Source organism: Myxocyprinus asiaticus, chromosome 11, assembly GCF_019703515.2.
Source record: "Myxocyprinus asiaticus isolate MX2 ecotype Aquarium Trade chromosome 11, UBuf_Myxa_2, whole genome shotgun sequence".
NCBI lineage: Eukaryota > Metazoa > Chordata > Actinopteri > Cypriniformes > Catostomidae > Myxocyprinus > Myxocyprinus asiaticus.
Window position 1 is genome coordinate 34,232,137 of NC_059354.1, and position 142,864 is coordinate 34,375,000.

Below are 142,864 nucleotides of genomic sequence, written 5' to 3' on the forward strand. Positions count from 1 at the left end.
CGAGCAGAGATAGCAGTGTGCGTCTGTTGTCTCGCCAGAATGCCCATGTGGTCCATGAATGGGCGAAAGACAAAAAAAAAAAAAAAAGAAGAGAGTTAAAATACCTTGCATCTCCTGATAGCATCCCGAAAGAATAATGGCACAGACATTCGCATGATGGTTCGCCATCACTCCATTGTGGAATATTCTCTTATTCCAGCCCCCTCGTTCTGCATCGTGCTTTCGCTAAAGGGGAGGGCGAAAAACATGAGGAAGAATCTGATGTCTGTTCACTCTCCAATCTTCTCAGACACAAGCCGAAAACCCCAAACTGCCCCCACACACAATGCTCCAATCTGGATTCCGGATTCCGGAAAGTCACCTGGTTTGGATGGTCTTCCAGCTGAGTTTTATAAGGCTTTTTGGAACTTAATTGGTCAGGACTTGTACGATGTTTTGTTGGAAAGTATTGAAAGAGTGACCCTTCCTCTAAGCTGTTGGAGAGTGGTTTTAACTTTGATCCCCAAAAAAGGAGACCATGGTTGCTTAAAGAACTGGCGCCCCGTCTCCTTGCTGTGTGTTGATCTCAAAATCTTTTCAAAAGCCTTAACCAACAGATTGCAGGGCTGTATAGAAACTGTTATTCAGAACGATCAGTCTTACTGTATCCACCTCTGTTCGTGGTGGAACATGAAAATTAATACTGAAGAAACATCACCTGACACTCGAAAAGAAGCTGTAGAACAAGAGCGAAAACCACTTTGAAATTATTTTGGATTCAATGCATATTGCACAGCTCGCTTTGAACATAGATGTAAATACACTGCAAATAAGCAACACGACAAAACTAAAATGCTCCCGTTCTAATCAAGGCATAGACGCGGTGTAAATAATTGATGTATTATGCTGATTAGACAGCTTTGTTTTTAATGAGAGCATTCGCGAGAGTGCAGAACTTTGTGTGGAGCATCATTGAGCTTGCATCGTAATGCAGGTCTCAAACAATGTAAACCTGCAGTGAATGACAGCAGTCATTGTAATTGGAGAGTTTGGCCTAACATTAACAAACATTATTACAATATTTAATGCTTAAAACAAACTGGAGCGCAATTCATATCCACCATTGAAATCTGCTACTTTGCTTACTTTGTGACGTCACGGTAATTTAATATTTTAATCAACATTAATAATCGCGATTACAATATCAAGGGCAATAATCGACAATTATGACTTTTGCTATAATCATAAAGCCCTAACCAAACAATATTTGACAACCTTTTTTTGGTTAGAGACATTATTACATTGGCAAAAAACATAACCTTCTGTCTTTGGACCAAGAAAAAGACTTTGATAGGGTGGACCATCCTTATTTAAGACTCTTGAGGCTTTTGGATTTGGTCATCATTTTGTGTCCTTTATTAAGCTCATGTATAGTGATATTTATAGCATGTTAAGAGTAAATGGCACTTTGACAAGGCCCTTTCAGTGACAAGAGGAATAAGACATGGGTGTCCTCTCTCAGGTTTACTCTATGCTATTTCTATTGAGCATTTTTAAGTCTGCTGAGAAAAAGGCTATGTGTATGTATTGGTGTCCCTGGCTGCCCTAAAGTTTCCCAAGTAAAACTTATAGCATACACAGATGATGTAACTCTGATAATTAGGAATTCAAATGATATTGATAGTATAATTTCATGTTTGAATATTTTTCAGAAAGCTACCTCTGCATGTATAAATTGGGAAAAATGTACTTTGGGAGACTAGCATAGCACAGGATCTCCTCAGTTGCCAAAGCAGTGATAATGGGATGGTTTAAAAGTTTTTGGCATTTATTTTGGAACTGACCAGTATATGGAGAAGAACTGGGAAGGAGTGGTTGACCGGGTTATTGGTAAAATTCAATAGTGGAAGTAGATTCTCCCACAGCTCTCATAAAGAGGAAGATGCCTGGTAATTAATAATCTGGCAGCTTCAATGCTGTGGCATAAAGTTACAGTGTTAGATCCCCCTAAAGAACTGCTATTAAAAGTTCAAAGGGGATTTGTTGATTTTTTTTTAAAATGGCCATCAGTGGCTTCCTCCTAGTGTGCACTATCTTCCCATTGCAGAGGGAGGTCAAGGCCTTATACATGTTGAATCAAAAATTGCAGCAATGAGACTACAAACACTGCAAAAACTGCTGTACTGCTCTGATTGTGTGCCATGGATTGATTATTGTTTGTACATTATTAAAGATCTTGGAGGAACAGACCTTGACAAAGAGTTATTTTTAATTGAGAAGACTTACAATTTTTCAACCATGGAGTTTGTTAAAATTCTCAAGAGTGGGTGATGAAAATTATGGGTGTGCAGAACCTTTGTTTTTTAATCCTCTTTTTAAGCTACAGCCTCCATTCTGTAATCAAAATGTTTTTAAATGCTGGAATAACTAGTTATGGACCTGCTTGATATAACAAGAGGTCAGTGGTGAACGGCTCAGTCACTTGCTGACCAGGTTGGGATTAGGTCAGTGAGAATAAAGTTAAGAGCTTTAAAGCTTGTTTTTCCCCCAGTATTCACTTCTGCTTTAATTAATGGCTTGATATCTCAGACATTTCCTGCATTAAAATTGTCTCAAACAATTTGGTTATTGAAGAGAACACTAAGGTTTTTTTGTTAAAGGGGTTTGAATTTCCAAAGTATGGGGAAGAAAACGGTTTATCATATTTGTGCTAAATCAGCACACTTTGGTCAGTTGAAGGAAAGGATAGATACTAAATGGAGGACTTACCTTTCTGTGCCCAGAGATGTAAATCCCTCATGGAGGCTGTTGTATAAGCCTCCTATTCCCAAGAAATGTGGAGATCTACAGTGGAGAATACTTCACAGTGCGTTGGCTACGAACACCTTTGTTTCTAAAATTAACAGAATGGTTTTACCTGAATGTTAATTCTGTAAGGCTTCTGACACTGTGTTTCATTTATTTTGTGAGTGTTCAAGGCTGGTTTCACTTTTTGTACTATTGGAAAAACTAATGAAATTGGGATTTTCTTTTACAAATAACCTTTTTATTTTTGGTTGTAAGTATAAACAATCGTGGCGCGAACAGTGTGTGCTTGCCAATTCTTTAATGGGCCAAGCCAAGTTAGCCATCCTGAAAACACATCAATGTAAAAATGTCTCTTTTTAAATCATTGGTAGAATTTAGGGTAGCTTTTGAATTTGCATATTACAAACAAATTGATAATGAACCTTTTTTCAAAATGAGGTGGGGCGTGAGAAAGGCATTAGTGACAATGAGCGAGTTTGGAAATATGGTTTTTAATTGGTAAAATTGTGTTGTGTTTATTTTTATTTTATTTTTATTTTGTGTGTGTGTTTTGTACATGTGTTCTGTAATGTTTTGGAAAATGGCGTAAATTAAAAGGGCTTTAAAAGTCAAAAGTCTCTCTCTCTCTCTCTCACACACACACACATACACACAATCGTGTTTGGGAGTCAGCACGCCAACGCTCTACCGACACAGAGTACGGCTTGAGATCCCACCACAAGAATACTCGATATCCGATGATGGATTGAATACAGTGGTTGCCGATATTTTTCTTACTACCCCAAATGCAGGGGAACGGTACGTACTAGGAAGCCTATGGTCACGCGAGGTCCGAATACAGCGTTGGCGTGTCAGACTGCAACAGCTTGACCCAATCGGACGCTCCTTCAGACGCCGTCACACAATTCGTCTACATGTTTACAATGTTCAAACGCATTGCACATGCGTATTACGTGTTATATAAAGAATGATGGATTGATAGGCATCAATTTGAGATGTATAATTATCAATATAAATACTGGTGTCTGTGCAAATAACAATAATCAACAATTTATTCATATGGAGTGTTTTGTATAGTGTGAACATTGTACAGTAGGCAGAACCTACAATTTGAAAATCTTGAAATTAATGTATGGATTCAGATGGGAAAAATGTATTTGTATTTTAAATGTTATTTATTTATTTACATAATTTTATTTGATGTACCTTTACCCTGCAATTCATTCACCCACCGCTTATGTATATAGCCTATAGACAGAGATGTGATGCCATGAACAGTATTCAATGATATGCTTAGAATATGAAAACATGAGGCAGTGAAAATGCATGTTAGATCAAGTGTACACAAGACCTCTCTCTCCATCAGATGATATCCATATATCAGAGTTCTGTCTGATATTCAAAACCAGTCAACATCAACAGCTTGTTATGTTAAATTACTCTCCTACCAGCCCAAGAGTCAGCAGGGGGAATACAAAAGAAGGCAGGAGACGAAGTGATGGTAAAAATGAGCAGAGTTTATTGAATAATCTTGAAAGTTCAGTCTATAGGCATGCGCGCGAGTACTTCAAAACAACGGGCGAGACATTCAAAACTACAATGGCGGACTACAGGACTGTGTTTGTGCTGCTCCAAATTTTTTGTTTATTGACACTTCTCCAGCAAAGTATTTGTAGTAATAAAGCAACCTCATCATCCGTCCAGACAAAACTGATCGATGCTTTCACCATCTTCATTGTTTGTATTCTGTGGAAGAATGCTTATGTGCACATGTGCACAGGCGCGTAGTGTTTCTTTACAAAGTGACATCAACTACTGGCCTGGCATGCATTACACAGCGTTTTTAGTCGTTTTCGCGGACCCGTGTGAACGGGGATCGTTCGGACAATGTTGTTGTCTGTACACTAAACTTTTCAAAAACGCAAAGGAAAAACTTTTCAGTTTTTAGTACATCGTTGTCGTGTAAACGTACCCTTAGTATTAAAAAAAATAAATATATAAAACATAAGATTCTAGCAGTCCAGTCAACTTAGAGTGCTAACCTTCACAACTTTCAATCACCTAGTTAATACCTAGTTAATAAACCTCTACCTTACTTAGAAGGACACGCTATGGCACCTTTTGGAATGTTCAGTGGAAATAGTAGTAACATTTTATGAATCTATAGATATTAAATGGCAGATTTCATGCTGTGATGCGAGGCATTATATGTTTCATACTGCTTAACATCTTCAAAACTAAACAATCTAATATCTTAAAGTGCAAATACTGCATTGGTACAGTAAAAAGGTATGACAACATTGTTATGGTATTCTCCTGTGGATTTTAGGTGCAACCACAGCACTTGAAACACTGCATTTTAAACAGGCAGTTAAACAACAGCAATATGTTTTAAGGTGTAAACATTTCCAGGACCTAACAAATGCAAACAATCCCTGTCAAATGTACCAGTATATAGTTAACAAACCTCAAAACTACTCTCTTCCAAACCCTTGAGCATTGCTCAATGCAAACTCCATGCCCTCTTTAAATGCTTGATAGGAGATATGCAATGGCAATTTAATGCAGTTTATACAGATGTTGGCCATGGGCAAAAGTCTAGCTGTGGGTGGTGTGTCTTGATGCAGAAATTCAATTGAGGGTTGAGGGGAGAAGACTATTGGTGGAACTAGGGCTGGGCGATACGGCTAAAAAAATTTATCACGGTATAATGTTTCATATAATTCGGTATCGATAATTTCTGATACATTTTAATAACCTTTTTTAAACAAAGACCAGCAGAAAAAAGGTTTGAATTTAACCACTGTATTTTTAATTTACCCACTCTATTAAGGCAAACAAAAAAATTTTTTTTTGTTTTAACAGTCAAAAACAAAAACAAATATTTTCTTTCTTATATCTTATATGAAGATTAAATAAATAAGTGTTATATCATTGTATCGTTTGGAGGATTTCTCATAAGGCATTGTTGCCGAGTACCTCTCCATCGTGGACTGCTTGTGGGTTGTTTGTTGAGGTGAGGTAGATGTAGGTCGTGGTGGAAGACATGCTGCATATTCCAAAGGGTGGAGGCGGTTAAGGTGATGAAATAAGTTGCTTGTGTTTCCGTACTTGGCCGGGACGTTTTTTTTGCAAAGCTTACACACGGTGTTCTGATTTGGACAGACATAAAGAAACCAAAAAACTGCCACACTGGCGAGCTGACATGTCCTTTTCATTCACAATCTCCTCATCACCGGCAGGCACGGCACCCATTTTCGCATGTGTTCGTGTGTTCTGATGTCACATGGCGATGGCGCAACCGAACCCCACAGCAATGCAACTTGTTATTGGCTGTTTGCTTGTCACTCGTAGCACGCTCCTTTATCAAGCCATATGATAGGCTGTTTATGATCCAGGTACGGCGCACGCTTGAGGGTTGTTCATGCAGCCAAACTTCATGTCTATTTACATTTTAATGCATTTAAGTGAAACTATCGAGCATTACAGTGCATCCGGAAAGTATTCACAGCGCTTCACTTTTTCCACATTTTGTTACAGCTTTATTCCAAAATGGATTCAATTCATTATTTTCCTCAAAATTCTACAAAGAATACCCCATAATGACAACGTGAAAGAAGTTTGTTTGAAATCTTTGCAAATTTATTAAAAATAAACAACGAAAACAAAATCACACGTACATAAGTATTCACAGCCTTTGCCATGACACTCAAAATTGAGCTCAGGTGCATCCTGTTTCCACTGATCATCCTTGAGATGTTTCTACAACTTGATTGGAGTACACCTGTGGTAAATTCAGTTGATTGGACATGATTTGGAAAGGCACACACCTGTCTATATAAGGTCCCACAGTTAACAGTGCATGTCAGAGCACAAACCAAGCCATGAAGTCCAAGGAATTGTCTGTAGACCTCCGAGACAGGATTGTATCGAGGCACAGATCTGGGGAAGGGTACAGAAAAATTTCTGCAGCATTGAAGGTCCCAGTGAGCACAGTGGCCTCCATCACCCGTAAATGGAAAAAGTTTGGAACAACCAGGACTCTTCCTAGAGCTGGCCGCCCGGCCAAACTGAGCGATCGGGGGAGAAGGGCCTTAGTCAGGTAGGTGACCAAAAACCCGATGGTCACTCTGACAGAGCTCCAGCATTTCTCTGTGGAGAGAGGAGAACCTTCCAGAAGAACAACCATCTCTGCAGCACTCCACCAATCAGGCCCGTATGGTAGAGTGGCCAGACAGAAGCCACTCCTCAGTAAAAGGCACATGACAGCCCCCCTGGAGTTTGCCAAAAGAACCTTTTGGCAAACAAGAACCCGATGGTCACTCTGACAGAGCTCCAGCGTTTCTCTGTGAAGAGAGGAGAACCTTCCAGAAGAACAACCATCTCTGCAGCACTCCACCAATCAGGCCTGTATGGCAGAGTGGCCAGACAGAAGCCACTCCTCAGTAAAAGGCACATGACAGCCCCCCTGGAGTTTGCCAAAAGGCACCTGAAGGACTCTCAGACCATGAGAAACAAAGATTGAACTCTTTGGCCTGAATGGCAAGCGTCATGTCTGGAGGAAACCAGGCACCGCTCATCACCTGGCCAATACCATCCCTACAGTGAAGTATGGTGGTGGCAGCATCATGCTGTGGGGATGTTTTTCAGTGGCAGGAACTGGGAGTCTAGTCAGGATCGAGGGAAAGATGAATGCAGCAATGTACAGAGACATCCTTGATGAAAACCTGCTCCAGAGCGCTCTGGACCTCAGACTGGGGTGAAGGGTCATCTTCCAACAGGACAACGACCCTAAGCACACAGCCAAGATAACTACGGGACAACTCTGTGAATGTCCTTGAGTGGCCCAGCCAGAACCCACACCTGAACCCGATTGAACATCTCTGGAGAGATCTGAAAATGGCTGTGCACCGACGCTCCCCATCCAACCTGAGCTTGAGAGGTCCTGCAAAGAATAATGGGAGAAACTGCCCAAAAATAGGTGTGCCAAGCTTGTAGCATCATACTCAAAAAGACTTGAGGCTGTAATTGGTGCCAAAGGTGCTTCAACAAAGTATTGAGCAAAGGCTGTGAATATTATGTACATGTGATTTTTTTTTTCCATTTTTTATATTTAATAAATTTGCAAAGATTTCAAACAAACTTCTTTCACATTGTCATTATGGGGTATTGTTTGTAGAATTTTGAGGAAAATAATGAATTTAATCCATTTTGGAATAAGGCTGTAACATAACAAAATGTGGAAAAAGTGAAGCGCTGTGAATACTTTCCGGATGCACTCTATATCGGAAAAAATGTATATCGTTATCGATAAAGGTGTACCGTTGATAAATACCGATACCGTTTTATTGCCCAGCCGAGGTGGAATGGCATCAGCACCTGTAGCAAAGGGCAAAACTCTGGAAGGAATGAAAAGACACAGATCACATACAAATCATACACAAACATAGCACATCCATCACCACCCCACTCAGTCCTGCTTTTTTCAAATAACTTTGTTAAAAAAAAAAAAAAAACATATAGGCATGGGGTGTAATAATTCATCGATCTGGATCGATGCATCGATCCAATAGCCAATGATCTGGTGTTCTCGATACAACCCGTAAATATCGACATAAATTTAAGATGCGCCTTTATTTTATTATTCATGTCAGTCACGTCCGTACTCATTTCCGTCAGGCATTGAAGCAATTTACATTCATTTCACTTTGCAAGCGCTAAATATGCTTTTCATGTGGGACACGGATGTGCATAGGGTCTTGAAAGCCAAATTGCACTCTGCTATCCATGCGCACATCAACCTTCCCGCGAAATGCAAGCTTCGGTGACAGGATCAGTGTGTGTGTGTCAACCGGGCACTCCTTCAAATGCAAACTCTCATGACAAACGCAGTTTGTGTGCATGCTCCAAAAGACAGTTGACATTTGGGGGTGGGTGAAATGACTGTCTGCACTGATTTAGCGCCCAATTCACTAAATTTTGCAGATCATGCAATGACGCAACACGGCCACAAACTTGTTGCTGAACACAACTTGCATGAATCATTCCGATCTTGCAGGCATTTCATAGCTGAGGATGCAGCAGACTGCCGTGAAATGACACACTCTACCGGGACTGTGCATCAACTCTAATCCAGACAATTTAATCATCTTTTTAACATGCCGAACGTGTGCTTGACGTCTGATTGAGGTCAGGGCATTGTGATGGCCAATCAAATACCTTGACTTTGTTGTCCTTAAGCCATTTTGCCACAATTTTGGAGGTATGCTTGGGGTCACTGTCCATTTGGAAGACCCATTTGTGGCCGAGTAATACGCTTCAGCTGAGGAAGTGCAAGTGCTGAAGCAATGTCAGTTGATGTCCTTCCTCTGTCCTTACATTGTGCAATGTATACTTGGATGAAGACTGTAGCTTGACTATTCAACCATCTTTTCAAAGGTACAAAGTATTTGTTCTGACAGCAACAAAAGTTGCCATCCAGTTTTTTTTAATGTTGAACCCGAGTGAATACTGTAATCACACAGCACACCACTCATTTCTAACACAAGACAAACAACATACACAGTTAAAACCATTTAAAGTACTTACCAAAAGGGATCTTGATGTACGAATGTATATAGTTCTTGATCTAAAAATGTTAAAGATAAACATTACATTGAGCTCCTGGCCTTCCTGTAGTTTGGGGGCTACTAATTTGTTTCCACATGGCTTGAGGAACTCCACACTAAAAATAAGAAAGCAAAAGTTATGTTTGTTAGAAGCTTACCGCAACAATTCCTAAACAACATTATACAAGAATCTGTTGGCTACCTTACACCCCCTGGAATTTTACCTTTGAAGGTATTGCATACTTCTTTTTCAAATGTCTTATTTTCCCACATTTTACTGACCTCAAATGCGCTTATAATGTGTCCACTGTCATGCAAACTCTCTCTCAGTTCTTACTGCATGCCTGCACACTGTGCACCAGGCTGGATGTTGCAAAAGAATTAGATCTTTGTTGAAATCACGTGACGCAGCATCACGGACCTGGAAAAGAATCATTGGCCAACAATGTTACTCATTCTAACATAGGCCAAACCATCAGCAGCAATCACTTGCATTGTATGGACCAACAGAGATCTTCATTCATGTTTAGCAGAATAAAATCATACACATCCATAAACGGGAACATGAATTTTCAATTTAAATGAATAGAGAAAGGCTGGGTATATATATATATATATATATATATATATATATATAAATATAAAAGCAGTCATGCATTTGAAAAGCAAACTTTAATGGAATATCTCACTCATAAATACAAATTGTCATTTATTCACCCTCATGTTGTTTCAAACCGCTATGAGTTCTCCATTAAGTAATCCGTTTGCGCATTGGTGAGAGAAGCGGCTCTGAACAATTCACGCATGCGTGAATCATTGAATCGCAAAGCGATTCAGAGCATTGTGTTATCGCATGTGAACAGGTAAAGATTCAAATTAATTATTCTTTTGGGAATCAGACATTTTAGTTTCTGAATCATAACTTACGCAGCAGACACGCGAGCTGAGTACGGATTTGCATACTAACATACTACTCATACTTTTTCTGCCAGAGACACATATGGCAGGATTAGTACGAGAAGTATGCCATTACGAACTCAGCCATGGTTTGATGTTCAGTGTAGCGTTGTAGCTTTTGTCAACGCTACGCCACTACCTACTAAAATATAGCTTTGCTACTGAAAAGCTTCTTGATTTAAAAACTAGCGAAGTTTTCGCTACTGAGAAATGTATTTAAGCTAATAGCTTCGCTATTTGTAGCAAAGCTACTGCCCATCACTGCATGTAGCTCACTTTAATATTTAGATAGATAATGAGGTAAACATACATATAACAGCAGATGTTATTCATTTGGCCAGCTAGCTACTGTTTAGAAAGACTGAACTTACCTTTCCTTGGCTTTGACGCTCACGATGAGAAATATTGTCGTGTGGTGAAGCATGGTGTCTCGCTGACGTTGTTAGTACTAAAGTTTGCACTAGTAATGTCCAGTTCATGTACGAATCGTTCTTTTGAACCGGTTCTTTTTAGTGAACTGGATGAACCACTTCACCAAATCATCTGAAACAGTTCACGGCTCGAGTCAACACTGATCTACAAGTTACTCAATCAAAACTCACGTTTGGATGTTCCTGACAGTCACTCCCACTCGAAATGAGCCAATATCCCGGAGTATATAACAGTACACTGAACTGAGAACTGTCTCTTTCGGACATGTCCGTAGAACCGATGAGTCATCAGTACACTGAACTGAGAACAGTATCTCGAGCTGCTGCCTGAAACTGAGCATTCGTGTACTGAGGGTTGAATGTGTGGGGATGAAATGAAAGCTTCTTATGTACAGAGCAGCATATAAGGATAATAACACAAAACATTCTGGAAATACGTTGTGTCATAATTGTCACAGTTTTATCGAAGATGATCTGGTCGCAAAAATTAACATCAACATTACATTGACAGTCGCGAGTCTCTGCCAGCTCGCGAGCCAGTACACAGTACACACTGAACTGAGAACTGTCTCTTTCGAACAAGTCTGCAGAATCGATGAGTCACCAGTACACTGAACTGAAAAAACGGCTGTGTCTCGTTTGGAAGGCTGCGTCCTCCGGAGGTCACATTTGTTGGCCGCATACGTCATCGAGGCTGTCTCGTTTTAGAAAAGCGATTAGGACACTCCGAATGCAGCTTTCGAATGTGACCTTCTTTCATGGGAATTTGGAGGATGCATGAGATGTATCCTTCGTGGGCACTCACAACCCACAAAATGGAAATGTCTAAAAAAAAAAAGATTACGGCAATTTGCCCATAAATATGATGTTCAAACACAAGTAATGTTAATTCCCAAGTTGAAGTACCTCAGTAGATGGGTGCAGAGTATATAATATGTATAATTATATTAATATATCATTAAAATAAAGTATTAGACTAAAAGTGCACCTATAAAATGTATTTTCTTTTCTCTTTACATCATTATACCACTCCTAAAATTTACTTCATACATTCCCTTCTGAAGAGACTTTGTTCCCATCTCACTCAAAGCGCTCGCGCTTGTTAAAGAGTGGTGTGCTGTCATAGTGCCGTCATGATACGTTCCGTTTCCGTTTGTCCTATGAAGGACGTCTCATTTAAACAAGGCTTGTTTAAAGGAGGACGCTCAGTATGCTGCAGCCTTCAAAGGATGCGTCCTACCTAGCACGCAGCCTTTGAAACAAGACATAGCTTCGGACATGTCCGCTGAGAATCGATGAGCTGCTGATAACGAGCATGCGTGAACTGATGACTTGAATGAGTGGGCGAAATTTAAGTTTCTTTATGGTTTCTCATGGATTCTGTGAAAAGTTGAGTTGATTAAAAAGACTTTTTTACTTTATATACTTTAGACATGTAGCCAAAACATCCGCGTTTGCACATCATTGGCCTTTGTGTGCTTTAGTTGAAAAACTTTAATGTAGGAAACTTATCCAAGATTATTATTATTATTTAATTGAATAAAATGTAAATCAGCTATATGCGTTTACACACGGCTTTATTGAATATGTTTTGACCGTGTATTTTCATCCGCCGGGATAATAGCATTATGTATTATCATTGCGTGATGACATAAATGAACTGGTGAATCGGTTTTTTAAACCGGTTCATTAAAACAAACTGTCCGAAAGAACCAGTTCACGGAAAAGAATCGGACTTCCCATCTCTAGTTTGCACTAGTAACGTTACTTGCCACAGACCTTGAAGGAGAAAAGAGTCATTGTATTTCATCATCTGTGGCTGCAGCCACTTCAGAAGTGCTTGGTCTAAGTGGCTGCTGCTGGTGGAGGGCATTTGTCATTTCGTTGAGATGCTGTGGAGATTTTAAAATGTTTTGCCAAATGTTTATGGCATTAATTAGGTTGCTCATCTTCACGTCCTCACTCAGGGCAACGGTGGGGGAGGGGCACGCACAGGTGGAGAGAAAACGGCGCCAAATACTTAGCCAGTCAGAACCTGCACACATCAAACTCTCTCCCACATACCCAGAACATGATTTTGGGTGTGTGTGTGAGAGAGAGATAATTTGATAGTACGTGTGAGAGAGGTTTGATATCACGTGATAGAGAGATTAATAGTGTGTGTGAGAGAGTTTAATCCATGTAAATCCGTGTATCATTCGTTCATTTCACATTCAATTAGGAATTAAAAATCGGAAAAACAAAACACAACTTATTTCATTATTCGTTTACAAAACCATTATTAAAAAACAAATAATGACTTGTTTTTCGTAATTTCGATCTAATGCTCAAATAAAAAATAGGAAATTGAAAAAATAGCCATGGGACACTGCGTTTTGATTATCTGATTTCACTAATATATGGCTGGAATATTTGATTCGCACATATGGGTGGACCTGAAATGCCCCTTTCTTCTGATTAGTCAACCTGCACCGTCATCTTCCTCAATGCTGTGAGACAGAATAAAAGTTCTCTGCTGTTTAATTGTTCAGATGAATTCATCTCATTTAAAGCCCCCACGGGGCCTGAACGAAGGGCTCACACTGCGATTCGAACGGGAGAGCTCCCGCTGCGCTTCAAAAGGGAGAGCCCCTGATATATAAACGGGAAAGTTAGGTTAGCGGTGTGGTGCGTAATAGTAGGGAGGTGTGGTCCAAGTCTAAAAAGATGCGAGTGTTTGGTGTGCTTGTCTGATGTGATGGAGGTTGGATCGAATGTATGTTTCGAAGGTGTGGGATGACCACCGACTGAGCATTTTCATTTGGTGTTCAGATAGACCTTTCTGGGTGGCTGAAGTAGTGGCCCCTATGCGGAAGGAATGGGAAGAGAAATGTTTGGTAAGAATGCCGGATCTGTTGAGGATCATTTTTAGATTCTTTTGAAACCAATGTCTAGACACGGGGAGGTTTTTGTCATCAACAAATAGAGGGTCGAGCAGAGAGGTGATTTGAGAGTTTCTCTGGAGTAGAAAAAAGCCAGGGACTGGTATGGCTGAATGGGGGTTTGCAGATTGAAAATGAAAACTGAATGTCCGCATTTCAATTGATCAGTTTTACTCTGTTTGATGTCGAAACAGATTGTGTCATGGTTTAAGAATTGAAAGTCAGAGAAGGTGGGGTGGATGGCTGGGATGAAGGTGGAGTTGATGGTGAGTTCTGAGACTCTGAGGAAGCTGAAGAAAGCCAAACTGAACATGGCGTCTAGGGTTCTTGTTTTGTTGGGGGAAAATATACCGGAGCGAATAGTAACAAGGCATTTGGTTAGGATGTCGATGGTTAATGGTTGTCTGGTGTCTGGACGGGTGGGATTCATTTTGTGTAAACCCTTGATAAGGAGAGCTATCTGGGGGTTTGTAATGGAAGGGCTTTGTTGGCCGTGGATGAGTTTAAAGAAGAAATGTATGCCACTGAGGTAGACTTTGATTGTTTCTGGCTGAATTGATTTGGTATTATGGAGGTGAGATATGAAAGAGGATATGGAGAGGAGGGAAAGATCTGGAAAAACTCAGTTGTATGCTCTGTGGAAGTTTTTGAAGGAACTCTAAGCTGCCCAGTAAGTTTGTAGTGTTCTGGGAGAGACGGCTTGTAGTATTGAACCAATACATAGATAGGATGTGGAGATGTCTAAGAGGGTGGTCTACAGGAATATGAGCTTTGAATAGGGAGGAACTGGAGCTGGGTTGGTGTCTGCTTTCAGAGCCAAAGTTCTGAATTTCTGAAAGAGAAAACGTGATATGGCATCAGCGATTTGATTTTGGTGACCTGGAATATATTCAGCTTTAATGACGAATTGGTTGCAGGTGGAAATCCAAATAAGGCATCTCAGAAGGAGCATGATTTTTGGAGTGTTTGAATGGCCTTTGTTAATGCAGTGGACGGTGGCTGAATTATTGCAATGGAACAAAATGGTTTTTTTGACCATTCGGAACCCCATAGATGGGCTGCTATGAGGATGGGATACAGCTCAAACAGGGTGGGCGATTCGGCAGACTGGGGGGGAGAGGTGAGCTCGGGTGGCCAGGTCGAGGTGAACCAGCATCCTTTGTAGTAACCTTTGAAACCTATGGAGGGGGCGGCATTGGTGAACAAGGTGATGTCGCAAGGTTGGGACAAAATGTTGTCATAGAAAAAGGTTAGCCTGTTCCATTGCTTTAAGAACATGGTCCAGAGTTTCAAGTCTGCCCGGCAGTGGGGGCTTAAATTAATGGTGTCGTCAAGACCTGGAGCTGAGGTAACAAGTGTGAGCAGGTGAAAAATGAAAGGCCAGCCTTGGGGAATAATGCGCATAGCGTAATTTAAGTGGCCTAGGAGAGAAAGCAATTCGCGCTTGCTGCACCTGGCTGCTTCTAGCAGATTTGATGCTATGGTGATTATTCAGTCTATTTTTTCTTTGGGAAGGGAGGCTTGGAATTTGACAGAATCTAGGAGATTCCGAGGAATTCCAGGGATGTAGATGGGCCTGAGGTTTTCTCGGGAGATAGGGGAACTCCTAGTTCGTTGAAGACTTTTTGGACAGTTGTTAAATGTTTTGCTGCAGGAAAATGGCTTTGGGAAATGACGAGGAAGTCGTCGAGGAGATGAATGATGTAGGGGATTGCATAATTGTTTTGTAGAATCCAACAGAGTGCTTCGGAGAGCATGTAGATTATTTTGGAACTGCTTTTGCAGCCAAAAGTCAAACGGACTGCGAAGTAGAATTGATCGCTCCAGCGAATGCCAAACAGATGCCAGAATGGGTATAACTTTAAAAGCTGACGTTATATCTACTTTTGCTAGCCAAGCTCCGAAACTGGCATTTTTAATGAGGGTGATAGCTTGGTCTATATCGTGGTAGTGCAAGGAGACTTCATCTAGTGGAATTAGTCTGTTGATACTGGGTTGGGAATTGCCATGAGGGGCAGAGAGATCAGTGATAAAGCATTTTTTACCAGAGAATTTCCTAGTGGCTACTGCAATTGGATTTATATGGAAAAATTCAAATGGAGGGGGGGAATTGAAAGGACCGATCATGAATCCAGAATCTATTTCTTTGTTGATGAGGGCTTCTACTATGTCAGGTTCGGCTGTCGAGGACTACAAGTTGTTGCAGATCAAACTGGAGTTGGGTAGGCTTTCCAGGCCGGGTCGAAACCTTTTTTCAGACCTGAAATGAGGAACTGAGAGAATTTTTTATCTGGATGAATTTCTAGTTCAGTTGCTAAGGTGGAAGCAATAATAGGGGAAGAGAGGTACTTTTTGAAATTTTTATTGAGATTAGCAGAGGAGCGACGTACAGGACAAATAGAGCGGGCATGGGCTCCGCCAAAGAAATTACAAATGTGAAGGAAGTGACACCGTTGTCTGGTGCAGTCTGAGTTGTTGAAGCTGTTGCACACTTGTCTGCCTGAGTTAAATATGAGAGTCTGGTTGCGGTCGCTCAGGGAATGGGGGACATGAGGTAGACATAGGAGCTTGGGGCATTGCTGAAAGGGCTGGTGGATCTGGGTTAATTTGGGGGCATAGCGAAGTTGTGTGAACTATGGATCTGCAGATGGCACAAGAGAGGCTTCAACATCCTAAGAAAACTCTATTGTAGGGTTCTAGGTCATGTGCCCCCCAAAATGGGCATTGGTTCCAATGGGCGACGTGAGCGGCACATTTTGCTATGAAAATTTTATGGTATATGTAAAAGTGGCTGCCTCCGAAGGAGAGGCTGAGCTCTGCTATAATGTAGAGGTAATCGTTTAGCTCCTTGTGTCTTGTGGGAAAAATAGAGCATATTACTTCGGTGAATCTACCAAAAGCTATGCAGAATTCTGCGAGAATGAGCACTCATTTTGTAGAAGGGGTTGCGTTTTTTAGGTTGATGGTTAAGGGGCCATCAACCTAGTCAAAGGAATGATGGGATTCATTAGTGGGGACTGATGTGAGCAGAGCGGGAAGATCTACGTCAGCACCTGATAGAATTAGGGAGCGGAGGTGGGTTGAGACTGGAGGTGGTCCCAAGGCGACTGCATGGGAAGGAGCTGGAAGAGGAGCTGCAGTAATGAGTGTATGGGCTGGCAAGCGAGCTGGAGCTGTAGAAGGGAAGGTAGGGTAAGGAAAGAGAGAGGGAGGCCGAACAGGGGGTCTCCTTGCTGACGGGTATGGGTTGGTGCGGGAGAAAGGGGGGTGGGGTGGGAAAAAAGGTGTGGTGAGACTGTTTGGGGAGGCATCCTCAAGCTAGGAATAGCACTGTAAACATCTGAAGTGGAATGTAAAGGGAGGGGGGTTGGGACCGTTTGCAGAGGCAGCCTCACGTTAAGGTCCGCTTCATGAAAAGGATTAGAAAGAAATGTAGGAACAGAAGGGAGAAGAGTGGTATGTAGTGAAGTGGAGTGGAAGGGGGGGGGGGGGCAGGACCGTTTGCGGAGGCAGCCTCACTCTAGGTTCCACTCTCTGCTTAGATGCAGTAGGTTGAGGGGGAGTAACAGTTTGCAGAGGCATCCTCATGCAAGTGTCAGCTCCATATAAAGGATTAGATTTAAATGGAGGAACAGAAGGAAGAAGAGTAGAATGTGTTGAGAGTGCTGGTTCTTGCCTGGAAATTGGAGGGAATGACGTCGAGGGGTTGATAAGGGCTGGATTAGCAGCAGAACTATTTTGAATGGCCACTGTATTTGGCCGGGGGGAAAGTTTGGATGGTTATGAGGGCTCACGAGAAGTTCGTATAGTTGAATTTTTGAAGATCTGCGGGAGAAATGAATTCCAGAACTGGAGAGGGCTTGACGTAGGCTGTTCACAGACCATTTTGAAATGGGGGGACATGATGGATTAACGGCCAGAAAATGAGGAGATATAGTCCGGGAAGATGGGGAATGAGACATGGTTAAAGCTGGCTATCTTGAAGGAGGAGGGGAGAGCGGTCTTCTGGAGTGTGATTTGTAGGAGCGCTTTTTTTGCGGCTTGAACGCTCAGAAGGGCTATCCATGCTTGCAAAAGGAGGATCCAATCTTGCATGAGGAGACTGTTGGTGTGTCGGAAAGAAAAGCGAGTTCGTCGTCTGACGGGAATAGCTGGATTTCCGGGAGGTTGGACATGTTTCAGGGATGGAACGACCGGATGCTGGAAACAGCTGAGACCGAAGAGAGGTAAACAGCTGCTTATATACTCTGGCTGTTAATTGAAAGACTAGATGGACTCGCTCCTCCCAAACTTACGTTTAGGAACTTCATACATTTTAGAGACTGTTGTGGGTGAAAAATCACAGGAGATTAGCAGTTACAGAAATACTCAAACCAGCCCGTCTGGCACCAACAATCATGCCACGCTCCAAATCACTGAGATCACATTTTCCCCCCATTCTAATGGTTGATGTGAACATTAACTGAAGCTCCTGAACCGTATCTGCATGATTTTATGCACTGCAATGCTGCCACATGATAGTCATCACAACTATGGAATAATAGAAATGGAAATATGGGAATTATGTTGTGACTAAAAAATCTAATTTAAATCAAAACTATGTTATATTTTAGCATCTTCAGCTAAAATTTGCCTAGATTTTGCAGAAATGTACTCTTGACATTTTCTCAACCAACTTCTTGAGGTATCACCCTGGGATGCTTTTTAAACAGTATTGAAGTAGTTCCCATCTATATGCTGGGCACTTAGTGGCTGCTTTTCTTAATTATTCAGTCCAAGTCATCCATTTCAAAAACGTTTCTTTTTTTTTTTTAAATACAATTTTCATTTTGCAATTAAATAAATTAATATGTTGGCACAATTATGTTTTTGTCTACAAAACTAATTTCAAACATTTAAGCATACGCCTTCAGATCAAAAGGTTTGTTGTAGAGGCTTTTGAACTGTTAGGTTCTGATTAACTAATGGATGAGTAAACCCCCCTGGGTGCCGGTCAAAGCACAAATGATGAGGAGACAGATGTTCAACTTAATCACTGTGTATTGATGGTAGATGAATGGACCACAGATGTAGATTCAGTGATGTACATATATATGTATATATATAAAGATAGATAGTCTGAAAAATAAGAAATACAATAAAGGTAATGAATAAATTGAATATATATACAATAACAGGCATTCACTGTTACATAATGAAGCCAAAATATTCCTAATTCACATCAGTGACATTTCTGTACTAAACATACAGTTCAATGAACAGAAACAAGGTATTTTACAGGAAAACACAAGCCATAAGCGATTATGTGTCGTTAATAACATACAATGCCCATATATGGATAGCATTGTGGCTAATATGAAAAGCATTCAAACAAATATGGTGCTAATCACTCATTCGGTGTGATAACAGCTTAACAGATAAACATTGTATCATCAAGACATCATTAATAACTTATAACACTGATCTGCATCTTAACAAAGAATGAATCATCACTCGTTAAACAATATTAGCGATCTGACTAACACAGAACGATCGCTTCAGGGCATGTCCGGGCATGTACATATGACGCAAATTCATATAACAATATTCAGATCACTGTTAACACAAATATAATCAAAAAGGCTTACTTTGAGGTCAGTGACTAACATCTGGATGTTACATCTGCATCAATCATCACGAACAAACAGGAATAAACATCTTTTCAGCTAACAGCTCACGCAGCTCTCACAGACACAGCCGATAGCAGCAGGACTACAGGACTGTTACCACGGCTATGGTTTCAGAATAAAAGTCCTTAATGAAGCAGCCTTTATAACAGCCGCCCCCAAAGATGTGTAACATCTTTGCTTCCATGAAAGGCGACTCAACTAATCAGGGTAAGGGGCATTAAGTCCATCCTTGGTAAGGCCGGCAGGATGACCAGGCGGTCTACTGGTCTGGTATAAACTTGACCCTTTATTTCCACATCGGCTGAACGGATATGACCATTCGGGCTTAGGTGGGTCTTAATTACTTGTCCCACAGGCCATAAGCACCGAGGTAATTTAGGGTCTACTATGACAACAAAGGTTTTCTCCTTCAAGTTGGGAGGAAAGGCTTGCCATTTCTGCCTAGTTTGGAGGCTAGGTATATAGTCCCTTATGAACCTAGACCAGAATCGGTCCGCTAGGACCTGGGAATGTCTCCAGTGTCGGCGACTTAACATCTCTGACTCCGAGTAAATGACTTGAGGCAGAGATCCATCTGGCCGCCCCATGAGGAGACTACTTGGCGTCACCGGGTCAGCATATGCCACGTCTGACGACACATACCCCAAGGGTTTTGAATTCAGGATGGCCTCCACTTCCAGCAAGACTGTCATTAAGTCTTCCTCAGGAACTGACTGTGCACCCAAGACTGTGTACGAGGCCGATTTAACAGATCTCACCTCCCTCTCCCAAACTCCACCAAAGTGAGGTGCCGATGGGGAATTAAAGCGGAAGTTGTTCCTTTGGTGGGCAAGCTGACGCTGTATGTCAGGAACTAATGCGGCATAAGCTTCCCGTAACTCCCTTTCACCTCCATGGAAGTTAGTACCTCGATCCGACCATAACTCTGCTGGTGTCCCTCTCCTCAAGACAAACCTTCTAAGAGCCATGAGGAATGAGTCTGTTCTCATGCTAGGGAGTAAGTCTAGATGGACTGCTCTCATGGTCAGGCATTTAAAGAGAATACCCTGATGCTTCTCTGTGCGTCTTCCGATTTTGACCACCAGGGGTCCAAAGCAGTCCACTCTACAAGAATGGAAGGCAAGTTTGTAAAGCCAAAGGCGCGCAGATGGCAGATCCGCCATCTTAGGGATTGTCGGCTGGGCCCTCCACCTTTGATATTCTGGGCAGTTATGTTGGAACCATTTAACCACTTCGCGGCCACATAAGATCCAGTAATATTTCCGTATTTCCGCAAACAGCCGTTCCGATCCAGAATAATGTAACTGGTGATCATAATGGTGAATGATCAGACGAGTGACTGGGTGATTTGGATCCAAGACCACAGGATGTAACATGGCATCCTCTATGCCTACAACTCTCCTCAAATGACCTCCTACTCTTATTAGACCACTGGACGGATCCATTTCAGGGGCTTGGGTAACTAGTCGACTTCCGGACCTGACTGACTTTCAATTCTCTAATAGTTTATAATCCTCAGGGAAGGATTTCTGCTGCACCCATTTAAGGATATGGACCTCAGCCTGGCGGTAATCTTCAGCCTCTGGAGAAGTCCCTGGACAAGGGTAGCTTGAAGTTCTTGGGCAGTGACATCCAATAGTTCCTGCCAGGTGTTGTAGTTCCATCCATCAGTGGTGTCAGCAGAGGAAGGTAAGGTATTGATTCCACAGAAGGCAGATTTCCGCAGTTCAACTTTGTCCTCAATAGTCTCAGTTTTAGGTATTACTGGCCATTCCTTGGGATCCTGGAGGAGGAAAGCGGGTCCTTGAGACCATCGGTTCGGTGCAACAAGGTATGGGAGAGGCTTCCCTTTCGTGAGGTCATCTGCGGGGTTGGCTGCAGAGCTTACATAATGCCAAGAACATTTATCCATCAGCTCCTGGATCGCAACGATTCTGTTCCCCACAAAGACCAGATAGCGACAGGACTCCGAATTCAACCACTGGAGGACTGTGGTAGAGTCTGTCCACAGGGAAATAGACTTAATACTTAGGGTCAACTAATTCTCAAGTAACTTAGCTAACTGTGCTGCGACTAGACTTCTGCAGAGTTCTAGTCTTGGTAGAGAGTGAACTCTTTTAGGAGTGACACGGGAGCGTGCCATAATGAAGGACATGTAGGTCCGACCTTTCTGGTCGGTAGTTCGGAGGTAAGCCACCGCTCCATAAGCTTGCTCAGAAGCATCCGAGAAGATATGTACCTCATGGGTAGCTCCAGCCATCCCAACCTCAGGAGGGACATAAGGTTATACAAGGAAGATATCGGAGTTCCTCCTCCCATGCATTCCAGGACTGGAGGAGCTCAGGTGGCAGGTTAGGGTTGTCCCACTCTCTACGTTTGTTCCACAATTGTTTAATGATGACCTTCGCTCGAGTCGTGTAAGGTAGAAGCCATCCTAGAGGGTCGTACTGGGTAGCTAGGACCTTATAAACGTTCCTCAATGTAAGGAGCCTTATATACCACAGGTCGGTGTTTGTAGGACAAGGTGTCTGTCTGCCAATTCCAGCTCAGACCTAGCATCGATTCAAGGATGTCTGACTTCTCCTGCGTCAACCACAGTTCCACACTCGCAGCTCGGGCATTGGTCGGTAGGTGAGTCAGCACACTAGGATCATTGCAGGCCCACTGACGATGTCGAATCCAGCTCCAGAAAGGATATTTTGTAGTTGATCAATCAAGATTCAAGCTGCATCAGCAGTAGGCAGGCTCTGCAGGCAGTTATCAACATAGAAACATCTCTCCACCGAAAACCGAATTGCCTCATCCGTCTGGGGGTATTGCCGTACATGGCGTTGTAGTGCATAGGTAGCACAGCATGGACTGGAGGTCGTAACGAAGGGCAATACCTGCCACTTGAGAGTCTTGGGTGCCTCATCCATCTTCAGGTCCCGCCAGAGGAAACGGAGTAGAGGACGGTCCTCAGGTAGAAGACGGACCTGGTGGAACATTGTCCTGATATCCCCACTCACTGCCACAGGATTTTCTCTGAAGCGGATAAGGATGCCTAACAGACAGGCCCCGAGAGATGGGCCCTGGCAACAGGTACTGATTAAGGCTTTGTCCTTGGTACTGATGGGAGCAGTTAAAGATGATGCGGAACTTTCCATTGTGGCTAACAATGTGGTCAGGGATGTACCAGCATTCAGCCGAATCAGATATAGGATCAGTCACATCCCGAACAGCTCCAGTCTCAATGAGTTTCCTTATTTCATCTTTATAGACCTCACCTTTTACAGGGTCCTTCAGCAGATGCCTCTCCACACTGCGTAGGGTAGGTAAGACTGACTCATTAGGTGCATTCAACAAAGGCATGTCCTTTCACCACAGTAAGGACGTAGCCAACCAATTGATTCCCTCTATTTCCATGGTGAGAGTCTTCATTCCAAGCAGCTGGAGAGCCTCCTGATCTCCTGAGCTTAGACTGGGTTACCTCTTTGCCCTCCCACTGAGGAACCGTATACAACTGCCACAGTCGTTTGACGTTCTGTAGGAGTTTGTCCTGGATTGGAGCCATGGAGTTTAGCAGACACTGTCTTGCGGCATGAGGCGCCCCATTGAAGGTATGGGGCCCTGGAGCATCCATCCAGGCGTGTATGGACTGCAGCTGGCACACCTGGTCTGTCTAATTGAACAGGCACGGTTGGAGTTATGAGATGGGGCTGATCGTAACCGATGAGAAGTAAAGGCTGGACTTCAGTGAATGTACTGATAGGAAGACCCTGCAGATGTCTGTAGTTCCGCTGTAGCTGTTCTACATGGTAAGACTGGCGTGACAAGTTAAGACGATATGCAGTAAAGGCATGACTGATCTTATATCTGGTTTGGGGTTTAAAGAGGGGGGAAATCTGAAAGGATATGGAGGAACCATGAAGGACTTGAATATCATCTCTCACTGTCCGCAATGGAAAATCTTCAGGGACACCTTGGATGCCCAAGGTTTTAACTGCAGTGGAGAGTAGAATAGTCCACTCTGAGCCGTCATCAAGAAGGGCGAAGGTGTCCAAGGTGCGACCTTCATAATGCAGATTTACAGGAACTACTTTGAGCATAACTCGACCTCCGACAGAAAGTTTATCCAGAAAGAACTGATCTGGAGCGGAATTTGTCAGGCAGCTCTTCTCCACATTAGCTGAATCCTCCTTCTAGGATGGATTAACATTAACCTCAAGTTGAGAGCAGAGATGGGTGCCTTGGCAGAGGTTGCAGGGCTTTTTAAGGTCACATTGAGCTGCATGGTGCGACCTGGTGCAACGCCAACAACGGTTGTTGCTACAAATCCATGTCCTGACCTGGTCGGAGGTAAGCTTTGCGAAGGATGCACACTGGCTCAGGTCATGATCAGTCTTACAGAAAGGACAATAACTTTTCACTATAGCAGGCTTGGTTTGTGAAACGTAACCTTTCCAATGGATGGTCACAGTTCTCTTTCCAGGGTTTGACTTAGCGTGCAAGCCCTAACTGCTGAAGCTCTTTAGGGGTAGGAGGGGGACGAAGTCCATAAGCATCAGAAGCATAAGGCTGAGGAGGGCGTGACTGAGCAACTGCAGAAACAAAGGGATCTTTTGTCACTGGCATCACAGGTTGGAATGCAGTGGCACCCGTGTCAGACAGTGCAAGAGCGTCCACCCATGTACTTAGGTCATCGTCAGGCTCAGGCCATGGAGGTAAGGGAAGCTCAGCGAGGTTTACTTCCTCCTCTAGGGTTGTGGGACTGGATAACTGCGACGCTGACGGCTGTGCTGGTGAGAGGTTCTGGCCTATAACTTGATGGAGGTTGGCTCAAAGGGACTGAGCTACTTGAACTAATTCTCTGACTTCTGCACAGACTTCCCTCAATTCCATCAAGTCAGCCTTGAAAGCTTGATGGGTCTGTATTAGTTGTGCATGCTCATGGCGCAGTTGCTGTAGCTCACTTTTGTGCTCAGAGGTAATATAATAAGTCGCTTGAGGCGAAGAGAAGGATGGCTGAGGGAATGCAACATGCTGTGGAGGCTTATAACTCGGGGACATAGTCTGTGAGCCATCAGAGCATACCAGGTCACCACCGGGGCATGGAACGTCAGGCTCAGTAACAGGTCTGCCTCATGTGTATGTTACCTCATACTGCTGTAGGTAAGCTGGAGGACGAGTACGTCGCTTAGCGTGAGCTCCTCCACTAATCTCCTCATCAGAGTCCATAATGTCAGAAGGGAATGCTCAATCCGGCTCGAAGGACCAATTTTGTTGCAGAGGCTTTTGAACTGTTAGGTTCTGATTAGCTAATGGTTGAGTAAACCCCCCTGGGTGCCGGTCAGAGCACAAATGATGAGGAGACAGATGTTCAACTTAATCACTGTGTATTGATGGTAAATGAATGGACCACAGATGTAGATTCAGTGATGTACATTATATATATATATAAGATAGATATTCTGAAAAATAAGAAATACAATAAAGGTAATGAATAAACTGAATATATATACAATAACAGGCATTCACTGTTACATAATGAAACCGAAATATTCCTAATTCACATCAGTGACATTTCTGTACTAAACATACAGTTCAATGAACAGAAACGAGGTATTTTACAGGAAAACACAAGCCATAAGCGATTATGTGTTGTTAATAACATACAATGCCCATATATGGATAGCACTGTGGCTAATAGGAAAAGCATTCAAACAAACATGGTGCTAATCACTCGTTCGTTGTGATAACAGCTTAACAGATAAACATCGTATCATCAAGACATCATTAATAACTTGTAACACTGATCTGCAACTTAAAGAATGAATCATCACTCGTTAAACAATATTAGCGATCTGACTAACACAGAACGATCACTTCAGGGCATGTCCGGGCATGTACATATGACGCAAAATCATATAACAATATTCAGATCAATGTTAACACAAATATAATCAAACAGGCTTACTTTGAGGTCAGTGACTAACATCTGGATGTTACATCTGCATCAATCATCACGAACAAACAGGAATAAACATCTTTTCAGCTAACAGCTCGCACAGCTCACACAGACACAGATGATAGCAGCAGCCCAACTAACTATACTGCTCACTGCAGGACTGTTACCACGGCTATGGTTTCAGAATAAAAGTCCCGATTGAAGGAGCCTTTAGAACAAGGTTTTTAAGATCATGAGAAACATTTCAGGCAAGTGACCCCAAACTTTTGAATGGCAGTATACACTACCAGTCAAAAATTTTAAAACACTTACTCATTCTTTATTATAATTTTTTTCAAAATTTTAGAATAATAGTAAAGTCATCAAAACTATGGATTAACATAAATGGAACTATGGAAATTATGTTTTGACTAAACAAAATACAAAATAAATCAAAACTGTGTTATATTTTAGTATCTTCAAAGTAGCCACCCTTTGCCTAGAATTTGATGTACTCTTGACATTTTCTCAACCAACTTCTTGAACTTAAACAGTATTGAAGGAGTTCCCATCTATGTTGGACACTAATTGGCTGCTTTTCTTTATTATTTGGTCCAAGTCATCAATTTCAAAAACGTTTTTTTTATTTTTTTATTATTATTAAATTTTAGTTTTATAATGAAATAAATTAATATGGTGGCACAATTATATTTTTGTCTACAAAACTAATTTCAAACATTTAAGCATAAGCCTTCAGATCAAAAGATTTTTAAGATCATGAGAAACATTTCAGTCAAGTGTTTCAAAACTTTTGACCAGTAGTGTGTGTGTTTGTGTATATATATATATATATATACATATATATATATATATATATATATATATACACACATCTACAGGTAGCATCTCATATGAACTTAGAATGTCGTCGCAAAGTTCATTTATTTCAGTAGGATTCAACATCAACATTGTGCCAACTCGTTGTAGTTATAATAAATTCAACTGCACACAGACTGAAGTAGCTTTCAAGTCTTTGGTTCTTGTAATTGTGATGATTTATGGCTCACATTTAACGAAAACCCACCAATTCACTATCTCAGAAAATTAGCATATGGTGACATGCCAGATCAGCTAATCAACTCAAAACACCTGCAGAAGGTTTCCTGAGCCTTCAAAATGGTCGCTCTAGTTTGGTTCCACTAGGTTACACAATCATGGGTTGAAGACTGCTGATCTGACAGTTGTGCAGAAGACAATCATTGACACCCTTCCACACGAAGGGTCAGCTACAACCATGTCATTGCCAAAGACGCTGGCTGTGTGCACTGAGTGCTGTATCCAAGTCATGTTGGAACAGAAAGTTGAGTGCCAGCCCCAAACTGTGTACCACAAAGATGCGAGCAACGGAATTGTACAGAACCGCAGCCTCTATGAGGATTGCTGAAGCATTCAGAGTTCCTTTCACTGGAACTTAGGGTGCCAAGCCTCAGCTCATGAATGGACTGAGGCTGGGGTCAAGGCACCATAGAGCCCCCTCCACACAAACATGTCACAGGAATTTGGCTACAGTGCAGTCAGACAAGTACCGTTCTCCTGGCAACCGCCAAACTCCAGAACTCATCAGACAACGTCAGAGCGTCTTGCCTAGGCTAAGGAGAAGCAGAACTGGACTGTTGCCCAGTGTTCCAAAGTCCTCTTTTCAGATGAGAGCAAGCTTTGTATTCCATTTGGAAACCAAGGTCCTAGAGTCCGGAGGATGGGCGGCGAAGCTCATAGCCCAAGTTGCTTGCAGTCCAGCTGCTTTAGCATTGCACTGTCGGTGATGATATGGCTTGCGATGTCAGCTGCTCGGCCATGGAAACCCATTCCATGAAGCTCAAAGTCTACTGCACCTGTTCATTGAGCTAATTCTGAAGGCACATCATGCATACTTCTGCTGACCGGCTCTGTAGCGATGCTGATTTCATTCTGCAGAAAGATTTGGCGACCTCTGCGCACTACTGCCAAAAGCACTCAGCAGTCCGCTAAATGACCCCGCTGCTGGTCATGTTTGACGTGGCCTAGCCAACTTACGTGGCCTGAGTGGCTGTCATTCCCAATCACTATCCACTATTGTTATAAGCACCACTGAGAAACAAGTTGACTGTGGAATATTTAGACGAGCTGAAGGAAATTGTCAACGAAACCTGGACTTGTATGCCACCTCAGCAGTGCCGCATCCTGATCACCTCCAGTACCACACTGGAATTCACTGCAGCTCCTGAGAGCGAGCCCATTCTTTCACAAATGTATTGTAGAAGCAGTCTGCATGCCTAGGTGCTGTACATACTTTCCAGACAGGCCTACAATCCACTGAAAATGTTTTTTTATTGGAACTCCTGATGTATTCTAATTATTTGAGATGGGTGAACTGAATAGGCTTTTGGTAATATAGTGAGCTAATATCATCACATATATATATATAGATACTATAGACTATAAACTACTTCAGTCTATGTGCATTTATATACATAGGTATTCACACACTTGAGTATGAATATACTGAACATAAATGATACTATATACACGACATTCTAATATATTGAGATACACCTGTATATACACATATATATATAGCCCTGGAACGTAACCACAATATACACTGAGGGGGACAAGTCACCCCCAATAATCAGGTATAGCCAAATATTTCTTGGAAAATAAAAAAGATATTTTAAGCAGCACTATTCCATAGAATAACATTTTAGTGAACAGGAGCGGTCAAGCTTCAAAAAGGACAAATACTATGCTAGTAAGCACTAGTAAAGGTTCAGTATAAAGACATCATAACAGTAGTCCATATTACTTGTGCACTTTATTCCAAGCTTTCTGGGGCCAAACAACAGCTTAGACTTGTATGGATTACTTTTATGATATTTCAATAATTATTTTTTTCTCTTTGGACCTTGATAGCAGTGGTCAACATGAACTGTTTTTGTGTGGAAAAGAGCATCATTAGGATTCATGAAGAAAAGCTTGTGTTAAGATTCTACTGAGGGACAACTTGAGGGCAGTAAATAATTTAGTGTATTTTCTGTTTGCTAGCCAGCTGACACAGTCGTGTCATTTTACAGATACATCAGTGATGAAAAGAAATTCAAATTATATTTGTCTTTTAAGACGGCACAAAAAAGAATTAAAAGATGACTGAAACAGGCAAATTGTTAGCAATGCAGAGACAGTGTCTTGTACTGTGTGCACTTAAAAAAACAAAAAACAAAACAAAAACGATATCTATTAAAACCAAGAATTATAAAATTTTGGGCCATTATCGCATTTAAAGCCTTTATTGAGAAAGTTATTGCATCTGGCGCCTTAAATATTTTAAATGAATTAAGAGGCCCATTACCCATGACCCCCAGCCTCAAATGGTTTGGTTGCCTTTGTTTTATCTCGTTTGAAGATCTAAAATTAGTATGAAAAACACACAAACTGTAACATATACTCAGACTCGAGGATGATGTTTGAACCCAAGCAGGTATTTGACACACAAACAAAGACAGCAGGTAAGTGATGTCGTGACAGCACTGGGTTGCAGAGGTGATAGTTTACATGAAGACTAATGCTGATAGAAATGGTGACTTTCCTTGAGGTGGAGGGTTTTCAACAATGAAGCTTGCATTGAGGAGATGGACATAGGAGTCGCTGGAGAGGAAACTTTAACACTGGAGATACAGGTGAGTCTGTACACGAAGTTGAGACCACACAGAGAATGGGAGGGGATACAATGATTGGAGGCAGGTGTGGTTGATCAGTACTCAGGAGAGTGAGAGGGTTGAGTGAAATTGGTAGGTGGGTCAGAAGGATCCGTGACATTACCCCCCCCCTCCATGGACCGCTCCAGAGGGATGTGCTTCCCAACGCCGTGGCCGACCCTGTCCACGTGGAGCTGGACGATCAGGATGTGCGTCGTGGAAGTTGGAGTAGGGTCGGGTCCAGGATTTCGTCTCGAGGAATCCAAGATCTCTCTCCTGGACCATAACCTTCCCAATCTATGAAGTATTCGAGACGACCCCTGTAGCGTCAGGAGTCCAAAATGTCTCGGACTGCGTAGATCGGTCCGTCCTCCAAAACAAGTGGCTGGGGGGGTCGTCAACAGGATCAGGTTCTGAGGAGTGAGGAGTGGTAAGGTTTTAACAGGGAGACGTGGAAGGTGGGATGTATGCGATATTGGGGAGGGAGTTGGGGCTGTTCCAGCATGCAGGTATAACCCTCAGAGGGAGGAAGGTCAGTGATATAGTTGACCCCTAGATGTGACCAGGGTTGGCGAGGAACGGGCAGCGGAAGGAGTTTGCCAGCCAGTAGTTGTCGTGGTGTTCTGGATATAGCACATTCTGGGCATCCTTGGACGAACCTTCTGACATCTCGAACCATGTGGAGCCACCAGAACCGGTCCTGGATAAGCGAGAGGGTCCTATTGGACCCAGGGTGGCCAGTGCCCAAGGAAGAGTGTACGGATTCGATGAGTGAGACGTTGGGAGGAGAGTACATAGGTCTTGTTGGTAGGGCATCCCAATGGAGCTGGTTCAGTGGCGGAGGCTTCGCGGATGCTATCATCCAGGGACCATTGAATGGGACTTACTATGACATGTGGGGGTAAAATGGTATGCAGTTCCTCGAAGCCTTCCTCTGGAGCATAAAGGCGGAAAAGGGCATCTGCCTTGGAGTTCTTGTCACCTAGACAATAGGATATGGTAAAGTTAAAGCGAGAGAAGAGGGCCCATCTCGCCTGGTGGGGGTTTAAGCGACGAGCCTCTCTGAGATACTCGAGGTTCTTGTGGTCTGTGAGCACCAGGAATGGATGTTGCGCTCCCTCCAGCCAATGCCACCACTCCTCCAAGGCCAGTTTAATTGCCAACAGCTCTCGGTTCCCGATGTCATAATTCTGCTCCGTCGGGGAGAGTTTCCTGGAGAAGAAGGCACATGGATGAAGTAGTGGTGGTTTCCCCTGCTGCTGAGACAAGACTGCTCCTACGCCGTTGGAGGCCGTCTACCTCAACGGTAAATGATTTATTTGGATCAGGGTGAACAAGGAGTGGAGGTGAAGGCATCCTTCAGGAGTTGGAAGGTGTGTGAAGCTTTGGAGGTTCAGCAGAGAGATTTGGGTTTGGATCGGAGAAGGGAGGTCAGCGGGGATGTGAGGGTACTGTAGTTCATGATGAAGCGGCGGTAGAAGTTGACAAATCCTAGGAATCGCTGGAGCTCCTTGATGGTGGTTGGAGTGGACAAGGATTGCACCGCTGTTACCTTCCCCTCGTCCATCTGAAGGCCTTCCGGGCTGATGATGTAGCCAAGGAACTGGAAGGATGTCTGGTGGAAAGAACACTTCTCAGCCTTGAGGTACAGGTGGTATTCCCTCAGCTTTTTCAACACGAGCGCTACATGATGACGATGGTCGGTCATGTTCCGAGAGTACACCAGCATGTCATCAATGTAGACGAGGATGAATCTTTAGAGATACTCACGGAACACCTCATCCATGAAGCCTTGGAACATGGAGGGGGCATTGACCAGGCCATACGGCATCACCTGGTACTCATAGTGGCCTGTAGGAGTCACGAAGTCTGTCTTCCACTCGTCTCCCCTCCGTATTCGAATGAGGTTGTAAATGCTGCGAAGGTCCAGCTTGGTGAAAACAGTGGCTCCTCTCAACAGTTCCAAGGCAGCTGGAACGAGGGGAAGTGGATACCGGAACTTCCGTCATTCTTAGCCACGAAGAAGAAACTCGAAGCAGCAGGGGAAGTGGAAGTTCGGATGTAACCTTGGCTGAGAGCCTCCTTGATATAATCCTCCATGGCCTTCTGCTCAGGAATGGAAAGTGGGTAGACTTTGCCACGGGGCACTGGCTCACCAGGGAGGAGGTCTATCACACGGTCCCATGGTCGATGAGGTGGTAGTTGTGAGGCACGTAAAGGACAGATGTCCTGGAAGTGTGAAGAGCAGGAAGGGATCTCCAGAGGGGTTGTACTGGCAGGGCTCTCAATGGTGGTGGTATTGACATTGAGAGGGTAAGAGTTTCTGATGGGCATGCAGGGTCTGTGAGTCAGTTTGGGAAGCAGGCAGGGAAACACGGGGGCCCCCATTTCAGGATGTCGCCGGAAACCCAGGAGATGACTGGAGAATGTTGTGTAAGCCAGGGATGCCCTAATACGATGTCTGCGGTGGAATTCTCCAGAACCAGTAGGGTGATGTCTTTGATATGCAGCCATCCCACTTGGAGTTTTACAGGACCCTCACAGTGATGAATAAAACCGCTTCCTAAGGGCTTGCCAATTATGGAGTGGATTTGAAGCTTGTGTTCGCAGGGTCGTTTTTGAAGCTGGAGTTGGTGACAGAGTGCGTCCGAGATGAAGTTGCCGGCTGAGCCTGAGTCGAGTATTGCGGGTACTGAAAGAGAGATATCAGGAGTTGTAAGCATTACACAGGTTACTAAAGGAGAAGTACTGACCTTAGTTGTGCATACTCGGAGGAGCAAGGCAAGCGCTTCCATCAGGATATACTGGGCTTTGAACGCTGCTACCAAGGACAGTATAATGAGAACATGATGGGAGACTACATTTGGGGGCAGATTCGTGAAAGTGATTTACAGTATAATAGAAAATCTCGAAAAACTACTCGCTTCTAAATCTTTTGTAGTCATTTTTGTATTACTTTAGTATAAATACATGTTAATTTGGATTCATATGTTGTTTTTTTCTGACTTTATATGAACGAAAAGACAAATTCACCTGTTTTCTCATTGGAAATAGGTAAATTTCAAAATATCACTGCCCTGGTCACAAAAGCAAAGTTTGTGGGGAATAATAGCCATTTTCTATATTTTTGAGGCATAAGCAATTAGGAAATAAGACTTACTACCCAGGAACAAAAATTGTGTTACATAGTGTTTTCATTTTTGGGTGAACTATCCCTTTAAGGTGGAGACTGACTAAGGTGGATATTGATCTGTTTCTCACCCACACCTATATCATATCACTTCTGAAGACATTGATTTAACCACTGGAGTTTTATGGATTACTTTTATGCTGATTTATGTGATTTTTGGAGCTTCAAAATGTTGGCACCCATTCACTTGCATTGTATGGACCAAAACAGCTGAGAAATTCTTCTAAAAATTTTCAGCAGATGAAAGAAAGTCATACACATCTGGGATTCATTTTTGGGTGAACTGTTCCTTTAACAGTCGCTAGTTTTTAGAGTTAGAGTCTTAGTTTAAAGTTTCTAGTAACTCTCAGTCTGATTGTGAAACAGTCTTAAGGACCTCTCAGCTGTGTGTGCAGGGATTCCAAAATTAAGCAGACATTTGGCCAGCTATCCCTGTGGAAATGGCTTTTTACTGTTTATATCACGCAAATCACTTTATCACCTCACAAGAGCACATATACATACCGGCAGTGCTGGTTAGATTACTTGTGAATTGTAATCAGGTACTGATTACAAATTACATGACAAAAAAATGCAATCAGTAACATAATCTCAGATTACATTTTTGTGGTAATATAATCCGATTACTTTTGGATTACTTTCAACCAAATTCTGCTTATGTCCACAAATTCAGATAAATGATTGCAAATGTAAAAATCTTTAGGAAGTTTTAATATTTTTCCCCATGATGCTGATAGCGGTCTAGGCCTTCCATCAATGACAGACTCAAATACGTTTGTGTTTAACAGGCATTTCTTATTGGAGTTTCAATAATTATGGATAGGTTCCCGGGGCATGTTAACACAAATGTGGTCATGCAATTTCGTCATTTTACAAATGCCATCCACATGTAGAAAGAGATCAGACCAGTTATATTTGTGAATCAGAGTCAGAAAAATGTCTCAAAGTTATCACTACACCAAAAATGCATTCATATTCATTTTTGAAGCTGATTACAAAAGCAATTTAAGAAACTGAAAGTTATTGTATGGTGCTAATCCAATTGAATATGAAACGAAGTATATTTGTGCATTTTTGTGCATTTGATGGATGTTAGTAAAATACGATTCGGATGCTTTATTCTGCCTTCCTCGCAGTCACTCTTCGATCAGGAGATGAATTCACCGGTGGGAAGAAATACACAGACACAGAATGTCACAAGCAGTTCTTCGATTTATTAAAAGGAAAGCATATGGTTCTTGTCACACAAGGTTGGTTACATCCCCCACCTCGAACCCCCGCCCCCCAAATCCTCCATATATGGGGTTGTTTCCTTCACTTACAGAAGTACATTCTTATCAAGTACATTTTGTGCTCAAGACATACAAAGCAGATAAGCAAGCATCAGCATAAAAAGGTCACATTGTTCCATCTGAGGCTTATTTCTCACAATGGACAAAACCCTTCCAAAGACATTGTGACATGGTTATGTTACACACAATTATAATTGATAATTCAAATAATAATTCGAGTTGGTTGATGTAAAGTTTCAAAATGCTCAGTGTTGTATAAAGTATCCATTTGTCATACTTGAGTAAAGGTAAAGATACCTTCATGGAAATTGACTCAAGTAAAAGTTAAAGTAGCTCATGAGAAAACAACTTAAGTAAAAGTATTAAAGTAACTGATTTTAAATTTACTTAAGTATCAAAAGTACAAGTAAATCAAATAAATTACAGAACAGTTAATTAAACCCATGGCAACTTATTTGATTGGTGGTGCTCATCATTTACTCACCCTCATGCCAGCCCAGATGTGTATGACTTTCTTTCATCTGCAGAACACAAACACAAATTTATAGAAGAACGTTCAGCTCTATAGGTCAATTCAATGCAAGTGAATGGTGGCCAGACATTTCAAGCTACAAAAAGCACATTAAGGGAGCATAAAGTTATCTATACTACTACAGTTGTTAAATCCATGTGTTCTGAAGCGATTCAGTTGGTTTTGGGTGAAAACAAACCAAACTGTAACTCATTTTCACTGTATAACTTGCCATTGCAATCTCTAGGCACGATCATGATTTCAAGCTCGATTTCACTTTCTAGTGCTTGACGCATGCGCAGAGCCCTAGATGGTGCTATAGGAAATGTAAACGAGCTTGAAATCATGATCGCCAAGGAGACTGCTGATGTCAAGATTTATAGTCGAAAAAAAGAGTTATATTTTGGTCTATTGTCACCCAAAAACAATTGGATCCGTTCAGAAGATATTGATGAATCCACTGGAGTCTTTTGGATTACTCTTACGCTGCATTTATGTGCTTTTTGGAGTTTCAAAGTTCTGGTGGCCACTATTCACTTACATTGAATTGACCTACATAACAGCGATATTCTTCTGAAAATCTTTTTTTGTTTGCGTTCTGCAGAATTTTTTTTTAAGTCATACACATTTGGATCAAAAGAGGGTGTGAAAATTATAAGATAATTTTCCTTTTTAAATTAACTATCCCTTTAATGGCACATTCAGGTCACATCAGAATTATCATATTAATGGGATGAGTGTAAATGAACACAGTCCATAAAAATTGGAACACTAAAGGAGAGAGTTGAGTCATATTAGTGACCAGAACAGAGACTTGTGGGGATGGGCTCTTTTCATTTGGGCCAATAAGCAACCACCAAGAACACCCTGGCAACTGCAGAGCAATGTGCGAAAAACACAGAAAACAACTTAGCAACAGCACAATAACAACCTGGCTACCACATACTGAAGCAATGCCCTAAAACACACAGCAGATCACCTTGACAACTACATAGCATGCCCTAGCAACCATCCAGAAAACCCTAGTAACCGCATACTGTAGCATAAATGTTCTCCAAAACAAATATAACACTTTAGCAACCACAAGAAAACTAGTTTTGCTTAGGCAAAGACCATTCACAGACCATTATCTTCATAAAATATAAAAATAAATATTGATGGACATTTTCATGTGCGCTGGTACAGTAATTATTCATACGCATCATACCTTGGTTAAATGTAAAATGTGAACGCATGTGATTGACTTTTATATGAACAGGTCTCCTGGAAAGGCAGGAGACTGATCGCATATAACTTCATAATTTCACAGCTTTCATAATGTTTAAGCCTAAATTTATCAAATTAATTAGTCAAAAAAACTAACTTAAACTTACATGAGCAGCTTCTTGTCTTCCCCAGTGGAAGGAACACGTATTCTGGCGCGCTTCGCTTGTGATTTTGATTCAGATTCATGATTCGCAAAATGAATCATTCAGACCGCTTTTTGAATCTTTTTGTTCAGTTCAAAAGAATCAAATGTAAAATATTCGACTCAAATTATTCTTTCAACGAATTACACATCACTATCGCCGATCTGCATGCATTTTTGCACGTACAGCTGTTATTTTTTTGCGGTGTTATGTGGCAAAAGTAACGAAAGGGTCTGGAGAAATTTATCAGAATAAAAGTATAAATTTTCTTTTCAAAATGTGGTGAAGTGAAAGTAAAAGTCCAAAGAAATATTTATACTCAAGTAAAGTACAAATATGAAAAAACTGTACTATACACCTCTGAAAATGCTGCTTTAGATTTGACATCGAATCCTTCGCAGTTGACAGGATATTAACTTTTCGAAAGCAGAGTTTACATTGCACAGTGATGTTTTTGCCCCGTGTCTCCTTAAAAATGAAATTATCTCTATAGATCCAGTGGTTAAATGCTGAGGTAGGTTAAATGCTCAATTACCACCTGACTGGCTAGTAGCCAGTATCAGTTCTGAGTGCAATACACACAACCCTAAGACTTACCAAACGTATATCAGCAGTTGTCTTGTTAATATGTAATCTACAAAAAAGTAACTAATCTGATTTCAGTATTTTAAAATGTAATGTAATCCAATTACAATTACTTGATTTTAGCAATCTGATTACATATTCCAGATTACATGTAGTCCATTACTACCCAGTACTGCATACCCGACCAAAAACACACCTCACGCATCCAGAAGTACGGTTACAGTACAGTACGCATGCATGAACAATTACTTTCTCACTAACAACAGCCAATCTTTCTGTATCTCACACATACAAGTTTATGAACATGCTGATTAATTACTGAAATTACATGTTTACATCTGTCATATGTTTCAGTTAAAGTCTTTATATCACTCTTTCCCCTCTCAGCAACAAATGTCATTAGCTGTGGTCTAATCAGCCTTCCATAGTGCTCTAGTCCGTTTGCTGTCCAACTGAGGTATTTTTAGCCCTGAAACAAATGGGCTCCTAAAAAAGGGGTTAGAGGAGCACTTCTATGTAAGGTATCCAGCCTGCTCTACCCCATCCTATTACTAGCACAATCCATCAGCCACTCTTTGTCTCTGGTCAGCATAGAAGAAGGCAGAGAGACAGACGGGGGTTTGCCTGAAGAGAGCTGAATTCTGGAGGAAGGGTACACAAACCCTTGGAAAGAAGGTTGGAAGAAGGCCCTGTTTGTTGGGATTGTAATTATTTCCATTTATTTAATTAACTGTGTCTTTATTTTTGGACTTATATTTTCTCTCTTCTCTCTCTCTCTCTCTCTCTCTCTCTCTCTCTCTCTCTCTCTCTACCAGAACACGGCTCTCTAAAACCTGGTGGAACTGCATAAATGCTAAAGCAGCTGAGGAGCCACGACAGAGTGGGAGTGTGATTTAATGTTATTTTTGTTTTTCTTTTTGGAAAGGTCTTAGTCGCTTTTAAAGATCATGCAAACCACCTGGCTCTTGCTACTGGGCTCTCTGGTACTGGCAACCCTTGCCTTTGCCAAGAAGGGTCTCGAGTTCCCACGGTACGATGGCAAAGACCGTGTCTTGGACATAGATGACAAGAACTACCGCAAAGCCTTGAAGAAATATGACATGTTATGCCTGTTCTACCATGCTCCTCCGCCAACCACAAAAGAGCTGCAGAAACAGTTCCAAATGACTGAACTAGTGCTAGAGGTAAGGGACAAAATGAGATAAAATCAAGAGATAATGCATGATATAAGATGTGACAGTATTTTTTGGAGTAAAGCAGCATGGAGTTGCCTGTAGACATTGTAACCCTCAAAAATTGTGCAGTGGTTATTAAAATACTGATATATATATATATATATATATATATATATATATATATATATATATATATATATAGAATTTATTAAATGTTGGGACAATGTAAAGATGAGGGAGTGCAAAAAGCACTAACTATTCTCTGCTAGCAGCTGTGAGATTATTCTGATGAACAAGGAAACTTTAAAATCAAGCTACTGTGACTTTATTTCTGTCTGGGATGATCATAATGCATCATGCCATTTTCAAGTCAATTCTTTTTGCATTTTCGTTCTGTACAATACAATAGCTTGCAGCTACAATAATAGAGGAAACACTAGCTCAACTAAAAAGGCAACAGACTGCAGCTTGTCCTGACTTGTTCATCTTCATGTTGCTCTCTGTTTTCACTTCTGGATTGCACAAAAACAGACATAATTCATCATTCAGTATATTAATCGAGTACTTCATGTACACCTGATACTGTAGCTTCTAAGGACCTTCTGAATATTTTCAATGATACAGTACACAACAAAATTGGGCTTGGGAAATGGTCTTAGAATACTGACTGGAGTGGTTTAAAATGTAGCCTATTAAACTAATCTTACATCATAATGAAACCAGGACACAGAGGGTATTTATGGAAAGAGAGCACTTCTAAAATTATTACATAAGAATGTTCTACTTTACGCTAAATTCATGCCAGGTTTACTATCTTGAGAATTCTGTCAATGTGAATTAGCAGCACCCTGCCAAATGTTTTTTTTTTTTTTATTATACATTTAATATTCACAACCACAACAGCTGCTATCCCACTCCTGATGATTCCTTCAGCATTTCTTTCTCATAATTGTATTGGGAGTGGTTTCTTGGTTTCATGTAGGAGGGCAAACTGCCCTTTAATATAAATTTAAATATTTGGTAACACTTTACAATAAGGTTCCATTTGTTAACATTAGTTAATGCATTAGGTATTATGAAGAAATTATAAACAATTTACTTTTTACAGCATTAATTAATCTTAGTTAATGTTAGTTTTTAAAAATAAAATTGTTCAATGTTAGTTCATAGTGCATTAACTAATGTTAACTAATACAGCTTTTGATTAAAAAAAAAAACTAGTATATGTTTTAATTAACATTAATGAAGATTAATAAATGCTGTAAAAGTATTATTCATTTGTTAGCTCATGTTAACTAATGTTATTAACTAATGCTAACAAATGGAACCTTATTGTGAAGTGTTGCCGAATATTTAAACTCTTATGGTGAAAGAAGTATATTTGTCTGAGATAAATGTGTCTGGTTGAACAACGTACCTATTTGGGACTAACGTTACTTGTCAGTTTTACCAGAGACAACTGCTGAACATTCGCCAGCATATACCAGTCAATCTTGTCCCGTATTTTGAATATTCGGACGTTTTATTTGACATTTTAGTCGGAGGCGCGGCTGTGTTGTTTAAACGCGCTATGAGACGCAGGCGAGGGAGACGAGCAGGCGCGCTGGTCAAACTCCGTCGGCGGGGCTTTCGAACAACGTTGCCGAGCATTCATCTTGCGAATCTCCGCTCTCTCCCTAACAAAACGGACGAACTACATCTCCTCACCCGCACAAACAAGGACTTTTCAAACTCTGCTGCCTTGTGCTTCACAGAAACCTGGCTGGGTGAAGCCATTCCGGAGAGCACGTTACATCTGCCGGGCTTTCAGCTGTTCAGAGCGGATCCCATCGTGGAGTTAATGGGGAAAACGAGAGGCGGTGGAACATGCTTTTACATCAATGAAAGTTTGTGTACAGATGTAACAACGTTAAAGAGGATGTGCTGTCCTAATTTGGAAGCGCTCTTTATTAACTGTAAGCCTTTCTACTCGCCGCGGGAGTTTTCCTTGTTTATTTTGGAGAGTGTGTATATCGCGCCAAACGTGTGTTTGAATGCCGCGCTGCAACAGCTGGCTGATCAAATCACAGACAGGGAACAACAATACCCAGACTCAGTTATTATTATTCTTGGTGACTTTAACAAAGCAAACCTCACACATGAACTGCCCAAATACAAACAGCACATTACATGCCCAACCAGAGACAGAAATATACTGGATCATTGCTACACAACAATAAAGGATGCATATCGCTCTGTCCCTAGAGCAGCTTTGAGACTCTCTGATCACTGTCTGGTTCATCTTCTTCCAACCTACAGACAGAAATTAAAATATGCTAAGCCTGTATTAAGGACTGTAAAGTGATGGATCAATGAAGCAGAGCTGGAACTACAAGCCTGCTTTGACTGCACTGATTGGAGTGTTTTTGAGGCTGCAGACACCAATCTGGACAAGCTCACATATACTGTTACATCATATATCAGTTTTTGTGAGGATATGTGCATTCCTACTAGGACTTATTTAACATTTAACAATGACAAACCATGGTTTACAGCAGAACTCAGGCAGCTTCCTCAGGCTAAAGAGGATGCTTATGGAGTTGGGGATAAAGTCTTGTACAATCAGGCCAGGAACACACTGAATAAAGGAATCAGAGTGGCTAAACGAAGATACTCTGAGAAGCTGAAAAACAAGTTTTCAGCTAACAACCCTGCATCAGTGTGGAGTGGCATGAAACAACTTACAAATTACAGGACTCCTGCCTCCAACCCTGTGGTGGACCAACAACTGGCTGACGACCTGAATGTGTTCTACTGTAAATGTGAAAGGCCCAATCTCACACCCCACTCCCACTCTGACCTTCACTTCACACAAACACCAACACCTCCTGCAACCCCACTCCTCCCCCCTCCTTAAGTGCAGGTTGCTACTCAACCTGCACTTAAGATCTGTGAAGATGATGTGAGCCGCAGCTTTTGACAACAAAAGATAAGGAAAGCACAGGGCCCAGATGGTGTTTCACCTGCATATCTTAGATCCTGTGCTAACCAGCTGGCCCCCATCTTCACACAGATCTTCAATAGATCACTGGAGCAGTGTGAAGTCCCACGCTGCTTCAAACAATCCACTATCATTCCCATCCCAAAGAAACCAAAAATCACAGGACTTAATGACTACAGACCTGTCGCCCTGACGTCTGTGGTCATGAAATCTTTTGAGAGACTGGTGTTGGCCCACCTGAAGAACATCACTGGACCCTTTCTAGATCCCCTTCAGTTTGCTTATCGAGCAAACAGGTCTGAGGATGATGCAGTCAACATGGGATTACATCATATCCTGCAACTTCTGGACAGACCAAGGACATATGCAAGGATCCTTTCTGTGGACTTCAGTTTGGCTTTCAACACCATCATCCCAGCTATACTCCAGAATAAATTACACCAACTCTCTGTTCCCACGTCTATCTGTCAGTGGATTACCAGCTTTCTGACAGACAGGCAGCAGCTTGTGAGACAGGGGAAACTCACTTCCAGCACCTGTACAATCAGCACTGGTGCCACCTGGGATGTGTGCCCTCCCCACTACTCTTCTCCCTCTACACCAATGACTGCATTGCCAAGGACCCCTCTGTCAAGCTCCTGAAGTTTGCAGATGACACCACTGTCATCGGCCTCATCCGAGATGACGATGAGTCTGCATACTGAAGGGAGGTTAAACAGCTGGCTGTCTGGTGCAATCAAAACAACCTTGAGCTGAACACGCTCAAAACGGTGGAGATGATTGTGGACTTTAGGAGGAACACCCCAACACTGACCCCCTTCACCATTCTAAACAGCACTGTGGCAGCAGTGGAGTCATTCAGGTTCCTGGGCACTACCATCTCACAGGAACTGAAGTGGGAGACCAACATTGACTCCATTGTGAAAAAGACCCAGCAGAGGTTGTACTTCATTCGCCAGCTGAGGAAGTTCAACCTGCCACAGGCGCTGCTGATACAGTTCTACCCAGCGGTCATTGAGTCTGTCCTCTGCACTTAAATAACTGTCTGGTTTGGTTCAGCTACGAAATCAGACATCAGAAGACTACAAAGGACAGTTTGGACTGCTGAGAGGATTATTGGTTGCCCTCTGCCCCCCCTTCAAGAACTATACACTTCCAGAGTGAGGAAAAAGGCTGGAAAAATCACTCTGGACCCCACTCACCCTGCCTACTATCTTTTTGAATTGTTGCCTTCTGGCCAACGCTTCAGAGCTCTGAGCACCAGAACCGTCAGACATAGGAACAGTTTTTATTTCCCCTCAGGCTATCCATCTCATGAACAGTTAAAATGCCCCATTGAGCAATAACTATGTGCTATACACAGTTTAGTCTTTCTTATATTTATCCAACACATCCAACCTCTTCTGCCATTTCATTCCTCTGAAAAAAAAGAACTGTACATAACAGATTTGTATTTACACTGTACATAACAGATTGTATTAGATTTGCACTACCCATGTGTATGTGTGTCTGTATGTATGTGTATAATTATTTTTTATTTTTATTATTATCTATGTCTTGCTGCTGTTTTTGTATTGTTTTTGTATTGTTGTACACTGGAAGCTCCTTTCAACAAGACAAATTCCTTGTATGTGTAAGCATACTTGGCAATAAAGCTCATTCTGATTCTGATTGGCTGCTAAATTTTACATTTTACTTTGAAACTGAACTTCTACTAAATAAGCTTTTACAGTAATCAGTAAATTATTTGTTTTGTCTGAAGTTAGCTGCTCAGGTCTTGGAGGAAAAGGACATTGGCTTTGGAATGGCTGACTCCCAAAAGGATGCAAAGGTTGCCAAGAAACTAGGTGAGGGAAAAACATCTTGAAATTCTCTCAGTGGTTGCAATGTTTAACAGTAATGTTTAACAGTAATTGAGATGAAAATGGGATATATTCATGAATTGAAATTGATTCCACTAATCAGAATATGGTCTTAAAAATGACATCAGCTAATTCTGAATTTTAGAATACAAGTTAACATTAATTCCTGTTTTGGGAGAAGTGCATAACTGAATGATGATGATGCATGTTTCACTGAAAGGTATGCATGAGGAGGGCAGGGTCTATGTCTTTAAGAAGGACCGTGTGATTGAATTTGATGGACTGCTCTCTGCAGACATTATTGTGGAGTTCCTTCTGGATGTAAAGATTCATTTTTTGTCCTAAATATCTTTTCCAAACAGACATATATATGTTTTAGTACATTGCTGCTCTATGTCTATTTAACTTTCTTTCTTTCTTTCACACGTCAGCTTTTGGATGATCCAGTTGAGGTCATTGATAATGCCCTGGAGTTGCGAGCCTTTGACCGTATGGAAGAAGACATCAAGCTTATTGGCTTCTTCATGAGTCAGGACTCTGAACGTGAGTTTGTGTGTGCACTGTGCAAACTAAGAGAGACAGGAGATATCTGAAACCTTTCCAACATTATGGATGTTCAGAGGCAATTATATCCTTCAGCTGCAGTTGTGAATCTAAATGCCATGTAAGAAACATTCAGAAATTTGTCAATGTCTTTACTTTCCAGTTTTGAAATCTTAGGCGCTCTCTTGAGCTTTGCTGATGACAGTTGTTATAAGTTAAGAGGTCAGTTATTTCAGTTGACAACTCTGGCCGGCTAAGCGATTGCCTTAGCCGGCCACTTTCAACTGTCTACAGAACTCCTATACTGTAGACAGCAAAGGTTAAGTTGAAATTTATTCAATGTTACATTTTATAAAATGAAAAAATAAATAAATAAATAAATAAATAAAAATGCTCTCTCCTGATCGCTCAATTTTCTCTTTGGTTTTATCAGATTTTAAGGCTTTCCATGAGGCAGCTGAACAGTTTCAGCCTTTTATCAAATTTTTTGCCACCTTTGAAAAATCTGTGAGTATTGTTATTTCATGTACATACATAAATAAAACAAACATACATACTGTATTATGGAGGCCCAAACACGAAATAATTACTGTCTATAAATTCTGAATATTTAAATATAAATCTGAAAATATAAAACCCAGCAAAAAAGAAACATCCTCTCACTTTCAACTGCTTTTATTTTCAGCAAACATAACATGTGTAAATATTTGTATGAACATAAAAAGATTCAAAAACGAAGACAAACTGAACAAGTTTCACAGACATGTGACTAACAGAAATGGAATAATGTGAAGGGGTCAAAATCAAAAGTAACAGTCAGTATCTGGTGTGGCCACCAGCTGCATTAAGTACTGCAGAGCATCTCCTCCTCATGGACTGCACCAGATTTGCCAGTTCTTGCTGTGAGATGTCGCCCCACTCTTCCACCAAGGCACTTGCTAGTTCCCGGACATTTCTGGAGGGAATGGCCCTAGCCCTCACCATCCGATCCATCGGGTCCCAGATGTGCTCAATGGGATTGAGATCCGGGCTCTTCGCTGGCCATGACAGAACACTGACATTCCTGTCTTGCAGGAAATCACGCTCAGAACGAGCAGTATGGCAGGTAGCATTGTCATGCTGGAAGGTCATGTCAGGATGAGCCTGCAGGAAGGGTACCACATGAGGGAGGAGGATGTCTTCCCTGTATCGCACAGCATTGAAATTCCCTGCAGTGACAACAAGCTCAGTCCGATGACGCTTGACACACTGACCCAGACAATGACGCACCCTCCACCTCCAAATCGATCCCACTCCAGAGCACAGGCCTTGGTGTAACGCTCATTAATTCGACAAACGCGAGTCCGACCATCACCCCTGGTGAGACAAAACCGTGACTCTTCAGTGAAGAGCACTTTATGCCAGTCCTGTCTGGTCCAGCGAAGGTAGGTTTGTGCCCATGGGCGACGTTGTTGCTGGTGATGTCTGGTAAGGACCTGCCTTACAACAGGCCTACAAGCCTTCAGTTCAGCCTCTCTCAGCCTATTGCGGACAGTCTGAGCACTGATGGAGGGATTGTGCATTTCTTGGTGTAACTCGGGCAGTTGTTGTTGCCATACTGTACCTGTCCCACAGGTGTGATATTCAGTTGTACCGATCCTGTGCATGTGTTGTTACACGTGGTCTGCCACTGTGAGGATGATCCTTCCTGTCTCCCTGTAGCGCTGTCTTAGGTGTCTCACATTACGGACATTGCAGTTTATTGCCCTGGCCACATCTGCAGTCCTCATGCCTCCATGCAGCATGCCTAAGGCATGTTCACGCAGATGAGCAGGGACTCTGGGCATCTTTCTTTTGGTGTTTTTCAGAGTCAGTAGAAAGGTCTCTTTAGTGTCCTAAGTTTTTATAACAATGACCTTAATTGCCTACCGTCTGTAAGCTGTTAGTGTCTTAACGACCATTCCACAGGTTCATGTTCATTAATTGTTTATGGTTCATTGAACAAGCATGGAAAACATTGTTTAAACCCTTTACAATAAAGATCTGTAAAGTTATTTGGATTTTTACAAAATTCTTTAAAATACAGTGTCCTGAAAAAGGAACGTTTCTTTTTTTGCCGAGTTTATTTAGAAATTCTGAATATATGTTGTAAATCTGAATACATAGTTACAAATCTCAATATATACTGTATTTATAAATCCTGAATATAGTTGTAAATCTGAATAGTTATAAATCAGAACACATAATTGTAAATCCAAAAATAAAGTTGCAAATTCTGATTATATAAATGTATCTCTGTACATTTATATATGTACTTGTAAATCCGAATATATTGTTATAAATCCTGAATATACAGTTGTAAATCTGAATTAATTTTACATTTCCAAAAATTTTAATATATAGTTATAAATCCTGAATAGTTGTAAATCTGAATATATAAAGTAAATCCTGAATAAATGAAAAATGTAATGAGAATACTGTATAGACTAATTAGAACATAATACTCAGGCATGTTAAAGAACACTCCATATTTCACCAAATTTGTGGAAGCTTTTTTCTTTCGATGACTCTCCAATGAAATCCATATGCCCATGAAATCTTTTGAAATCCATAGTTTGAAAGAAGATTGTGTATGGGAATTACCCAGCATGCAGTGTATCTGCTGGCTTGCCAATGTTTTTGTCACCATCATTCTTATTGTTGTGTTTTAGGTTGCTAAAGAGTTGACTCTGAAGATGAACGAGGTGGACTTTTATGAGCCCTTCATGGAGGAACCAATCACCATTCCAGACAAGCCCCATTCAGAGAAAGAGCTGGTGGCCTTCATATCAAAGCACAGGAGGTAATCAGGGAGGTTAATTCAGTAACATTCTGGAAAGATGACTACGGAGAGATCGCCTTATATTGCTTGCTGATAATAGCACAGTCCGAGTTTTCATAATAAATTTCTCTGACCATTTGAATATCTCCACAGACCAACTCTTAGAAAACTGAGGGCAGAGGACATGTTTGAGACCTGGGTGAGAGATGTTTGACTTGTTTCTTAAAAGGGATAGTTTACTGAAAAATTACAATTCAGTATGAATTTCTTTCCTCTATGGAACGCAAATGATGTTAGGTAGAGTGACAGCTTCAGTCACCATTCACTTTTATTGTATGGAAAAAGATGCTCTGAACATGAAAAGTGACTGAGACTGTCAGTCCCTAACATTCTGCCTAACATCTCTTGTGTTGCACAGTAAAAAGAAAGTCATACACGTTTGGAACAACACGATGGTGAGTAAATTAAGAACTTAAATTTTTCTGTCAACCATCCCTTTTAAATAAAACTTTGGTGACACTTTACAAGGTTCCAGTTGTTAACATTAGTTAATGCATTAGGTATCACAAACAAACAATTATAAATATATTTTTTACAGCATTTTATTTATTCCTGTTCATGTTAGTAAAAACTGTTCATTATTACATCATGTTAGTTCATAGTGCATTAACTAAGATTAATAAATGCTGTAAAAGTATTATTCATTCTTAGTTTGTTTGTTGTTAACTAATGTTGACAAATGGAACCTTCTTGTAAAGTATTACCAATTTTTTTTTTTATTGAATTCTATGATTATTGAAATAATTAAGCTCTGTATCATTTAATTTTATAATACTTTTATGATAGCCTGCCCTGAAACACTGAAATAAATGTTCTGATTTGCAGGAGGATAATCTGAATGGCATTCACATTGTAGCCTTTGCAGAAGAGGAGGACCCTGGTACATAGAGTTTTGGGGCATTTCAGCCTTACATTGTATTTTTCATGATTGATACCTCATAAATACAGCTCTTCATTAAATTCAGCTCTTCGTTACATCAAAAACAAAACGTTTTGTTTGGTTTGAGCATAATCAAAATGAACTTAATGAGCTTTGGGCTTGACAATTAAATGTGGTTTTCAGATGGTTTTGAGTTCTTGGAGGTTTTGAAGGAGGTGGCCAGAGACAACACACACAATCCAGATTTAAGTATTTTGTGGATCGACCCAGACAACTTCCCATTGGTGAATAAAAGAAGTCGAGATAGATGCATGTCCATACAGTATATCCAGTCAATAATACCATAATATTACATGGATGACAGAAATAGAAAGAAATCCTTTTCTTTCCTTTAAACTGATTTTCATGTACTGTATATCCTGGTTATGTGTTTTTCTTCTTTCCTTCCTTAGCTCATTCCCTACTGGGAGAAGACTTTCAAGGTTGACCTCTTTAGACCACAGATTGGTGTAGTTAATGTTACTGATGTAAGTGCAATACTTTCCCTTTTTTAACTCAGTGGATTTTGACCTGATTAAAACATAATCGGTTGAGTTAATTGCGAAAGGCCATATTATAAATATGAAAAAATCTTGAGATCCATTAATGTGCTTGCTACTCAAAATGTGCCTAATAATTAAAATGAGGCATTCTGCTTAGAACAAATGTATGATTCTAACATAACATCCATTGACTCTTGATGTCTATGACAGGCAGATAGTGTCTGGTTGGAGATACCTGACGATGAAGATCTGCCTTCAACGGAAGAGCTGGAAAACTGGATAGAAGATGTGCTCGCTGGAACAGTCAACACTGAGGATGACGATGATGATAACGATGATGTGGAAGATGAGGACGACAGTGATGATGATAATGACGACAATGATGACAACGATAATGATGAAGACGATGATGCTGATTAATAATTCATATATTGTTAAAACTTCAATCAAATAGTAATAGTGCTCTCTGTTAAAAGATAACTATTTTGTGTCTGAACACTTTTACAGTAAAATAATTTTGTACATTTTGTACATCACTGGGAATTGTATTATTTCAAGCAGCCTTAAACTGGAAATTGCTAAAGGGATTCAAATTAAATATTACGCTTTGTAATTTATTCCCTAGAATGTTGTCTTATTCTTTGAAAAAAAAAAAAATAAATGGTAATGTTGTGAGGGCAATCATTCAATCAAAACAAGAACACTTTTAAACTGCATAGGAAAGCTTGTTGTATAACTAAGGAAGCTCTTATGGGCATGGAAAACTTGTTTTCAGGAATACATTTTCCCCTAAATGTATATGTAAACATGCAGTTTTATCCTGCATAATGTTTTCTGCATATTTTCAGTTGTCTACTAGAAGGGCAAAGAATGAGAAAATAGCCTTTTCTCTAACAATTAGTATGTTTAACAACTTCGGCCACAAGAGGCATTTCCACCCATCCACTGAGAAGCCCTGAAGGACAAAGTTAAACAGTATAATTTGCTGAGAGCTAAATTATGAATTTGCCTTCGGAAACACCTAGCACGTTTTGCGAACTGTGCCTGTTTAGGAGTTTGGTTATAATGTCAGGTTTGAGGAAAAAAAAAAGTATTAGAATTAGAAAGAAATATGAGGAGCCCTTATAGCTGTGGGGTAAGATGTGTGTGGCAGCGGGGGCGTGGTCAAGCATCTCTCCGGAGAGAGAGAAAGCGGTAAGGGCTCTTACACCTGAGCTAAATTATGTCTAACACCTGTCTCTAATTTCAGTGAGCACGGGGAGAGCGGCATAAATAGAGCGACACAGCACTTAGTTGGGAGAGAGACTGGATACGACAGAGCCGAGCCAGAGCAAGGATTTTTTAGTAGTGAAAGTTTATTTGTGAAAGCAGTGTGTGTTAGTGTTTAGTTTAGTGCGTAAAGGTAAACTGTAAAGTGGGTGTCGCGAAGAGGGGAAAATAAAGCCTCACCTTAAGAAGGAATAACTGCTTCTCGCTTCATCTTTTACACTGGTGCCGAAACCCGGGATTGAAGTTTGGGTCGAAGATGGATGGAGGTCGTCCCGTAGAGTCCTCCCAGTTGGCGGAGATCCTCCAAGCCCTCGCCAGCCTACATCAGAACCACCAACAAACGCTGCTTGAGCTCCAACAAGATCAAGACCGCCGGTTTGTCGAGCTCATGCATGCTCAAGCCGAGGACCGGCAGGCGATCCGGAGCCTTCTCAGCCAGGGGGCATCCTCAGCCACGACCCCGGACACTCCCACGCCGTTACCCCAGCCAGCATTACAGAAAATGGGGGCGGCGGACGACCCCGAGGCCTTCCTGGATTTGTTTGAGCGGACCACCGAGATCTGGGGCTGGCCGCTTGGCCAATGGGCAGCCCGATTGATCCCACTATTGTCTGGGGAAGCCCAGCTTTATGCAAGTTTCTTGTACATGTGCAGCATCTCCCCTCCACGACCCCACACATGACTCAAGTTCACAGACAAAATAAAAACAATTTCAGACAAAAACTAAATTTCAGACAAAATAAACATTTCTTGAAAGCATTGTTCACTAATGGGGGATGCAGTCAGAGGCTATAAAGGTGCTACAAATGACAGTACCCCCAGTTCTTTCTTTGCTGAAGCCATGAGTGCACATTTCAGTGCCCAACAGGTCATAGATCTGATTTTTTCAGATGTCTGGGAGGAACAAGAGAACAATGATTTAGAAGAGGAGGAGGTATCTGAAGAAGAAGATGGGGAAGAATACAACCCAGAGCACGATGCAACATCTTCAGATGAAGAAGAAATCCCCCAAGCTGAAAGAGACATTTTTGTCAAAGAACAGCAAAATAACATGGTCCTTGTCACCATATGACAACCAGGGCAGGATGGCAGAACAAAATGTCATAAGGATGACCCCAGGGCCCACAGGACATGCAGTTGCCCATGCCCAGGACATCGCCTCAACATTCTACATGTTCATCACACCAGCCATTGAAAAAATAATCCTAGAGATGACAAATTTGGAGGGTTTCCGTAAATATGGAGACAACTGGAAAAGGATGGATGAGATTGACCTGCGTGCCTACATAGGGCTGCTAATCTTAGCGGGTGTGTATAGGTCCCGAGGCGAGGCTACATGTAGTCTCTGGGATGCAGAGAGTGGAAGGGCGATTTTCCGTGCCACAATGCCACTGAAAGTCTTTCACACTTTCTCAAGAATGCTACGATTTGATAACTGTGAGTCAAGACATGAAAGACGTGTGAGAGACAAACTGGCAGCCATAAGAGAGGTCTGGGAGAAGTGGGTGGAGTGTCTGCCATACCTCTTCAACCCTGGGCCTGAAGTAACAGTGGATGAGCAACTGGTTCCATTCAGAGGTGCATTTTTATTTTCATATCTGTAATGTAAGTGATTTTCACTGTTAATTTTATTATGTATTGCTGTAATATCATTGATTTATGTGATTGTTTTCTGTGAGATTGATACTAATTACTGATAGTAATCTCTTTTGTCAAAAGGTCGCTGTCCTTTCCGGCAGTATATGCCCAGCAAGCCAGCAAAGTATGGCATCAAGATATGGGTGGCCTGAGATGCACAATCCAGCTACGCTTGGAAGATGCAAGTCCACACAGGGAAGCTGGAGAAGAACCAGGGGATGCGGGTTGTGCTTGATGTGACAGATGGACTGAGGGGGCACAATGTCACGTGTGACAATTTCTTCACCTCTTATGAACTCAGCCAGCAGCTCCTGAAGAGGAAGATCACCATGGTTGGCACAGTTAGAAAGAACAAGCCTGAGCTCCACCCTGCACTCCTCGCAACAAGGGGGAGAGAAGCTTTCTCATCAAAGTTTGCCTTCACCCCCATCACCACTCTAGTTTCTTACCTTCCAAAGAGGAACAAGAATGTGGTCCTCCTGAGCACACTGCACAAAACGGCTGAGATCAGTGATTGTGAGGACCGGAAGCCAGCCATCATCCTGGACTACAACCACAACAAAGGAGGCGTGGACAACCTGGACAAGGTGATTGGAAATTACAGCTGCAGGAGGATGACTGCCCGCTGGCCCCTGGTCATCTTCCATAACATCATTGATGTGTCCTCATACAATACCTTTGTGATATGAAACAAGATCAACCCTACCTGGATGCCTGATAAGCGGAAAAGAGGAGGGTGTTCCTGGAGCAGCTGGGAAAGGCACTTGTGCGCCTCCCCCGCACAGCAGCCTCTGCAACACTTGTGAAAGCTGTTCAGGGGGCTGAATCTTGTCCTGATCCACCTGAGGCTGCAGCTGGGGCAGGCAAGAGGAGGAGATGCCGATTCTGCCCCTCAAAGAAAGACTGTAAAACAAATACTATGTGCTGCACATGTGAGAAATACATCTGCAAAGTCCATGCACACACACTTGCATACTGTCCTACATGTGCTAATTAGAGATGATTGATTTATGTTCTTCACGTTTTTGTTTTGTATCTATTATCTTATTCTTATTTATTGTTGTTGTTTATACACCTTGTGGGTGGGGCAATGGTTCGAAAAATGGGAGAAGACTAGTATTTTGTAGTTGAATTCCTCATTGTACAGTATATAAGAATATATCACTATGTTGCCAAAAAAGTTCAAGACTGTTATTGTTTCCCTTCAATAAAATGCAATCAAAACTACTTTCCGCACATTTCTGCTACTTCTTAGGCTATACAAATGCTATCTCTTGCTAAACAATTAATGTTTACACCTATGCAGTACCTTTAGCAATAATAATAATAATAATAATAATAATAAACCTCTACTTTAGTAAAGAAAACCATTATTACAGGTGTGTTTTAACAAAAACGAGTGGTGTCCACTGATTAAATGGAGTCTTTCTGCACTGTGAAGAGGTAAAACCCACATATTCACAAAGTTTGTGATGAATGACAGGTTGTTTCTTCATGCAAAATAGATTTGGGGTTTAAAATTCAATTAAGCTGCTTTATTTTAGGGGTTTGGTGAAGGTGGGTCATTTCTGACCCTTAGGACAAGGGGAGTATAAAGAATGTTAAGACTACACAAGGGTTAAGGAGGGTTGTCAAGGAGCACGGGGAGTCTGTAGTCAGATCTCCCACACTGTTGCATGTGTTATTTTTATTGCCAGGTATGTTCCTCTGACTTCTATCTTATTTTTAGGAATGTTTGTTTATTCTGATCATATGTGAAATTGGGTTTGATTGAATTCTTGTAACTATGTTTTATATCCTACGTGGCAAATAAATTGTTATTATTTGATTTATTCTGAATTCTTCCGAAATAATTTGCGTTTCTCCACCTCCACAGTCTACCATCACACTATAGCCTTGTGAATACATGAATGGGGTACATTTAGAATGGACTGACCATTTGGGCTGTCACATGCATTTGTTTAGAACTGCCAGCATACTTGACCGTGTATGGGTATTGCTGTTAAAGGGATAATTCACCCAAAAATGAAAATTCTCTCATTATTTACTCACCCTCATGATATCCCAGGTGTGTATGACTTTCTTTCTTCACCAGGACACATTTGAAGAAAAATAGAAAAATATCTAAGCTCAGTAGGTCCTTAAAATGCAAATTAATGGAGATTTCTCTTTCGAAGCTCCAAAAATCACAGACAGTCAGCAAAAACATCATCGATACGACTCCAGAGATTTAAATTCACGCCTTTTAAAGTGACACGATCGCTTTTGGTGCGAAAAATATAAATATTTATTTTTTTACTCTAAATCATGCTTCCGTTCTGCAGTGGTATGCGTGTGTGACGTAATCGCATTGGCATTTGAATCACACAAGAACTAATGCGCGTGCGTCATAGCCGGAAGAGCAGCGCTGATTACAAGAGAGTAGGAGGAACGCTGTACAGTAGCTTGGGCTTAAACAGCTCGCTGTGCAGCTGGATCCTGGACTTCCTGTCAAGCAGATGCCAGGTGGTTAGAATAGGCAGCAACATCTCCTCATCACTGACCCTCAACACTGGAGCCCCACAGGGCTGTGTTCTCAGCCCACTACTGTATTCCCTGTACACACATGACTGTGTGGCAACACATAACTCCAATGCCATCATTAAGTTTGCTGATGACACGACGGTGGTAGGTCTGATCACTGACAATGATGAAACAGCCTACAGAGAGGAGGTGCACACTCTGACACACTGGTGTCAGGAGCACAACCTCTCCCTCAACGTCAGTAAGACAAAGGAGCTTGTGGTGGACTTCAGAAGAAAAGACTGAGAACACAGTCCAATCACCATCAATGGAGCACCAGTGGAGAGAGTAAGCAGCTTCAGGTTCCTGGGTGTCCACATCACTGAGGAACTCACATGGTCCGTCCACACTGAAGTCGTTGTGAAGAAGGCTCATCAGCGCCTCTTCTTCCTGAGACGGCTGAGGAAGTTTGGAATGAACCGCCACATCCTCACACGGTTCTACACCTGCACTGTGGAGAGCATCCTGACTGGCTGTATCTCCGCCTGGTACGGCAATAGCACCGCCCACAACCGCAAAGCACTGCAAAGGGTGGTGCGAACTGCCAAACACATCATCGGAGGTGAGCTTCCCTCCCTCCAGGAAATATATACAAGGCGGTGTGTGAAAAAAGCTCGGAGGATCATCAGAGACTCCAGCCACCCAAGCCATGGGCTGTTCTCACTGCTACCATCAGGTAGGCGGTATCGCAGCATCAGGACCCGCACCAGCCGACTCCATGACAGCTTCTTCCCCCAAGCAATCAGACTTCTGAACTCTTGATCTCCCACGACCAAAATACATTAGCCCTGCACTTTATTACTCTTTTATCTCACACCGGACTGTCATAAATTATATTACTGTTATTATATTATGTCTCTCTTAACAACTGACTATCAACCGACAGCCTGAATGTCAATACAGTACAATACTGTACATTCTATATATATATATACTTTTTTTAATATATATTTTAATTTTTATTGAATAATGTGTATCTATATAGTATCTATATAGTAAAAAACAAAAACAGCATATTGTATACTGTACAGTGTATGTTATTATTTGTATATTGTTGAGTGTAATTATGTATAACAGATGTTTAAATTGTGTTGTGTTAATTTGATGTTTTAAGTTGAGTGTAATTATGTGTATAACAGATGCTTAAATTGTGTTGTGTTAATGTGAGGTTTTAAGTTGAGTGTAATTATGTATAACAGATGTTTAAATTGTGTCGTGTTAATTTGATGTTATTGTAAATTGGTATATGTCTCATCACTGTCACGACTGCTATGTTGATCGGAACTGCACCCAAGAATTTCACACACCATTGCACTTGTGTATATGGCTGTGTGACAATAAAGTGATTTGATTTGATTTGATTTTGATTTGTTGGTTTTGGTTTAGATCTGTATTTATCTGTTTCTTTACTCACAATGGTGTGTTTGTGTGCTTATCCTGGATGACTAAACTGAGTGGAGACCATGCTTACGTCGGTATCATGGCAACACAAGAGACCACTTGGACTCCACCCTCTCGTGAAGCTTACCCTCACGTTGGATTATAGTTAAAAATTACTTAAATATTTATATTTTTTTGCACCAAAAGTGATTGAATCACTTTAGAAGACATTAATTTAACCACTGGAGTTGTATCGATGACGTTTATACTGACTGATTTTTGGAGCTTCAATAGAGAAATCTCCATTCTCTTCCATTTTAAAGCTACACTATGTAACTTTTTTTTTGTTTTTGTTTTAAATAACAAAATGTTATTAATGAGAGAGTGCAACAAAAATCCATCTTCCAAACCATGTATTTACTTTACCCAAATACACTTTGAAAAACCTATAATAGTGATATTATATTATAAATATTTTAGAGCTGTCGGAACAGATTTGTGGGAAATTGCTTGCAAACATCATTCACCCGTGCGTGTTGACGTCATATCCATGCACAGAGAAAATAAGATCCGGCTTCTGTAGCACGTATGTGGGAGTAGCTGAAGCTGAAAGTTTGTTGTCACAACGAACAAGCAAAATTGACCATGGATCATTCAAAACGGCAAACCTCCAGGGAATCACTGGTTGTGAAAACAAAGAAACCCTGAACAGAGCAGAGTCTACAAGCAAAAAGGGAAAGCAACAGAGTCCATAATAAAACCCAAATCAACATCGGCTTGGCTTTTCAGAGGTGGCGACAACTCCGAGATCTGAAAGGATTTAAAAGTGACCCAGAGACGGCTTTTTTCTTACTCAACAGGTAAGATATTTTATTGATATTGTTTATGTATAGTTGTGTAATCACACACACACACACACACACACACACACACACACACACACGCCTGTGTTCTGTATTCATGTGTACACCGGTGCCTCGAACCACATTCATCCGCTTAGAGGAACAGAGCCGAACCACAACCAAAATAATGTCCTACCGCAAGACACATGCAGTTTTATTTTTTTAACCACTAGGAGGGCCAAAAGTTACATAGTGTAGCTTTAAGGACCAACTGAGCTATGATATTTTTTCTATTTTTCTTCAAATGTGGTCTGGTGAAGAACGAAAGGCATACACACCTGGGATATCATTAGGGTGAGTAAATAATGAGAGAATTTTCATTTTAGGATGAACTATCCCTTTAAGTGGCCTGGTCTATGCATAACAGCAGGTTATATGATAGGCAGTTTTATATTTGTTTAAGCCTTTAACTTGTATACTGTAGTTTTAAATGATAAAACCACACTTCTACTTATGCTATAGTTATAAACACTGTCTGTTGAGTCATTGACTGATAGGGCAGCGAGGCAACAAGATAAGCTACCTTTTGTTTTGGACGCAACCATTGTCTTTCGGGGGTGTCCATCGGGGGTACTTTCACCTTCACATTACATACATTTTAAGGTTCTTGCAGTATTCACAGCCAAGACAGTTTATTATTTTTTATAGCTTATCTAAGTTATATTTTCATGCATGCTGCAAATAAACTCAGTCAAATTTTTGGACACACCAGTTCATTTTCAATTAATTATAAAATAATCAAAACTGACACAAATTTACTTAGAGTGACCAAAAAATGTAAAATATATTAGTTATTCAAAATAGACACCCTTTGCTTAGATCACAGCACTGCACACTCTGGGCATTCTCTCAACCAGCTAGCCACCTGGGATTCTTTTTACCTGGATTCTTTTTAACCAGATTTGAAGGGTGTTGTCTGATTTTCCTTCACACACTGCTCAAGCTCAGTTATTATAAAACTCATTTAAAATGATAAAATAAATAAATAAATAAAATCAAAGTTTTGTAATAACATTTAGACATCTATCAAAATAATTATTTCAAGCATCTAAGCGCAAGGCTTTAGATCAAACATTAATCTTTAAGATAAAAAAAAATTATTCAGTCAGGTGTCTCTAAACTATTGACTAGAAGTCTATATGGACCCACAGGTAAATGTCTTGCTTACCTGCTGCATTCCCCAAGGAGAATATCATGTAAATATAACGCGAGCCAGCTGGTACATGGTAGCTGTGCGGTATGTGTAAACCTCACTCCCCTGGCTTCAAAAGGTGCACTAGCAACTGATGCCAGAGGCTGTAGAGATGACGATTCGAATCTCGCTTGGAGCGGGTCAGGCAGGACCGGTTGCAGTGGTGCCGTGACCTTGATGGGTGAGTGAGGTTTAGCGGGGTGAGTGTAAAGGGAGCCGGCTGGTACGTGATAGCTGTGTGGTATATGTAAACCTCACTCCCCTGTGCCTCAAGAGGCTCTCTAGCGACAGACGGTCTCCTCGTTAGCGCACCCACCTTTGGAGACGCCGTTTGGAATCCCGCTTGTTCACCCCAACTACCCTCGGCGGCAGAGCGGCTAAGGGATATGTCGAGATTCCCCAGGTAGAGTGCGCTGTGGCGGTGCATTTATGCCCTCAGGGCACAGCCACCTGGAGGAACCGACCAAGGCTCCCTTCCAAGGCATGTAAGTTTTCGTCGTCACTAGTGGCGAAGGCTTACAATGCCGTGGGTCAGGCCGCTCCGCCCTGCACACCATGGCTATCCTGCAGGTCCACCAGGCCAAGGCGCTTAAAGATCTGCACGAGGGAAGGATCGACCCAGGGCTTATGCAAGAACTGCATACCGCGACCGACCTCACTCTACGGGCAACGAAATTCATGGCGCACGCCCTGGGCCGGACGATGTCCACCTTGGTGGTCCAAGATCGGCACCTGTAGCTCAACCTTGAGGAGATGCATGACGCCTAGAAGGTCCGCTTTCTCGATGCGCCCATCTTCCAAGGGGGGCTCTTTGGCGACACTGTCGAGGACATCGCCCATCAGTTCTCGACGTTGAAGAAGCAGATGGAGGCCATCAAACACATCATGCCGAGGCGCGACTCGGCCACCTACAGGCCTCCGAAGTCCCACGCCTCGTCTGCCTTTCACCAGGGTCATCCTCCTGCGGTGTCGGCCCCGGTTCCCCACCATCAGAGCCTGCATGCCGGCCTCTGAGAAGATCCTCCGACAGCCAGCTGCCAAGAACCCCGGATGGGCTTCGAAGCGGCCCTGAGACAGGCGACCCAGGGATGAGGCGACTGACATTGGACTGGCCTGACCGAGGTGAGCACACGGGCCCCACTCCCGCCCCTGGGCCAGCACGAGGGGAGTACCCTCGCAACATCGCCTGGTGCCTTCTGGGCCCCGGCATCCAAATTGTCAATAAAAGAGCGGTTTCCTCATTCCCTGGGTCACTCTCCAATGCTCAGCCCTTCCGGCCCTTGCGCTCACGACGGCCAGGCGCTGGAAGTCTTTCTGGTCAATGAGCAGGATGCGAGTATCTTGTATTCCCTTGTTCTTCATCGAAAGAAAGCTGTTAAACAGGTAAGTGCGGCGGTTCTTGGGGCCTCTCGCCCGCCTGCCCCAGCCAACGACTCGTGGGGCAGCACGCCTGCCCCAGACGATCTTCCCGGTGAGGCGTCTGCTCTGCCTCGCCGTGAACCACCCACCCCGGGCGTAATAAAACCAATCGTCCCCCTGGTGCCGTTAGCGCAATTTTTATATCTTCTTTAAGTGGTTAATTCTCTTGTGACACTGCAGTTAAAAAAATAATAATAATTATATTTTAACTTAAAGTTTTGATTGAGATCTTTTGTCTATGCTTCAACAGTGCATAAAAATATATATATTTTTTTATTTCTCTCCATAAGAAACAAGGTTTGCTTTATCAATGATTTTAGTGTTTCAGAAAGGTTTTAAAAAGATATTGAAGTTAAGAATACAATTTAAGATAAGATTGATGACAGAATAATATTTTGGTAGAGATTATGTATGTAATATAACAACGAAATTAATGTAATACAATCAAAGTTCATCTGGAACAGATTGATTTCTTGTGATCAGTCAAGGCCTTTGGCACAAATGTAGCTCATTGATGCTGAACAGGTAATATCATTCCAGCAACGGTTAACTGTTGGGTCCAATGAACATGAAATAACTTAAAATGATCATATTTGTGTCTGAATCAAAATATGTTATACACATATTTCGGTCATGGAATAGTATGAAATGTTCAACTTGAGGCTTTGTGACATCCAAACTATCCATTGTATTTTATTATAAATTATAGAATTGTGAATACATATTGACAGTATTCAAGAAAACAAACTATTCTTACTGGTCATGCTTATCTCCAATAATTCTCGGTACCACCCGCGTTGTTAGGTTCTGCAGAGCACCAGTTGGTGTAGTTGAAGGTGGTCCCATCACTCCACAACCATTGTCCCTCCTAATGAGTGAAGAGAATGATTACAAAGAGTGTACTTAGATTCAGTGTACTGTACTAAGATAAAAAAAAAAAAAGGACAATTCAGTCTTTACATTCTAACATAGTAACTCTTGAAAGAAGTCCATGTACCCATCTTCATTAGAAACATAAATTTCAAGATAGCCAGACCAATAAGCCTATTTAGGCCACACAACGTAACAGCTATTTGTCATCCTTTTAAAAGTAGAACAATTTACTTGTTCACCATCAGGACCACCAATATACATCCAGAAACAGACAGCAGACTGAGCAGAAAATCGTTTTCAGCTTTATTGTGCACTGATGCAAGATTTGCATCAAGGCTTTGACAGTTTTTCTAAAGAGATATTTTTTACAGTTAATGCAAAATCTAAAGTTTTTAGCATAAGTCACAGAATATTATGAGTATTCTTCAATAATTTCCAATCAACATTTCTGTCAAACAATGTCTGGTCCTCAATATTCCTGTATTAATTATTTGCACATAAGGAGTTTTACTTTAAAATGATAAACTTCAGCTTGCTACAACTAACACATTACCTCTGCTGCAGCCCAGTTCATTTGCTGAGAGAACAATTTGTAGCATTGTGTGGCATGGGGGGCGTGGTTATGTGTCGGTCTGCAGGAGAGAGAGAGCGGTAAGGCTCGTCACCTGGCTCATAATTATCTCTAACACCTGTCTCTCATTATAGTGATGGCAGAGGGAGACTTAAAGGCACACCAGAGCATCAGAGAGGGGAGAGAGTAACCTAAAGCACAACAGCCAGAGCATCAGAGAGGGGAGAGAGTAACCTAAAGCACAACAGCCAGAGCCTCTGGGAGTGTACCACATTTATTAACTTGTTTGTTTATAATGACGGTTACCATCTCGTGTGTGTGTGTGTGTGTGTGTGTGTGTGTGTGTGTGTGTGTGTGTGTGTGTGTGTGTGCGCGCGCGTGTGTGTGAGAGAGAGAGAGAGAGAGAGAAAAGAAACTGCCAATTAAAGAACTGACCTTGAACCTTCTTCGTTGTCTCCTGACTCCTCCATTGCCCCGAACTAAGAACATTTCCATACATTGCTCTCCAAAAGGTGTCCATCCAAAGGTACAGTTTTCATCTACATAGTACATAAACTTTAAGGCTCTATTAATATTTACAGCCAAAACAGGATTTTTATTAGTATTTGTAGTAGTAGTATCATTAGTATTATGATTTTACATACTATCAATTGTGTGCGTGTGTGTATGAGCAAGCGCACAAATACTGAAAATGTACTTTATAGTGATGTAACAAAGTGAATTGATTTGATTTAATTTGATATAATAGTAAAGTACTTTTGCAATGCCAACTAAATGTCTTGGTTGCCTGCTGTATCTCCCAGGGAGAATATTCCAAAAAGAAGCAGAAGAGTTATCACCACCATGACAAATCTGAAATTTAATAAGCAGGACAGATTGTTCAGATTGTTACCTCCAAATTTTCAAGATGTGTGAAGTTCCATGAAGCCTCACTTTTTTACTTTACTTGATGTCATGTGTATATAATTAACAAGGATGTACTAGCATGTGATTGTATGTTGAGAAAACAATAACATTTTAATTTAATTCTGCTTTTAGGGAAAATTGGAACCAAGAAAGCTGGTCATTAAACACCTTAATCTGCCATCTTATTTAACCATCTGAATGTGATTCTTATCAAAAAATGTAAACAACTTTATCTTTACCTCCATCAACATTGACCTGTGAAGACAAACAGTGGGAATGTTTGCTCTGTCACAGACAGTGCAACAACAATATAGTTTCTGTATATCAATTAAGACCTAAAAACTTCTTGTAGAATCATCCTGATCAATTTAAGGGGTAATTTGGAAATGTATGAATTCCAGCAGATTCCATGTGTTTTGGATGATGCAAGTGATCTTGCTTAGTCCTTGAACTCTAACCAATAATTACAAAGATACATCAACACCTTTGTATTTAATTCAACACAAAGTTTCACATATATAATGCTAGTTGGAAGAGTTTTCCAACCATTGTTTTGGTCACTAGATTAAAATTAGTGGTAAAGTTTGATAAGTGAGTTTTCTTGTTCTGTAATGTGATTATCCTCAAGATATCTTTAAATGAATAGTAGCTGGTGGCATAATCAAGACCAGGATGAGCATCTGGGAGAAGTTGCACCACCTGTGCATTACAACTTAGCCTAACTATAGCACCTATGGCCACTAAATTACATTCTACACATTATTAAATATTTGTACATTGGAACATTAAACATAAGCTCACATTGAAACTGATTATTTTAGGACCCCTCTGACCAGAAGTAACGGTTGGAATAAAATGGCAGATCAATTTATTAATGGACATGTACAAAAAGGGCTAGTGAAACCTTTCGCAGTGCTCTAATTGGTGAATTTCTATACCTTGATAACAAAAATGTATTGATGTAATCCAATGGGGGGTGCAATTATATTCAGGATTTTTCTCCTGGTTGGAGGCATCTATAAATATTTAGTTGGATTATGGTTCAAATATTTTTGTGTAATTTATATTTACACCATAATTAGACTAACTGGCCCCTAGTTCTTTTGACTTACGTAATATGTTAATGTAACTCTTAAGGAATGCTCTTGGAATGTTGTTCCAGGACCAACAAGAATGTTGATCTAGAAAAATGTGCTACTTTAAATTACATTCACTGTCATTTAAAGACAAGATAACATGATATGTTAATTTATATATATAAAAAAAGAAAATTTGTTTTATTAAAACAGTCTCTTTGTGAAACCTGTTTTGTGTGCTGGTGTTATATATTGTAGGCTAATATTTCAGGCACTCCTTTCTTTAACATTTTCCCTGTTTACTCATTGTTAACATTTTTTCAATAAACATTTGTCTTGGTCCTGCTTACTAAATCCAAATTTTTTGAATTGACAGCTTAAATTCCCATTCTATACTGTAAACTCATTTAATAGAGTTAAACCAAAACAATGTTATGAAAACTAATGATTATGCTTCACTGGCTCATCATGCAATTATATTTCAATTGAAAAAGGAGATGATGTCTTTGAGACAATCAATAACATGACTGCATCAAACACACAGTAGGCTATTTTTTTTTAGGTCGTACCAAACTACAATTTTAACACATGCAACCTAAATGAAGATTAATTTTTGTAACATGCAATATTTGCCATCATACTGGGACATTAGTTTTTAAATCTGCGTTTTCACTTCCACATTCTGGTGTTAAAGTGACTTTCACATTCAGCCACCTACTGATTGGGGCTGGTTAAATGTGGAGACTTATAGTAAAAAATGACTTAAACATTGTCCTGTTTCTCACCCTCACCTATCATATCACTTTAACCACTGGAGTCTTATGGATTACTTTTATGCTGCCTTTATGTGCTTTTTGGTCCATCTGAGTTCTGGTTACCATTCTGTTGCATTGAATGGACCTACAGAGCTGACATATCCTTCTAAAACTCTTTGTGTTCTGCAGAAGGAAGAAAGTCATACACATCAGGGATGACATGAGGGTTAGTAAATGATGAGAGAATTTTCATTTTGGGTGAACTATTCCTTTAAAGCAATATAGAACAAACCAAACATAGAAGAATATTGTTTAGTTTAAGTATTGGAATGGAATGTTGTGGAAATTACATTCTATTTTTCAGTGTTAGTTCACCCAAAAATACTAATTATCTCATCATTTACTCACCATCATGCCATCCCATTCTGCAAAACACAAAGATTTTTAAAATAATATTTCAGCTCTGTAGGTCCATACAATGCGAATGTTGAGTGAATGGTGACCAGAACTGTGAAGGCCCTAAAGGCAGTATAAAAGTGATCCATACAACCCAGTGGTTAAATTTACAGTATATCTTCTGTTGGTGAGGAACAGATCAATATTTAAGAGCTATATATATATATATATATATTTGTAAATCTACACTTTCACTTCCACATTCTGGTGTTGAAGTGATTTTCACTTTCGCATTCGGTAACCTACTGGTTGGGGCAGGTCAAAGGTGGAAACTAATAGTAAAAAGGGACTTAAATATTGATCTGTTTCTCACCCTTATCATCATATTGCTTCTGAAAATATGGATTTAAACACTGGAGTCATATGGATTACTTTTATGCCTCCTTTATGTCATTTTTGGACCTTCTAAGTTCTCGTCACCATTCACTTGCATCGTGTGGACCTACAGAGCTGAAATATTCTTCTAAAAATCCTAATTTGTGTTCTGCCGAAGAAAGAGAGTCATACACATCTGTGATGACATGAGGGTGAGTAAATGATGATAGCATTTTCACTTTTGGTTGAACTATCCTTTTAATATTGTCAAAAGTTTTTTCCTCTTGAGAGAATATGAAATATGTGATGATAATAAAATATCATTTTACATGGTATGCGCAGTAATATTGTTATAAAGTTTAAAAATGTTATACAACCATGGCTGCTAGAATTGTATGGTTAATCACTGATCAGATGTGTATATAAATGTAACCAGGTGAAAAATAAGACAACATTTCAATTGTGAAACTGGTTATTAAAGCCCTTAATTAAGTGTATTGTCCATACCGTGTGCACAGATGTCCTTCTCATCTAGTGATAAAATGTTACGCTGGAATGTGAGTTACCGTTCTGTCCAGGAGTGTCGCGAGGGGCTAGGTCGGAGAAAGATTTCTGATGGAGGAATTGTAACGATTCGAGCGAAAGACACAGGATGGCGGAAGGGAGAATGGCATGGGGAGACATTTATCATGTTATGGCGACAGTAATCAAGACATTCATTTTATCAAAATTATCAGTAAGTAAGATATACTAAAAGGAAAAAGTAAAGCAGCATGTGTGATGGATCTGATTTTGAGCAAACAATTAATACATTGAGAAATATAAAAAATGAAGCCGGTAAGGAGATGGTAGAAAGAGAAATCAAATTGATTGTAACTTTTGCTAAACAATCAGAACAACAAAAGTATCCTGTTAAACTAACAAAAGCAATTGAGAAAGAGAGAGGAATAGTGAAAGCTTTATCCTGTCTCAGTAACGGAAGAATAATGATCAAAAGCAAGGACGAGAATTAGAAACAAAAGATTCTTAAAATGAAAACACTAACAGGAGGAAAGGTAGTATACACAGAAATAGGCGATAAAACTAGAGGGGTCATTTCAGAAGTACCTCTTAATGTAAGTATGGATGACATCAAAGGAAGTTTGGATGGTGGCACAGTAATTTCTGCTAGAAGATTGCAGACGTGGAAAGACAATAAAAGGTTTGACAGCATGAGCATGTTGATTCGATTTGAAGGAAATGCCCTACCGACAAAAGTGAAGCTAGGGTTTATAAGCTTTTCGGTATGAGAGTATATACCCCCACCTTTGAGATGTGTTAAATGCCAACGCAGGGGACACACTGCAAATACCTGTAAAGGGAAAATGCGCTGTGCAAAATGCGGAGGAGAACATGAGTATGGCAAGTGTGAGGAGGGAACAGAGATCAAATGTTGTAACTGCGGGGGAGGCCATAGCGCTGCGTATGCAGGATGCCCCATACAACAAGAAGCTCGGGAAATACAAAAAATAAAGACAGTGCAAAATATAACATATGCAGAAGCTACCTGTAAGATAAAAGGCATAGCAGAAACAAAGAGAATAAATGTGCAAGGAACCAATATGGAATCTTCCATCCAGAATAATGTAAATCCTGCAAGAAATGAATCAGATGTTCTGCTTGTGATGAACAAAATTGATTTTGTTGCATTTATTTGTGCAGTGATAAGTGGTACAGCGCCAGTAGAAAGAAAGTCAGAAAAGTTAAAGATAACTGTAGGATGTGCTAACAAATTCCTAAAGTTAACAGGAATTTCAGCTGAAGAAGTCCATGAGATTTTATAAGCGAAAGAAGGAACTGTTGCTTTGGACGTGACTCAGAGTAACAATACATAATCCTGTAATGTCTTTCCTACTGTTACATTGGAATGCCAGGAGGTTAATAGCAAATGGGCAGGAATTTAAAAAACATATCACAGAAATGGGAAAAACACCAGATATTATTTGTATCCAAGAAACATGTTTAAATAGCTCCTTGGAATTTATGATCAATGGATATGTAGTAGAGAGGAGAGACAGAGAAAATGGCAGAGGTGGAGGGGTTGCAACATTTATTAAAGAACGCATAGCATATAAAAGAATATATAAAAATAGTAATGCAGAATACATACATACAGAAATAATGGGAATGAAGTAATTAGAATTATAAATGTTTATAATCCATGTAAAGAAATAAGTAATACTATTTTAAAAGAGGTGATGGGTGACAAACAGGGCAAAAATATTATGTGTGGGGATTTTAATGCACATAATGGTTTATGGGGTAGTAAAAACACTGATAATAATGAGGAAATAATAGAAGAATTTATAGAAGAACATTCACTGGTTTGTTTGAATGATGGGAAGCCAACAAGAATGGATATAACAAGAGGTAGCACGTCATGTTTAGATCTCACAATAATGTCAGCAGCATTAGCTGGTAAATGTACAGTGCATGAAGATAATATGGGCAGTGATCACTGGCCAGTAATATGTAATATGTGAAATGCAAAATATTAATCAATGTGTAAGATGGAGATTTAAACAGGCAAAATGGAATTGGAATAATATGAAATTGGAAGGAAGTGTTGAGGAAAAATATAATAAAATAGTAGAAAGAATTATCTTTGCATCAAAACAGTCTATTCCTTTAATAAGAGATAAAGGAAAGTAAAAGAAAAGTGTACCATGGTGGTCAGAAGAATGCACAGTGGCAATTTGAGAAAGAAATAAAGCATTTCGAATTTTAAAAAGATTAATAACTCAAGATACATTCGTAGAGTATCAGAAGAAAAGCGCAATTGGAAAAAGGGTAATTAAAAATGCAAAAAGAAAAGCGTGGCAAGAGTTCTGCAATACAATTGGGAGAGAGGCTGAAATACATGTGGTATGGAGAATGATTAGGAAAATGAATGGTATTAATAAACATAAGCAGATCCCTGTAATAGAAGAGAAAGGGAAAATGGCCATTACAAATAAGGAAAAAGCAGAAGTCTTAGCTACAACCTTCGCTATAATCCACAGTATTGAAAACTTGGATGATAAGTTTTTAAAAAGAAGACAAGGAATTAGCAAAATATATAAGAATGTCCGTATGAAAAACAAGGAGCAGATAGCAATATGGATGAAGATTTTAATTCTTTTGAGTTAAAAACAGCCATTAACAATTCAAGGAATACAACACCAGGGAGAGACATGGTCAGTTACAGTATGTTAAAAAACTTACCAGAGATAGCCATTAAAGCATTATTGGATTTATATAATAATGTATGCAATGAAAGTACTTTACCCAAAGATTGGAAAAGTGCAATAGTGATACCAATATTTAAACCAGGGAAAGATGCAACAAAATCTAACAGCTATTAGACCAATTGCACTCACATCTACATTGTGCAAAGTTATGGAGAAAATGATAGTAAGAAGGTTGAATTACTTTTTGGAGAAAACAATAAATATTATCACCAGATCAGAGTGGTTTTAGGAAAAAGAGATCTACAATGGATGCTCTGATATTATTTGAAAATGATGCAAAAAAAGCGAGAGAGACTTATAATGAGAGAATATCTTGTTGCAGTTTTCTTAGATATTGAAAAAGCATACAACACTTTATGGAGGGAAGGACTTTTAATTAAACTAAATAAACTTGGAATGGGGGGAGAATATATAACTGGATATTAGATTTCCTATTTGAACATACATCCCATGTAAGAATAGGGGAAGAAATGTCAGCGCTGTATGATATCATGAATGGGACTCCACAAGGAAGTGTCATCAGTCCAATTTTATTTAATTTAATGATTAATGATATATTTGAAAAAGTTAAACCAAATATTGGAAAGGCATTATATGCCGATGATGGAGCAGTATGGAAAAGAGGTAGGAATTTAAGAAATGTAGGAATACAAGAAACATTAAGTGAAGTTGAAGAATGGTCAATAGATTGGGGATTAACATTTTCAGAACCAAAGGCTCAATATATGATTTTTACAAAGAAAAAGAAAATGGAACAAATGATTCTGAAATTATATGATCAACCACTAGAAAGAGTGACAGAATTTAAGTATCTTGTATTAATCTTTGATGAGAAATTAACATGGAAGAGACATATTAAGAAAATTGAAAACAAATGTAAAGGTATAATAAATTGCATGTCTTCAATAGCCAAGATGCATGGGGAGCCAGCAAGAGTTCACTGTAACATGTATATCAAGCCTTAATACATTCTAGTATAGACTATGGGTGTGCAGTGTATGGGGCTGGATCTAAATCAGAATTGAAGAAATTGGATAATTTACAGTCTAGAGCACTTAGAATCTGTTGTGGAGCAATAAGATCAACCTCTTTAGATGCCATCAGGGTTGAAATGGGGGAGATGCCATTAGACTTAAGAAGGGAAAAACTAGCTATGATTTATTGGGTTAACTTGCAAGGAAGTGACAACAATCATCGTGCACTCACAGTTTTAAAAGACTGCTGGGAATACAAAAATAATGGAGGAAATAGCTTTGGATGGAAGTACGAACAGTGGGTCAAGGATTGTGGTCTGGAGAAAGAAGTCATCTGCCCTAATATGCCATTACATGGTGTGCCAGTATGGATCTTTCCTGAACCTATTGTTGAAATGAGATTATTAGAGGCCCGGGAAAAAGCAGAAGAAGGGTATAGCAGTAGTAATGAAATCAATGTTTTTATGAAAGAAAATTTTTACTCTTTTATGCAGATGTTTACAGACGGATCTAAAGATCCATTTAATCAAAAAGTTGGTATAGGTGTATATATTCCGAGATTTAAGACAAAAATAAGTCTAAGAATAACTGATAAATTGTCTGTATATTCCACAGAGTTAATTGCAATAATAGTAGGGCTACAATGGATTGAGCAGACTAAGCCAGTTCGGACTGAAATTTGTTCGGACTTGTTGTCAGCTCTTAAAAGTATAATGTCTACAAGAACTGACAGAGAAGATCTACTGATGGAGATCTATACATTATTTTACAGATTGAAAGCAGAGGGTATAACATTGTACTTTTGTTGGATACCAGCACACACTGGGATAGCAGGGAATGAAATAGCTGATAAATTAGCAAAAAAAAGCATTAAAGAAAAACTTGGTGGATATTAAAGTACCCCTAGGGAGAAGTGAGGTAAAATCAGTGATTAAAAAGAAACTAGTCAATTTATGGCAACAAAGGTGGAAAAATAGCTGCACAGGGAGATGGTATTATAATATTGCAAAATTAGTAGGAAAATAACAATTTTATAGAAGGTATAGAAAGGAAGAAGTAATGATCTCTAGATTAAGACTGGGACACACAGGATTAAATTCAACACTTGCAATATTGGGGAAGCATGAAAATGGTATGTGTGATGAATGTGATGTTTTAGAAACAGTAGAGCATGTGATTTTTTTAAATGTAACAAATATGATGATCAACGTAGTTTTTAATAATATAAAGGATAGACCAGTAAATGTCACGGACCTCTTGGGAAAGGGTTTGAGAGATTCTCAGACATATAGAGCTGTTTTAACCTTTTTAAAGAATACAGGACTAGAGCATAGGCTATAATGTATGGGGATCATGGTGCTTCTGCTCATCCTGGAGGTTGAGGAGCCCAGTGTGGAAGCTGGAGGAGCTGAACACGCAGCGCCAGCTGAAGCATGGGCTCTGATCCTCTGGGGTGAGTGGGGCATTACATCCTTGTATATAAAAAAATACAAAATAAAATAAAATATAGATGCATCACCCATTTAAGGTATACAGTATGTGGCGATAATACTCCTAAGGAGTGAGCGGCCATTAACAAGACGAAGAAGAAGGAGTGTCGCGAGAGTTTACATGCAAGCAGCATAATTTACAATGCGGTTCAGGTGGTGCTTATGCGGTGAGAAATTAATACATTAAAAGTTGATATGACAACAAAATAGTGAGAAATATGTACTTATAGTGACATAAACTGTTTTGCAGTGTGTCTGTGAAACAGATGGCTGTGGGTCGCGCCGATTGATACCGATTTCAGTTGAGGCGTTTCTCCGCGTGTGAAAGCAAATCTCATCAATATTTCTCAAAGAGCATGAGTGTTGATGAAGTATCAATATCTAAGTGACGTTGAAATCATTTTGTGCACAATTGTATGTGAATTAGGGTGGTTTAATTGTGTTTTTCTTGTTTGATCAAGAGGGGAGAAAAACGTGCTCCATAGGCCCTCTGTGTGTATTTCCGAGTGGCTGTGAAGCATCAGAGTGAGTTTTATCTAATTTTATTTGTTTTAGAAGTGTTTGTGTTCATGGAAAAGTGTATTTCCTGAAATGAATGAAGTAATAATGTTAAGGTAACTTCATGTTTTCTAAATGTTAAGGGAAAGTTTTATATTTTGTTTTTTTACTGAACAAAGAGAGAGAGGGGTTCATCAAATGCTGTGTGTCAGTGTGTACATGTGCCAGTGTGATGATGTGCAGTAAGTGTAACTCATTTAGTTAATTTCCAAAGTGGCACTAGCGTGTTTTTTTCACTACTGTGAGTGTTTAAATAGCAAAATGTTTGCAGTGCTCAATATGTATTAATTATAACAGAGAAATGTAAAGTGTGAGTGCATATTTCTTTCTGATTGATACTTTTGGTTGAATTGAAGCAGCCTTATGTGGCATGCCATGCATACAAATGTTATATTTGTTTATGTATGTTTTTCTCTAGGATAAGAGGCTGCCATTGTCTATTCTGTCTTTGCTCACTACGTTGTCTATGTTGTTCATTCTGCCAAGTTTGTCTATACTGCCTGGGGAAAGAGAGAAAAAAAGAGACAGACTCATTTTGTTGTTTGTACAAAACCACTCTCAATTCTGTTAATCAATATAAGATCATTTTTCCTGCCTGAATTCCAAATTCTCCAAATACTGCATAATTAACGCTGTGCTGTTACAAGTGCAGTCTGGTATAAAACAACCCCAATTTATAATAATTTTATCCTGTGCCCTGTTGTTGTCATTTATTCACATTACCGGGCCACAGAGATTTTTGGTACCAGGAGTGGGGTTCCATTGCTTATTTGGGGTTGACAGGCAGGTAGAGTGGGAGGAGCATAGACAACAGTAGTAGTGAAGAGTGGTCAAGTCCCAGTGCCAAGAGGATCAATGACGCGGAGTGTGACATGCCTGGAGAGCCTGTGAGGGAGCAAGGGACCAATTTCCAGCAACGCAGGAGGGTGTTCACATCATCGTGGAGTTCGTTGGCAAAGGAGACCACAAGAGATCAGCTCTTCAGGTTTGACTGAAGCAACTGTGACTGTTTTGTGACTGTGTGCGATTCAAGGTAGAGACATTGTAAGAACATGGACCAGGATGAGGGTGTGCCTGCTGCTCAGGCTGGGACCAGCCAGGATGTGGACCATGTGGGTGCTGTGGACCATAGTGATGGGGGTAATCCTGTTGCCCAGCTACAGAGACAAATTTATGAGCTAGGTCAAAGACATGACCAAGTAATTTCAACTCTTGCTAACATGAGTAATGCTGCTACCAGATCGTATGTGTATATCCCAAGAGAACATCAAATTGTACCATTCAGTGGTGATCTGGGTAAAGATGGTCAAACTGTAGATGAGTTTATAGACTAAGTTGAATGTGTAATCAGGGTGAGAGGTTTAAACACTGACGATTAAGTAGACTTCATTCTTTCTCATTTAAGGGGTTCAGCATTAGATGAGGTTAAACTGTGTATGGGAGGAGAGACAAAACAACCTCAAGATCTGTTTTCATATCTGAAAGGAGCCTTTAGGGAGAAACGTACCACACCACAGTTGTTGCATGCTTTTTATGCACACCGACAGTTAGAGGGGGAAGATTTTCGTGAATATTCCCATGTTCTCTCTCAGTTGCTCAACTCTGCTTTCCAACATTCCACTAATGTTGTGTCTGACCCACAGGTCACGCTTAGAGATCAGTTCATTGAAGGGGTAAGAGACACCACCCTGCGTAGAGATTTGTGTAAGCTTGTCAGAGAGAAGCCACAGTCCACTCTCTTTGATGTTCATGAAGAGGCTATGATGTGGGTGGTGGAGGGCAGACCCCGTGGTTCTAATGTGTCCAGAAATCGAAATATCGTGAGTACAGGGTCGGGGGGAATATCTGAATGTTCAAACCCCGGTAACAGTGCACAAAGTGACATAATAGGGGTTTTGCAAGAGGTAGTAAAACTAATCACTCAGCAGAGTAAAGCTATGGGAGAGCTCGCTAATGCAGTTTGTGAACTCACTGTACAGAAAGCTGGTTCAAATAGTAGTCAGAGTGGGAAGTCTAAGTTCAAACACAAGTATACAGATGACAGCCAACACATATGTTTAAGGTGTGAGGGGGTGGGGCATGTAGCCAGACAGTATACTGGGCCACTTAATTCCAAAGACCATTCTGTTGCCACCACAAACTCTGTGGTACAGGGAAACGGGGTCCCTCCATTGCAGTGAGCCGAGCAATGCGAGGAAAGTCAGAAGTCTCAATGGGTAGCCCGTTAACTAAAGAATGTTTCTTAGAGCGTGCAGTTGGCAAGTGCCCTGAAGTAGATATTCTCATTGGAGGTGTTCCAGTTAGATGTCTACTGGACACAGGAAGTAATGTGAGTACCTTAGCAGAAAGCTGCAAAGAGTCAGACTCAACTCCCCCGGGCATAATAGTCATAAATATCGCTAAAAGATGCAGACAGCTTGCACTTACTGAGTTTGACACCACTCTAGGAGGAAAGCTGGACTCTGTATGGAGGGAAGCCTTTCATCGTGTACAGGGAGTTGAACTGGTTGAGACAACGGCAACCACCAGAGTAATTGGCACCCACAAAACACATGTACCAGCATCTTCTGTAGCCACAGTCTATGCCAGAGTAAACAAGAGAACTAGCGACACCGATGCTTGGTGGGTGCTAGAGCCCGGGAGCATGCCATTGCCAGGTGGGTTGATTCCCATCCCCACTGTGGTGTCATCCAGTAGTCGAGTGTTTCCAGTGCAAGTGGTAAACTTTTCTCAGGAGGATGTTTGGCTGCCCCCTAAAGTGTGTTTTGGAATGCTTAACCACCTGTCGGTGTGTTGAGAGTCACCCCTGCGAAGTGAGATTTCAGTGTATCTCTGCTGATCATGAAGAGGTGACGATCAATCAGAAGGTTAAACCAGGGTCTGATACTGATCTGGAGAATCTGTTAAGTAGACTGCGTATAGGGGGTACACCAGAACAGCAAGCAAAGCTAGATGTACTACTCATGAAATATGATGATGTGTTTGCAGTCCATGATGAAGACCTGGGGTACACAGATCGAGTGAGACACGAGATCCCATTGACAGATGATAATCCTAACTCTCAGCCATACCGCCGCATACCACCAACGCAGTTTGAAGAGGTTAGAGAGCATATCTCTGAACTACTCAGAAAGGGTGTCTTATGTGAAAGCTCGAGTTCATATGCTTCACCAGTTGTGTTGGTATGCAAGGCTGATGGAAGTCTGAGGCTGTGCGTGGATTATAGGAGACTGAATTCTAAGACTAGATGTGATGCTTTCCCGTTGCCATGTATAGATGAGAGCCTGGATGCATTGGGCAGAGCTCAAATCTTCTCGACCATAGACCTTGCTAGCAGATACCACCAAGTGGCAGTCATGAGAAAGATAGACACAAGACAGCTTTCGTTACACCGTTTAGGCTGTACAAATACCGGCGGATGCCCTTCGGGTTATGCAATGCACCCGCAATGTTTCAGCGCCTCATGCAGGCTATCATGAGCAACTTGGTATTTCAGATCGTTCTCATCTACTTGGATGATTTGCTGGTGTACTTGTCCACCTTTCAAGATCATGTAGTGAGACTTGAAACAGTGTTAAAAAGGCTGAGGGAGACTGGGCTGAAAGTGAAAATAGAGAAGTGTCATTTTCTGCAGCCAGAAGTCAGGTTCCTGGGCCATCAAGTTTCAGTGGAGGGGGTGCGTACCAACCCCGACAAAATAAGTGCAGTTCAGGAGTGGCCAGTCCCAAGTACTCCTAAGGAACTTAGATCATTCTTAGGGTTCTGTAGCTATTACAGGAGATTCATTGAGGGTTTCTCCCAGATAGCTGGACCGCTACACGATGTAGTAAACGTGTGCCATACAGAGAGAAGTCCCTACAAGGTAGCTCTGGTCTATAAAAGCTCGTGGACTCCCCAATGTCAAATGGCCTTCGAACGTCTCAAAGACAAACTTACTAGTGTGCCAACTTTGGGGTATGCTGATTTCACCCTTCCATTTGTGATAGAGATGGATGCGAGCAGCCTTGGGTTGGGTGCAGTGTTGTACCAGCATCAACAGGGTAGAAAGACAGTGATAGCCTGTGCGAGTAGGAGGTTAAGGGGGGCTGAGAAAAATGATTGGAACTATAACAGCATGAAGCTGGAGCTGTTAGCGCTTAAGTGGGCGGTTACAGAAAATTTTCTGCGTTATCTGCTAGGGTCCAAGTGCACCATCATAACAGATAACAACCCCCTCTGCCCAAATTAGGTGCCATTGAACAACGGTGGGCTGCTCAGCTCGCCATTTTTGACTTTGAGGTCAGGTACCGCCCGGGACGATGCAACAGTGCAGCTGATGCTCTTTCCAGGAGGCCAGGACTAGATGAGCCAGAGCCTGAAAGTGAAGACACAGAGTATGATGGCTGTGTGGTGATATGTAACTCGCTTAGGGCAGGGACACCTCTGGGACTAGACTTGTTGGCAGCAGGAGTTGAATGCAGTAAAGTCAGGCAGTTACAAGCATCCTTACTATGAGAAGAGGATGTTGGGTGTGAGAATTCCCTCACTTTGCCAGGATATTCAAAAGCTGAACTTATTCAGTTTCAGCAGTCTGATCCAACACTCAGGGTGTTCAGACAGTTCTGGAGTCATCAAAGAAAACCCACTCACAAAGAGAGATTAGACTTGTCCAAACCTGTGTGGTCCCTGCTGAAACAGTGGCAAAAGATCAGAGAAAAGGAAGGTCTCTTATACCATGTAATTGACGATGTCTATACTGGAGAATGTCACCAGTTGTTGTTACCAGCCTGTCTGACTGAGCAAGTCCTAAAGAAGGTTCACGATCAAATGGGGAATCAGGGTATAGAGAGAACCTTAGGTCTGTTGAAGCAGAGATGTTTTTGGGGAGGCATGTACAAGGATGCGGAAGAGTGGGTGAAAAGATGTGATCAATGCGTGCTAGCAAAGATGCCGCAGCCCAAGATTAGAGCACCCTGGATGTTATTCTTATCTTCCCGACCACTGGAAGTTGTGGCAGTAGATTTCACTACACTGGAGTCAGCCACGGATGGGCATGAAAATGTTCTAGTAGTGACTGATGTGTTCACAAAGTTCAGTCAAGCGTTTCTCACCTATGACCAGAAGGCTGAGACCACGCCCAAGGTCCTCTTAAGAGAATGGTTCCTGATATATGTAGTTCCACAATGCTTGCACTCTGACCAGGGCAGAAATTTTGAGAGCACTGTTATCGCTGAGCTCTGCAAGTTGTATGGAGTTAAGAAAACTTGCACGACACCGCACCACCCCCAGGGGAATCTGCAATGTGAGAGATTCAACAGAACTCTTCATGACCTCTTAAAGTCTCTCCCACCAGAGAAGAAACGCAGATGGCTGTAATACTTACCTTTAGGTGGCCACCTATTTGTGCTGCTTGTTCAGCCCGGCTGCCGTGGCCTTCCATTCTTCTGCTCCTTTCCAGCCCCACGTTGGGTGCCAATTTGTTGTGGCTTCTGCCGCCTTTGTGAAAAATCACTCTCAAAATCTTGGGGTTTTGATGCCAGAAAATAGACTTTATTATCAGAAATAGCAAAGCCGAATCAGTCTGCAGAGCAACTCCAACATCTGGGTTGGTACCCGTTTTTATACATATACTGTAATCTACCAAGACGTGGCTAATATATTCCATATGTGTCACTGGACACCTACCATATGTGAGGGGCCCCACATTCCATTCCAAAACAGACCTCTACACGAACACACACATTAAGATACATGCTTTGACCATCAGAAATAATTGTAGAATAAAATGGCTATATTTACATTGATTCTACTTGATTAATTTATATTCAACTTTATAAAAATATTCTACAGTGTCCACTCCAGCGTATTTCCTTTGATGTTCCACTCCAGTGTCCGCTCCAGCATATTTCCTTATTAAAGACTTTAAAGTTAATCTACTCCTGCGTCTCTTCCTCTTCCACTCCAAGAACCCAGCGTTACAGAAGAACTGACCTACAAACGGACTTAGCACCCACCACTTTCACCTGAATCATGGAGTTTACCAGTTTATTTATGGATTTATTCAAACAAGAATATGGTATATTCTCCCTGAATATACCATCAAGTTCTGTCAACTCGCCACTTCCACCTCTATCTCGGACCCCTCAAATGGAGAATCGTCCATTTTCAGAATACGTTCAAACCACCTTAGCCATACATCATCTCTCGCTCTTGTCATCTCCCAAGACAAACCCGGTCCCCAAGCCTTCCACGGCCCCTGTCCCCAAGCCTTCCACGGCCCCTGTCCCCAAGCCTTCCATGGCCCCTGTCAGCAAGGTAATTCCACTCCTTACTTTTCCCTCTTACACTGTGAATTATGGCGGGAACCCTGGGCCACAACCAATGCCCATGCCTGCTACGGTTAATGAGCCAGTGCCCATGCCTGCCACAGTTAATGAGCCAGAGCCAATGCCTGTAGCCTTGACCATCCCAGAGCCAATGCCTGTAGCCTTGACCATCCCAGAGCCAATGCCTGTAGCCTCGACCATCCCAGAGCCAATGCCTGTAGCCTCGACCGTCCCCGTTATCACACTCCCTGCTGGCCAGAAGAGGAGGAGGAGGAGGAAATGGACACCTTCTCTCCAGTCTCTGTCCATGTTCACGACCACGGAGGTCGTTCCCCTGACTCTGCCAGTGCTCGCGGCCACGGAGTTCGATCCCCAGTCTCTGCCTGTACTCTCTATCATGGGAGTCACTTCCCAGTCATCCACGGCTCTTAGCCCCGAGCCATCCACAGACTCTTCCCTTGATCCTCCCAAGACTCCGCTTTCCATGGCCTCATTCTTCAAACCTCCCATGGCCTCATCCCTCGAGCCCTCCACGGCCTCGTCCTTCGATCCTCCCATGCCTCTGCCTTCCATGGCTCCACCCCTTGAGCCTTCCACAGCTCCGACTTCCTTGACTTCGCCTCCCTCAGCCCTGCCCCTTGAGCTTTCATGGCTCCGCCTCCCTTGGCTCCACCCCTCGAGCCTTCCACGGTTCCGCTTCCCTGGCTCCATCTCCCATGACTCCACCCCTCGAGCCTTCCACGGCTCCACCTTCCTTGACTCCGCCTCCCTCGGCTACGCCCCTCGAGCCTTCCATGGCTCCGCCTTCCTGGGCTCCATCTCCCATGACTCCACCTACCACGGCTTTGCCCCCTCGAGCCTCTCACGGCTCCGCCTTCCTCTGTCGACCCTTCCTTGGCTCCGCCCTCTGTCTCTCCTACTACTCCACCCTCAGTTCCTGGATCTCTCCCTCCTACGGCTCTGCCCATTCCACCATGCTCTCCACTACATGTGTCTCAATACCCCAATCCTCCTGTGGCTCTGCCAACTCCTCCTATGGTGCCTCCCCTTGAGACCCAAATCCTCCATCCTCCTGTGGCTCCGTCTCCGGACCCATCTCCGGCTCCGCCATCGAGACCTCAAGTTCCTGCTCTGTGGCCACCTCCTAGCCCTCCTGATCCAGTCCCTGCTCTGTGGCCACCTCACAGGCCTCCTGACACAGTCCCTGTCCTGCGGCCACCTCCCAGGCCCCCGGATCCATTCCCAGCCCTGAAGCCGCCCCCCAGGCCTACTGTTCATCTTCCTTGGATTCTAATTCACCTTCTGCGTCACCCTACCCTCCTCATCCGTCTTTGGGGCGCCAGGAGTCGCCCTTTAAAGCAGGGGTAATGTCACAGTTATTCACCGTTCTGTTTTGTGGACTCTTATTTTGATATGGTTTTTGTGTCATCCTTAGTTTCACCTGGACTACACTTCCCATAATGCACTGTCCTCATCACTGCCATCTGTTCCCAACCTTCCTCACCTGTCCTCCATTTCCTCATCAGCACCTGTGTGTATAAATACCCTCCAGTTTTATTAATTCCTTGTCAGTTCTTGTATTGTTATGTTGTGTTTTTAATGTGTGATTTAGTTTGTTATGAATTGCTACGTTGTTATGTTTTGTGTGATGTTCCACTCCAGCGTCCACTCCAGCGTATTTCCTATGATGTTCCACTCCAGCGTCCACTCCAGCGTGTTTCCTTATTAAAGGCTTTAAAGTTAATCTACTCCTGCGTCTCTTCCTCTTCCACTCCAAGAGCCTAGCATTACAGATACCATGTACCCCCTTTGTTTTTCTTTGATATTTTTAAAGCAGCATAAATTGAATCTGGAATTTATATGCGTCAAACGATCATGTCTCGTGCATGCACTCTTTATATTAAAGCAGGTTTTAACCATTGATTTAACAAATACAAAATATTGTCCTGCATAAAGTGAGATTTTGTCCAATATATTAGATGAAATCATGTTCAATGATCCCAAAACAAATAAAAATTATAATTATTATTAAATTAGGACACACTGATCTACAAGATCATACATGTTTATTGGTTTTGATGCAGGGATTTTTGTGTGTGTGTTCGCCAGGATTCAAGGAAAAATGCTTTGCCAATATACAGTATTATTAAGCTTACATATTCAATTGAGGGTGTTCTAACGTTCACAACCCTGCAGATCCAGGCCTGCATCTAGCTGGCAGCTGCACTGACATGATGGCAAAACAACAAGATACCTTACTTATCTATTAATTTATTATCAAATAGTAGTGTAGCTACTAGCTCACCTTTTGCTGCACTGCCATGTTCACATCCTCGTGCTCTCAGGCAATGTGACGACTACGATTCCAAAAGTAATATTTGCTAATTCTCACAGTCACTCTACACTCCCTTTCGATTTCCTTGTGTTCTTAACTTTGAGTTATACTTTGCATTAATTTAGGCTATAAGGTTTGCAACTTCACTAAAACAATGTTTGATCTCCATAACCTCAGGCCTATTGCTTATTTTGCAGATTCCCAAACCACCATGTCACGAAGCACATTTTGGGTTGAGCGAGCAGCCTGAGAGAGCGGAGTGGAATCTTCAAAAAGGCGCTCTAGGTGGAATTATAACCGCTCCTCTCAACGCTCCGCTCACATGCTCTGGATGGCATGAGGGTGAGTAAGTGATGAGAGAATTTTCATTTTTTGGGTGAACTATCCCTTTAAGATTGTCAAAAGTTTTTTTCACTAGAAAAAAAAAGTGAGAGAGCAAAATAAATATTTTTAGAACTATGTGTCGATAATAAAATATCATATTAATTGGTATGCACAGTAATATTGTTATAAAGTTTACAATATTTATACAGCCACTGCTGCTAGAATTGTATGGTTAATCACTCATCAAATGTGTATATAAAACTTTGTTGTTCTCATCAGCATCTTTCTGTACACTGGATTTTATGTGTCTGCCACAATCTCTGCAATGGCAACTACCTGGCACAGCATGTCTGCACCTACCACAGCTTGCCCCTTACACTGAAAAAGTGTTAACCTGCGGTGGCATCTAAATTGACTGGTTCCTTTTTTAGGAACTCGAGCTGCGTAATCTCATTGGGACACGTCCTGAGTGTCACGAGGTCTGAAGCCCTACAATCATGCCAATTTATTAGCTGATGGTACTTAAGCGACACCCCTAGGGAGCTACGTCATGGGCTCCATAATGGCACTCACTTTCACACCATCAAGCCAGATTTTCTGTTCTTTAGTGCATGATTTTGTCTAAGCCCGTGTTTGTTCCAGCGACTCCTGTCGAAGCGAGGATTATTAATCCTGCCTTTTGAGTGGCTAACACGTAAGGATATCATTTATACAGCATCAATTTCAGAGCAATTTTTATGTATTTTTTTCCAAACATTACCAGGGTCCGACGGACAGCTGCGCTTTTCGAGGCTCGCAATTTCTCACCACGTGACATTATCCCCACTTGTTCCAGTTCCACGGCTCCAGATTTGGAGCTCCGTGTGTGGGAGCCATTGTGATTTTGGCTTTGTGTCTTCGAAGTTTGGCCTCTGCCTCCATGACCAAGGAGCTCGGGGCATGCGTAATATACTGTAACTCAATGTACCATAAAAATAGGTCTACACACAGAACTGATGGGCTTGCTGTGTAATGAAGGATAAGCCCCCATTTAGTGAATGAAATTGGACCATATATACGTATCCGTTTCTCTCCTGTTTGTACCGGAATGAGTTCACTGTTGTACGTGCCTCGAACGTCCGACAACCAGAATACACAGCTTGCTGGGGAGCGAACATAAAAAAATAAAAAATAAATGTTTCCCGAAATCAGCCTTTGTCTCCATGTCCAAGGGTCTCGAGATATGCATAACATAATTCGATGTTCATTGGGAACAAGTGTACACAAAACACACAGTGAACATAAATACCACACGCTGTCCCACCATAAGAATGCTGGGGCCATTGTGGTGAATCAGTTTTCTTAAATAAACATTCCCCCCAATGTTCATACACTTTTCCCCATTCAAATACCAGGGAAAAGGTTTATTCTTTCAGTATACCTGCTGTCAATACATTTCAGGGTGCTCATCATTTATGCCTAAATACAATAAAGGCAAAAACATTATCAAATTCCCTTCAACCAGCCGCAGTATTGGAGGAGCGAAGGGTTCACTTGGCTTTTACAGTTTTTCTGGTCCCGAAAAAAGATGGCGGCTTGTGTCCCATTCTGGATTTTGAGATGTTTGAATTTCAGTCTAATCAAATGTCAATTCAGAATGCTGATGCAGAAACAAATAATGTCACAAGTGCAGCTGGGGGACTAGTTTGTGACAGTAGATTTGAAGGATGTTTATTTCCACATTCAGATTGCGACGAAGCACAGGCACTTTCTCAGATTTGCTTACGGGGGCAAGCATATTAATTTAGCATCTTTCCGTTCGGACTTAAACTGGCAACATGCACCTTCACAAAATGCATGGATGCAGCTTTGACGCCCTTGAGGCTTCAAGGCATCCACATTTTGAATTATCTCAACGATTGGTTGGTGTTTACCTACTCGAAGACTTTGGCTGCCAAACATCAAGATGTCATTTTTAGCCATTTGATCTAGGGCTGTGTGTAAGCTAGACGAGTGTCTTTTTGCCAGGGCAACAGACTCTGTTTCTAGGGGTGGAGCTTGATTCGCGAGTGATGCAGTGAGGCACGTTCTCCCTGCGAGAATATTTCATAGGCTTTTGGGGCTCATGATCACGGCTTCCGCTGTCATTCCCTCAGGCATGTTCCATGCGAGACCTTTTCAGTGCTGAATGAACTCCACAAAGGGACTGCAACCACTGACGCATGCGTTCCATGGAAACGGACCCATTTTTTGATGTCGGACCTGTTCGCTTCGAGCGAGACGTCACACTATCCCCTCTGGTTTTCCCTCTTGCCCCCAGCACTGCTGGGCATTGATACGTTGGCGCATCAGTGGCCGACAATGCATCTTTAAACATTTCCACTGATCAGTCTGCTGCACGCAGTTCTACAGAGAGTTCGGTAGGATCGGGTTCGGCTTCTGTTAGTGGTGCTGTTTTGGCCATCTCAAGTATGGTTTTGGGCTCTGGTCTCTCTCCTGGAGAAAGTGCCTTGGGAGATTCCTGTCAGAACAGACATGTTGTCTCAGGGTCGGAGCAGCATTTGGCACCCCCTGGCCAGACTTGTGGAAGTTATGGGTATGGCTTCTCAACGGGGCGCTCTTTTGAGTGATGGGTTATCCTCCGCTGTGGTTGATACCATTCTGAATGCTAGAGCTCCATCATCTAGGAAGCTTTATACATTTAAGTGGTGTATTTCTGCTTCTTGGTGTACAGCACGAGGTGAAAATCCAGTTCACTGCCCTATCGGTACAGTGCTGGATTTTTTAGCAAGAGCGTTTTGGGGCCGGGGTTGCCCCTGCAATGCTTAAAGTTTATGTTGGTGCTGGAACGGCTGAGCAGGCGCTTATCAATGGTGTCTCTGTCGGTAGACATTCTGTTGTCTCTCGTGTTATGCTCTGGGTATGCAGGCTTAGACCTTTTCGTCCCATCTGCATTCCCTTATGGGATTTATCTGTTGTTTTACAGGCACTCTTGGGTGCTCCGTTTGAGCCATTGGCAACAGTTGCTGATAGGTTTCTGACTTTTAAAATGGCCCTGCTAGCAGCATTTGCATCGTTTAAAAGGGTTGGTGATTTTGCATGCCCTGTCGATCAATCCCTTATGTATGGATTTTACACCTGGGTGTTCAAGAGTGGTGTTAAGACCTCATTTGGGCTATTTTCTACATGATTTAACTCGCAGACTATTAATTTTCAGGCTTTCTTTCCTCCCCCATTTGAGTCAGAGGAGCATGAAAGATTGCATATGCTTTTGCCCAGTTCGGGCGCTGCGAGTATATGTTGACCGTACTAGCCAGTGGCGTAAATCAGAGCAGTTGTTTGTGTGCTTTGGTGGCCACAAGAGGAGTGTTTCGTGTCCAAGCAAAGACTGTCTCATTGGCTTATTGATGCGATTTCAAGTGCTTACGAAGCACAGTCTACCTTTGCCTTTGCGTATTCGAGTCCATTCTATGAGGAGCATAAAATCCTCATGGGCTTTGGTTAGAGGTGCGTCTTTGGAGGACATTTATATGGCAGCAGGGTGGTCCTCTCTGCATACCTTTGTTAGATTTTATAATCTGGATGAGGGTTTGACTCCTGCTTCCCAGGTTCTCTCTGTTGGAACAGGAGTAAACTCATAATTCTCTCTGTTTTATCCACATGCTTTAGCTCGCTTGTGTGCCACTATATGCTTGTCACACAAGGGGCGTAGACAGCTACTGTTCATATGGTGTGAATGTATATCGTTCCCAATGTGATTACGCAGCTCAAGTTCCTACGAAAGGGAATTTCTCGGTTACATGAAGTGTAACCCTGGTTCTGTGAGTGGGAATGAGATGTTGCGTAAGCTGGCCATACTCTCTAGCAGCTGCATAGGCTCATGCCTTCCTGCAGAAAATCGGACTCGATGGTGTGAAAAAGAGTGCCTTTATGGAGCCCGTGACATAGCTCCTTAGGGGTGTCACTTAAGCGCCATCAGCCAATAAATTGTCGTGATTGTAGAAGGGCTTCAGACCACGTGACACTCAGGGTGTGTCCCAATGCGATTACACAGCATCTCGTTTCCACTCAGGGGCCAGGGTTATCCTTCACGTAACCGAGACATTTTATTCAAGTCAAAAAATCTTATTTAACATCACTGAATCAACCCTAATATTAGGTTGCATCAACAAAACAAAATGTTGCTGTTGGATCAAGTAGAATTACAGCAGCTCCTTAAGGTAACAACTGACAATTGATTTACATTTAAGTTCGGAATACTGTAAAAGCCTCAGCCAAATGTGTTGTCTTTCTCTATAGCATGAGATCTACAAAGAGAATAATGCACCTTAAGAGTAATATTCTATGAGTCATCAACAACAATTTTCATCTGTGTTATCTTTTGTTAGATGACCCATCTGAGGTGGAACATACCTGGCTGCCTTTGAACTTACTTGCCTTGTCAGGATACTCAAACAGGTTTTATTGAGGGTTGTAGTTCTGGCAGGAAAATTGTATTGCTAAATGTTATTTAATGCTGGTCTGGCCTCTCAATCTGTCCAATATATGGATAGCTTGGTCACTTCGATGGATGCAGAAAATCATTTGACTGCGTGAAATGGCCATATCTTTTTTACTCCTGGGTGGAAAATTTGTTAGCTCGGTCAGACTGTTGTAAAATAATCCCCTTACTGCTGTGCTAACCAATGGTCTAGCGTCTGTTAATTTTAGTATTATAAGAGGGACGCACCAGGGTTGCCACCACTCCTGCCTGTTCTGGCAATAGAGCCTTTAGCCTAAGCAATCATTTGTGACAGTGGCATACATGGTTTGACTTTAGCCACCAAGGAACAGAAAGTTTTAAATTCTGATTCTACAGACAAGGGATTCTACAGACAAGTGAAATAACCAACGTATATTTATCAAAATATCAAGATAGCAAGCCATAAATCTCAAAACTGATCCATTTAACATCACTGGTAATTTTGGTAACAGAGCAAAACAGTGTCATGATAATCATCAAGAAGATGGGTCAACATTCCCCACTCTTGAGACATTTCCATCATCTCTGTAAACGAATACTACCTTCTCTCTCTCATTCTAAATTTTTGACTTTCCACTGGCACATGAAATGTTGACACAAAGCAGTTATGGCATGATGGAATGAGGCAGAGAGAGGAAAGTCTTTTTTTTTTTTTTTTTTTTCAGTGGTTTGTTTATTTACACAGTGAATTACACCAGAATGTGAAGTGTCTCTGGGTGAGTGTTTCGGCCAGAGTCCGGGCTTGACAACTGTTGTCCATTCTAATGAGTGAAGAGAATGATTACAAAGAGTGCACTACTTTACTCCAGACACCAGTCAGAGGGTAATTCAGTCATTACATTATAACATAGCAACTCTTGCAAGATGTCCATGTACCCGTCTTCATTAATAACTTAAGACATTTCTTAAGTTGAAATTTCATACAATCAGTCTATTTAGGCCACACGATATAAGTGCTATTTTGTCAGTCTTTTAAATATAGAACAACTTGTACACTATAGTGGCCACCAACCCAAGAACATCCAGAAACAGACAGCAGAAAATAATTTTCCACTTCACTATGCACAAATCTAATTGATTTAGAATAGAGCATAAGTGACAGGAAATGTGAAATATTCCTCAGTAATTCCTAATATACATTTTTGTCAAACATGTTCTGGTTCTCAGTATTCCTGTATTATTTATTTGCTAACAAGGAGTTTTATTTAAAATGATAAACCTCACCTTGCAGCAACTAACAAATTACATTTGCTTTGTATCATTGCTGTCCAAAAGGTATTCATCCAAAGGGAAACTTCTCAGCTACACAGTACATAAGGGTCTTGTCATATTTACAGCCAAATCATATTTTGTTATTTTCTGTATTTATATTTCATCTGTTTTATGTTTGTTTGTGTGCTGCAACTATATGGATTATAGACACTGTGGATATTCTATTGACTAATATTGTAAAATTATTATTACCCCTCATACAAAACAGATACTTATTGTTTTATAGAACATGCAATTTTTTTTTTTTTTTTTTTTTTTTACTTTTCAACTAGAATTGTATTATTGTGTGTACTGTCATGCAAATACTGTATTCAGTGTGTTTTGTCACTGTAAGTACTTGCAGTTGTATATTATGTGCTATTTAAATATTGTGTTATTTGTATATTGTATCATGAGTACAAATTGCTTATTGTGTAGTTGTGAAGTGATTATACTTACACTACATTATATGTTGTATATATTGTGATCAAATATCTGTCACTAACAGGGGCCCTTACTGGAGAGGGGCCCACAGGCCATGATATCCAATGGTATTATCATGAAAACGTTTTATATAGTAATAGCATGCTTCATCTTATAATCTGCCTTGTCTCATCCCGTGTCAGCGGCCCCCTGCCCCTCAATGAAAATGAAGCCAGTGCACGGTGCTGGTACATGTAATGTAGGCTACTTATAGTCCATTAATGAATCTATTGAAATTAAGTCAAAATAGGACTTTCAAAAGAGAAAGGAGCGGAGAAAGAGTGAGTGGTAGCAGACAACAATTCATGAATTTCTTATAGAAGAAAACAGGGTCCACAATTAACACTCGACATGCGCTAAGTGCGAGAAAAAACTATGAGAAAAAATGCAGTTTTGTCTTTAATTTCAGTGTTTCACCAGACTATTAGAGTGCAAAAAACCGTGCTGTGTGGCAGGTGCTATTTACACCTAAATAGTCACTCCGATAAAGCCGCAAAATAGCTTCTCCTCAGAAATGTAAATAATTGTAACATTTTTAGCTTTACTTAATTTTCATTAATGTGTAAAACACTAAATATACATTTTACAGTGAACAGTTACATAAATAATATAAATTAATAATTGTGAGTTTTTATGTTTTTTTTTTTTACTTTAGTTTACAAATCCATAAAATTAAGATTTTAAGTACTACTATAACAATCAAGTTCAGAACCGAGGTTGTGGGGAATACCCATAAGCCCTTGCTTGAATAAATTAAGCATGTTTGTTTGGTCAAAATAATTTATGTGGGCATTTATTTAGTTGTTATTAAGAATTCATAGAGATCTTAGCTTTTTTCAGTATTATTGATGTTGATTTACTGTAAATGGCTGTTTCGTGTAAAGCCACGATTAGTGATTAGTGTTCCATTAGTGGTCAACTTGGATCCTGTTCAATCCATGTAATTTTTCCTTGTGCATGTAAATATGCATAGCTGAAGTGCAGCTTTGAAGTGCAGGGAATCAAGTTTAATACCTGACCTCAGTTATTATTTTCTTTAGAGCCAAGTAAATTAAGTAGAAACAGTGATATACATTTTTATTTTAAATAACTTGCTATTAGTTGCTAAATCTTATCGGTGGGGCAAACATGTTTAAGTAAATAAAGTTGAATGAACTGATACATTTGTGTATATCTAACAAAGGTTTTCTACTTGTGCTGACATAAAATGAATTTACTTAAAAAGCGTGATGCAAAAATTAAAGGAATGTTCCGGGTTCAATACAAGTTAAGCTCAATCGACAGCATTTGTTACATAATGTTGATTAAACAAGGGCGTAGATTTGGCTTGAATATTGGGGGGTTACAGTGAGAAGAATATACATGTTTCCATTGTTCATGGTATAAATATTGGGGGGGTTGTACTTGCTTGTTTTTATTATTGGGGGATTCCCCCATGGAATCTACTCCTCTGTGATTACCACAAAAATTAATTTCAACTCGTTCCTCCTTTAAAAAAAAAAAGCAAAAATTGAGGTTACAGAGAGGCACTTACAATGGAAGTGAATGGGGACAATGAAAGTAAATGTGGCCAATTTTTTGAGGGTTTAAACAGAAATGTGAATCTTATAATTTTATAAAGGCACTTTCATTAATTCTTCTGTTAAAACTTAAATTATTTGAGCTGTAAAGTTGTTTGAATTGTCATTTTTAACAGTGGTTTTAGGGTTTGTTGACATTACATCGTCATGGTAACAAAGTTTTTACAAAAAAGGTTAGTAAGCAATTTTATCACACTAAAATCACATTTACACACATATCCTTGTGGCTATACTTTTGAAAGAGTGAGTATTTTAAAGTTCAAAAATTGGCCCCCATTCACTTCTATTGTAAGTGCCTCACTGGAATGTGTACAGGCCCAGGGGCACTATGGAGTCTTAATCTGTACTAATTTAAACCTAACAACCTGATTTTGTGAAATGTTTGTGTTATGTCCCGTCAAGAGGAAAGAATGTAACATTAACTTGGCAGACAAATGTTTCATCTTGATTTATTTTGTTTTACATTAAAAAGAAAGGAAGCAAAACTTCAGAGATGAGTAAATGAAAATAAAGGGAATTATATTTCCTGATAAAGAAAATAAAATGAACCTAAATACAAAGAAACTTCCCTAACTCGCTATCTACTCTAATTCAAACACAGGGGGAAATAATTACAGAGGTGAGAGAAAATGGCCCTCATCTCCTTCAGCTTCCTACCTACTACAGTTGATGTACCACAGTCCCCACTCCACTTCATCTCTGCATACACATACTGCCTTATCTGTCTAAATGTCTTATCTATCTACAGTATCTTATCTAAACTTCTGACTTTCCACTAGCACATGAAATATTGACACAAAGCAGTAGGCTACAATAGAAATAAACATGGTCAGATGCACTATAGCCTGCATCACTTTCCATATATCCTTTGAGTTTTTGTAAAGTTAGATTTTCCTACGACACTACTGTTAAATTCTTATACTATTTTGACTTAGAATGTGTTTTATTATGTGATGTTGATATAATAAACAAACTTAGCTTGATATCTTTTATCTATGCCTCAACATTGCACTTAATACATTTTGTGATTTAACTCCACAAGAAACAATGTTTGCTTTATAAATGCTTTTATTGACTTAATTAGTGTTTCTGAGAATTTTGAGTTCAGAAGACATTCAAGATAAGTTTAATTCCAATGAAACATTTTTGTAGATATGACAAGATTTTTTTTTTAAATGTATGCATTTTATCTGGAGCAGATTGATATCTTGTGATCAATCAAGGCCTTTAGCACAAATGAACCCCGCATAAGTCACAGAAAATTATGAGTATTATTCAATAATTTCTAATCAACATTTCTATTAAACAGTGTCTGGTCCACAATATTCCTGTATTATTTATTAGCAAATAAGGAGTTTTACTTTAAAATTATAAACTTCAGCTTGCTACAACTAACACATTACCTCTGCTGTGACCCAGTTCACTTGCTGAGAGACGAATTTGTAGCATTGCTCTCCAAAAGGTGTCCATCCAAAGGGGCACTTTTCAGCTACACAGTACATAAACTTTAGCGCTCTTTAATATTTAGAGCAAGACAGGATTTTTATTTTCCGTAGCTCATGAATTTTATGCTTGTGTACAATATGTGTGCTGCAAATACTGTATATGGACTTTAGACACTGTACTGTATAACCCCCATTAATTAAAACAATATTGCACTTGTGCTTATGGTGATGTGACACAGTGAATTGATTTAATTTAATTTGAATGGATTAATAAGGATTTTTTTTTTTTTGTTTGTTTGTTTTTTTGCAGTACTAATTATATGTCTTGGTTACCTGCTGTATTCCCCAGGGAGAATATACAGAAGAGAAGCAGAAGTGTTCTCATCACCGCCATGTTAAATCTGAAAATGAATAAACAGGACAAGTAATAGAACTGCACTGTAGATTATCAGTGAATATTCAAGAAAAAGTACAAAGATACTTGAAGTGGTAAAGTTAGTATGTTGCTGCGCCAAAAATGTACCTGTTTTTTCAGGGTTTCAAGATAGTGTGAAGCTCCATGAAGCCCCTCTTTTATATTTTACTTGAAGTCATGTGCATATAATTCACAAGGATGTACTAGCATGTGACTGTTTGTAGATAAAACAATGACATTTGACTTTCATAAACCTGTGACTTTAGGGAAAATTGAATTAAGAAAACCGGTCATCAAACAACATTATTTGCCATCATATTTAACCATCTGAATGTGGTGGTTTATTTTAAACACCTTTATCTTTGCCTCCATCAAAATGGAGATGTTAAGAGAATATTGGCTCAGTCACAGTGCAAAGTTTCTCTATATCAATAAGACTTAAAAACTCACTGTAGAATCACCCTGATCAACTTCATGGGTTAACTTGGGAAATTATGAATTCTAACAGATTCATTGTGTTTCAGATGACCTGTGATCTTGCTTAGATCACAAACTCAATAACAATAAGGATGAAGATACATCAATTCAACACATACTGTATTGTCACATTATAATGATTTAGAGTTGGAAGGGTTTTTCCAACCATTGGTGTGGTCGCAGTAGTTTAAATTAGCTGTATACTTAGTTAAGGGTTGAAAATATGATAAGTGAGTTTACCTAGTTAATGTTTCTAAATATTCTCTTTTTTTTATTCTGTAATGTGATTATCCCTAACATACTGTATCTTTAATGTAGCCGATGAGTTGAAAATAACTACACAAGACACAAAACTATCTGGGGGGGTTTATCTGATAAATAATAATAAAACACAGGGATCGACGGGCCATATAGAAAAAGAGAATACAAAATAAATCAAATAAAAAACTGTGTTTTTGTACTTATTCGAAGAATGAAAACTGGATTACAATCCTGGAGTTTTCTGACAATTTGTAAATGTGACTCAAAGAGAACAATGTCCCAAATGAGAGCAAAAATGTTTTATAATTATCTAGTGAATTTCATCACAATGAAAATCAGAAGAAAGAAATACGGTACAATGAAATACAGTACAATGAAATACGGTAGAGGCTAATGTCAAAAGAAAACACAAAACATTAGCATACCCATATGCTTCAGCATACACCACCTTTATACATGCTTATATCATTCACAGCATTTTATACATTTAAGTATTTGCTCAAACCACTCAAAGCATCTTATGCATTTAACACATGCTTAAATACAGTATTTTATGCATTTCTAATGAGACTTTAAGGACATGTATTGCAGTTTCAACAACACCACTTTTATTTTCACATATAAAATGTATTACACTTGTTCATTAAACTGGAAAACACTCTGGGCTATAAATCATTAAATAAGATATGATTAATAGCCTACTCAATTTACATACCAGTTCTCACATGTGTGCTCAGAAAACGTGGTCAAACTCCACACAAGCAATCCATATGCAAATTTCAAACATAATCCATAACAAACACTACATTTTAACATATGACTCTTGTGACACATATTTAATGCAATTTAACAACATTTCTTGTCAAACTTGATATTTACACAAATAATTCTCAACAGATAAACAAAACTAGGAGCTCTCCCACACAATGCCTATTCTCATGCCTCCAACATGAGAGTGTGCCGGAAAGCGGGTGTCACAAAAATTAAACCTCTCCACTTGGCTACATTAAGTTAATAGTAGCGGGTGGCATAGTTAATTAAGACCAGTATGAGCACCCATGCATAAGGTACAACTTATCGTAGTTGTAGCGTGAATGGCCTCTAAATTATATTTTACATATATCTAAATATTTGTACGTGGCCACATGAAATGTAATCCTACATATAAATTACATATTTAAGGATAACTCTGACCAGGATTAACAGCTGTAATAAGGTGGCAGACCAATTTGATTACATCAACGGACATGCACAAACAGGGCTAGTTAAACCTCTCATAGCACTCTACATACAGAGAACTAGTGATAACATTAACTCATTGATGTAATCCAATTGATCTGACATTTTATTCCAAATGCTATTCCTGGTTGGAGGCATCCATAAATGTTTAGTTTGTCCATGGGTTTTGCTTTGATTAATTTTAATATTCTGCACACATATACTGTATTTAGTCGTGTGCAAGAAATAATTTATTTTCCATTTACACATCAATTAGGTTAACTGGCCCCCGGTTCTTTTGACTTAAGTATAATGTTAATTTAACAGCTAAGGAATGCTCTGACTACCTGTCTGTCAACTCCCAATAAAACATTATTAATTGTAAATTTACTAAAAAAAGAAATGTAAACATATTTTTGTAAATGTTAAAGGATAACCTTTGACAACATCTCTCTGAAAACAGGACACAACATTGCTGTCAAAAAGAAAAAAGAAAACATTCTATCCCAAAATTTTGAGGAAAATGGTAGGTTAATAATGGTGAACAAACCTAATCCTAGCACTGGACTTAACCATAACTTTAACCCCAAACCTACAATTTTCGTTGATAGGAATGTTGTTCCGGAATGACAAGGATGTTGATTGAAGGAAATGTGCTCTTTGGAAAAATAACATTTACCGTCATTGAACTGTGACTATGATGACATGTTAATGTCTCTTTGTGCAACGTATTTTGTGTGCTGGTGTTATTTGAGCTAACATTTGATGCACTCCTTTCTTTGCCATTATTAAGAAAACAGTGGATATTAACTCAGTGTTAACCTTCCAATATTAGCTCAGTTTAAACGGAGTCATTTTAATATTGTAAAACCAAAACTTTGTCATGAAAACTAACTAAACTAACTGTTCTCAAAGTGAGACCAATTTCAAATATACCGTTTTTATGTAAGATTTTAGAAGAACTTGTTTTAAACAATTCAATCAATTTTAAAATGAACACAATTTGTGTAAGAAGTACTGCATCAATCGGGTTTTAGAAACAGTCATTGCACTCTGTAACAGTTCTCTTCTTAATGGAAAGGAGGAAGCGGGAGACAGCGAGATCCAACTCAAACAGATACTTTTTATATTTCCAAAAGAAACCCCGCTTTTTAGCATAATTTTAATAGTAGTGTAACGGGCTCTTAGGTCCCGCCTAGTAGGGGAATACTACAAAGTTACCCTGGAAGACCTAGAAGTGACAGGATCTTAGTCCCCACCCCCGGTGCTTTAAGTCTCAGTATACACAGTAAGTGTGTATATGTTTTAGCTTACCTATTGTATAATATACAGCAGGAATAAGAAGTGTGGGCTTCAGGCAATTAAGTGTCAACACGGTGGCTTTCTGAAGAATAAAAGTGATGCAAAGTAATAACTTAAGCTCACATTCCCACCCCCCTAAACCTAATAGTGTAAGTGAGATGCCCCTACTCCAAGGTAAGTTCCACAAATAATTATCAACTGTATTACTTTTAACAATTAATAATTCATTTTCTCTTTTTAGGAAACTGGGAATTCTTCTGAAAAGGTTTGTTACAATTAAATGAAATAATGAAATAGATTAATAAAACAAATAACAGGTTCTCTGAATTTGTCTTACAACCTTTATGAGTCTTCAAGGCTTAACAATTTCAAACACTTTATATAATACCCCTCAGATATAAATTCTTTAAAATGAATTTCAATATCTGGACATGTAAATTAACTCACTAGTAACACTGGATGTTATTAAACAAACTCTGAATCAAATCAAAGAATCTGTAGTACAATTCAAATAATTCACTTCAAATAATTCTGATGACTCTTAACTTCGTTCAAATGACTCTTTTGAATCAACTTTATGATTCAGTTTCCATTTGACACAGATTCACATCAAATAGTTCAAAATCACAGTTCAGGTTCACAATTCAGATAATAACTCATTTCAGTTAAATCAAACTCAGTAAAATGTTCATATAGGTGTGTGTAAATAACATTTGTAACAGATTGTAGCAACGATGACTTTGATGCGTCGACTTTGCGATGATTTGTGACGACTTGCGATGACTTATGATTTATGATGACTTGTAACTTGTGATGACTTGTAACAGTGAAACAAAACATCTGAGACAGGACAATGAGGAGATGTCATCTGGTTGGCAGGGTAATAAACACAAAAAACACCAGAGAAGCTTCAGTGCGGCTCGGGAAAACTCTGGAACTTTCTGGAACAAAATGGCACGGCTCAGTCACAGCACGCACGCGGCCCACATGAATAGGGTCGATCCACAAAAACAAGAAAAACACTTCTTGAAAGCAAATTTTGATCAACTGCAAATTGTCTTCTGAATGCCAAAAATACTCAGAAAAAGGAAAAAAAAATCACTCGAAACTAGTGCAAAACAAACTCTTGTTCTAGCGCACTTACAAGTGCACTAAAGCGATTTGCGGGAAAACAAAGTATCACGATCAATGACACGGTTCATAGATGACTCCAAAAATGCAGTATGATTCTACAAAAACTTAAATTCAGTATTATGCCAGAAACAACAATGTTCTGAATGAAACTCATGGCTTTAGCAACTCTCTTTCGTGCTCTCGGCCAGTCTCTAACACCGTTCTTCGTTCAATGGCGCAATCAACCGAACTTCTGCTTCAACTACGTCTTCAGTTTCACACGATCATGTCGATGTACACTTAACTCACAAAACTTAAACTGACTGTGTGCCTCTGTCGTCCTTTACATTTTTAGTGGAAAAAATGTCTACTTCTTACACAGCGAGTGCAGCGCGACTGTCTTCTCCAACGTCCAAGGCGCGACTGACCGACTGACACCAAAATAAAAGTCCCTTAGAGAAAAATGTATCACCGTTACATTCCCCCCTGCTAAACCATGCCATGCCATCGACATCTCCAGACAGCCTGCTACTGAAACATAAACAAAACACAATTTTTAAGTGCAACATTTCTTCACTTCACTTTTATTGTCACACAACCATATACACAAGTGCAATAGTGGGTGAAAGTCTTGGGTGCAGTTCCGAGCAACATAGCAGTCATGACAGTGATGAGACATAGATGAGACATATACCAATTTACAATAAACAGATTTACACATCACAATTTACATATCTAATATACACATAATTACACACAACACAATATACAAATAATAATAATATACAATATACAGTATACAATACACACAATATAGAATACATATACACACAATATAGAATACACATTATACAATAAAAATACTATATATGGTATATATAAAATATACAGTAGGTTGTATTGTACTGTATTGACATTCAGGCTGTTGGTTTATAGTCAGTTGCCAGTGTGTTGTTAAGAGAGAATATAATTTAAGACAGTCCAGTGTGAGATAATAAGATTAATAAAGTGCAGTGCTGATGTATATTGATCGTAAGAGATCAAGAGTTCAGAAGTTTGATTGCTTGGGGGATGAAGCTGTCATGAAGTCGGCTGGTGTGGGTCCTGATGCTGCGATACCTCCTGACTGATGGTAGCAGTAAGAGCAGCCCATGGCTTGGGTGGCTGGAGTCTCTGATGATCCTCCGAGCTTTTTTCACACACCACCTGGTATATATGTCCTGGAGGGAGGGAAGCTCACCTCCGATGATGTGTCTGGCAGTTCGCACCACCCTTTGCAGGGCTTTGCGGTTGTGGGCAGTGCTATTGCCATACCAGGCAGTGATGCAGCCAGACAGGATGCTCTCTACAGTGCTTGTGTAGAACCGTGTGAGGATGTGGCGGTTCATTCCAAACTTCCTCAGCCATCTCAGGAAGAAGAGGCACTGATGAGCCTTCTTCACAACAGCCTCAGTGTGGAAGGACCATGTGAGTTCCTCAGTGATGTGGACACCGAGGAACTTGAAGCTGCTGACTCTCTCCACCGGTGCTCCATTGATGATGATGGGACTGTGTTCTCTGTCTTTTCTCCTGAAGTCCACCACAAGCTCCTTTGTCTTGCTGACGTTGAGGGAGAGGTTGTGCTCCTGACACCAGTGTGTCAGAGTGAGCACCTCCTCTCTGTAGGCCGTTTCATCATTGTCAGTTATCAGACCTACCACCGTCGTATCATCAGCAAACTTAATGATGGTATTGGAGCTATGTGTTGCCACACAGTCATGTGTGTACAGGGAATACAGTAGTGGGCTGAGAACACAGCCCTGCAGGGCTCCAGTGTTGAGGGTCAGTGATGAGGAGATGTTGCTGCCCATTCTAACCACCTGGCGTCTGCTTGACAGGAAGTCCAGGATCCAGCTGCACAGCGAGCTGTTTAAGCCCAGAGCCCGGAGTTTCTCATCAAGCTTGGAGGACACTATGGTGTAGAATGCTGAGCTGTAGCCTACAAACAGTATTCTAACATAAGTGTTCCTTTTTTCCAGGTGGGAGAGAGCAGTATGTGTTGTTGATGCAATGGCATCATCAGTGGAGAGGTTGTTGCGGTAAGCAAACTGCAATGGGTCCAGTGATAGAGGCAGTCAGAGCAGATGTAATCTCTGATTTTTCTCTCAAAGCATTTGCTGATAATGGGGGTAAGAGCAACAGGACGCCAGTCATTTAAGCAAGTGATTTTGGATTGCTTTGGTACAGGCACAATGGTAGATGTTTTAAAACATGTGGGGACCACAGACAAGGAGAGGAAAAGGTTGAAAATGTCCGTAAAAACACCAGCCAGTTGGTTCGCGCATGCTCTGATGACGCGGCCCAGCTAGAAATGCCGTCTGCACCCGCAGCTATACAGATATTCGCCCGTCGGAAGGATCGGGTTACATCCACTACAGAGATGGAGAGTGAACCAACCTCTGTAGCTTCGGCCATGAGAGCTCTCTCCATGAGGGCGGTGTTATTTCCCTCGAAATGAGCATAAAAAGTATTTAGCTCATCCGGGAGAGAGGCAGCGGTGTTCACGGCAGAGTTTTTATTCCCTTTAAAGTCTGTGATGATATTAATTCCCTGCCACATGCTTCTAGAGTTGGTTGTGTTAAACTGTCCTTCAATCTTGTCCCTGTACTTGCATTTGGCTGCTCTGATAGTTTTGCGGAGGGCATAACTGGCTTGTTTATGCTCCTCCGCGTTCCCGGAATTAAAAGCGGAGGTCTGCACATCAAGTGCAGCACGAACATCGCTATTAATCCATGGCTTCTGGTTGGGGTAGATCCGTATTGTTTTGGTCGGAATAACATCCTCTACGCACTTTCTGATGAAACACGTTACACTATCAGCGTAAAGCTCGATGTTGTCATCAGAGGCAGACCGGAACATCTCCCAGTCCGTGTGATCAAAACAGTCTTGTAGCGTGGAATCTGATTGGTCCGACCAGCACTGGATCATTCTGAGGGTGGGTGCTTCCTGTTTCAGTTTCTGCCTGTAAGCAGGCAGAAGCAGAATGGAAGAGTGGTCTGATTTGCCAAATGGTGGGCGGGGGAGGGATTTGTAGCCATCCCGGAAGGGAGAGTAGCAATGGTCCAAAACCCGGTCCCCTCGTGTGTTGAAACTGATGTGTTAGTGGTATTTTGGTGTGACTGATTTAAAATTGGCTTTGTTAAAGTCCCCGGTCACAATGAACGTGGCCTCAGGGTGCGTGGTTTCCTGCTTGCTTATAATCCCGTACAGTTCCTTGAGTGCCTGGTCTGTGTCGGCTTGTGGGGGGATGTACACAGCTGTGATAATGACCGCTGTGAATTCACTTGGTAGCCAGAATGGTCGACACAGAAGCATGAGAAATTCCAGATCAGGAGAGCAGAAAAACTTGATAGAATATACGTTCCTCTGATCACACCAGAATTTGTTGACCATAAAACATACACCACCACCTCTGCTTTTACCTGAGAGGTCTTTCACTCTGTCCGCTCGGTGCACGGAGAACCCCGCGGGTTCGATGGCTGAATCTGGAATCTCAGCAGACATCCAAGTTTCCGTAAGGCAGATAATGCAGCAGTCCCTCGTCGGAAAGAGATCTGCGCTCTCAGCTCGCAGAGTTTGTTGTCCAGAGACTGAACATTTGCCAGTAGAATACTGGGTAGCGGGGGTTGATTTGCACGATGTCTTACTCTGATAAGAACGCCGGCTCTATTTCCCCTTTTCCTTCTCCGTTTCCACATCCGGGCTGCCCAGACAAAGGGCTCCGCTGGCGTGTTTGTAAACAGCGGGTCGGCATTGAGGAATTTAAAGTCCGGTTTTTGTTGTGCTATTGCAGAACGAATGTCCAAAAGTGTTTGTCTGTCGTAGACAATAATGCAGACAACATCCAAGACAAAAAACTTAGAATTGTGAACAAAACAAACAAAAAACTGCAGTGTTGTGTCGGAGCTCGCAATGCAGCAGCCATACTCAGCGCCATCTTGAGTCGATCTGGAGTTATACAAAATACACATTCTATTCAAACATTTTCAAACTCAAACAGGTTCATACATATTCCTCTTTACAATCACAGTTATATTTCACCTTATTTCATCAGATAATCATCCCTATACCTCACAGGTAATTTACCACAGTTTTGTCTTTGAGAGCGTCTGAGCTCTGGGACACTTTCACATTCAGTGTCTGAAATATCAGCATCATCTGAAACTTCTTGTACTCCTAACTCCATTTCTGGGATCTCCTCTTGTGCTACATTCCCCTGTTCTTGTATTACACTCTCTCTTTGTTCTACACCATTTGTTTCCATCTGTACCACCCTTTCATCTCTAGTCTGCCTATGTGCGATGGCTGGAAAACATATAAGACCGTAGCGTAAGAAGGTAGCGTAATAGATGACGACAAAGGAAATGTGCAGTGACAAAGTTGATCTCTGTGTACTACTCTGGACAGACCCCCCTTTTTACGTCGGACGGTTAATACAGGTAGGTCTGAATGATTCTGCTTAACTACAATGTAGGGTGTTTGTTCCCACTTGTCCTGAATCTTATTTCTGCCCCTGTGTTTGTGATTGCATAACAACAAACAGTCACCAGGCCTCACAAGCGCTCCAGAGGACTTGCGGTCATACACTCTCTTCCGTCTTTTGGAGGCTTCTTGTGCGACCGTATTCTCAACTTCTACAGCAGTCTTTAGTCGGCTGTGATGATTCTTCACCCAATCATCCAAGTTTTCTGCATCACTCTCCTCCAAATCCTTTCCACCTAGGACATCTAATGGAAGGCGTGCATCCTTCCCAAACATCAAGTAGAAAGGAGCATAGCCAGTGGATGAGTGAACATGATTGTTGTATGCTAACACTAGCTCTGGTAAGTGAGTTTTCCAGTCTTTCTTCTTTTCAGGTGTCAACGTTCTCAGAATATCATGCATTGTGCTATTGAACCTTTCACATTGAGAGTTTCCTTGAGGATGGTAGGGACTTGTACGACTCTTCCCGATACCATACACTTTACAGAGTTCCTTGATCACTTGCGCTTCGAAACATCTTCCCTGATCAGAGTGCAAACATGCTGGACACCCATAGTAAACAAACCAATGTTTTATGAGGGCTTCTGCAGTAGTACTCACTGTTTGGTTCTTTGTTGGGACGGCAACTGTATAAACATGTCAGTCAGAACTAGTACATTTTCATACCCTCCTGAGGACATTTCCAGCTGAGTGCAGTCCATTGCCAGGACTTCTAAAGGAGCAGTAACATTGCTGCATGTCATTGGAGCTCTGATTCTTGGAAAGACATCCTTCGTAAGGGTACACCTTTTACACTGATTTACCCACTCTTGAACATCTTTAGACATGTTAGGCCAATAGTAGTTCCGTCTCATCAATGTCAGAATACTCTTTTCTCCAAAATGACCTCCATGCTCATGTTGACTGTAATAAACTGAATGCTGCAAGGGAGTCGGTACAACTAGCTGCCTAATTTTCTCTCCATCCCTTGGGTCGAGATTTCATCTAAACATCACTCCATGATGCAACTGAAAATGGCCAAACTCTCTGCAAAGCTTTTTCAACACTGACGGCATACTCTGTTGTTCCGGTCGGCTTGGTCTTTCATATTTAGACATGGCATTGTATAGGGGACCTATCAAAGCATCACTTCTTTGCAACTCTTTAATTTCATCCCAGCTGTAACCGTACACTACTCCTTGATAGATGCTTGTACAGCCACTTGAACATCAGTTTCTTCCCGCTTGGACCCTTGTGCAGGCCACAGGCATGCACGTACTTCCTCAGTGTCCAGTCGGATGAAATCCTTCTCTGTGTCTTCTTGTTCAGGATCTTCCTCGGAGGGAATCCTCGACAATGCATCAGCATTAGTGTTCAGTTGTCCAGGCTTATACAGAACCTCGAAATTACTTATTGCTTGACTGCTCCAAGATTAGCAGTCTCCAGATAACGCAGTGGATTATGGTCAGTGAGTACAGTGAATTTGGAAAACATCAGGTACTCTTTAAATGTTTCTGTTGCAGCCCACTTAAGTGCCAACAGTTCCAATTTGAACACTTTGTAGTACTTGTCATTTCTCTCTGACCTTCTCAGGCCTCTGCTCACAAATGAAAGACTCGCTCTGCTCCCCCTTGCTTTTGATGTAATACAGCTCCAAGGCCCTGATGACTCCCATTCATAATGAGGATAAAGGGAAGGCCAAAGTCAGGGTAAGTGAGGACAGGTGACGACATCAAGCATTGTTTCAATTTTTCAAATGCAGCCTGGCATTCGCTACTCCACATGAACATTTCAGAGGCTTTCCTTTTGTCTTTACTGACCATTAGCACATGCAAAGGTTTTACTATTTGAGCAAACTTTGGCACGAACTGCCGGTAATAGCTCATAAATCCGATCAATTGTCTCACTTCCTTCACGCGCTTCGGGACAGGCTAAGTATCCAAGACTCTCCTTTTATCACTGTCAACTTTGATTCCTTCAGAGGAAATCACGTGACCCAAAAATTTCACTTCAGCTCTGAAGAGAAAGCATTTGCTTGGTTTCAAACTTTAAACCATGGCGCTTCAGTCGATCAAAGACAAGCTGTAGTCTTTCACAGTGACTCTTGAAGTCTTTGTAAAATATGATAATATCATCCAGATATATTAATATAACATCAAAGGTCAAGTCCCCGAGCACTACTCCCATAAGGCACTGGAAGTTGGCTGGCGCGTTGCACAGTCCAAATGGCATCCGCGTCCACTGAAATAGCCCGAACGGGGTAGTGACGGCTGTCTTTTCACGATCACTCTCGCTCACAGCTACCTGGAAATAGCCGGCCGTCAGATCTAGGGTAGAGAACAACTGAGCATTTCCCAGCGTGTCCAGAGATTCTTCCACTCTAGGAAGCAGATAAGCGTCTTTGCATGTGACTTGATTTAACCTTCTGTAATCACAACAGAAGCGCACGCTGCCGTCTTTTTTCACCACTATCACTGCTGGGGATGCCCAGGGACTCGCACTCTCCCTAAGGATGTCTTGCGACACTAGGTCTTGCACGTGTTTTTTGAATTCTTGGAAAACATGTGGCTGTACTCGACGGTGCCTTTGTTTTATTGGCAGAGCATCACCAGTGTGAATATCATGCGTCACCGCCTGTGTGTACCCGTAATCACTGTCACTTTTAGAGAATATGTCTCTGTACTTTGCCAACAACTGGTTTAGTTCCTCTCTTTGTGTGGGTGTGAGCTTTTCGTAATTCACTTGGACTGGTACTGGAGGATTGTCAGGGATTTCAACTGCTTGAACATGCGCCACTCGTCTAACATGAAGCGTCCTTTCCTTTTCCTCAAACTCCGGTGTATTCTCAGTTAACACTTCCCGTGGCTTGGACACTACTGCCACTCTGCATCTTGGGTTAAGTCTAATGGTTTGCTCACTCAAATTCATTACACATACAGAAACTTTTCCTCCTTCAGTTTTTGTTAGCACATTGGCCACCAGGAGCCCCTTTGGTAAACTTACACCAGTGGTGGGCTCAGTTAATACCTGGCATTTCACTTTAGGTGGCACTCTGCAATGGCCTTCAAACACCTTTTCACTTAGTGGAGGGATGGTGATGGCCTGCTTTCCACCAAGTTAAACAAATCCAATTTTACCACCAGGGCTCAGAGATTCAGTTTTCTCAACACTTGCTAGCACCCTTCTTATCTTTGCTTCTACAGATCGTCCATATTTGTTGGCTATCTTTACGCCCTATCCTGTCACAAACATGATGGCCCAGAGCTGGCTTGTGTTGTACAGGTTGGAACGTTTCCTATGTTAGTTTCAGCCATCCTTTCAGAATGTCTAGACTGATCAGACACCTTAGCTGCTTCAGCACCTCGTGCACAACGTCTACTAGTGTGCCCGGTTTCGCCACATAACAGATGTATCGGCCATCGCTGTCCCTCAGGGGTTATCTTTTTGGTTGGTTCTGTTGCAACCGTACCCTACTATTACCATATACTGTCTGGTAAAGTTCTTCTTGATGGGCTGCAATTTTTTGTATAGCTTCATGCAGTTCTTCTAGAGTTAGCATAGAGGAAGTTTGCTCTGCATCAGCATTAACTACTCTAATGCGGGTACTGGGTTTTGGATAATTTTGCACTTGTGTCTCCTCTTCTTCGGACCAGGTGATTGCAGCTTACATTACCTGAACAAAAGTCAAACTTGCATCCTCTTTAATTCGTCTTTTCATTTCATGCCTTAGATTATCATCTCGAAGGCCCAGAGCAAGTTGTTCTTTTAACACACTTTCGGCATCTGGCACTTGGTTTGGCTCTCTGCACTGAACTCGGCTGAGTCTCTCTTGTAAGTCATACACGTATGAGCGTATTGTTTCTCCTTGCATTTTCTTACATTCGTAGAAATCTTTCAATCTGGTTCCGATTGGCACTTTGTCTCCATATGTGTCTAGTAAGACTTCAAAGATATCGTCAGCAGACTTTTCACCACCACCCAACATGAACCTCACAGTCGATTTGGCTTCATCCTTAAGATGCTGTTTTGCCAACTCTACACAATCTTCTGCAGGTACTCTCATCACTTGGAAGGCTGATTTCATTCATGCAACCCATTCTTCGATGCTTAACTCTCCTGCCTTGTCTGAACGACCACTGAATTATGGTAGTTTTCTGTCTCTGGGAATATAAATGGCAGATGGGGTCGAGTGCGCGGTAGCTTGACGTTCGATTACAGTTCTGGGCAGTGACAGGGCTTCTCTCTGTTCAGTTCTGGCTTGCTCGAGTGCTCCCACCTGTTTTGCAAACCATTTCTGTATCTCCGCCATTTCTCTCCTCAGTTCCTCAAGCTCTGCTATCTTTCAGCTTGTAAGGCCTGGGACTCGTAACACACAAAAAGATAAATACACTGCCTAGTTTGTATCCTGTTTGTGATGCCAAAATGTAACGGGCTCTTAGGTCCCGCCTAGTAGGGGAATACTACAACGTTACCCTGGAAAACCTAGAAGTGACAGGATCTTAGTCCCAACCCCTGGTGCTTTGAGTCTCGGTATACACAGTAAGTGTGTATATGTTTTAGCTTACCTATTGTATAATATACAGCAGGAATAAGAAGTGTGTGCTTCAGGCAATTAAGTGTCAACACGGTGGCTTTCTGAAGAATAAAAGTGTAAGGAGGAAACGAGAAGAAGCTTTCCTGGTTCAGGTAAGGATTTATTTTCTCCGTCTGTAGCACAATTACAGTCTCACAGTCTTTGCGTTATCCACTAAGTTAATCTCCAATCGCACACTGCTACACAGAATAAACTCTCATCATTTGTAATAATAACACTCTTTGTTTCATTCCGGTCTGTGGTGCCCAGGCTCTCTGTCTCCTATCTGCGGTGTGTCTCTATTTATGCCACTCTCCCCGTGCTCACTGAAATTAGAGACAGGGGTTAGAAATAATTTAGCTCAGGTGTAAGCACGCTTACCGCTTTCTCTCTCTCCGGAGAGATGCTTGACCACACCCCCGCTGCCACATATCCCCACCGCCCGACTCAGGCTGGGGCGGCATCCAGCCTGCCTACCACTCCCCCCCCATTCCTGGAAAGGAAGACGGCGACAGCCATCTGCGCCCCCGGACTGTGGACCACCTTGAACTTAAACGGATGAAGAGCCAGGTACCAACGGGTGATCCGGGCATTGGTATCTTTCATGCGGTGGAGTCACTGGAGTGGGTCGTGATCAGAACAGAGGGTGAAAGCCCGCCCCAACAGGTAGTATTGGAGAGTGAGGACCGCCCACTTGATGGCGAGGCACTCCTTTTCTACGGTGCTATACTTAGTTTCCCTCAATGAGAACTTACGGCTAATGTACAGCACCGGGCGCTCCTCCCCCCCACCACCTGCGAGAGCACAGCCCCCAGCCCCCTGTCTGAAGCATCTGTCTGTAAAACAAAAGGGAGAGAGAAGTCAGGTGAATGTAAAAGCGGCCCCCCGCAAAGTGCGGCTTTAACTTGCGTGAACGCCTGTTGACACTGCTCCGTCCACTGGACCGGGTCTGGAGCTCCCTTTTTAGTGAGATCAGTCAGCGGGCTGGTGATGTCCGAATAATTTGGTACGAACCTTCTATAATAGCCAGCCAGCCCCAGGAACTGTCTCACCCCCTTTTTGGTCTTGGGTCTCGGGCAGGTCGCAATCACCGCTGTCTTGTCAATTTGGGGACGCACCTGCCCATGGCCCAAGTGGAACCCCAGATACCGTACCTCCACCCGTCCAATCGCGCACTTCTTCGGTGTTCGCTGTGAGTCCCGCTCAGCACAGCGATCTCAGAACCACCCTCAGATGTTGCATGTGCCGCTGTCAATCATTGCTGTAAATGATGATGTCATCTAAATAGGCAGCGGCATAAGCTGAATGCAGTCTGAGGATTCGGTCCACGAGATGCTGAAACGTAGCCGGGGCCCCAAACAAACCGAATGGAAGTGTCACAAATTGGTGTAATCCAAATGGTGTGGAGAAGGTGGTTTTCTCATGGGAAATTGGTGTCAAGGGGATCTGCCAATAACCCTTCGTCAAATCCAATGTCGAATAAAAACGAGCAGTGCCCAACCGATCGAGCAACTCATCAACGCGAGGCATTGGATACGCATCAAATTTAGACACCGCGTTGACTTTTCTATAATCCACACAGAATTGCACAGACCCGTCACTCTTAGGCACTAGAATGACTGGGCTGGACCAATCGCTGTGGGATTCTTCTATTACTCCCATATCAAGCATTGCATCCAATTCTTCCCCAATGATTTTCTTCTTGTGTTCGGGTAATCGATAGGGCCGGCTACGTACCACGACCCCCGGCTCGCACTCGATGAGGTGATGGATGAGGTTTGTACGTCCCGGTAGAGGGGAGAACACATCCACAAACTCGGTGAGAGGTGGTCTCCGCAAATGACCGGGGTGAACTGTTTATGTTTTGAACTCACCTCCGGTCAGAGCTCCGCCTTCTCGGGAACTACCGTAGCCAACGTCACGGGAACCACCTCCCTCCACAATTTCAGGAGATTGAGGTGGTATATTTGACGTGCGCCCCCTCTATCAGTTCGTTTAACCTCATAATCGAGATCTCCCACTCGTCGTGTGACCTCAAAGGGTCCTTGCCACTTGGCGAGTAATTTAGAGCTCGATGTGGGAAGTAATACAAGCACTTTATCTCCCGATGCAAATTCCCTTAGCTGAGTTCCCCTGTCATACAGTCGGTGCTGTCGTTCTTGAGCTTGGAGCAAATTCTCCTGTGTTAACTGCCCCAAAGTGTGGAGTTTTGCTCTAAGATCAAGAACGTACTGAATTTCATTTTTACTGTTTGAAAGTCCCTCCTCCCAGGCCTCTCGCAATACATCAAGCACACCGCGGGGGCGTCGCCCATACAGCAGCTCGAATGGGGAGAAGCCAGTGGAGGCTTGCGGGATCTCTCGTACTGCAAATAACAGGGGGTCGAGCCATTTATCCCAATTTCTAGCATCGTCGTGTATGAACATACGAACTTACGGTTTTATTAAATCGTTCCACCAGGCCATCCGTTTGAGGATGTACACGCTGGTGCGAATCGATCTAATGCTCAACAATTCGTACAGCTCGTGTAGTGTCCGTGACATAAACGTTGTGCCCTGATCGGTGAGGATTTCTAAGGAAGGCGTGCTTGAGGGTTTCGTCTCGCGACTGCTCCAAAGGGAAATCCCCCTCAGGGAATTCCCTGAGAAGGGGAGGGGTTGCAGCCTCTACCCCTCTCTTGTCATTATGACATCTAGCTGTCGAGGACGGCCCCGGCTCCACCTCCCCTGCCAGAGCATCGCACATTACACATCTCCCTAACTCCATACAGGACCCATCCGCGCAAATTCCCTTTAATAAAACTCTAAAATCAGGCCAATCAGTCCCCAAAATCAGCAGATGGGTGAGGCGGGAACTAACCGCGGCCTCCAATCTATGCTTTTCCCCCGGAATTTAATCGTCAGGGTCACCAACGGATACTTGTGAATATCCCCATGTACACATTTCAACTTCACCGTTTTAGTTGTGACCAATGCCTCGGGTTGAACCAGGCATTGGTGGATAGTGGTTTGATTACCACCAACGCTTGGTGAGTATCCCCCTTGACACTTACCGGTATCCAGTACGCTCCGGCCCGGTCGGGGGCAGCCTGTGGGAGGTCTGAGACCCGCACCACCGTCCCCAGTTCCATCAGAGGGCACTGATCTCGGAAGTTGCTCGGGTCTCCGCACCTCCAGCAGGCCGGCCCAGGCGCTACGCCCGCACTTGCGTCGGCGGGCGCCCCCCCCTGAGGGGGAGAGCGGTGGGGCATTGGAGTAGGGGTAGGTGTCGCCTCCCACTCCCGGGGAACTGGTCTCAGGGGCTGAAGTCCTCCTCGTCTGCGTGGGGCAGGAACAGGACCTGGAGAGAGAGCAGAATGAGAGGAGAGAGGGGAGGGGGAAGAAACAGAGGGAGGAGAGAAAATGTAGGAGGGCTCTTCCGCCCTCGGGATAGCCGCCATGTGGTCCTCCGCAAGTCGGACAGCTTCCTCCAACGACGCCGGGCAGTGGCACTGGACCCACTCCGCCGTCCCTTTTGGCACTCGATCTGTGAATTGCTCCAGTACCACCTGGTCGAAAATTCCATGAACGTCGCGGTCCCCCGCTAGCAGCCATCTTTGGCAGGCATCACGGAGCCGCTGGGCGAAGGCAAACGGACGGTCGGAGCTCTCCAACTTCAAGCTCCGGAAGAGTTGATGACTTTCCTCCGGAGTGCGACCAACCCATTGCAAGATGGCTCTTTTTAAATCTCCGTAGGCCAGGAGGCTCGTCACTGGCAGTTGTTGAGCCACGAGCTGGGCTTCCCCGGACAATAGTGGGATCAGTCGGGCCGCCCATTGGCCGAGCGGCCAGCCCCAGATCTCGGCGGTCCGCTCAAACAAATCCAGGAAGGCCTCAGGGTCGTCCGCCGCCCCCATTTTCTGTAATGCTGGCGGGGTAACGGCGTGGGAGTGTCCGGGGTCGTGGCTGAGGACGCCTCCTGGCTGAGGAGGCTCTGGATCGCCTGCCAGTCCTCGGCTTGAGTGTGCAGGAGCTCGACAAACCGGCGGTCTTGATCTTGTCGGAGCTCAAGAAGTGTCTGTTGGTGGCTCTGATGTAGGCTGGCGAGGGCTTGGAGGATCTCCGCCAACTGGGAGGACTCTACGGGACGACTTCCATCCATCTTCGACCCAAACTTCAATCCTGGGTTTCGGCACCAGTGTAAAGGAGGAGGCGAGAAGCAGCTTTCCTTGTTTAGGTAAGGATTTATTTTCTCCGTCTGTAGCACAATTACAGTCTCACAGTCTTTGCGTTATCCACTAAGTTAATCTCCAATCGCACACCGCTACACAAAATAAACTCTCATCATTTGTAATAATAACACTCTTTGTTTCATTCCGGTCTGTGGTGCCCAGGCTCTCTGTCTCCTATCTGCGGTGTGTCTCTATTTATGCCGCTCTCCCTGTGCTCACTGAAATTAGAGACAGGTGTTAGACATAATTTAGCTCAGGTGTAAGCACCCTTACCGCTTTCTCTCTCTCCGGAGAGATGCTTGACCACGCCCCCGCTGTCACACTATACTATCAGGTACTTGAACAGGTTAAAATTATAAGATATCTAGGGATATGGATGGATTCTAGGCTGACTTTTAAGATTCATGTTCAGAAAGTATTAGATAAGTGTAAAAAAAGTAATAATTTATTAAGATGTCTAGCAAGAATTGAATGGGGAGCTAGTCAAATATCTTTACAGCGAATATATAGTGCATTGTTCAGGTCAGTACTGGATTATGGATATATAATATATGGGTCTACATCATTAGCCTTGATGAGGAAAATTGAAACAGTACAGGCACAATCATTAAGAATATGTTGTGGTGCTTTTAGATCCTCTCCAATAACAGTGCTGCAAGTGGAGGTGGGAGAAATGCCCATGTGTATATGCAAGTTAAAATGAACAATGAATTATTGGATTAATATGAAAGGACATTCTGAGACACACCCAGTTAAGGAAATACTAAAAGAGTGCTGGGAGTATAGGAATAATAATATAAGAAGTTTTGGTTGGACAGAAAATAAAGAGGCTATGAATTTGGGAATTACAGAAATTTCAGTTATTCCAACATATACCTCCCTGGTTGATTCCCATGGCTCAAGTCGATCTCCATCTACAATATAAAGTTAAGAATGAAACATATACACCTAAGGAGGTTATTGTACAGCAGTATTTAGATCAGGAATACTCTTCAATGCTCCACATATTCACAGATGGTTCAAAGGATCCAACATCAGACAAATCAGCTGCAGCAGTATATATTAAGAGGTTCAAAGTCAGCATTCAAAAAAGGACAACTAATTATGTATCATTTTTTACAATATAATTAATAGCAATGTTATTAACTATGCAATGGGTGGAGGAAGTTCAGCCAATGAGGGCTGTTATTAGTTCAGACACTCAATCAGCTTTAAATAGCTTATTAAATGGGCAGTCTGAATCAAGACAAGATTTAGTATATGACAGACTTACACATCTGCTTAGAATTCAGAAACTGGGGATGGTCCTGAGATTTCTTTGGATACTAGCACATGTGGGAGTAAAAGGAAATGAAATAGTGGACAAACTGGCTAAACAGGCAATGGATCATATGGATGTTGAAGTTCATATACCACTCAGTAAAGAAGAGGTAAAAGGAAGAATTAGAGAACTTATGAATATAAAGTGGCAAGAAATGTGGGACAAGGAAAAAAAGGGAAGACACCTATACAATATCCAAAAACAAGTTGGAAAAAGGAGAATAGGTCTCAATAATAGGAGAGAAGATACAATTATCACTAGGCTCCGAACAGGACATTCTGGCTTAAATCATTCACTGTTCAAAATAGGGAAACATCAAACAGGATTATGCTTGACATGTGGTGAAGCAGAGACTGTTGAACATGTATTATTACATTGTGTAATGTTTACAAGGAAAGAGAGGAGTTATTAAATAAATTGAGATTTATAGATTCAATCAATTTCTCCTTACCAAACCTATTGAATTGTGCCTCAGCACAGTCAAAAATACAAAGAGAAATACTTAATTATCTCAGGAAAACAGGATTGGAAAATAGGATTTAATTCCCCTTCTTATTAATGCTTCACAATCCAGTCCAGTTGGTGATGGTTATACACCATATGTTGGCTTGTTAACCGCCATTAAACAACACAAGAAGAAGAAGAAGAAGAAGAAGACTGAATACTGAATAAGAGGCATAGGTGATGCCAAGTTGTCTGGATACAGCAAGCACTGCTGACTGAGACAACAAAAGGACGTCAACATTTGAACTTTCTCACAATTAGCATCTCTTTTGAGGCACCACATCCCACTGAGCGAAGATTGCAAATTCACTCCTCGTTGCTCTTCCACATCTGTACCATTCTCTCTCTTGTGTTCCACAAGGGTCAGTTCTTGGACCACTTTTATTTTCATTGTATACGCTGCTGTTGGGCACTGATGGGCAAAATAGCGAAGCTATTAGCTTAACTACATTTTTGAGTAGCGAGGTGGTAGCTTTGCTAGTTTTTAAATCCAGTAGCTTTTCAGTAGCGAAGCTATATTTTGGATCATGCGTGTACCTAGTGTAACTATCACCAGTTTTGAATCAGAACTAAAGAGGTCAGACTCACAAATGAATCACTCATCTGAGTCGATTCTTTACAATTAATTGGTCACACATGATAGCAAAGTGGTCTGAATCGATTCGTGATTCAATCTGAATGACTCGGAAAGCTCACGTGCACACTGCTGAATCATCTGGTGCACGCTCTCACTTGCTAAAACGTTCACAAAATATTTTAAAATATGGAAAATAAAGATAATGCTGTTTGCAGTGGATCTACAATCAATGGAAACGAAACCTGCAAATGCATCCTATCGTTTACCAGTGATGAAGATTGTCTTTATTAACTTTGCAGCTTGTGAACAGCACTGCAGGTAAAGTCACCAACAAAAGAGTATCAAAACATTTAGTAGCCTGCACGAAAACACATAAAATAGTACCATGGCATTACCATGTTTTTTGGACATGTACCATTACCTGAGGGCACCATGTTAAGACAATGGTATATGAATACGTTAATCATATTGGCTAGTATTGTACCATAGTAGTACCATGGTATTGTTTGAATTACCTGGAAGTACCATTTAAATTCAATTGTACAGTATATGAATAAGGTAATCACATATCAAATTGCAATGGTAGTACATGGTATTCTTTGAAATACTTTGAAGCAGCATGTAAATACAGAATAGAACATAAATATGGTAATTGTATCTCAAAGTACCATGGTATTACCATCTGATACCATCGGAAATCACATTTTTTTTTGCCCAAATGTGCTTACACACACACAAAGAATTTGGCCTCTGATCAGAAGCATCTAGTACATACAGAAATACAACAGCTAGACACAGAATTATAGGATAAGATGAATAGTATGAGTTTTTAAACAGGAATGTGCAAAGGAAATTATGTTCAAATGGACAAGGGTTTGTAGAGGTAGTAGTAAAATATAAAAAATAAAATGTAAAAATAGTGATTTTTCATTTTGAACACATGGGTTTGTATAGGTGGCATGTATAAATATAAATTTACATGTTTTTTTTACATGCACATACATTTCATATTGCATACTGTATTGCACTGTACTCTACCATGGCTTAGATAGCTCAAGTACTGCTCATGCTCACCGGTAAAAAAGCGTTCACTCAAATCCCGCTCCGACATTAAATTTCTCTGTTGTATACTTGGTTCCAAGCACGTACACAAGGGGTAGCTACAGTGGCCCGAGCAACTGCCCCTTTGCCCACATGGGCTGAGGTGCCCCTCTGGGTAAAATGTAGACTATAGGCCAACATTTATTAAATTATCAAATGCTTAGTAATGTACAAATCTAAAATTATGTCATTGTATTTGTGAGAAATATAGATTTGCTCTCAGTTTCAGGCCTAATTTTTTATGTTGGGCCTCCATTGTCACTAGTCTTTACTGACACGTAGCACTTGTTTTTCTGTTCCTTCTGCTCTCCTTATCTGAAGCTCAAGGATTTCTTAAGTTCGTCTTTTAGTACAAACTGGTATAAACTGGTATTCTGATAGTGGAGAGCGCCTCTTAGACTGGCACACAGATAGAGATGTCTGTTATTTGCGCATGATGATTTTCCTTGACGCACTTTTCTTGTATAAATATGTTTGATTGTCAATAAACCTTTGAAGACGCTTTGATATTAATTTTGTGTCAGAGTCTCTTCCCTTGCAAGCAAATTCCTGAGCGAGAGGACATTGGAGAGTGCTGGGGGCGAAAGGTCGAACTACATAGATTATAGGAGAAATAATCGAACAGTATTTTTGTTATAGTATATATTCTCTATATATTCTCGCTGTTTATTTTAGACTGGTTTACAATGGCTGTTATATAATCAGGTCTACCAGACCTTCCTTATCATTTGTAATCAGTCAAATATTTCTCTGTTAGCACTACACATGTCCTTGAACATCTTCAAATAATGCCATAACATTTGTTTTCAGTTCTAATTATCTTTATTTACTTTAAACAAGTCATCAAACATACCTCTACATGTGATGAAACATATATGCGTTGGCACGGAAACTCGCATATGCGCAAATTTGCGCTTTTCAGTTTAAACTGGACCTGAGTGATACAACCGACCCAGAAAACCACAATCTTTTCAACTTTAAAGTTTGTTCGAGTCATTTATGGAAATAATGAAAACATGGACTGGTACCAGGTAAAAGTGAAATTCATAATTGTTTTTCAGTTGTCTCCACGGAATGATTGGAGGACAGGGATGGGGAGTAACAGAATACGTGTAACGGGAATACGTATTTAAAATACAAAATATAAGTAACTGTATTCCACTACAGTAACAATTTAAATAATTGGTAATTAGAATACAGGTACATTCCAAAAGTATTTTGATTACTGAAGAGATTACTTTGCATTTTATTGTCATTTGTTTCATTTAATATTTAGTCCTTTCAGATGGAAAACATTTATACATATAAATGATGCGATCCAAAGTGCATTTGAACAGCGGTGAAACACTTTCTTATGAAGTTTTACATTTATACGAGCAGGCAGAGAAGTAAGTTTGAAGTAAGTTTGGAGCAGAAGAAATAGAAATAAACACTGTAAATTGTCAGCTTTACGCTAAGCTAAAATGCTATTTCTAGCTATTTTACATGCACATGTTACCAGGCATGATCATATTTTTTATCAAGAAAATTCACGTTGGATCATAATTTCTTTTTTTCTAGTAAGACCTTTGATATTAGGACAAAAATCGTAATCTTGATAATAATTTTTGTATTGTTTTCCTGTAAAAATATCTAAAAATCCTTAAAACAAGATCAATTAGATTAATCTTGTTTTAGAAACAACACTGCATAAGATATTTAGGTTTTCCAGAGAATGTATTTTTAATGTGTATTTTGTCTTACTGTACTGGCAGAGTTCCCTATCTGTCACTCACTCGACGTTGTGTCGATGTAGTGACACTAGGGGTCACTCTTGGGAGCCCGAAACACCTCTGGTCTTTGATAAAAGGCCAATGAAAATTAGTGAGTGGTATTTGCATGCCACTCCCCCAGACATACAGGTATAAAAGGAGCTGGTATGCAACCACTCATTCAAATTTTCTCTTCGGAGCTGAACGGTCATGTTCACTGAGCTGAATTCTCACAACTGTTCATTCACCTCTGCTGGATCTGACGGCACATTCAGCGGCTTTTCCCTCCTCTGCACTGGTGCGCTGCAGAGAACACCCTGGGTTCTTCGGCAAATTTTTTTTTCCTGAAATAGTATATTTCTCTAAAAGAGCGGCACACACGGAACATCTTTTTAAAGACGCATCTTTTTAAAGATGCCTTTCCTTGTGTGTTATTCCTGGTTGTGGTCGTTACCTCTCAACTTCAGACGGTCACGATCGCTGTCTTTCGTGTCTGGGCGCGACCCACACGGAGGCTGCGTTCGTGGATGGTTCATGTTCTCACTGCGAGAACATGACCATGGCAACGTTGTGGTCGCGGCTTGACTTTCTTCAATCTTGGACCTGCGAGTACTGAACTGGGCTTTACACAGACTCCCGTTCAAAATGCTGACGCAAAAACACATTCTGGTGAGCGTCCGGCATCAAGATTGGTTTGCGGCGGTAGACCTGAAGGACAGGGACTTGGTGCTCTGGCACCTCAGCCGATTAGGGCTTCGGGTCAACTGGGAAAAGAGCTAGCTCCTCCCGGTTCAGAGCATCTCTTTTCTCAGTTTGGAGTTCGACTCAGTCTCTTTGACAGCGTGCCTCACGAACGAGCGCGCACAGTCGGTGCTGGCCTGTTTGAAGGCGTTCAAACAGAAAACAGTGGTTCCACTGAAAATCTTTCAGAGGCTCCTGGGGCATATGGCACCCTCAGCGTTGGCCACCCCACTCGGGTTGATGCATATGAGACCACTTCAGCACTGGCTTCAGACTCGAGTCCCAAGATGGGCATGGCGCCGTGGGACACATCGCGTGGTCATCACACCGGTCTGTCACCGTCTCTTCAGCCCTTGGACCGACCTCTCATTTCTATGGGCAGGTGTGCCCCTAGAGCAGGTCTCCAGGCATGTCGTGGTCACGACAGATGCCTCCAAAATGGGCTGGGGCGCTGTTTGCAATGGGCATGCAGCTGCCAGCTTATGGATGGGCCCATGGCTGCGTTGGCACATCAACTGCCTCGAGTTGTTGGCAATTCTGCTCGCCCTGCGGAGGTTCCAGCCATTGATCCAGGGCAAGCACATGTTAGTTCGGACAGACAACACGGCAATGGTAGCATATGTCAACCGCCAAGGTGGTCTGCGCTCTCGTTGTTTGTCACAACTCGCCCGCCATCTCATCCTCTGGAGTCGGCAGCACTTCAAGTTGCTGCGAGCCACACACATCCCAGGTGACCTCAACACTACAGCAGATGCGCTGTCACAGCAGGTTACCCTCAGGGGAGAGTGGAGACTCCACCCTCCGGTGGTCCAGCTGATTTAAACCTGTTCGCCTCCCAAGAATCCTCCCACTGCCCGCTCTTGTACGCCCTGACCGAGGCACCCCTTGGCATAGACGCGCTGGCACACAGCTGGCCTCCTGGCCTAAGCAAATATGCTTTTCCCCCAGTGAGCCTACTTGCACAGACTCTGTGCAAGGTCAGGGAGGACGAGGAGCAGGTTGTCCTGGTAGAACCCTACTGGCCCACCCAGACATGTTTCTCGGACCTCAAGCTCCTCGCAACAGCGCCCCCCCCCCCCCCGGTGAATTCCCCTGAGGAAGTACCTTCTTTCTCAGGGACGGGGCACCATCTGGCACCCGCGACCAGACCTCTGGACTCTCCATGTCTGGCCCCTGGATGGGACGCGGTGGTAGACATAATCACTCAGGCTAGGGCCCCCTCTACGAGGCGCCTGAATGGCTTTAAGTGGCGTCTATTCGCTAAGTGGTGTTCTTCCCGACGTGAAGACCCCAGAGATGCGCAGTCGGATTGGTGCTTTCCTTCCTGCAGGAGAGGTTGGAAGGGCGGCTGTCCTCTTCCACCTTGAAGGTGTACGTTGCTGCTAAAAAACAAGTGTTAAAAGTCGCATCGCTAGACACTGGCGAAATGACAGAAGGGTGCCCAACATCGAGATGTCATTTTTAGCCATTTTACCTAGGGCTCTGTGTAAGCTTTGCCAGGGTAACAGACTCTGTTTCTAGGGGTGGAGCTGGATTCGCGAGCGATGCAGGCACAACTGTCTCCAGTTCACGTTCTGTCATTTTGCCAGTGTCTAGTGATGTTCACAGTGGGGTGCGTTCTCCCTGCAATAACATTTCATATGCTTTTGGGGCTCATGATCGCGGCTTCCGCTGTCATTCCCTCGGGCATGTTCCATGCGAGACCTTTTCAGTGCTGAATGAACTCCACAAAGGGACTTCAACCACTGATGCATACGTTCCATGGAAACTGACCCATTTTTTGATGTCGGGCATTCCGCAAAGTTATAATGACAGACACCTCCTCCACAGGTTGGGGCGCTTTATACAAAGGTCATCCAGCCTAAGGAGTTTGGATAGGCCAGTGGCAATATTGGCACATAAACTGTCTGGAGATGTTCATGGTGCTGCTGGCGTTAAAGATTTTCCTCTCGGACATTCAGGGCAGCCATGTCCTCATCCAGTCAGACAACAGGACGGTGTTGTCCTTCATCAATCGGCAGGGAGGTGTGCATTCTTATGCTATGCTGAGACTGGCATGTCGCATTCTTCTGTGGGCACGGGACTCTAAAAGCCGTGCATGTCATGGGTCGGTTGAAATTGGGGGCTGATCTCCTGTCCAGACAGGGCTTAATGTCCGGAGAGTGAACATTACATACTCAGATTATGGAACAAATCTGGAGAAGGTTCTGCAGAGCAGAAATGGACCTGTTCGCTTTAAGCGAGATGTCACACTGCCCCCTCTGGTTTCCCCTCTTGCCCCCAGCACCGCTGGGCATTGACACGTTGGCGCATCATTTCCACCGATCAGTCTGCTGCACGCAGTTCTGCAGAGAGTTCGGGAGGATCGGGTTCGGCTTCTAGTAGTGGCACTGTTTTGGCCATCTCAAGTATGGTTTTGGGCTCTGGTCTCTCTCTTGGAGAAAGTGCCATGGGAGATTCCAGTCAGAACAGATATGTTGTCTCAGGCTCGGAGCAGCATTTGGCACCCCCCGGCCAGACTTGTGGAAGTTATGGGTATGGCTCCTCAACGGGGCGCTGTTATGAATGATGGGTTATCCCCCGCTGTGGTTGATACCATTTTGAATGCTAGAGCTCCGCTTTATACATTTAAGTGGTGTATTTTTGCTTCTTGGTGTACAGTGCGAGGTGAAAATCAGGTTCACTGCCCTGTCGGTACAGTGCTGGATTTTTTTTAGCAAGAGCGTTTTGGGGCCGGGGTTGCCCCTGCAATGCTTAAAGTCTATGTTGCTGCTGGAGCGGCTGAGCATGTGCTTATCAATGGAGTCTCTGTCGGTAGACATTCTCTTGTCTCTCGTGTTATGCGCTGGGTACGCAGGCTTAGAACTTTTCGTCCCGCCTACATTCCCTTATGGGATTTATCTGTTGTTTTAGAGGCATTCTTGGGTTCTCTGTTTGAGCCATTGGCAACAGTTGCTGATAGGTTTCTGACTTTTAAAATGGCCCTGCTAGTAGCATTTGCATCATTTAAAAGGGTTGGTGATTTGTATGCCCTGTCGATCAATCCCTTATGTATGGATTTTGCGCCTGGGTGTTCAAGAGTGGTGTTAAGACCTCGTTTGGGCTATTTGCCCAAGGGCGTTTCTACATGATTTAACTCGCAGACTATTAATTTTCAGGCTTTCTATCCTCCACCATTTGAGTCAGAGGAGCATGAAAGATTGCATATGCTTTTGCCCAGTTCGGGCACTGTGAGTTTATGTTGACCGTTCTAGCCAGTGGCGTAAATCAGAGCAGTTGTTTGTGTGCTTTGGTGGCCACAAGAGGGGTGTTTTGTGTCCAAGCAAAGACTGTCTCATTGGCTTATTGATGCAATTTCAAGTGCTTACGAAGTGCAGTTTACCTTTGTCTTTGCGTATTTGAGTCCATTCTATGAGGAGCATGAAATCCTCATGGGCTTTGGCTAGAGGTGCGTCTTTGGAGGACATTTATATGGCAGCAGGGTGGTCCTCTCCGCATACATTTGTTAGATTTTATAATCTGGAAGAGGGTTTGACTCCTGTTTCCCAGGTTCTCTCTGTTGGAACAGGAGTAAACTCATAATTCTCTCTGTTTTATCCAGACACTTTAGCTCATTTGTGCACCGCTATATGCTTGCCACACGGGCATAGACAGCTACTGTTTTTATGGTGTGAATGTATGTCATTCCCAATGCGATTATGCAGCTCGAGTTCCTACGAAAGGGAACGTCTTGGTTACGTGAAGCATAACTCTGGTTCCGTGAGTGGGAATGAGATGCTGCGTAAACTGGCCATACTCTCTAGCAGCTGCATAGGCTCGTGCCTTCCTGCAGAAAATCTGTCTCGATGGTGCGAAAGAGTGCGCCTTTATGGAGCCCATGACGTAGCTCCTTAGGGGCGTCACTAAAGCGCCATCAGCCAATAAATTGGCGTGATTGTAGAAGGGCCAGGCTTCAGACCACGTGACACTCAGGGCGTGTCCCAATGCGATTACGCAGCATCTCGTTTCCACTCAGGGACCAGGGTTATCCTTCACGTAACCAAGACGTTTTATTCAAGTCAAAAAATCTTATTTAATATCACTGAATCATCCCTAATATTAGGTTGCATCAACAAAACAAAATGTTGCTGTTGGATCAAGTAGAATTACAGCAGCTCCGTAAGGTAACAACTGACAATTGATTTACATTTGATTAAGTTCTGAATACTGTAAAAGCCTCAGCCAAATACATACATGTATTGTCTTTCTCTATAGCATGAGACCTTCAAAGACATTAATGCACCTTAAGAGTAATATACTATGAGTCATCAACAATAATTTTCATCTGTGTTATCTTTTGTTAGATGACCCATCTGAGGTGGAAAATACCAGGCTGCCTTTGAACTTACTTCCCTAGTCAGGATACTCATACAGGTTTTATTGAGGGTTGTAGTTCTGGCAGGAACATTGTATTGTTAAATGTTATTTAATGCTGGTCTGGCCTCTCAGCTGTCCAATATATGGATAGCTTGGTCACTTCGATGGATGCAGAAAATAATTTGACTGCGTGAAATGGCCATATCTTTTTTACTCCTGGGTGGAAAATCTGTTAGCTTGATCAAACTGTTGTAAAATAATCCCCTTACTGCTGTGCTAACCAATGGTCTAGCGTCTGTTAATTTTAGTATTATAAGAGGGACGCACCAGGGTTGCCACCACTCCTGCCTGTTCTGGCAATAGAGCCTTTAGCCTAAGCAATCATTTGTGACAGTGGCATACATGGTTTGACTTCAGCCACCAAGGAACAGAAAGTTCTAAGTTCTGATTCTACAGACAAGGGATTCTACAGACAAGTGAAATAACTAACGTATATTTATCAAAATATCAAGACAGCAAGCCATAAATCTCAAAACTGATCCATTTAACATCACTGGTAATTTTGGTAACAGAGCAAAACAGTGTCTTGACAAACAAGAATCAAGAAGATGGGTCAACATTCCCCACTCTTGAGACATTTCCATCATCTCTGTACATGAATACTACCTTCTCTCTCTCATTCTAGATTTTAGACTTTCCACTGGCACATGAAATGTTGACAAAAAGCAGTTATGGCATGATGAAATGAGGCAGAGAGAGGAAAGTGTTTTTTTTTTTTTTTTTCACAGTGAATTACACCATGTGAATGTGAGGTCCGGGCTTGACAACTATTGTCCATTCTAATGAGTGAAGAGAATGATTATAAAGAGTGCACTACTTTACTCCAGACACCAGTCAGAGGGTAATTCAGTCATTACATTATAACATAGCAACTCTTGCAAGATGTCCATGTACCCATCTTCATTAAAAACTTATTTTGAAGTTTTCCCCCGGACTCCATTTCCCAGGATTCACTGCCCTAATCACTCCTATCTGTTCATCATCATCTGCACCTGCCTTCTATTCCCTCGTTTGTTTCTCAGTGTATAAATACCCTCTAGTTTTGTTAAGTCTTTGTCAGTTCTTGAAGTGCTATGTTGTGAAATGTTTCATTATGAGGCGTTATGTTAAGCTTAGTTTGAATGTTAAGGTTTAGTGATTGTTCCAGCGTTTGTTCCACTGCAATGTTTATAATTAAAAAGACTAAAAGAATCTACTCCTGCGTCACCTCTCTTCCTCTCCAAGACACTATTTAAATATTGTGTTATTTGTATATTGTATCATGAGTACAAATTGCTTATTGTGTAGTTGTGAAGTGATTATACTTACACTACATTGTATGTTGTATATATTGTGATCAAATATCTGTCACTAACAGGGGCCCTTACTGGAGAGGGGCCCACAGGCTATATTGATATCCCATGGTATTATCATGAAAACGTTTTATATAGTAATAGCATGCTTCATCTTACCTGCCTTGTCTCATTCTGTGTCAGTGGCCCCCTGCCCCTCAATGAAAATGAAGCCAGCGCACGGTGCTGGTACATGTAATGTAGGCTACTTATAGTCCATTAATGAATCTATTGAAATGTAGTCAAAATAGGACTTTCAAAAGGGAAAGGAGCGGAGAAAGAGTGAGTGGTAGCAGACAACAATTCATGAATTTCTTATAGAAGAAAACAGGGTCCACAATTAACACTCGACATGCGCTAAGTGCGAGAAAAAATTTAGGAAAAAATGCAGTTTCTCTTTAATTTCAGTGTTTCACCAGACTATTAGAGTGCAAAAAACCGTGCTGTGTGGCAGGTGCTATTTACACCTAAATAGTCACTCCGATAAAGCCGCAAAATAGCTTCTCCTCAGAAATGAAAATAATTGTAACATTTTTAGTTTTAATTTTTCATTAATGTGTAAAACACAAAATATACATTTTACAATGAACTTAGAGTTACATAAAGTAAATTAAAAATTGTGAGTTTTTTTAAACTTCTTTAGTTTACAAATCCATAAAATTAAGATTTTAAATACTACTATAGCAATCAAGTACAGAACGGAGGTTGTGGGGAATACCCATAAGCCCTTGCTTGAATAATTTAAGCATGTTTGTTTGGTCAAAATAACTTATGTGGGCATTTATTTAGTTGTTATTAAGAATTCATAGAGATCTTAGCTTTTTTCAGTATTATTGATGTTGATTTACTGTAAATGGCTGTTTCGTGTAAAGCCACGATTAGTGATTAGTGTTCCATTAGTGGTCAACTTGGATCCTGTTCAATCCATGTAATTTTTCCTTGTGCATGTAAATATGCATAGCTGAAGTGCAGCTTTGAAGTGCAGGGAATCAAGTTTAATACCTGACCTCAGTTATTATTTTCTTTAGAGCCAAGTAAATTAAGTAGAAACGGTGATATACATTTTTAGTTGAAATAACTTGCTATTAGTTGCTAAATCTTATTGGTGGGTCAAACATGTTTAAGTAAATAAAGTTGAATGAACTGATACATTTGTGTATATCTAACAAAGGTTTTCTACTTGTGCTAACATAAAATGAATTTACTTAAAAAGCGTGATGCAAAAATTAAAGGAATGTTCCGGGTTCAATACAAGTTAAGCTCAATCGACAGCATTTGTTACATAATGTTGATTAAACAAGGGCGTAGATTTGGCTTGAATATTGGGGGGTTACAGTGAGAAGAATATACATGTTTCCATTGTTCATGGTATAAATATTGGGGGGGTTGTACTTGCTTGTTTTTATTATTGGGGGATTCCCCCATGGAATCTACTCCTCTGTGGTTACCACAAAAATTTATTTCAACTCATTCCTCCTTTTCTTTAAAAAAAAAAAAAAAAAACAAAGGCAAAAATTGAGGTTACAGAGAGGCACTTACAATGGAAGTGAATGGGGACAATGAAAGTAAATGTGGCCAATTTTTTGAGGGTTTAAACAGAAATGTGAATCTTATAATTTTATAAAGACACTTTCATTAATTCTTCTGTTAAAACTTAAATTATTTGAGCTGTAAAGTTGTTTGAATTGTCATTTTTAACAGTGGTTTTAGGGTTTGTTGACATTACATCGTCATGGTAACAAAGTTTTTACAAAAAAGGTTAGTAAGCAATTTTATCACACTAAAATCACATTTACACACATATCCTTGTGGCTATACTTTTGAAAGAGTGAGTATTTTAAAGTTCAAAAATTGGCCCCCATTCACTTCTATTGTAAGTGCCTCACTGGAATGTGTACAGGCCCAGGGGCACTATGGAGTCTTAATCTGTACTAATTTAAACCTAACAACCTGATTTTGTGAAATGTTTGTGTTATGTCCCGTCAAGAGGAAAGAATGTAACATTAACTTGGCAGACAAATGTTTCATCTTGATTTATTTTGTTTTACATTAAAAAGAAAGGAAGCAAAACTTCAGAGATGAGTAAATGAAAATAAAGGGAATTATATTTCCTGATAAAGAAAATAAAATGAACCTAAATACAAAGAAACTTCCCTAACTCGCTATCTACTCTAATTCAAACACAGGGGGGAAATAATTACAGAGGTGAGAGAAAATGGCCCTCATCTCCTTCAGCTTCCTACCTACTACAGTTGATGTACCACAGTCCCCACTCCACTTCATCTCTGCATACACATACTGCCTTATCTGTCTAAATGTCTTATCTATCTACAGTATCTTATCTAAACTTCTGACTTTCCACTAGCACATGAAATGTTGACACACAGCAGTAGGCTACAATAGAAATAAACATGGTCAGATGCACTATAGCCTGCATCATTTTCCATGGTGTGGGGTGAAATATTAGGGTTCAAAACACTGTTACTATGAATGCAAACTTTAATACAGTGAAAAATACACTCTATTAGCATGACATAAATATATATAAATAAATACAAATTTCCAACATTCTTTTGAATGTTCATGTACTAAAATAAAATATTTGATGCCATGAGTGTACCTTCATTTACTATTAGTATTAGTTTGAATGGCCATGGAAAATGAAGCAATGTGATAATTTTACATGGTCGCAAAAAGTAGTCCGTTAATTTAACGGATGAACTTTCAACTTTTGCTGACCCTTTATGCTTCGCAGAACTAATGTTTGCTTCTAAATCACTTTCACCTTTATTGGCAACTGACACATAAGTGCCAGCTTTACATGTCCTACATTCTGCTTCCCACGGATCTCGACCTGGACGAAAGCATGGGAATTTTTTTGTAAATCTTCTGTAATTTTGCACTTTTGTTTGGGCATTGTTTCCACTCAGCTGTCATTTGCTGCTACTGTCAAGCAACTGTTTGATGCCGAACACAACAGCCCTTCGTGCGTTCGTGGAACGATTGACAGGCAGGAATTTGGCCAATAGTTGCTGCAAGCCTCTTATAATCGACCAACTGATGTGCGAGAAAGCGGGACTTACAAAGAGGGGTTAAAGCAATGCAAATATGCGCGTGCACACACAATGAAGTATTAGACCAGATGCACATCACAATGCAACTCAAGCCGAATCCCAGACATTTTTGCAAACTTAGAAATCCTGGCATGATGCTTTGTTAAGGTCCAAAAAAGATGACATGTCCGGGAAAAAGACGACGTATAGTCACCCTATTTTATTATGAGATGTTGATATAATAAACAAACTTAGCTTGAGATCTTTTATCTATGCTTCAACATTGCATTTAATACATTTTGTGATTTAACTCCACAAGAAACAATGTTTGCTTTATCAAAGCTTTTATTGATTTAATTAGTGTTTCTGAGAATTTTGAGTTCAGAAGACATTCAAGATAAGTTTAATTTCAATGAAACATTTTTGTAGAGATGACAAGAATTTTTATTTTTTATTTTTTATTTTTTTTAAATGTATGCAGTTTATCTGGAGCAGATTGATTTCTTGTGATCAATCAAGGCCTTTAGCACAAATGAAGCCCATTGGGTATGAACAGGGTAGATCATTCCAACAGCGGTTAACTCTTGGTAGAATGTACATGAAATAATTTATAATGATAAGTATAGGTTTGTCTGAATAAAAATCTGACATCCAGACTAGGCATTTTATATTATTATTTGACATAGAATTATGGGATTGTGAATAAAAACTGACAGGATCCAAAAAAACAAACTGCATACTTACCGGTCCAGTTTATCTCCAAGCAGTTCTCGGGACCTCCCATGTTGTTAGGTTCTGCAGAGCACCAGTTGGTGTAGTCGAAGGTGGTCCCATCAATCCACAACCATTGTCCATCCTAATGAGTGAAGAGAATGGTTACAAAGAGTGTACCACTGTACTCAAAATCCATAAAAAGGGCAATTCATTCATTACTTTATAACTTGGTAACTCTTGCCTTGGTAAGTCCATGTACCCATCTTCATTAGAAACTTACAATATAAATTTCAAAACAGCCAGACCAACAAGTCTATTTAGGCCACACAACGTGCTATTTTGTCAACCTTTTAAAAGTAGAACAACTTACTTGTTCACCATCATGACCACCAATATAAGCACGTCCAGAAACAGACAGCAGGCTGAGCAGAAAATCATTTTCCGCTTTACTGTGCACCGATGCAAGATTTGCATCAAGGCTTTGACAGTTTTTCAAAAGAGATATTTTTTACAGTTAATGTAAAATCTCATGTTTTAGCATAAGTCACAGAAATTTATGAGTATTATTCAATAATTTCTAATCAACATTTCTGTTGTGGCTGTGGTAAATAAATGCACGCAACAGCATGTACATCGGTAAATTCAGAATTTAACCCCATTCTTGTATTGGTGGTGGATGACATTAGAGAAACAATGTGCTCCATTACCATCAACTTAATTTTTAAGAGGATTCATTAACAAAGGAAAAAGTGTGGAACGCAGTTACCTCGGCTGTTGGTGCAAATGGTAAATACACAAATATTTTTGGAAGTGCACCCTTTTTGTGAGAAAAGTACTCAACACTTTTTTTCTTGACTGGTGTTAGAAATCTCCATTCAATGGTTTTGCATAATGCCTATGCCATTAAGAGTAATCCAGCCAAACTGATTGATCACCTCTGTTCAATTCAGACTCCTCGTCCTCCCCCTTCCACTGAATGATGATGTTCAAAAGGAGCAGAGCTTGTTGTGTTGACTGTCACTACATGAAATAATTCTACAAGACTACAGTAGATTACACCAGCATCATCTGCAGCAGAAACTGCTGGTGTAAAAGCACAAGTGTTGTTTGCTGCTGAAAAAGTTGTCTTCACACACTACCTTGTGTGCGGTGTGCACGAACTCACTAATATCTTGCTGTAAACTGGAAATGAAACATGACACAACATTCCTGTAAACACCCAAATTCAAACCATAACCTGTACCAAGTTAGAGGGAAATTATATGAAAATGGTTAATAAAGGTGTCTAAACCCCAAATCCCAACCCTAGACCTAACCCTAAAATTAACCCAAAATCTAAATTTTGGTTGATTTAGGAATGTTGTTCCAGAACCAACAAGGATTCAGCAGTGTAGTCTAGCATATATGCAAGCATACCATGTCAGTGATGCGGGCCTCCACCACCCATATCTTATACCACATGAACAGTGCAATGTAACCTACCTACATACACTACCAGTCAAAATTTTTGAAACACTGAAATGTTTCTCATGATCTTAAAAATCTTTTGATCTGAAGGTGTATGCTTAAATGTTTGAAATTAGTTTTGTAGACAAAAATATAATTGTGCCACCATATTAATTTATTTCATTATAAAACTAAAATGTAATAAAAAAAAAAAAAAGATTTTTAAATTGATGACTTGGACCAAAAAATAAAGAAAAGCAGCCAATAAGTGCCCAACATAGATGGGAACTCCTTCAATACTGTTTAAAAAGCATCCCAGGGTGATACCTCAAGAAGTTGGTTGAGAAAATGTCAAGAGTACATGTCTGCATATTCTGTGCAAAGGGTGACTACTTTGAAGATGCTAAAATATAACACAGTTTTGATTTATTTTGGATTTTGTTTAGTCACAACAAAATTCCCATAGTTCCATTTATGTTATTCCATAGTTTTGATGACTTTACTATTATTCTAAATGTGAAAAAAAAAAAAAAATATATAATAAAGAATGAGTGTTTCAAAACTTTTGACCGGTAGTGAATATACATATTAAATATATAAATATTAATTCAAAAAATGAAGATATTGATTCAAAAATGAATATATCCTATATTACATTTAAACAGAAATATAAAAAAGAAAGACTTTCTTGAAGTGCCATAGTTATTTTGCTTTTCTTGGACTAATTTGAACCCTTGACCAGAGCACCTTAAAGTTACAGCCCACTTGTGTTGCACTCTCTACTGTTGGGTACTTTTTAAGTGAAATGGCTAATGTTTCTAATTGTTAAAAAGCAAAAACTATATTACAAATTAGTTATGCATATGTTTCACATGTAATTAATAAAATAAGAATAAAGTTCTTTGTTCTTTGAACAAAGAAACAAGGTAAAGAAATAGAGCAAAAAGTTGTTTAAGTCTTTCCTGGTTCAAATACAAAGTTTGGATATTAATTCAAGAAACATTTTCTCAAAAACTGTGTTTTGAATAGAGGATGTGGGCTTTAATCCCAGGGAGCACATGAACTGATTAAGTTCTCAATAAAAGAATCAGCCAAATGAATAAATACTCTATACTGTCTCTATCTATAACATGAGACCTACAAGGAGAACAATGGACTATATGAGTAGTATTCTATAAGTCATTGAAACCATTTTTATTTTCTTGTTAAATGGTCAAAAAATAATTATATATATATATATATATATATATATATATATATATATATATATATATATATATATATATATATAATAAAAAATAAAAAGAATATATATATATATATATTCTTTTTATTTTTTATTTTTATTTTTTGCACTAGTAGTGCTCTTAGTGTGCAAGCACAATTTAATAACATTGCACATAATAATGTTAGTTTGTGGACATGCACTAGAAATGTTTGGAAAGTAAAAGCCATCTAGACAAGACACAAGTGTGAAGTTTCAGTGTGAATTTTGAGAGACTCAGGTGTTCCCTTAGGTTTGGATTTGTACCATGAATCCCCAGCACCACCAGAGAACAGTCATAAAGATAAAGCCACATGGTCTTGGTGGGGGTCCTCTAAACTCTTCTTAAAAGCTTTTGTATTTAATGATTCCAGTTCTATGTTCTACAGATAAAGACCCAAGTAAAATAACCTGAGTAAATTTATTGGCTGTGTCTCGTTTGGAAGGCTGCATCCTCCGGAGGTCACATTTGTCGGCCGCATACATCATCGAGGCTGTCTCGTTTCAGAAAAGTGAGTAGGACACTTCGAATGCAGCCTTCGAATGCGACCTTCTTTCACGGGAATTCGGAGGATGAATGAGGTGTATCCTTCGTGTGCGCTCACAACCCACAGTTCTTTGCTTCAGCGGAAATGTCTAAAAAAAATAACGCCAATTTGCCCGTAAATATGATGTTCAAACGCAAGTAATGTTAATTCCCAAGCTGAAGTACCTCAGTAGATGAGTGCAGAGTATATAATATGTATTATTATATTAATATATAATTAAAATAATAATTTATTAGACTAAAAGTACACCTGTAAAATCGATTTTCTTTACATCATTATAACGTTATATCCTAAAATTTACCTCATGCACTCCCTTCCAAAGGGACTTTGTTCCCTTCTCACTCGAAGCGCTCGCGCTTGTTAAAGAGTGGCGTGCTGTCATAGCAACCATGTTCCGTTCCATTTCCGTTTGTCCTATGAAGGCCGTCTCCTTTAAAAGAGGCTTGTTTAAAGGAGGACACTCGGTATACTGCAGCCTTCAAAGGACACGTCCTACCTAACACGCAGTCTTCGAAACGTGACACAGCTATTGTCAAGAAAATGGGTCCACATGCCCCACTCTTTAGAAATTTCCGATCTTCATCTATGCATACAACTCTCACCATCTATTTTTCACATTTTTTACTTTCCACTGGCACATATAATGTTGAGACAAGGCAGAACAAAATAAACAACTCAAAATTGTGATGTAACTCTTCAAGGAACAAGGTTTGCTTTATCAATGCTTTTATTGATTTGATTAGTATTTCAGAGAGGTTTGAAGACATTTTTGAGAATATATTGATGTTCAGAAAACATTCAAGATTAGATCAAATTTAGAACAAGATTTTTGTAGAGATGATCAGATTAAAAATTGAAATATATGCAGGACAATCAATGTACATCTGGAGCAGATTGATTTCTTATGATCAGTCAAGGCCTTTAGCACAAATATATCCCATTGATGCTGAACAGGTAATATCGTTCCAGCAATGGTTACCTGGTGTGTAGGATGAACATGAAATAAATTAAAATTATCAATATAATTGTGTCTGAATCAAAAAATGGCATACTCACATATCAGTCATGGAATATTAGGAAATGTTTAACTTGAGGCTTTATATTATATACAGTAATACTGTATATCATGACATTAAATAATTGGATTGTGAATAAATATTGACAGGATTCAAGAAACAAAACTGCATTCTTACCAGTCCAGTTTATCTCTAAGCAGTTCTCGGAACCACCATTGTTGTTAGGCTCTATGGAGCACCAGTTGGTGTAGTCGAATGTGGTCCCATCACTCCACAACCATTGTCCATCCTAATGAGTGAAGAGAATCATTACAAAGAGGGTACAACTGTGCTTAAAATCTATAAAAAGGGTGATTTACAGTCATTACATTATAACTTAGGAACTCTTGCAGATGTCCATGTACCCATCTTCATTAAAACATAGTTTAAAGTGAAAAAAAACATTGTCTAATCAGAATATCAGTCTATTTAGGCTATACAGTTTAACTGCTATTTTGTCATTCTTTGAAAAGTAGAACTACTTACTTGAACACCATCACTGCCACCAACCCAAGAACGTCCAGAAACAGACAGCAGACTCAACAGAAAATCATTGTCTGCTTTACTATGCACAGATGCTAGATTTGCATCAAGGCTAAGACAGTTTTTCTAAAGAGATATTTTTACAGTTAATGCAAAATATAATCATTTTAACATAGAGCATAAAAGTATTCTTCAATAATACTTTTTAGACATTTTTTAAAAGAAGTTCTGGTCCTCAATATTCCTGTATTATTTATTTGCAAACAAAATGTTTTACTTTAAAATAATAAACTTTACCTAGCTGCAACTAACACATTACCTCTGCTGTGACCCAGTTCACTTGCTGAGAGAAGAATCTGTAGCATTGCTCTCCAAAAGGTGTCCATCCAAAGGGGCACTTTTCAGCTACAAAGTACATAGAGTACACTTTAGGGTTCTTGTAAAATTTACAGCCAAAGCAGTTTTTATTATTGTGTGTGTTATATTATACTGTCACTGTAAGTACTTGCAATTATATTATGTGCTATGTGTATATTGTGTATTAATTAAAGCACTGCAAAGGGTGGTGCGAACTGCCAGACACATCATCGGACGTGAGCTTCCCTCCCTCCAGGAAATATATACCAGGCGGTGTGTGAAAAAAGCTCGGAGGATCATCAGAGACTCCAGCCACCCGAGCCATGGGCTGTTCTCACTGCTACCATCAGGTAAGCGGTATCGCAGCATCAGGACCCGCACCAGCCATCTCCATGACAGCTTCTTCCCCCAAGCAATCAGACTTTTGAACTCTTGATCTCCCACGATCAAAATACATCAGCCCTGCACTTTATTATTATTACTACTCTTACTTTTATATCTCACACCGGACTGTCATAAATTATATTATTATTATATTATATTCCCTCTTAACAACTATATATATACTACTATATATACTTTTTTATATATTTTTTATTTTTATTGAATAATGTGTATCTATATTGTGCGTGTTGTATACTGTACAGGGTATGTTATTATTTGTATATTGTTGTGTGTAATTATGTGTATATCAGACGTTTAAATATGTCTCATCACTGTCACAACTGCTATGTTGATCGGAACTGCACCCAAGAATTTCACACACCATTGCACTTGTGTATATGGCTGTGTGACAATAAAGTGATTTGATTTGATTTGATTTGATATTTGTATATTGTATTGTGTGAACAAAGTGATTATTGTGTGTGTGATTACATGTACATTGTATGTTGTGTATATTGTGTTCAAATCACTACTGCATTATTCTGTACTGACCCAAGACACTCACCCACCATTACACTTTTGTTGTTCATGGTGATGTGGCGATAAAGTAAATTCATTTGATTTCATTAACAAGGGATTCTTGCAATAACAACTAAATGTCTTGGTTACCTGTTGTATTCCCCAAGGTGAACATACAGACAAGAAGCAGAAGAGTTCTCATTACCGCCATGATAAATCTGAAAATTAATCAGCAGGAAAAGTATTAGGCTATGTCCACATTCACACTCTGCACACTGTTGATTTGCAAGTAGAAATGCTATTTAGTATGTTATTGAGCCAAAAACGTACCTGTTTTTTCAGATCCTTGCCTACAAAATTTCAGTGAAGATTGTGTGAAGCTCCATGAAGAGCCTTACTTTTATACTTTACTTGAAGTCAAGTGTTTACCAAGCACAAAGCTGATATAGCACATGACTGTTTGAAGATAACACAGACAAATTTGTATTTCATACACTTGGAAATGTTACATCAACAACTTGCTAATTTGAATAGGACTGTAGGTAAATGTGATTATAATCAAACCGGTCATCAAACTTACCTTTATCTGCCCTATTAACATGCAGCTGTGAACATCAGTGCATATTTGTGTGGTTTGTGTGGTGATTAACAGCAGTCGCTTGCTGTGAGATTTTTGTACATAAATAAAATATTTTCAGCGTACCCCCCAGCTATTTCAGACGAACCTGCTGATTTAGAGGACTGTGTAAAACAATATCTGTTTTGTGACCATATATTCAGGAGGAGATCATTTTTACAGTAGCTGTCATTGATTGAGAAGAGCACACATAAAAAAATTTACACTTAAAGTATACTTTAATATATAAATTTCATTGCTTAGCCAAATTTCTATCAAAGTTGCATCTGCAAAGATATTATGCTAGACAAAGTTTTCTTAAATTAACTTTACTTTTATTAACCGTATTTGCAATTACTTATGACCAAGTTGTGGCAAGGTCTACTGGATATATGAAGTACTTACCATAAAGTTCACACAGGTGCTCTGTCAGAGCAACCACAGGTGTAGTTCATCAACCATGGACAATCAGAAGGTGTCCAAATTCTTATTGTCCTAATATTGAACAGTACATCTATTGTTTTATATTTGTTCATTTAAACCTAACAGCCTGATTTTGTGAAATGTTTGTGTTCCGGCCCATCTAAAAGAAAGGATGCAATATAAACTTGACACTGCAGACAAATATTTTATCTGAATTTATTGTGTTCTACAGCATAAGAATGGAAGCCAAAACTACAGAGAGGAGCATTGACAAAATAACAAACAAAATACAATCTACATTCCCAAAGAAATTAAATTCCCTGATCAAGAAAATAAAAATTAAACCAATATGAAAAGAAACTTACCTAATTTTCTAAATAATTACAACATTGGGAGGCAAGAGAAAATGGCCCTCATCTCTAGCAGCTTCCTACACCTAGGTGCCTGGAGAAAGATTATTGTTCAACTACAATCAGAGATTTTTAGTCAATAAGTTAACAAAACAGATAAAAAAATAAATTTTCCATTGGATTTACAACAAAAACAACAGAGCAGCAACATTTTATGTCAGAGAATGTAATATTTTGCTATGTATGCAATGATATTGATTCATTTTATGTGTGGCTTTCAGTGTCATAATATTGTTTGCAGCCAGTTTCTAAGTTCCCAACCCTGCACATAGAAGTGTCTTTAATAAGGTAGACCTTAGCCAAATCTGGCCTGGCACACATCGCTATCTTTGGGTACTTTCACACTAGCATTTTCGATGCGTACCTGGGATTGAATGATGTCAAAGTTTGATTCGTTTGGATGATGTGAACGCTGTTTTTTGAACTCGGGTGTTCGTTCAAGTGAACTCAAGGCCGCTTGAAAGGTGGTCTCAGGTATGGTTCATGTGAACTCTGGTACGGTTCGCTGCTGATATGAATGCAATCGTACCACATCACTGAAATTAACCACTTGTGATGACATTTAAAACAGGGGCCAGGGGGCCTGGGTAGCTCAGTGGTAAAATACACTAGCTACCACCCCTGGAGTTCACTAGCTCACTAGTTCGAATCCCAGGGTGTGCTGAGTGACTCCAGCCAGGTCTCCTAAGCAACCAAATTGGCCCGGTTGCTAGGGAGGGTAGAGTCACATGGGGTAAACTCCTCATGATCGCCATAATGTGGTTCATTCTCGGTGGGGCATGTGGTGAGTTGAGCGTGGTTGCCACAGTGGATGGCATGAAGCCTCCACACGCGCTATGTCTCCGTGGCAACGCACTCAACAAGCCACGTGATAAGATGTGTGGGTTGATGGTTTCAGACGCAGAGGCAACTGGGATTCATCCTCCGCCGCCCGGACTGAGACTGGATTTTGGCCAAGGTTGTTACACGTGCAGACAACCTCAAGTTTTGCTGAGATCTCGCTCCCTTCAGTTGGAAGTATGACACACTTGCCGATATAAAATGGTGGAGTGGTGAAAAACATACCAATTTACCAAAAATCTCTCTCTCTCTGATTCCCTGTCACATGAAGCTCGCCGAAATAACAACATGAGTACCGCGTGAGCATAAACAATTGTTCAGTAGTTCGCAATTTTATGTAATCCTGTGTTGAGGATAGTTCCTCACAGTCCTGGGCGAAGGGGGCTCGAGGCTTGACCCGAGCTCAAATACCCCCCAAAAGATGCCAGAAAATGGGACAGCGAGCTGTTGTCTATGGAGCCTTTTGCTTGAGAAGAGATGAAATATTTTACGGTGCCTCTTATACCCTCCAAAAAGGATCGGTGCCAAAAAAATGATAGAACTACTGGGGCCAATAGTGGAGGCAGCCATGCACTAGGGTCTGCTCGGGGGATAGGAAACTGGGAGGTGTAGGGTAGGTAGAGATAAAGAATGAAAATAGGCTAAAGCACTGAAGAGTGACAGTTGCGGCCGTATGGAAATGAGTTATGCAAGGGCTGAGAAGTGCTGGAGGGATAGTTGCACCCGAATGCAGAGGCCGCCCTCGTCATAGGGCAGGGTTGCCCCAAATGGAGGTGTGAATCCTAGCTGCCCAGACTGACTTTAAGTCTCCCTCCAGTCTTGGTTGGTTTGACGGATGGGCCCACGCAACGAACGGGTGAACCCCGAGGAAAGGGGCACGGCGGCCACTCTAGCAAGCCCTCACTGCAGTCAAACAGGGGAGTCCTCCCGAGCTTTGAACGGGAGAGCCCACGTTACAAGTAAATGTGAAAAGCTCACAATGTGTTCTTACGGTCGTACCTGTTCTCACAGAGCTCTCTCTCTCTCTTGCGCCAGAACACACACACACACATACACATTGTTTGCCTATACGAAACAAACCAAAGGAGAAAACACAAAAGGTTTAGAAAAAAATGCTCCACACATGTGCAGTTATGGAGTAACATACCTTGTGAAAGTACACAATTTTGTATTTATCCCCTCGAGGCTTGACATAGAATGCATATGTTTATTTGCAGCTTTCAGTGAGTAAAAACATTCAGAAAGGAATAAAAGGCAAGAAAAATGCTTGGTGACAGAATCACTCTGGATTACAAGCAGTCTTTGTGAAGATATGCAGCTGAGAGTGATCGCAGATGAAAGCCATTCAGATTATCTTGACGACTTGTCAGTTCATCAGAAGAAGCTCATGGGTCACTTGATGAGAACACAAGATCCAGCCTAGCACTGTGACAGTTTTGATGTGTTTTTCCATTGCTGGAACCATTAACTCAGCAGGAAGTCCTGACAGTCAAGTGATTAATGACCTCCTGCTGAGAGACGCTAATGTGCACTTCGTCTCCCGCTGCCTGGCTGGCGATTATGTTAATGAAGCTTACACTTGAAAATCACTGACAAAATCAGCTAGTGTGACATCAGTTTAATTTGCGTCTCTGCAGGCTCCCGATCACAATTATTATGGTATAATGCATTTCTCATACCTGCTTGTCTCCAAATAAATCCCTTTCAGGGAGCAGCTCAGATTCTTAGCATCTCTTGCAACACATATTACAAGAAAAACACAAAAATTCTTCACATCATTGCACATTCAATGCATCCACAGCAGACAAAGCCAAGTGTCGTTCTGTGCTTGTAAAGTTTAAGTGGTAAATCCACAGAGATTAATACTTTAATAACACATCGAAGCAGATGTCTTCTTGAGTTGTTACCTAGTTATAGTGGAAAACAGATGCTGCTTGTACTCACATTTTGACGCAATCAGGCTGTGGTTCTGAATCAAATAATATGATGTGAACAGAGACCAGTGGAGGCAACAGGTACAGGGAGGAAACGAACTCGGGTTCTGTCCACGCAATCAAACCAAGATTAAAAGCACCATTAATTTAATAAATCAACACATAGGGGCCTGGATAGCTCAGCAAGTAAAGACGCTGTCTACCACACCTGGAAGGGCATGCTGAGTGACAGGCTTCCTAAGCAACCAATTGGCCCGGTTGCTAGGGTGGGTAGAGTCACATTGGGTTGACCTCCTCGTGATTGCTATAATGTGGTTCTCGCTCTCGGTGGGGCGTGTGGTGAGTTGTGCATGGATGCCGCAGAGAATAGCGTGAAGCCTCCACACACATTATGTCTCCGCGGTAACGCGCTCAACAAACCACGTGATAAGATGCACAGATTGACGTCTCAGACGTGGAGGCAACTGAGATTCCTCCTCCGCCACCCAGATTGAGGTGAGTCACTACGCCACCACGAGGACTTAGAGCACATTGGGAATTGGGCATTTCAAACTAGGGAGAAAAAGGGAGAAAATCCAATAAATAAATAAATCAACACATAATTAGGCTAAGTCACTAGTTAAAAAAGCTCTGGGCTTTACTGGTCCAGATACTCATTGAGTCAGGTCACTAGCTATTAAAGCCTTTCGGCCAAGCAGGGCCAGGTACACAATTAAATGTAGTTAATTAGTGTTATGATATTTGGCCAAGCTGGTCAAAGCACACCTTGCTAGCATACACCCCGTGCACATGGCTCTTCGGAGCAGCAGCAGTACACAAGTCATGGCAATAGATCTTCTTGGTTGGGGGGTTGTGTTCTGTGTTTATGTGTTGTGCATTTGTGCAGTTTGGCTGCTTTGTTGGGGGATTGTACAGTATTTATGTATAGATGTGCAGCATGTCTTTCTTTTTGTCTTATAGTGCTACAGCAGCAGCGTGTCCACATGTTTAACGTAGTATGTCTGCGTATTCTGGATTCAATTGTGGTTTATTTGTCTGAATGCTGACACCTTCTGGTTATTCTAAGAACTGTAGTGCCTGAAGTAATGTAGCAGTCATCTTGTTTTAGTCATGGTGGAGATCTCAAGGCTGCATACATGTTCTTCTTGCGTATATATTTGCTCCTGAGAAAAGCATAATCTGTAAGTTTTATACTCTAAATTGTTTATATGTGATCTTATTATGTGGATGTCATAAGATTGTGGATTTATTTGAGTGTAATTCATATGCTGAATATATTATGCAAGTGAATAGAGCTTTCATGTGAGTTTAGATATGCTAAAGATATCATAGTTTTCTGAATTCACATATATTTGGCATGCAAAGACATTTGAGTACATTTAAATGGTTTCAGTTTATGTATTATATAGTGTTTTTATTTATATTGTGATGTATGTACATAATCAAAGGGACTTTGTAAGAGACAATATTCTGAGAATTTTTTTATTGTTTGTTGCAGTTTCACACAAAAGACTAAAGATAAAGGAAAATGGATTTCAGTAAAGAAGACTGAACTCCAATCCTGTGTATGCCTTTTCCTTGGTCTCGTGTTTAGCTCACTGCTAAAGCTTGTATCGTAAATGCAGGCTGAGAGCAGAAGATTGTGTATGTTCTAGCAGTAGCAAGTCTCCGTACTTGCTCTGCAGGAGCAGCAGCAGCATAGCAGATCTAGTCCGCTGACTAATATCCTATCAATATGTCATAACTGCTTTAACACGTTGAAGCTTTCTGAGAGTCTTCAGGCTGAAGTGAAGTTTTTATCTACAGGCCATCAGGCTACTGAATAGTCAGTAGTTTTTCTCTCATCTTAGCACTCTGCCAATTTACTGCAATGTCCTATCAAATGTGTTGAAATATGTCAACTTGTGCGACTACAACGTATGCCACCGCACAACCGGATGTGATGTATTCTTTCAAAACTGTTAGGGTGAAGTGAGAAATGTCATTGGATTTTGTCCTAAACTTTATTCTTTATTCTATTATTGGGTCATTCCTGGGATTCAGTAATATTTCAGTCCCCCAGACATTTTAAAGTGTGGAATCAGTGAAATGAAATGGTTGATGTTGATACAGTATGTCTATTATAATGAATTAGAAGAATTATTACATTAAAATAATCTTTATCATAAAAGAATGCCTTCTTTCTGTCTTATACCAAGCATTTTGTCATGTCTCTGAGGCACTTCACTGAATTTGTACCTAAATAAAATGTGCATCCTGTCTACAGTTTTTGTCATTAATGTAAACATTTGTGTTCCTTTGCTGAGAAAGATATTTTACAACAACAAAAAAAGCATATTTTTATATAAAAAACAGACTATAAAGTTGTGTCCCTCAGTCTAAACTCAACCGCATCACACCAACCACTTTCAGCCCATTTGGTTCCACCAATATGTGACAATATTAACCAGAAGTGACATCATTCAGTATTCTTTAACAGTGTGGTGCAAAAAAAAAGATAAGAAATGTCATAATTTGTATACATATTTTGAAGTGCATTATAGTAAGATGGGTAACGTCAAGCTTAACAACTCAACCCCATCACATGAAATGTAGAAAACAAATCAGTACTTTTCAAAATCATATTTGAATCCATAAATATATATAGAATGTATTAATTTCATGCATGTTATGTGGTCTTATGTGCTACACCATATGAGGAACAGTGGCCATTTTGATCAAGAAAAACAAACAAAAAAAACACAACTCTGTCACACACAACCCTGTACCATTTCTTCACTGTCAACCTGTGACGGGGTTGATTTATTCACTACATTTATGAATATTGCAACAAAAATAGGGAACAGTCAACTTATTATACATTACAAATTACCTGTATTTACTTGAATAAAGCATGGTGTTAAAAATAAGTGGGTGCAAGTAGCCTCGTGGTGGGAGACTTGTGACAAGGTTGAGACGAGAGTGATAATATAGGATAGTTAAAATAGGAGAACAATTAAAAATCAATCTATTGCACAGTCTAACATGTTAAGGGCTAACACAAAAAAATGCATTTTTAAAACATTTAAAAAAATGTTTTTAAAAATAGACCACAGGCACACATTTAGCCTATTTGTAACTTTATCACATAAAAATGAGAAAAATGTCATTAATATTATATTTGTAGTCATTAAATTGGTGGGACACATTAAATTGGAGAGACACATGAGCAGCATGTAGATGTTTCTTTTATAACCAGTATTGTGTAGAATCATATTCAAACCACTTCCATTATGTTTGTGATGGGGTTGATAACAAAAGGTTGGCTGTAAAACCCCTTCTTCATCTCGGCCGGAGGGACAGGCTCTATCTCTGCACGCAAGGTAGCGGCATTCGCACCCTTCACCGAGGTGAAGCGGACACCGCTGAACCTGGGCAGGCGCCTGGCGAACTGAATCGCGTAACTGAGTCGGATGGTCTAGGTCAGCCATCGCGACGGGTTGGAAAGCATGAGCCATGCGTCCAAACTCTGGGCGAGGGGGACCAAGGGGCCAATCACGTCGGATGTACCGGCAGGTGGGGCCTCGCGGTGGCGCAGAGCCCAAGGTGCCACATCGAGGGGGCTCAAACCCCGTGGCCGTGCTGAGTCCAGAGACATCTAAGCACTTACCTGGCTCCTGATGCCCACTATAAGATTGGTCAAGGAGGAATATCGTCCCTGTAGTCCATCGGAACCAACCCAGTGTGGGCATGTTTGTGCCACAGCTGGGCACGCAGGGGCAGGGGGTCCACCGCTGGAGCGCCGATACTGCCAAAATGGGACGGCGGACGGCGGTCAAGATGACGGCCGTGTGCACCTGACATGTGACAAAGGGAACAAGAAAACCACTCTTTTGTTGAAGTTTTGGGTGCCGCAGCCTCTTGGGTGTGTGGTGAAAAATTAAACAAAACATTCTCCTCCCGGCCCTCCACTGCGGGATGGAGTGGTCTGTCTACCAGCTCCATAGAAGCAGGTCTCCTCATCCCAGGGTCGCCCGTCTCAGGGGCTCTTCGAAGCCTTCCTTGGGTTCTTGGTGGCCGTGGTGTCTGCTTCCTGTGGTGGGCTCCACGCCAGGGCCGGGCCACAGGGCCGGGCTGCGGCAGAGCCGGTGCTGTTGATGCAGGAGGACGCACTTGGTGATGAGCAGACGGGGTATGGGGTCTTGAGCCACGCCGGGGCAGGAAGTGTTGAATAGCCTCCATCTGCTGCTTCACCACCAAGAACTGCTGGGCAAAGTCCTTGACGGTGTCGCCGAACAGGCCAACCTGGGAATTGGGAACCGTGCCTTGTCAGCCTCTCTAATCTCGACCAGGTTGAGCCAAAGATGGTGCTCCTGGACCACCAGGGTGGACATCGCCTGCCCGAGAGACCGCACAGTGACCTTCATCGCCCGGAGAGTGAGGTCGGTCACCGAGCGCAGTTTCTGCATCAATCCTGGGTCAGAACTACCCTCGTGCAGCTCTTTTAGTGCCTTGGCTTGGTGTACCTGCAGGAGAGCCATGGCGTGCAGGGTGGAGGCAGCTTGTCCAGCGGAAATTCAATACACGTTTCATAACTGTTCTTTGAAGACTATATGTCAAAGAATTAAAAATCCTCAGGCTCTGGAGACATTAAAAGACACTTATGTGCTCAAGCTGACACCCCAGACAGGGCCGCAGACCAGGGAATCAGTTTGGGCGGCGCGGCGGTAGGGATTCAACATCAACTGTCCAGCAGGTCGGTGATGCTGACGAAAGTCGTGGCGGACTTGGAGGATCTTGCTGTAATATGTCGATCAATCACTTCCATGGAGGCGAAATTCTCTGAGTTTGTTACAAGATTGGGGGACGTCGAGAAACGGATCAATTATCTGGAGTCATCGGAGAGGGAATTAGCTGCTAACCCACTAGCAACCAAGGCAGATTTGCAGTGCGTCCAGGAAAAGTTGGAAGACCTTGAGAATCGTAATCGCCGACACAATGTCCGAATTGCTGGAGTACCTGAGAATGAAGAAGGAAAAAATTCCTAGACGAGCTCTTCCCGAGTCTGCTCGACATAACAGGCCATAAGCTGGAAATCAAGCGAGCTCACAGGGTCCTGGCTCGGAGATTCGCTGAGGGAGACAGGCCCCGATCAGTTCTGGCCAAATCTCTGAGATCATCCGATAAAGATCTCATGTTACGCGAGGCGAGGAGTAAAGTCAGTGAAAATGTTAACTGTTTGTCTTTTAGCTAACTGACATGCAGCAGTAAGAGTTTTTAATTCTGTTAGTTGAGCAGAACAAGGTTGAATGCAATATTGTGAAAATAATCTGTCTTTTTCCACAACTGCTTATCCTGCATGATTTCGCAAATGATCCCTAAAACAAAAATTATCAAATCTTTAATAAAACACAAACTTTGCCTTTCTTTCCCCAACATTCTCTTTACATTTAATACAACTTTCTTTTTCCCGTCATTCTCTTATTTTTTTTAATATCTACTGTTTAAGCATCATTTAACAATAAGATTTTTCAGTTATTATTTTTTATACTTCTCAGCATTTCTTGACAAATGATTCAGTTAAATGGCAAAACCAAAATTCACAGTGCAGAAACTGTAGGCCTCTAAAGTGATACTTTCATGGATTATTCTCAAAATAGAAATAGTTTACTAGAAAAAGACACACAATCAACTCTTTGTAGCACCTACTAACCTTTTTCTTTAAAGTGAGGGTACTCTCTGGAAATTTTGTTGGAGTAACTAATCCAATAGATAACTCTAACTTTACCATCAAGTTTGTAATAATTAACCTTCACATCAATAACTCAGCGGTTAGATGCTGGATTTAAATTTAAACCCAAAAGAACAATTTAGACCTGGGTATTCAACCCATTGATGGCAGTCTGTTAAATTATACATCCCATTGATGGTATAAGACTGAAATCAACTTATCCAGAGTGATTTGAATCGACATTTGAAATGTTAAATCAGTAATGATTACCAGCATTCATGTGAGCAGGAGGATCAATCGTATAAAAGCCCACATCATTCTCAGTCTTTTTTCTCCAGAATTCCTCCTGCAATATTATCAGTCTCAATAACTCATCTGGCCTAGCCATATGCAATGGTGAGAGACTGGTTCCAGACTGAGTTAATGAAACAACATACACATAATGGTGATAACAGAAATAAAACATAGTTAGTATCAAAGACTAGATGCATGAGTATGAATTTATTTATGATGTTCAATTTAATTTTAATGTTTCTTCATGGGTTTCACTTACTACCAATTACCAATTTTTTCCTTAGCATTATCAATAATTTTTACAATCAAATAGGTCCAAGATATTTCTTAAATCTTCAAATCAGAACTTCTAGCGCAAATAACATTTTCCATTTTATGTACTTCCAAAAGAAGAAAACTTCTAATTTTTTAGATATCAGAGCATCTGAGCAAAACTGTTTACAATGTTTGCTTAGTTCTGCCTCCTTATTGGAGGTTGGGATTTTAATTTCCATATTATCTGGCATGATTGGTCACAGAACAAACCCAAGAAAAAGCATCACAATGTTGGTAAGGTTGTTACACATAAAGATCATGGACCAGATATTAAGAGCACAACTTCAGCAAATTGAAAAAACAGAGAACATGAAATTATCAAAATTATTCTTAATGTTCTTTCCTTTAATTTTAGTCTCAAAGGCATCTTCTCAGTGTACCCATGGTCAACCAATGCCTACACTGTGTATATAAAACAAGAAAATAAAAGAAACAATATCTAATCTTAACTAAAACAATCTGCTATCTATTTTTACTAAATTCAGGGAACCCCTGTCTGAGTGGAGACACCAAGAGAGATGAGTTCTCCCATTCAAAGTCTGCAGACGCCATCCTTAGAGAGTAAGGGGTATAACCCCTCCCGCTCACTCCCCTTACAGAGCATGAGGTCATAGGTCCTTGTTTATTCAGGGCTCTAACAGGTCTCACTCAATCTCTCCACCAGACAGTCCCTAACAAAAATAATAAACTCTACCTATCTTAGTTTTGTTGGTTGGTCAAGTTTACACCGATAAAGTTGCAACTCACATGTAAATTTGTTCTCCAGACATATTTAAACACATAGAAAATCACAAACAAAACAAATAATCATGGGTTCTTACATTTAGATATCAAGACTTTATAGTGTTTAATATAATATTGTTCAAAATTGTATTCTCTCATAAACTGGACCAGACAGAACATAAAACAGACACATGAATGTGAAGTTTTCACATTTATGGTTTACTTTTCATACTCAAGTTACAAAATATAATTTTCTTATTAGTCATTTTCACCCTTCTTTTTAATTTCTCTTCCTCATTTTCTTGACATCTTACATTTCCATTTGCTTAACTGTGGCTTTGATAACTAGTGACCTCAATAAAGGAAGTACACAACAAAACAATAGCCCTCCTATCATTATTGCAATTCCCAAAACCATTCCCAATTTACATAATGCATCTCTCCCTAACACATTAACAGGAGTCTGATTTGTAGCCTTTTTCTCTTCCCTGTGCCCACCTTCCTCCATCAAATGATGACTCCTTTTCACTTTTTCTCTCCCTACTGTCTAATAGTCTATTTCTATTTCTCACCAATTTATCTATGTCTCATATTAATTTATCTGTTTCTCTAATTTTTTCTATCCTGTCCCTTCTTCAGCTCCCCAACCCTTCCTGTTTCCCTTTCCTTTTCTAACTCCACATGCCCCTCCATCTGCATTTCTCCTAAAACTTCTACAGTTCCCTTGAGTATTGGGAACTGACCTTCTGAGGGTACATATGGAGGTGATTTGACAAGGACCTTTCCTTTGGTATTTTTCTTGCCTGACTTATATTTTTCTGTGAATTTTCTCCTTTCAGTGCTAGCACTTTTCTCTTTTTCCTTTTTGTTTCTCTGTTTTTACTTTTTTACTCTTATCTTTAGTTTTATAATTTTTTTATCAAAGTTTCCATTTCTTCACACAACGCTACATCAAATGTCCCTTCCTTTAGCCATTTTGTCATCATATCTTTGGTTCTTTTTTGCCATTTGCTTGAAAGCTCATCTATAAGGTCTTTACACAATGGATATTTTAATCCTTATATGTCCACAGAGGTGGCTGCCATGATTATTCTTATAATACAACAAACCCTATCTTTAGGAAAAATGTATCACTGTATCAATATTTGTGACAATTTTTATTTTTGGACAATTTTATTTATTCAATTAATATGATCTTCCTAAAGAAATTCAGTTATTTTTATTTATTTATAACCGATCTTCTTTTACAACCTGCACTTTAGTTGTATTAATTATTATACCACATACATGTCCAAATTATCTACATGTTGTCAATTTACTTTTAGGATCACTCTGTATCCAAATAGTGCCAAATCACAATAACAGCTGGTTTTTCTTAGATTAGCTGAGTCTTTATTTCTTTCACTGTTATTTTTACTTGGCATATAAAGAATTAAAAAATTATTTTATCACCATTCATTTAGATAAATCATTAAATTTAGAGGATAAATGTATATCTTACTACTTTAATTTATTTGCTTCTAGAATAATCTGCAATGCCAATATCTTGAAACAATTTTTCTAATTTCTTTCACCTTCACTTTTTTAATACACAACATTTCCCTTTATTATTTATTTATTTCGCTTTCTCATTTCTCTGAGATTTTATCAATCAATTATTCACACAGTGGATTTCTAGATTTTAGTATTTCCGCTGGAGTTTTTGCCATAATTATACCTTATGTAATATAACAACACTTATCTTAAATACAACCTTTGTTTAAAATCCAATTACTTAGTTGACTTTAGTTTAATGCAATACACTGGACTAAAATCTTTATTGTTTGTCCAGATAATGTGATTTCCCAAATGGAATTCAATCACTTTATAGTTCTTTATCATTTTAATATTCTTCTTTGTCACTGTGATATGAACTATAACTATGAACTATAAGCACAGTTATACCACTTTTATGTATAAATTATCTGTATGAAGTCAAGTAAATTTCTATGCTACAGTCTAGTTTAGGAGTTATGATTTGGCACACGTCCAGCTGCTGCTCTTTCTAAGTTTACTTAATCTTACACCAGGCTTCCTTCATGGCATGAAAAGAACAGCCCAAGACTACATTTTGTCCAGCCAGCTAAGAGTTAACTTTTTGCTTTCATGCACATTTTGTTTTACAGCTGTGTTGTCTCACCATTTTTATTCTTTTTCCTGTTGTCAGTTTATACTGTATTATATTTACCCTTCCATATATATATATTTTATGATTGGTTTTAACTCCACTATACAACCAGAATAATTTTTAAGTGCCCTCTTTGCCTCTAATCATCAGATCTCTTCTGTCTCATATATTGATGGAAGGTTGAAAATAGGCCTAAATAGATTTTATTTTCTGTAAATTACATATATACTCCCCATTAGTTACACAGCAAAGGCTGAGTCTCACAAATTCTACAATTTGAAGAATGGCCAAACAACCTAAAAAGCCAATATCTCGGAACGTTTTTAGTTTTCTCTGTGTTAACAAAGGAAATTTCTTTCCAAATTTTCACAAGAGACAGGCCCAACATTCATTCAACATATAAAAGACAATCCTTTTTTATTAGACAACATTTACTCCATTCATCGTGTCCCTTTAAAAAAATACTTTTTATTTTTAGGGCTCATATTTCATTCAAATTCACACTTGTCTTATTTATAGGACTCCTATAACATACACTCTGGGTTCCTTTTATTTTAAGGACACATCATACATTCCAGTCCCTCTATTGGGCTCATATTTGTACTCAGTCATACACTTCCATACGCAATTGCACTTCAGTCACACTTCACACACTTTCAAACACAGACATAAACACTCTCATAGACACAGAAACTTTCACACTTTTTACAAACACAGGGCCTTTATAAACATAGAGCTCTCAAAAAATACTATAAAATTCTAAAACGCAACTATTCTACCACCTCTCTTAGGTGACCTACCAAACAGCCCTTCTTGCCGATTCACTTCCTCTACACGACGAAAAAGAATATTTAGTAGGCTTTTTGCCTACCTTTGGCCTCTGTGATTCACTTCCTCAACACAACAGAGCATGTCAGTTCTGCTCTCACTGATACACTTCCTCGACACAGTGAAAAGCAATGCCCTGCAGCATTTTGCCTACCCAGTCAAAACTCTGTGATTCACTTCCTCAACATAACAGAGCGTTACATGCAGGGCTTTTGCCTTTTTCCTTATACTTTTCCTTATACTTTTTTCTTATACTTTATCTGCTTACATTTACTGCTATACGTCAAGGCCCTCTTAACAGTAAAAAAAAAAAAAAAAAACAGATCATTGCATGCAATTATTTCTTCTGGAATCAAAACCCTTTTAGTCTTTTTTACTCTTTAAATTTGGAGGAGCTTTTTGAGTGTCCTTACCACCACGGGCAAACTCTGGCAAGCAACACAAACTAATTATAAGCAAAGAATGCTTACCTTGTAAAGTGGCCACTGTTTGAGTTGTTCGTCCAGCTAGCCCACTGTGGCTTCCACTCTGCTCCTTTCCAGTGTCCCATCTGGGGTGCCAATTTGTTGTGGCTTCTGCCACCTCTGTGAAACATCACTCTTGAAGTCTTGGGGTTTTGATGCCAGAAGATAGACTTTATTATCAGAGATAAAAAAGTCGAGTTGCTCCCAGCACAACTGACTTTCTGTATTCAAACATGCCTATATACACATATTCACCAATACACCCCATACATTTTGTTCTGTGTCTTCAGTCTGTTAGAAAACATGAAACTATTTGAGAGGCCCCTCTCCATCTGGAACCTCTTTACGGGACCTTATCCTATATTTTCTCTTGTGTCAAAACATGAGACTCAAGTTTACCATATATGAGTACCATATGTGATCACACATTCCATTTTGAGGGGCCTCCTTCCCACAGGCCTCTACACACACACACACAGTAAAATCTATGCTTGACCATCAGAAATAATTATAGAACAAAATGGCTATATTTACATTGATTATGCTTGATGAATTTATATTTAACTTGATAAAAATATTCCACAAACACAATATAAACTCAGCAAAAAAAGAAACGTCCTCTCACTTTCAACTGCTTTTATTTTCAGCAAACTTAACGTGTAAATATTTGTATGAACATAAAAAGATTCAACAACTAAGACATAAACTGAACAAGTTTCACAGACATGTGACTAACAGAAATGGAATAATGTGTCCCTGAACAAAGGGGGGGGGGGGGGGGGGGAGAAACAATCAGTATCTGGTGTGGCCACCAGCTGCATTAAGTACTGCAGTGCACCTCCTCATCATGGACTGCACCAGATTTGCCAGTTCTTGCTGTGAGATGTTACCCCACACTTCCAACAAGGCACTTGCAAGTTCCCAGACATTTCTGGGGGGAATGGCCCTAGCCCTCACCCTCTGTTCCAATAGGTCACAGATGTGCTCAATGGGATTGAGATCCGGGCTCTTCGATGGCCGTGGCAGAACACTGACATTACTGTCTTGCAGGAAATCATGCACAGAACGAGCAGTATGGCTGGTGGCATTGTCATGTTGGAGGGTCATGTCAGGATGAGCCTGCAGGAAGGGTACCACATGAGGGAGGAGCATGTCTTCCCTGTAATGCACAGCATTGAGATTGCCTGCAATGACAACAAGCTCAGTCCGATGATGCTGTGACACACCTCCCCAGACCATGACGGACCCTCCACATCCAAATCGATCCCGCTCCAGAGGACAGGCCTCTGTGTAACGCTCATTCCTTCGACAATAAACGCAACTCGTCAGTGAAGAGCACTTTTTGCCAGTCCTGTCTGGTCCAGCGAAGATGGGTTTGTGCCCATAGGCGACGTTGTTGCCGGTGATGTCTGGTAAGGACCTGCCTTACAACAGGCCTACAAGCTCTCAGTCCAGTCTCACTCAGCCTATTGCGGACAGTCTGAGCACTGATGGAGGGATTGTGTGTTCCTGGTGTAACTCAGGCAGTTGTTGTTGCCATCCTGTACCTGTCCCGCAGGTGTGATATTCGGATGTACAGATCCTGTGCAGGTGTTGTTAAACGTGGTCTGCCACTGCGAGGATGATCAGCTGTCCTTCCTGTTTCCCTGTAGCGCTGTCTTAGGTGTCTCACAGTACGGACATTGCAATTTATTGTCCTGGCCACATCTGCAGTCTTCATGCCTCCATGCAGCACGCCTAAGGCACGTTCACGCAGATGAGTAGGGACCCTGGGCATCTTTCTTTTGGTGTCAGTAGAAAGGTCTCTTTAGTGTCCTA

The 142,864-nt window shown here is 40.9% G+C and overlaps 5 protein-coding genes and 1 pseudogene across 9 annotated transcripts; 3 read left to right on the forward strand and 3 right to left on the reverse strand.

Annotated features, from left to right (window-relative positions):
- The first annotated feature begins 36,562 nt into the window (after window positions 1–36,562).
- On the forward strand, window positions 36,563–47,476 carry LOC127447963 (calsequestrin-2-like). 2 transcript variants are annotated; one of them, XM_051710230.1, is made up of 12 exons: window positions 36,563–36,692; window positions 36,833–37,201; window positions 41,935–42,019; window positions 42,255–42,355; window positions 42,466–42,577; window positions 43,011–43,084; window positions 45,268–45,398; window positions 45,531–45,576; window positions 46,263–46,317; window positions 46,501–46,601; window positions 46,770–46,844; window positions 47,070–47,476. In XM_051710230.1, exons 2-12 carry the CDS (start codon window positions 36,965–36,967, stop codon window positions 47,277–47,279), a joined length of 1,227 nt encoding a protein of 408 aa, XP_051566190.1. In that variant the 5' UTR covers window positions 36,563–36,692; window positions 36,833–36,964; the 3' UTR covers window positions 47,280–47,476. The 2 variants fall into 2 exon arrangements, with proteins under 2 accessions (XP_051566190.1, XP_051566191.1); XM_051710231.1 differs by having other exon boundaries at window positions 47,074–47,276.
- A 136-nt stretch (window positions 47,477–47,612) lies between these two features.
- On the forward strand, window positions 47,613–51,560 carry LOC127447964 (piggyBac transposable element-derived protein 4-like). Of its 2 annotated transcripts, none has more exons than XM_051710232.1 (2): window positions 47,613–49,706; window positions 49,848–51,560. In XM_051710232.1, the coding sequence occupies exons 1-2, from the start codon at window positions 49,079–49,081 to the stop codon at window positions 49,916–49,918; spliced, it is 699 nt and encodes a 232-aa protein (XP_051566192.1). In that variant the 5' UTR covers window positions 47,613–49,078; the 3' UTR covers window positions 49,919–51,560. Both variants share the same exon structure in this region, with proteins under 2 accessions (XP_051566192.1, XP_051566193.1).
- A 6,427-nt stretch (window positions 51,561–57,987) lies between these two features.
- LOC127448018 (ladderlectin-like) lies at window positions 57,988–87,205 on the reverse strand (annotated as a pseudogene).
- On the forward strand, window positions 67,994–118,918 carry LOC127448373 (uncharacterized). 3 transcript variants are annotated; one of them, XM_051710841.1, is made up of 8 exons: window positions 67,994–68,073; window positions 68,157–68,277; window positions 68,368–68,431; window positions 68,883–69,663; window positions 70,108–70,284; window positions 76,205–76,300; window positions 77,302–77,446; window positions 81,796–86,791. In XM_051710841.1, exons 4-8 carry the CDS (start codon window positions 69,517–69,519, stop codon window positions 81,873–81,875), a joined length of 645 nt encoding a protein of 214 aa, XP_051566801.1. In that variant the 5' UTR covers window positions 67,994–68,073; window positions 68,157–68,277; window positions 68,368–68,431; window positions 68,883–69,516; the 3' UTR covers window positions 81,876–86,791. The 3 variants fall into 3 exon arrangements, 2 of the variants coding, with proteins under 2 accessions (XP_051566801.1, XP_051566802.1); XM_051710842.1 differs by having other exon boundaries at window positions 68,157–68,431; window positions 68,883–69,604; XR_007898514.1 differs by lacking the exons at window positions 67,994–68,073; window positions 68,157–68,277; window positions 68,368–68,431; ... (2 more) ...; window positions 76,205–76,300; window positions 81,796–86,791 and adding exons at window positions 73,519–76,133; window positions 118,686–118,918.
- Window positions 118,919–120,062: 1,144 nt separating this feature from the next.
- Window positions 120,063–120,753, reverse strand: LOC127448019 (ladderlectin-like; the record flags this gene model as incomplete). The annotated part of the gene is made up of 3 exons (XM_051710291.1): window positions 120,063–120,133; window positions 120,297–120,408; window positions 120,637–120,753. Coding segments are annotated over 3 exons (300 nt in total), but the record flags the coding sequence as incomplete, so codon positions are not given.
- Window positions 120,754–124,238: 3,485 nt separating this feature from the next.
- LOC127448148 (ladderlectin-like) lies at window positions 124,239–126,698 on the reverse strand. The gene is made up of 6 exons (XM_051710468.1): window positions 126,653–126,698; window positions 126,473–126,540; window positions 125,382–125,467; window positions 125,066–125,188; window positions 124,718–124,829; window positions 124,239–124,503 (listed from the first exon to the last, which is right to left on the reverse strand). Exons 2-6 carry the CDS (start codon window positions 126,531–126,533, stop codon window positions 124,433–124,435), a joined length of 453 nt encoding a protein of 150 aa, XP_051566428.1. The 5' UTR covers window positions 126,534–126,540; window positions 126,653–126,698; the 3' UTR covers window positions 124,239–124,432.
- Between the last annotated feature and the right edge of the window lie 16,166 nt (window positions 126,699–142,864).

Coding starts and splice junctions, on each gene's coding strand:
- LOC127448148 (XM_051710468.1), bottom strand. CDS start 126,533: ATGGCGGTAATGAGAACTCTTCTGCTTCTTGTCTGTATGTTCACCTTG. Junction 125,189..125,381: donor TGAACTGGGTCACAGCAGAG/GTAATGTGTTAG, acceptor ATATCTCTTTAG/AAAAACTGTCTTAGCCTTGA. Junction 124,504..124,717: donor CTTAGAGATAAACTGGACTG/GTAAGAATGCAG, acceptor CCTACACACCAG/GTAACCATTGCTGGAACGAT.
- LOC127448373 (XM_051710841.1), top strand. CDS start 69,517: ATGGACCAGGATGAGGGTGTGCCTGCTGCTCAGGCTGGGACCAGCCAG. Junction 70,285..76,204: donor TGTCCAGAAATCGAAATATC/GTGAGTACAGGG, acceptor TGTCATCCTTAG/TTTCACCTGGACTACACTTC. Junction 77,447..81,795: donor ATGCTCTGGATGGCATGAGG/GTGAGTAAGTGA, acceptor ATCTTTTGTTAG/ATGACCCATCTGAGGTGGAA.
- LOC127447963 (XM_051710230.1), top strand. CDS start 36,965: ATGCAAACCACCTGGCTCTTGCTACTGGGCTCTCTGGTACTGGCAACC. Junction 37,202..41,934: donor TGACTGAACTAGTGCTAGAG/GTAAGGGACAAA, acceptor TTTTGTCTGAAG/TTAGCTGCTCAGGTCTTGGA. Junction 42,020..42,254: donor AAAGGTTGCCAAGAAACTAG/GTGAGGGAAAAA, acceptor TTTCACTGAAAG/GTATGCATGAGGAGGGCAGG.
- LOC127447964 (XM_051710232.1), top strand. CDS start 49,079: ATGGGGAAGAATACAACCCAGAGCACGATGCAACATCTTCAGATGAAG. Junction 49,707..49,847: donor GCAACTGGTTCCATTCAGAG/GTGCATTTTTAT, acceptor TTTTGTCAAAAG/GTCGCTGTCCTTTCCGGCAG.